Source organism: Ambystoma mexicanum, chromosome 6q (assembly GCF_040938575.1).
Source record: "Ambystoma mexicanum isolate Mex_15411 chromosome 6q, UKY_AmexF1_1, whole genome shotgun sequence".
Taxonomy (NCBI): Eukaryota; Metazoa; Chordata; class Amphibia; order Caudata; family Ambystomatidae; genus Ambystoma; species Ambystoma mexicanum.
The window spans coordinates 1,581,953,800-1,582,097,978 of record NC_090937.1 but is presented as its reverse complement, the minus strand read 5'-3'; the positions used below and the strand labels follow the sequence as shown (position 1 = coordinate 1,582,097,978).

The 144,179-nt window shown below is 46.2% G+C and overlaps 1 protein-coding gene across 1 annotated transcript; it reads right to left on the bottom strand.

The window, feature by feature from the left end:
- Positions 1-57,066: 57,066 nt before the first annotated feature.
- LOC138516859 (homeobox protein EMX1) lies at positions 57,067-119,005 on the bottom strand. The gene is made up of 3 exons (XM_069632302.1): positions 117,868-119,005; positions 94,027-94,211; positions 57,067-57,721 (listed from the first exon to the last, which is right to left on the bottom strand). The coding sequence occupies exons 1-3, from the start codon at positions 118,220-118,222 to the stop codon at positions 57,554-57,556; spliced, it is 708 nt and encodes a 235-aa protein (XP_069488403.1). The 5' UTR covers positions 118,223-119,005; the 3' UTR covers positions 57,067-57,553.
- Between the last annotated feature and the right edge of the window lie 25,174 nt (positions 119,006-144,179).

Genomic DNA, 144,179 nt, shown 5'->3' with positions numbered 1-144,179 from the left:
AGTATGCATGAGAAAATCTGAAACTGGTCAATACTTGCCAACCTAGCCTTATCATTTTCAGGTAGGGCCTTGTTGGACCAGCACAGTGCGGTGCAGCTTGATTCCCTAGGCATAGTAAGCAAGACACCCACATCTGGGCATATACACACTCACTTAGGGAGACGAACGGAAGGCAACATGCATTGACAAAGCCAACAGCTTGGGATTTTGATTAGGCATGAATAGGCATTTGCCAGGCACTGCCATAAGTGTGCCACATGCGGGTACCAAATGGCCATAAATGGCAACAGCTGGAAAATGGTGCCAGTAACTGGGCATATGATTGCATTGCCTGGCAAATGTCGGCTAATACCTAAGCACAAGCAAAAACTGATGGAATGCGATTGCTTGTTTAAGACAGGACTTTAGTGCACTGTCACTGAGGCATTGACAAATATATTGAAAATCAACTGGCTGAAGACACGCATTAAGAGAACCAGGAGTTCATTTACAGAGGCAATTAAGTAAGTAAACACTCAAAAGAATGCTTAGATATAACACTGGCAGGCCCTATACAGCAACACATTTTGTGTTAGTTTGTGATAGAGCTTGCTCAAAGAGTTCTAGACAAGGTTGGGTTTTGTTGATGAGGCATTAACATAGCCATGGCTAGTCATTAGGTGGGTAAATGACCAGACACAACCATAGGGTGTGCGTTTCTCCTCACATTTTATTGCAATCCTATCTGTGTTTCACAGCATGTGTTCTGGTTGCACCTAACAGGTAAAAAGCCTCTGAATCAATTAGAACCACTGTCATTGCTCAGGCCAGCCTTCCATACCATTGTTTGCATATCAGACTTGGCCCTGTCACTAATATCAGAAGCCTGTCGCAAACTGCTAGACCACAGGGCTTAAAAATGCATGTGGTTACTTGTGTTCCAGTGCAGATGGAACACAGCCTAGCAATTGATATTCAACTGCACATTTTGGTGGCAGCACCAAAAGTAATTTGCGAATGGCTTGTCCCCTTCTGTAATGGCACATACATACTACAGAATTACGAAATGGAATGTTGCGCAGAGAAACGGTAGTGGTAATGTTTAATACAAAGCCTTGCATCTATCACCTTTTAATTTTACTACACTCTTCCCCTCCAGAATTAAATGTGTGTTACTACAAATCTTATCTTTTCACTTGTACTCAAGTAGTTAATGCAGCAGAATATATACTTTGAATTTGATTTGTAAGAGCCACCAGTCAGATGACGCACCTTCTGCAGAAATCTGTGTTCAAGCAACTTTAACTGTCATTTATATTGTTTGATATAATTAACCATTTTATTAAGCATGATGTGAAAAACCACTATGTTCCCACAAAAAATAAACTTACTTTAAATTACAGAAACCAAAATTGTGATTTTAGGTTTGAGAAAATAGCTGTAGGCAGCCTGCTTGAATATGTGTGCTACCTCACTTAGGGTTGTGAATGGCCCTCCATCTCCCACGTCATTTGTACTTTTCATAGCTGTGGGGCATAAATCATTGTCTAGGGGAAGAAAACAAATCCTGGCTGGGCCTCCTGCAGTTCAGCCTCTCAGAATGATGTCTCTGAGGTTGCTGATGAATGTTTAGAGTGACATCCACCCTCCACTACCTTGGTTACTAATGGTGTATTACACCACTGACATGACCTCCTTTGTAGGGGGGGCCAGGGGCAGGCTCTGGGGGGGCCTGGCCCCCCTGGCCTCCCCTGCTGGAGCCGGGCCTGAGCGGACGAACCGTTTCATTAAAGGGACGCTGCAACTAGCGCATGCCTCAGGCCTAAACCCGTACAATACAGTCAAGGAGGCCGTTGCAGCCCACCGCATCACTCCCAACGCCATCACTGGCGTGTCACCATTCCATCTGCTAAGGGGGAGAAGGGCAGCATCCACACTGGTACCACCGTGGATCCATCAAGACGTAGTCTTTTGCATGCAGCGGAACAAAGAAGCCATGAAGGCTCAAGGGGACACGCGTCGCGCCGCTCGCCACACTGCAGTTAACAGAGGTGACCTGGTCAAGATACGTCTTCCCCACAAAGACACTTCGACCGGCTCCAGATACAGCAGTCCCATAGAAGTCATTGCGAAAGGGTCAAACCACATTTGCACCAGTGACGGAAGGAAGAGGAATCTAAAAAGGGTGGCCATGTACCGCAGGAAAGAATCTAGTGAACAGCCACACTGGGAAACCGGAGAAGATCAAGGCCAGCAAGAGTCACCCGAAAACCCTCGCCAGCCAGGAAGAGAGGCCTCGGAGATACCCTACGGCGACGAGTTCTCAAACACCAACTCCCCAACCCCACTCAGGGAGTCACAGCCCAGGGCAAGACAAGGGGAACCTGAATCACCCACACCTTCCAAAGAGTGCTCCTGCAACCCTGCCCTGCTTCCAAATCAAGGCAGACCACAGAGAGAGAAAAGGAAACCCAGCAAGTTTGCAGACTTCGTAATGGAATGACCTTCCATCCTTTTCCCAGCAAAGGAGTTGTGTGGGGACATCACATGATTGCGGGAGCGCGGTCTCGCGAGATCTCGTCCCAACGTGATCTCGCGAGCCCGCGCTCCACAGGGAGAACATTGGCGTGACCAGAGGAAGGCTGGCGCCAGACAGGTCGGTCTGGAGAGTGCTGCTCCTGATAAGGAGCCCAGTTACTTGAGGCCCACATGAGCCTACAAAGACAACTTCCAGGGCATAAATCCAATGCCATAGGAGGCCTCATGGGGGCCCTGGAAGTTTACCGCGTGCAGTCCAACTGCACACCTTGGCCCCAGTGAAGTAACTGGGAGGCCCAGCCTGACACTGTGAGTACCTGCCAATGCCCAGCCCATGGACCATTGAACACATCTGTTGATATATATAATAAAGGCAGTTAGAATCACTCCAGGCGTCCTGTCGTCATTAGAGGCTACAACAGGAACGTTTTCATTAATATTTTTCTCTAATTAAACAAATGATAAATAATTCATGAGTAGGCCATGAGAAATATGCCACCGTTAAAAAGTGTTTTTCCTCAAAGGTTCTTTGTTTCTTTTTCCTCAAAGGTTCGTTGTTTTTAAGTTCGTAAATCTGTCTTTCTTCCGTTCTTTCCTGCATTTTTACCTGCAGGTGCCCACTTTTGCTCCTGAAACATTGACACGTATGACCATGGTTAGTCCCTTCCCCATTTCTATTGTCTGTGAAAAGCCGCCATAGCCAGGCGAGAGAAAGTAACATGTCAGGTGAGCCGGACACGTGACTGCACTAGTATCCTATTGCCCAGAATGGATCTAAAAGACCAATGGCGCACTGTTTGGGCCCACATGGCATGTGACTTATTCTCGCCTGGCTAGGCCGGCTTTTCAGAGATAGTAGCCGTCGGGGAAATGGCGCATTACTGGCCAGGCGCCCGCCCCCCACCCCTATACAACTTAACAAACACGTCCCAGGGGGATCCCATCGCCTCAACAGCCCAGACTATGTTTTCTTTAGCCCAACCTGAAAATCAGGAGTCACTACATGCCGGATTTGTGGACCAGCATTGTGCACGTAACGAATGTATACAAACAAACCTGCCGTGCTTCCTTGTTAATCCCTCACCCTCATGACCTATGACCTGGAAGTCACTGATCGTCCAGAACAATGCATAGGTGTTGTGCCCTCAAAGCAACTTGTCTCCCTAAAAGAGCACTTAGGCACAGTGAAGGCTCTGGTTCAACGCCTTCGGACCACTCATGCATAGTCGCAGCTAGGACCTGGCTAAAATGCACCCAGGAGAGAATTGGGACGGATTTTGACACAAAATTGCAAAGAGCCCTCATTCGCCCGCCTAGAAAAAAAGCTACAAAGGATTGATTTTATCTGAAAAATATATAGAACAGGTATTCTTAGAACAGAGTGATATTTTTGTGAGAAAAAAATATTCACTTTAGATAGAAACGATTCGCTTTGTTACTAAAAATGAGTCGACTGGTCAAAAAAAAGCCTAATTTACAAATCTAAATCTGCTGGAAAATAATGTTCTGGTTTGTTATTTGACCAAGCGGCTTATTTTGCGACTTCATTTTCCCTTCGTAAAACAGAAAAAAACATGTTCACCCTAGTAGCGGGCGCTAAATTAATCGCATTTGCTCCAAGGTGAGAAACACAGCTGTGTGCCCATTACTATGACGTCAGTTCCTGAAGTCCGCCTGATTATGTATTGCAGTAGATGGGGTGAACTGCTGGTGATCTAATCACAGTAAGATGTAGGAGCACGCCGCCAGACCATTACAAATAGCTTCAAACCCCTCTTCTATTTCTCTAGTGCGTCCAAATGCAATATATGCATGTAGGAGTCTAGTGCCAGCACACAGTTATAGTTACAAACCCAGCAGAGCACTGACTCTGACCCAACAGTACTTCAAACCCTGTGGTATTTCTGCAGTCGCAAACGCTGGGTCCATATGCGCAATTAGATTGGTGGCAGTGGAAATGAACTTGCGCTGTATTTATACCCAAACTAATACGAGTGCGCGTATGCAAACTGCGTTTGCACTTGTGAAAATGCTATTTGCATAACTACATTAGTGGCAATGCAAATGCATTTTTGCGCTGTATTTTTACTGTATTTTTACTGGACTGTAATGTATGATACGATATAAGTCATTGATAACGCGCCTGTACACAAGTGTTTCACGGTTGCACATGTGCAAACCCTATTTGCATAATTATATTAGGGTAAATGCAAATATACTGGCACTGTAGTTGTACCCGTGCTAATTCGATTGCACATGCTTAAACAGCTTTTGGGCATACGAAAGGTACCGCAAAATCACCCCTGGTGGTGGGAAACAGTCTCAATTTCTCCCCGTCACACCACTAAAGTGATCTGTACCACAGACCCATGAGAGGAGATCTCAATGTGGTTCCAGCTCCCAAACTGGGAAAGCTGGAATGAGTTATGGAGCTGGGCTTTGGCAGAAAAACGAGAGCACTTTTCTTAGTGACGGAAAAACATAGTAGACCATAGATTGGAGGTCCCTGAAATGTCTCCGACCAAGAAACAAGGATAAGAGGCTGCGAGTGACTAGTCAAGATGGAGAATGTGTACATCTCTGACGTTTGCAAAAAGGAATAGGGTCTAAAAAACACAACTTAGGGCCCCATTTATAGAAAATGCGCATAGACCCCACAAAGCCCCCTGAATAGAGCAGCTTTATGGACTAAAATAACTGCGGTGGAGCATTTCAAGTTGACAGGATTTGCCATAAGATGTTCCTCGATACAGAGTCAAACGCCGTTCTCAGATCCAGAAATACAGCGTACATCTTCATTTTCTGCAGCACATGGTATTGCTGGATCATTAACAGCACAGCAAAAAACATCAATCCACAGTGCTCTATTCTTCCAAAAACATAATATGGTAGGTTATTTATAATGCGCTTAATACCCAGAGGTTTCTAAGCGCAGACCCAGGGATCGAACCTGTGGTGCTCCTGTGTAGTCTTGCTCCCAAGAGCGAGCAAGTTACCACTGAGCTATCCTCCCAAGACTGGAGGTCACTGATGACATGGTTTGTATCCACTTATTTTTGGAGATTACTAAGGATCACTTTCCCAAAGGTTTGTCCTGCTCAGTCGAGTACGGAAATTGGGCAGTAATTTCCTGGGTGGTCACTGCCTCCCTTTTTATATATGGGTATTATTAGCGCTACATGCGCACCACTAAGCTTAAAAAAATTGAATCCAAACGCACCTCACCTAGCCGTACCTACAAGTCCCTACCCATGGTCATTGAGCATGGATGCCACACCTACCACACACATGTAGCAGGTGCACACGTCCCCCACCAAACATCACAGTAACAATATGACACACAGTGAGCCCCAATCCACATGACTGACACACAACATATGCACTGGGAGCGCATGAACAAAATAAATGTGATTACAGATAAAGAGACTGCAAGAAGCATGAAATGAACTGAATAAAAACATGTATACAAAATTAACTATTTTCAATAAAATAGTGGGAAAGGTAAAACTGTCCAGGGATATACCATACAAAAGTAAAACATGAAACCTAATCCTAAGTAACTATATACATTGGCAGTGGCTACTCCTCTCCAATCTCTGACAATGCCTCGTCCAGGGCTGGCTCACAATCCAAGTACTCCACCTCTAAGTAGACCTCTGTTGTTGCCTGGAGGGCCTGCAGGGTAGCCACCATCTGCCTCTCCGATTCGTCTGCTAAGCTGCACCTATCCTCCAGGATGGCAGCCCACCTTCTCGCCTGCCTCTGCGCCACCTCAGCCCTGGCCACAATCACTGCAGCTTCCGTTGCCTGCTGCCTCTCTGCCACCAGATGGCTCTGTTAGTGACAGAACAGAGAGCACAATGCCTGCAGGGCCCTCCTGTGTACTATGGAGACATCATGAAGCAAGACGCAGACGACAGATTCAAAGTTCCCAAATAATAGTTTTATTAAATTAAATGTCAGGACGGATGAAGGCCTGACTTGCGCTATATTACGGTGTGATTTCCCTACCTTAACAAAACTAAGGAACGTCTGAGGCAGAAAGTTGAACAGAAAGTCTATCTGTGTCCAAAATTATCCTTGTCCTAACAACCATGTCTAAACAATGTGTAGGGATGTCAGCAACAACAGAAATTGTGATTGAAATAAAATTCTGATCTTTTCCAGCTCTCAACTTACTTTTCAGCTCTCCTTCCCCAAGTTCAAGAAAGTTCCTAAAAGTTCTCAGGATTACCTCTCCCAAGTTCAAGCCAGTTCAACAAGTTCTCTGGGTTCCCTTCCCCAAGTTCAAAACAGTTTCACAAATCCTTGGGGTTACCTTACCCAAATTCAAGAAAGTCAATTGTAATTTAATCTCAATTTTTCAAGGGTCAAAACCACTTCAGATTAACTTTATACTCCTTCTGAATTGAATCAACAGTTCAAGCAGATTATTTCTTCTTAGTTCAATTTACCAATTTCTTTGGCTTTCACAATTGAGGGTTCCCTTCTCTAAGCCCATTTGTCAGACCACACAGTCCAACCATTACAGGTTGTGCAACCAGGAACGCTAGGCTTTTTAGCCCACACAGGTCCTCCTGTATCTTCTCCTGTGTGAATGCTCACATTCACTTGACCTCTCATTGCAAGCCTCTTGGCTTTGCCACAATGTGTCAAGTATCTTTTGCCAGTCTTTGGCAGTGCCACCCTGTATTCATGCATATATCTCATCTTGTGGTAGTTCTTGTCCTTCACCTCCTTGTTGTCATACTCTCTCGTAATCTTTCACACTTGCTTTCTTGCTTCGGACTTTGTGTTCAATTAGGCAATATTCGAATTTCACATTCACTTGTCATTAATTCGTAGCCTTGCCAAAAAGTTCTCATTCAATTTATTATTCAATATTTGCGATTGCTTACTTTGCCGCTTGCATTTTCTGTGACACTTGCATGTTGTGTTATCCTTACTTTGCTTCTAACCTGTGGCTTCGGGTTTGTTTCACTGTGCCCATGCTGTTTCATTCATTCGGCATTCACCTCGCCTACCCACAGCCCCCAGGAGCACCTCGGTTCGAGCGACTTCACCTTATTCACTCCATGACTCCAGGCATTACCTCCGAGTTGCTGTATTTCGATTCTCGGCTCTGCCGGCTGGCTTTCCTTCATTTGCGGGCCCCACTCGCAGTACATATTCTCTCCTGTACCCGCGAGCAGCTCCGCTTCTTTGCGGCAGATGGTGATGGTCATTTTGCTTCTTTTTCCTTGCCCACAGCTCCGGCTGCATCTTTCCGACCATTGAGGCTTCCACAACTGTGGTCTCCTAGAGGTCCGCCTGGCGCGGGCTCCACGGTTCCTTAGGGTTGTCCGCCAGCGTCCTTGATCTCGGGCAGGACCCATCACAGCTGCCTCCTCGTAATCAGGACGCCTTGCTGGTCTCTCGGCTGCTGGTCTCCTCCCTTATTATACACCTGCAACCACTTGAAAGGTTGTAGATGGGAGTTCTAAATAGTAATTGCCTGGTTTTATTTAATTTATTTTATTATTTTTTGTTGCAATTCGAAGAGACTTTGGGACATGCTAGACCTTCATAACATGAAAGCATAGCTGACCTGGGGTACTGCTGGGAACCCATTGGTGTCAAGACACCCAGTTGTATGCTGCATCCCACAAGCCAGTAATAATTTCAGTACGTACAGCATGGCCAAACAAACACATACTTGGGCATCTGTCTACCGATTACATGTAGCTACATGCAACCCTGAAAGCTTGACCCGTAAGCATGCAACGCGTACATGCACACATTTCAGAGGTACAAGTGTGTATGCTGTTGCCCCCATCACAAACATATGGCATTATCACACATCAACTCTGGCTTCACATGCAGTGGGACACAGATCACATCACTGTCCCTGAGAGGTCAATGCACCAACATGACATTTTCCGACATGCATACACAAGTGTCACTCTCAGATGATGAGTGTGAATGGCTGCAATTGCAAATGTGCAAACCATAGCGGTGTCCTGCATACATATCCTACACATGGCTACAACATGGTAATCTGGCATCCGTACTGTCAGAGCACTTGTTCCCATCAGCTCACATTGCATGTGCATGAGTGCCCAAGTCACCAAGAACCAACAGTGCACATACCAATGCATGTGCAATCAACAGATGTCTGCCATCACAAATGTCCAGCATTGGCAAGGGGCTGCATGCTGCTGTGGATCACTGCAACACACCTGCTGCAATCATGCATGCCCCTGCATAACACACATACACCGAAGAGCAGTGCACCACATGGGCACTAACCAGCAGCTTCCAGACCTTGCCACTCACAGATCTGGGTGTGGAGGGCTGGGTAGAACTTCTGGAGGACTGCAGCTGGACGAATGACCACCTTTACCAGCCCACATTGCGCACTTTTACGGGGCAACGGACTTGAGGGCTGCTACGGCCTTGGTATGGCTGCGGGTCTTGAGGTCCTCCCAGCGCTTCCACAAGGTCTTCTCGGAGCGGACTGCCACCCCCTCTGCATTGATGGCAGCTGTGATGTGTGCCCAGATCTGGTTACGTCCTTCGGGTTTCCCAGCTGCGTCGCTGGGTTAAAGTGGGCATCAAAGATTTCCAGGACCCAATCCACTAGGTTGCCAACGTCAGTGGTGTTGAAGTTGGCAGCACTCTGCCTCACTGCTATGGGGGCAGTGCTTGGTGGTGAGGAGGATGGAGCAGACATGGCAACTCCTGAGGCAGGCATGGGTAGGCTAACTGGGTTCTGGAAATGGGCTGTGGAACTGCGGTGTTGGAATTGAGAGGTGGGAGTCACAAGCTAGCGGACAAGGTGGTCACATGGTTTTACAGGCCAGGCACAGGAGCACAGACAATGGACGGACAGCAGGTGCTCCAAGGTAGTTCTGGTGGGCAGCAGGCACTTAAACTCGAACAGGCAGCAACAAATTGTGAGGTGGGAGGCAGTACAGGACAGGAGGAGGCAAAGAAAATGGCACGGATGCAGGAGCAAGTTTCTGTTGCATCCTATCATGAGGCAGCGTGGATAACAAAGTAAGTGGCCTTAGCATGTGAGTTACATGCTCGGTGCTGCACGCTTTCACGCCACAATGCAACAACGGGAATATTTAAGAGGTGTGACGTGCATTACTAGTTGTGCGTGAGAAGGGGAGATGGAGGATTTGCTATCGCTGACACGTATTTGGGGGTACTTCGCAAGCCGTTGCCTTCACGTTATGTGTACGCCATTTTTTGGTTTGAGGGTGCCTATCGTGTAAGAATTTAATTTCTTTGGAGGGCCTTTACGCATCATGAAGCACATTTCTTAGGTTTCGGTTGTCCATATGTGATATGTATTATTGGGTTTATGGAGGCCTTCTATGTATCGCATTTGAGGTGATCATTGCACATGCATTTTTTGGTTTTGGGAGGCCCTCTACGTATCTCAAACTGCTTTTTTCAGTTGTGGGGTGCTTTGGAGACCTGGCAGAACCACTCATCTATGTAGTCCATCACGTAGCCTGTATTTTGTTTTGGTGTGATCTATTGTTGTGGGTGCTTTTCACTTTGCTAGCACTATGAGTGGGAAGGCTCCGAAAGGGAGAGGCCCGGGTCTGGTATGTGGTGAGGACACATGTGCCCCAGCCTCAGAAGGAGGATATGGTGAGCATCAGCCCACAGGTGACCCAGGACTTGGACAAGGACATGCTTGTAGGCCTACAGGCAGCCTAACGCCACCAAGGGCCACTAGGGCCAAGAGGGGACACCCTGCAGAGCAGGAAGAGGCACCACCACATGATCAGGCACAGGTGAAGGAGAAGGGGCCACCGAGGAAGAAGTGCGTCATCGATTAGGAGCTTGAAATCCTCGCAGCATATGTGCTGGAACACAATGGGGAACTCTACCACTTGTCTAGCAGAACCTGCACTCCTGGACAGCGAATGAGGATGTGGCAGGAGGTCACATACCTCATACACGCCTGTGGTGTGGAGAGGCACACTGCTAAAGAGGTCCACAAGCAGATGGGTGACCTCCTTTGAAGGACTAAGGATAAACTCAGTGTCAACCTGGCCACTGCCCAGACCACTGGAGAGGGCGGGGGGGGGCAGAGGAGGAGGAGCTGACTCCATACAAAGAGGTTGCAAGTGGACTGATGAGCAGTGAGCAGGTGCAAGGCATGGGAGGCATGGATGCCTTCATTGACACATCTGTTAAGTGGCACTTGTGCATATCGTATGTGTTGATGATTTTACATGACATGCTCGTGTATGTGTTGTAGTACAGTTGTCAGCAATCCATGGGCACTGCATGACTGGCACCAAGCACTCTTCTGTCACATTACCTGCATTCAAGTGAAAGGTTGTGTGGTTTCTGTGCATGCTACACATGTTGGTGTCACAGTGCACATCACTGTTGGCTGGCTTTCACTGCTGTGCCAGTAAATGTATGTGTGGCAATGGCATGCAACACACATGTCATTGTACACATTCAGTGTCATGCATGCTTATCGTCTAATGAGGGAGATAATCATGACTCACAGCAATGTGTGCATGATGGCGCAGTCATCCATTCCCTGGCCTTGTCTGCCGGTGGACATAGATGAGCAACAATGTCAGTGCATAGACGCCTGAGGCCGTCTTCCAGACAGGACGAGATGTGAATGGCCAATAATTGTTTCTGTGTAGTACATTCCACATTTGGAGTGCCAATGGAGCAGTGGCCCTGCAAGCCCGCCTTGGTCAGTTCCATTTCACAGTCTCTTCACACAAGGTTGCGAGGCATGTGATTGTGCCCAACCAAGTATCTTGCGGGGGCAATGCTACAATGGTGGTTGGGGAGATCATGGCAACACATATGCGTGCATTACATTTTGGATCAGCAGATGTACAGATCACACTTCCACATGTTGCAACAAGAAATAGGTCTGAGTAGAGTATGGGTTTACTGATGATGCACAGACCTGCATCCTTGCAATGATGTGAATAACTGTCAATCATGTCCATGTGTATGTCAGTGTGTATGTATGTACTATTGATCCCAAAAAACATGCCATATTGCACAGCCTCATATGCCCAGCCATGATTGCACAGGTCACTGAATGCCATTCATCTGTGCTGTACAGGTCACAGCGTGCTCAGTCACAAAGTGTGATGTATGTGTTCCTGGCCATTTTGTGTCTATAAGCATATTAATGCACATATGCATGTTCTGCCAGGTACTCATGTCTCGGAATATTGTTGTTTGTCTTTGTGCAGGTGATGATGCAGCAGATGAAGAGGTGGAGGAGGAAGAGAAGGTGGTCATGCGACAGACCACCAGTGGAGGCCGGGGTGTCGTGCCAGAATGAATGAGAATGGGGAATGAGAATCCCCATGTGATGCAGCCACTCCTCAGTAGCGTTGTCGACTCTTCTGAATCTCCTTACTCTTCAGATGTGGAGTGCACACTGAGGGAGACGGAGGGTGCTCGAATGGCAGTCCAGATGGGGCCGTTGAGTCAGGAGTCACTGGCCCGGTAAGTGGAAAGACCTGCATTTGGGGTGGTTGCGACTGCAAGCTCACCTTCACCTGTGTTGGAATCAGCAGCAGAGGCTGATTTCCAAGGGAGGGTTTCAGACCAGCATCCAAGGACAGTGATCCCACTGCAATGGGCTTGGACCCCGTCATCCCTCCGTTATTGGCCCAGCACACGTGGTGGATGTGTGCATGATGGACAGTCGGAGTGGGAGCAGCAGATGCCGTGTGCGATCATCCGAGATGACAAGGTCATGAATGAGATGGCCGGGGACATCCATCGCCTAGCTGAGAACATCTCCTCACCAGCTGGACGGGATGCACAGCACCTGGCCTCTCAGGACCATCGGCAGTGGTTGATTGACAGTCTGACAAGGACACTACATGCAGAGATGCAGTCCTCAAGGTGCTCCCACAAACTGGGCGTGGAGTCAAACATCAAAATCCAACAGGCTGATCTGGCATCTCTGCCGAATTCCCTGCATCAAGAAGCGGTGGCACAGAAAAAGCCTGTAGCTTGGGATGTTGGCGTCTAGAGACCCGCATCACCGTGAGATGAAGAGCTTGAGGGGTGCACTGCATGATGTGCTTTTAGCTACAGGGACCCACCTCCACCAGGCGATGGATGTCTTGAGGCAGATGCTCTCCCAGTAGTATTATGCAACACAAGTGAGTGCATATGCAGACTCTGTGGCCACTCAGGAGGAAGTCCATAATGACCTCCCTGCCATTGGGTTACTCATGCATGCATCAGTGTCACAAGTGGCCCTAGGCAATGAAGACCAGGCTTTTGCACTGCATGGACAGGATGCTACGCTATCTCCATCACTCCACCAATGCCTGAGCAACCACCACAGGATGGTAGTCTCAGAAAACCCATGAAACCTTAACTACCTGTGACGTGATGTCCATGAGCCCATGGAGGTGGTATGATTTTTATGTTTTTCTGTTGAGTCTTTTTATTTCACTTATGTGGGCACACCTCTCCACCCTCCCCCAGGGTACACATATTTTATTTTACCCCAGTCCAAGATAGACACTTTTTCTTTTTTAACCTGCAGTTATGTGACATGGCCCTCTTGAGGCCTTCATAAGTGGAAGACTGGACATGCACCCATATACAGTTGAGTCAACTGCCATGGTTAACATAACTGCAGCAGCCTCACACATACATGTACAGATTACACTCTACATTGAAGCACACAATTGAAGTCTGCATGAATGGCTTCTTTTGCTGGTCTTATTCAATGTCCTATGTCCTTACAGGTATCATACCTGGACTCCATGAGCGGTCCATCCATCATCCTTTTTTCATCCTAGTCCCCATACTCTCTGCCAGACACTGGCCCTCCATGCCCCAATGCGGAGGCACAGCGTTAGGTAGAGGTGGTGAGGGAATCACAGCAGAACTGCTCTGCCAGCAAGTAAGGTTGTGCGCTGTCAATCAAGTTCATGGCTGTTGACGTTTGCACTCAAACATTGGCGTACATTGGCACACGTAGGGTTTGCATGGATCATGTGATTTTGTGATGGTGACTGTGATAGTGACTGTCACTGGAGATGTGAGTTGGGCCACATGTCTGTGTGTGTGTGTGCATGTCCCCTTGATCATCCATGTATGTTCTATGTGTTTCAGGCTGCACTTCCATGAAGGAGATGAGACTCAGAAGTCTGTGCTGCACTTATCCTCCTTGAGCCAGCAGCATCCAGCGTCCTCATAGACAGACTCCACTCTCTAGGCATCATGGAATCTTCATTTAGATTGTTCACTTCTTACCTTGCTGACTGTTCACAAATCTTCTTCCTACCACCCTTCTCATCTCCACTGCAGGTGGACGCCCTGTCCACCACACTCTTCAACCTGTGCCTGAACCCCCTCCCCACCCTTATTCGCTCCCATGACCTCTACTGTTACAACTACACAGATTACACCCACATCCTTTTCCAAGATCCCCGAAACATTGGATGCTCTTCATCATGACCTCACCTCGGGCCACAATCCTGGTGCAAGTGGAATCAGGATTTGCAGTAATATAGCACTCTTCCACCAACCGACCCCCTGGCTGAGCTTCCTAGACCATTCTCCCACAGCATCCAGCTCAGCGATGAGCCTGGGATGCAACATGGACTATGACAGAACACTCTATTACCACATCAAACTGCTCAATGATCCTTTCATCCTTTCCCACCTACACTGCTCTAATTCCATTTATGTTGGCACCCCTGCCTACCAGTTCAGAAAGCTCCAACAGATACAGAAAAAAGCAGTCTGGCCCATCATTGCTCCTGGTATTGTCCAAAGCAACACCTTAATGGCCATTTGCATCACCAATTGTGCCCTCCACAAGATGTGCCTTGACTACACGGGATTACAGGCTAACGACACTACAGAAATATCATATCAGGCTCTACACTACTCTTTTTGATCCCTTCCCACAATTCAACTTGAATTTGAGGTACCTTTTTCTCAGTCGAGGCTCCCACTCTGGAAACTCCCTCTCACTCAGCATCCACCAAGTGGTGGAGAACCCTTTACTTCCGCGAGGCACTCAAAACCTGGCTCTTTCCTTCCCAAAGCCAGACAAAGACCACACCCCATGCAATGTCCCAGTCCATACTGCACTGCTGAGGGCACCCTGCCAGCCCATGGTGGTGCTGTACTGTATGTCATATCTGTGTTGGTTTTCAGGAGTCCAGTTTGTTTTGGCTGTCAAGGTGCCTGGCTAAAAGGTATACACCAGCTCACTTGCACGCAGAGGGCAGGGCAGCCTACCCGATGTCTCCCTCTGCTCCACAGGACTGATTTAGCATACTAAGACTATCGACATTTGTACTGCTTGGTACATGTGGACCACTGACAGCCTTTACCTCTGTTCCACATACAAGTCACTTGTTTAATGTTGGTTTTCTGTATATTCTCTTGTCTTCAATGTACTGCATAACATTTCTTTTCAAAATTGTTGTTCAAATCTTGCACTGTGAGTAACTGCGCTGTAAGTGACAGTATATTGTGGACACATGCATGTGAAACATCATCCCTTCCCCTGAGCTTCTGTTCATTTGTTCTCCCTGCACAGTTTTGCACTACACCCTATGATACCCGCCCCCATCCTGAGAATGGCTCATCCTGGATGTGGTCTCTGGAAATGGGGGAAGCGACAGATGTAGAGCTATTGTGTCCAACAGGGGTGGTAGGTGGTTGGGGCGGAGTCTGGAGTGGGGGTGCCACAGCCTTATATTTGTGTTGACTGAGGACCTGGTTCTCTTTCTGGGTTGCATGGCGTGGTGTGTTTGACCATGTGGGTTGGGGGATATGAAGCTGAGAAGTTCCCTTTAGGAGGTGGCCTTTCTTGCCCAGTCTGCCCTTCACCCGCTCCCCTTATTGTCCATCTTCACCCCCAACCTGTGCTATTTTTCCATCAGTGTCTCTGCTTTCCTCTCTTCCCTCCCTTCTCTCAGCCCTCACCCACTGTAACAGCCCTCTTCTCTTTCCTCATCTCCCCACTAGCAGAACTCCTCCTTGCTCCCCACTCCCACCATCTCTCGCTGCTAGCCAGCTGCAAATTCTTCACTCTTTCACCTCTCTCCCTAGCCCTTCTTGCCATCTTTGATCCTTTCCATCAGCTCCCCTACTTGTACTTTCACTCCTGAACCTGCAAAACGTACTCTGGTGCCAATTTGTTTAGTTCACTGCCAGTGATTACAATGTTCCTAAGTCCGATTATGGTGTATTCATTGGTGCTCACACTCTTTGATGTGACCTTGTGGTGGTCCCATAGGGGGTACCCAGTCCATCTGTGCATGCAATGCACCATCATCGTGTTGATCCCTGGTCCATAACTGTGGCTCTGCCTGGGACACCCGCACAGTCTCAACCATTCCGGCGTTCCTCACACATTTATGGATGAAGTTTTAGGAAACTGTGGGGTGCCAACCCGTCATGTCATTACAGTGGGGGTGGCACATTGCGTGACCCATACCACTTTCATTTGTGCTTGGGGCTAGTCTCTCCCCTTCCACCAGCAACCACAGTGAAGGCTGGCCTGCTGGTGAGTGTGTGGTTGACCTGTCCACCCCCCAAGTTATGCGGCTTTGCTTGCTCTCTTGCTTCTGTCCCAGAGAAGTCCCTGAGTGCATGCAGATCAGCCTGAGATGGGTGCAAGGCACTCCCATTGCTACGCTCAGGTGCGTGCAGTTATTGTGAGTTTGAAACCAGTGGCATTTGCTTGTCTCAATGAGTGAGCCATACACATGTTTGTACACATGGCTAGTACAGTAACAGTGCAAAAGGATCATTGAGTTAGTGATGTCCCCTAGTTATGTCGATTTCCATGGTATATTTACAGCTAATACATACCAGCAGACACTGACCTCTTGGGATGCATGCATTAATCAGACCTAGGACAATATGGCATTTCATGGCCCCTTTAGTGACTGTAGCTGCACTTGGTCAGTTTGGTCAGTTTGCACCTCTCCGTGATGGGAAACATTCATAGCGATGTCTGGCAAGTCGACTTCATGTGCCTACTATGGTGCTCACACGTAAGGGTGAATCATGTTTCAGTTCAAGTGAGTGAGCCTAACAAACAGTCACCAGATCCATGGAAGGCAACAGGCATGCTAATTGAATCCGAGTGATTTTCCCGTGGCTGAAATTACCGCGGGCAAATCGTTTGCATGAGAAAAGTGTGAACTACCAAAGGTTTGCACCTTTCTCATGCGAACACACATACAAACTCATACACATCACACCCATAACACTCCCCCAACCACACCCTCAGCAGACCCCACCCACACCCCCAGCATAAACAAACCCCACTTACCTTGTCTTCACGCTGGGTGCCTGCAGCGACAGTTCCCTTTCACATCCGTGATCGGGAACCGGCGCTGCAGGGTCCTTTTCTTCTCTTTTTTATTTTTGAACGGAAGGCTGCGGGGGTGTCCCCCTCATCCTCCGCTCACTGTACCATGAAGTATAGTGAGCGGGGTGATGCGGGGGACACCCCCGGAGCCCCCGTTTCTTTCACAATGCTACCACCAAAGGTTCGAACTTTTGGTGTTCGAACCTTTGGTGTTAGCATTTTTAGAACTTTTGGTTCATGCAAACCTTTGGATGCGGGAAAATCATCCTAAACCTGCTAATTGGCCAAATCCAATTTGTGGAGGTAGTGACTTTAATCGATTTCACAATTCCCTGCGAATGGAATGTGTTCACAGGGAATCGTTTAACAGGGAATCGTTGAAAGTCAAGTCTTTTGGCAGCAGCCATGGTGAGTTCAGGTCCACAGGCATATGTTACAGTTGCTGCACTTGTAATTGGCCGTAGTTGGCTCTTGTGATGGGGCTGGTGGTCTTGCACAAGGCACACATATGCCAGTCGCAGCCCTTGCCACCATCACCATGTGAAGGGCTGTCATGTTGCCACAGAGACGAGTAAGAAGACTTAGAGGTCAGTACCCCGGGAACACGTTTGTTGTGTTGCACTGTGTTCTTGATGGACTCCCAGGTTTGGATGCTGAAAAGGGCGTGGTTCCATCTCTCCATGTGGACAGGACGGCTGGCACTGCCTCCCCTCATCCTCTCCTGCACCAGCAGGTTCTGTCCAACATCTGGATGGATGTAGGTTGTCTGTGACTCTTGTTGGTGGATCACTCAGCTCACGCATAAATGTAAAGATGCAGCTGATTCAATTTGTATGTGATCTGTGTAACACATTGATCATCGTCACTTCAATCTCACTTTTCAGCTCTGGGTTCTTCCTGAGTCTACGCCAGTCTGAGTGTCACTTTGACATCAACTGTCCCAGGAAATGCCCCAGGGTGCAACAGTGGCTTTTGCAGGGTCCCCATTGCCTTTGGCCCGCTAAGCTCAGACACAGATCAGCACCATCACCGGATCCCTGGACCGGGTGCAGTTACTTGTTTCCAGGGACGCCAGGCCTCACAGTTTCACTCCTCCTGGAGTTAGGTGAGGCACAAACAGCATGCACCTGGTGGTGGCCAGAAACACCCCAACGCACATTCCCCTACCCAAGGGTAGCTGGCTGTGCCACATGTGGCTGTCTGTGGTGTTCCACAACTGCCGGCATAGGACAGGTGTGGGGCACAGGCTTTGCAACAACATCCATCAGGCAAGCACTCTCCAGGTGGCGTTTGTTGCTGATGAGGACAGCACACACTTTACAATGCAGGAGGTACCATACCCGGGCAACACCCCGATAAGTACCTCCTGCGTTGTCAAGTGTGTGTCCTGATCAAGCACAGCCACCAGAATATCTGCTCAGCCAGTATGGCCTCAGAACATATGTCGGTAGACCCGGAATATGACCATCTCGGTAAGCATGGATGGAGTAACTGACCAGGTTTCTCTCAGTAACAGCACTGGGGAGGAAGAGCCCAGCACTGCATACACGTCCAACAGTGTGTGCAGAGAATGTGGTGTGAAGAAGACCTACTCCACAGCATCACTCAGAGGGCCCAAGTCCTTCTGTTCAGGGCACACCACATGGATGGTGTTAGGCTGGTAGCATCCACAGGCACAGTGTTTTCACCACAAAGAACAGGTGGGGCAGCAAGAACCAAGTGGGGCACAGACAGGTCCCTTGCACACTGTGTACAGTAATACAGAGGAAGGTGTGTGAGATTTCTAGTATCATGTGTACCCTGGTCGATAGAGGGGGGGTTCTGCCCATGAGCGTCCTGCCTCCTTCTGGACACACATTGAATTGATTTTTCAACTGTCAGCCACCTGGACTTCCAGAGGAGAGGCCAGGCATCTGGTAGTGCAATGCATTCCAATGGCTGTGGGCAGGAAGGTCTATGTGGCCCCTGGCCAAGAGACAGCAGGACCTGCTGGACAGCGGACACAGCGGACCCGTACATGATCCAGACGCACAAGGGCGAGGAGGTGCGAGAGTGGTGCTCTGGCCAGGCCACTTTTGTGCATTGCCCTCTAGGGAGGGTCAGGGAACCCAGCAGAATGCCCCAGCTCTGCTGCTGGCCAGGCAAACGGTTGACCCACATTTGAGACAGGTTCTCAGGGGAGGGGCGGCACACAGCCATAATGGAGCTCAGGCTAGGGCACAAGATGGCTCTTCCAAATAGCCGGATAAGCAGGCACAGCCCCAGGCCTCCTGGCAGGAGTGAACGCCTAGGTGGTTTTAGGGTGCAGGGAGCTGGCTGTAGGTACATTGGCTGTGCAGGTAGCTGCTAAACACCTTGGAGCTTTGCAGGGCCTGGGGCTCACCCCAGGCACACAGAGGGCAGTGCTCAGTAAACCATGGTTGTCAAGTTTCACAGTTCCATTCATTGACAAGTCCTTATTCTATTCTGCAGTGTATGCCTCGTTGAGCAGGAAAGGAGGTTTGACATGCCATGCCCAGGCCTATCCAGATGGCATGGCTTCGAGCTGTCCCAGCCAGTGTCCTGGCCTTCCAGGGGTGCTAAACCAGCCATTGTGCACCTGCCGCTGATGCAGTTTGCCAGCAACATTACTCTGCACAGTTCCTCACAGGGGACCCAATCCACTCTGGAGGGCAAAGCTCAAAGCCATCACGGGCAGTGCCCTGGATGGCCAGGGGTTATAACCCACCCTTTGTTGCCACTGGGTAGACCATGGCTGTCAAGTTACCTTGTTCCATACGGTACACCTCAAGGCTGTCCAGTTGGTTTACTTTCACACACTGCATGTCTATGCAAGCTGAGAAGGTGATATTAGGGTGAAACGCTGTGGATAGGAGCCAGGTGTTACTTTGTGCAGGTTGGTTCATGGCATTCAGGGGAGCACACGGTATGGTGACATTGGTGGCAGGGATGTGCTCATTGTGTGAGGTGTTTTTCAGTGCGTTGGACTGAGGTGAGCAGGTCCAGCTACATGGGTGCAGAGGTAGACACGGAGATGGGAAGCTGGCAAGTCATTCAGCAAGTCACCCATCCATCCATCCATCCATCTGAAGTGGGAGAATGGAAGACCAGGCTCCCGCCCTTCCCCTCTCGCGCTTGGCCTAAAGGATCACGGCCCAGGCACCCGCCACGAGAAGAGTTTGCCCATCTACCAGACGACCAAATACCCTGGTACAGGAACATACGGATGTGTCCATCTGCCTGCCCAGCAGCCCGCCCTGTCCATGCCGACACCTGCGGCACGGATCAACTAGACTAAAACCTACACGTCGTTAGAGATGCCATGACGACCTAGCCAACGGTCAGCACACCTGTGCAAATATACACACCGGACACTCCCGCACCAATCTACACGAAGAATATACTCAGTGCTATGACGTAGGCGACAGACATACTCACGGACGTGCATCTTTATTATTTTCCACATAGGCTCTCAAAATGCAGAAACGCAAGACGCATCATGAACTCATCTAAAGAGCTTGCTTACGCTTCTCCTAAAACCAGGTGCCATAATGAGAAATATAACGAAGACACGATACTGGGGATAAGACAATATGAGACTATAACCTAAAGCGCCTGTGCACCAAACGGTTCCACCTATACACCAGGCCCAAGTAGGCCGCAAGCAAGAGCTTCCATGGACGTTAAAAGAACAAGAGTCAGGTTGCTGATCCTGCAGAATGAGCCCGGCGAAAGCAGACAGCCAAGGTCGCAATGTTGCAAACCCACATTCCGAAAGCAGACAATCAAGGGCACGATGTTGCAACCTCGCACGCCGCACACCAACGTCAAAGTCACACCTGCAAATTAAACCAGGCACACAGTGGAAAAACAATATTAATGTGCAGAATTCTGCCTCAAACACGGTCCCACCTCACGTGACCAAGCCGAATCTGACAGGATGCCAAGGCCAGGAGAGACGTCTGGATCCCTCGTTACAAGACACAGGCAGATACAATTAAAAGGCTCAATGGACATCTGCGACAGTGGGAGTAGTCGGCCTTCCAGCTTATGAATAAGTCCTCACATTGTCTGCACGTACTCATAGTGAAACATTGTTGCAAATGACATGTGCACCGCGAGCTGGGAACAGCGATGGTCCCAGACTGGGAGGCTTGCGAGCGCACCAATCAGAACATGGGGCTCTTATCACTGACGCCATTAACATTAACCAATCATCAGGGGTCTTCATGTAACAATTCTCATGTATTTAATTGTAGGGACAACCCAGGTATATCACCTGACTAACCCTTGACCACTAACACTGTTCTCTATACATATGCTATACTAACCCTACCACTCGAGCAACCAATTAAGAGTGGCGATAGGTTTTTGGCTAACTTTCCAAGGTGACGCAAGTAGCGCGTCATACTAAGGTAAAAAGGGCCTGCGAGCCCCACGATTGTGTGTGTGTCAGGACGGACGCGTACGATCCTTGACCCATCCCTGCCGTTTTGTCTAATAAACAGCAGAGTCACCTTGCTTCTTGCGTGTGTCTCATACTCTATCTCTTTTGGGATATACGGGAGGAGTTGGGGCCTCCCTGCCCGGAGGTCTGCGGACGGCCCGGCCGACCCCGGCAGAATTTCCCCCCGACACATCCATCCATCCATCCATCCATCCACCATTTACCTTTACCGAATAATGGTGTCACCCCGATTTATGTTATTGATCTGTTGGTCCTTGGAAAGGGCTGCTGGAAGTAGCCCTTGGTGGAGGCAGCTTGACGGTTCAAGGTTTGGGGGGCATTTCCTCTAACCCCATCCTCTTCCAAGGAATTCTGTGTCTTCCGAACTTGAGGCGCGGTACGGAGTTCGGTATCCTTGTGGAGATGGTGCAGAGCAGAAAGGTGTGCTGTGGCTTTGCTTATGGGGAGCTCCTTGCCACAGTGAGGCAAACGGGGAGGGGATATTTTTTAAGTGGCTGGAGAGCTGGGCTGAACTTGTTGTGCCTAGGCTCTTGCTCCGACCACCCTGCACGCACTTTAAACTCCCTCTGCTCTTCTGGTGCTTTGCTGTTTTTTTCACTCCTGTTTTTCTTTGCCTTGAATGTGTTACTGTAACACTGGTCATTGTTATGCCAGGCTAGGTCTGCAGAGGATGGACTTGTCCGTTGAGTAGTGTGGGCTGTGGTTGCCTCATTCCCCTGGCTGTTGTTGGGACAGCTGTTTAGGTGATGTAGAGCCAGTCAGGTGGCCCCTTCACTCCAACTCATCTCTTATCAACACGGGCATTGTCCACTCTAAGCCCTGATTTGACTGTATGGTCATACTGAGTATCGTGGGAAATTATAATCCTTTTGTAAAGTTGCTCTATTACTCTCAGCATGCCCGTTACTAGAGCCCACATCTACAAAATGACATCTATACCCTTACAGGAACTACCGTCCCTACTAACCCGTTCTGCACTCCCTGGTTTTGGGGCAACAAAAGGGTCGAATGTTAGGTAAGAATTGGTGCTGTCCAACTGGTGTGGGACTACGCAAGACTTATCTCTTGGTATTTGGTAACCCACCTTTTAATATAGGCCAATACTACACAAGTTGGAAGTGTGACTGAGCATCCAGGCTTATCTTAAGAGGGGTAATGTGAGCTGTAGATCTGTACAATGTAATCAGTAAATACAGGTATCCACGTAAACTCTTACACACTTAAAGTTATAGTACAAATATTTAACTCTTGCTGCACATAAACATATGCTCTTACTATAACGGCGGTTCCTGCTTACTTCTGCCAGCACTGCGAGCCGGTAAACGCTCTTGCTGGTGCCTAAGAGCCCGTTGCTTCCTGGAGGAGGCGGGGCTGGGGACACGCATGTCACGATCACCTGACTCCCTGATCGCCTTTTAACTACGAGACAGCCGCCCGAGCGGCGAACTCTTGCTGCACATAAACATATGCTCTTACTATAACGGCGGTTCCTGCTTACTTCTGCCAGCACTGCGAGCCGGTAAAATCTCTTGCTGGTGCCTAAAAGCCCGTTGCTTCCTGGAGGAGGCAGGGCTGGGGACACGCACGTCACGATCACGTGACTCCCTGGTCGCCTTTTAACTACGAGACAGCCGCCCGAGCGGCGAACTCTTGCTGCACATAAACATATGCTCTTACTATAACGGCGGTTCCTGCTTACTTCTGCCAGCACTGCGAGCCGGTAAACGCTCTTGCTGGTGCCTAAGAGCCTGTTGCTTCCTGGAGGAGGTGGTGCTGGGGACATGCACGTCATGATCACGTGACTCCCTGATCGCCTTTTAACTACGAGACAGCCGCCCGAGCGGCGAACTCTTGCTGCACATAAACATATGCTCTTACTATAACGGCGGTTCCTGCTTACTTCTGCCAGCACTGCGAGCCGGTAAACGCTCTTGCTGGTGCCTAAGAGCCCGTTGCTTCCTGGAGGAGGCGGGGCTGGGGACACGCATGTCACGATCACATGACTCCCTGATCGCCTTTTAACTACGAGACTGCCGCCCGAGCGGCGAACTCTTGCTGCACATAAACATATGCTCTTACTATAACGGCGGTTCCTGCTTACCTCGGCCAGCACTGCAAGCCGGTAAACGCTCTTGCTGGTGCTTAAGAGCCCGTTGCTTCCTGGAGGAGGCGGGGCTGGGGACACGCACGTCAAGATCACGTGACTCCCTGATCGCCTTTTAACTACGAGACAGCCACCCTCGCGGCGTTAAGCCCGATAGGTGTAAAGGGCGCCGACTGTTCTGCGGCTGTTCGGCGCGCTGTGGATGCAAGTATAAAGGTTGAGATAGTTAGTAATAGTCTTCTTCTTACCCAGGCGGCTTGGATTAGGTGCATGTAACCAAATTCGTAAATATACTGTGAGATAACCACCTGGTGGGGGGAGAGTTGGTTTAAAGCTTGCTCCTTACACTGCCGGGCGCTCCCATACAAGGTGGACTTGTGGAATATTGCATCTGCATCTCCTTACTGATGTGAGATTGGTGTTATATCTGCTTGGCATTTGTGGTAGACAGCTACCCTTTGTTTTAAACTCCATATAAGAAGTGATCTCGTTATATAATACGAGTCTCAAATTGCTCCCTTTTAACAAATATTTTTATATTTTGATTTTGTTTTATGGTAGTACTGCTTGAGGCACCTTGTTTTACTGATCTTTTATTGGTTTTAATCTATTGAGATTATGTTATACATTTCTATTTATATTGAAAGGTGTGTATTGTGAGCACTATTTTACCTCTGGAACTGACGTTTGAATTTATAGATCAGTGAAACTTTAAATTGACCTACTGTTTGGTAGGTTAGAAGGTGGTGCCGTATAGACATTCTGTACCCTCTATTATCATGGCACCAAGCCCATGTACTCATAATCTTAGGTCAAAAAAAGGCAAACAAAGTACACCAACAACTAATATAACAATAGTAACTAAGAAAGGGGGGAAAGGAAAAAATAATAGAAAGGGAGAGAAGAAAGAGCTCATTGGTGAGATTAAAGATGTACCTGGTCAACCCAAAATACTTAGTTTTTTAACTATTAAAGGAAAAGTATTGGTACCTGACACTGAACAACCCCTCCTTCTCCCCTCTAACAGTTCAATGATTGATAATAATTCTTTATTGACACTAGTGCATAATCTGAGGTGCCAATCCATGGGAATATATAAGGACCATAACATTTCTGCAGTGGAGGATATTGAAATGAATAATATTATTGGATCTAATCTATCTGACACTCCAGATTTGACTAAATTTGCACAAGAAGAAGATATCGGTAATGAGGAAGAGGTGTCATGGAATCCTACAGAGAACTCATTTAATAATTCTCTTAATAGAGATATGAGTGGGATTAATGAAAATCCCCTTGAGGTTGTTGAAAAATTTGATGCACTCACCACCATGATGGATGTTTTAATGACCATTTGTACTAAGTTGCTTAAAGAACAAAGGGATATTAAGGTAATGGTACAACAGAATATAGATAATACTAGATCCCTTGAGATTGGGATAAAAGAATATTGGGGGGGAGTATCCAATGGAAATAAGTGATGATCTTGGAGATTTGAGCAAATTGGTTTTAGCGGCCGAAAATGAAAGTAAGAAAGAACAAGCCCTGTCTAATCTACCCCCACAGGAGTTGCCCAATCCTAGGGATAACACACCAGAAGAAATAACCCTGAATGAGAGTGTTGTTGTAGTAACAGTATCTCAAGGTTTGAAGAGACGCACTAGGCGTAAAAAGAAAAATCGAAGGCCCACTCGGAAAAGGGTGCCGATGGCTAAAGTCATAACTACAAAAAAGATTAAAAAGAACACGATGGCCCTAGCAGATACAGCTTCTCCAGACTCTGAATGTGTAGAGGTGGGGAACCACTTTGAAATTATTGAACATCAGCAGAAACTGGACCCAGGTAAAAAAACGAAAACAAAAAACGGGGGTTTACAGGACTGGTTAAAAGGAAATAAGCAGGAGCTGGAGGAATTCGGACCCAAGGATAAGGTACTTATGGGAAACAATTTTAAATATATTACAATACCTCGGAATAGTAATGATATGACTCTTACTAAAACAGAGCAGGAAACATATATTAGGGAGATGGAGCGTCTGGTCATGCATAGTAATTATAAAATTGGCATGGCTAACTTAGTTGGAATGAATGAAGAGCCTCTGTTTCCAGTGGGAGAAACCATAACGATTATAGAAAGGGATACCACAGATGAAAGCCCCTTTCTAAACCGGGCATGGTTATTGAATAAATTGTCATCTATACCACAGTTACAAAATATTGATACAGGGGACATTGAATCTATTATACTACCAGAAATTGGCAGTTGGGAAAACTGGGTCATTGCCCGATTTAGATCTGCTGTGTTTGTTGACCTTATACGTGAAAACTCCAATGGAATATGGGCGAACGAATATGAAATTGTGATATGTAACTCTCCCCCATATAAAAACATCAGTGCAGCAAAAAGGGGTTTGGAGGGGCATCCTCAAACATGTATTGAATCTGGAAGTAATTTAAAGGGCACAAACATTTTGGAAGGAAATGCCCCATGCTCAAATTGAGATGAGGTATGCACTAATGAATATACCCTTCTCTCTTGGAACTGTAGGGGTTTTAACTCCCTTTTACACAAGGATGGTATAAAACTACTCTTGGTGAGTGATATTTTTGCCCTCCAAGAAACTTGGATTACTGGGGAAATCTTATTGGATGGATATAGTATATGGCAAAAACCTGCCGATAAGGGTGAGAAGGGTCGCCCATATGGAGGGCTCTGTATAGGGATAAAAAATCATTTTTATTGTAAACCATATGAGAAACATGGGAGTCTCCGGAATGTCATGTGTGCATCTATAAATAGAGGAAGCCATACAAGGAAACTTCTACTTATAAATATCTATTCTCAACCTGATGGGGTCAACTTTCCGGAGATTGGGGAGTATCTCAACCTAACCCTTGATAGTTGGACTCTGGAATCTCCTGATTCTGATATTTGTATAGTGGGAGATTTTAATGCCCATTGTAATATAGCTGCAAAGGATATGAATAGGTGTAAAGAACTGTGGGAGGAAACTGCTATATTTGCATCTATAGAATTACAGGATTGTCTAGGGGTTGGGGGGAAAAATCAGCAGACCCTACTAGGCTGTCGATGGATGAACTTGATGTTTGACTGGGGGCTTACATACTTAGAAACAAATATAGGTACAGGGGATGGGAACACCTGGTCTAATGGAAAGGTTTCTTATAGGCTTGACTACATGTTCGTTAATAAAAACCAAAGACGCACAAACATCTCGTTCGAACATGTAGATATCTTGCTGAGTGATCATGTACCTCTCCGGGGTAAATTTAACTGTGACCCAGGAACCCAAAGATGGGGAGTGGGCGAGGAGATGAATATGCAATCTTCAGCTAGTGGAAATAGGATTACTTGGTCTGATAGAAACCTAGCCTCCTTTAATGGTCTGTTTGATCGTTTAGTCATTGATGGTCACGACATAGCTTGTAATGGACTTAACTCTATTGCTAATCTGTTGGGTATGATACGTCGTACAAACAGTAATGTCACTCTGAAAAGTACAAAGGGGAAAAATTACACACATAAGGTCGATCAAGCAATCTATGATAGGAAAAAAGAGATGAAACGCGATATTCGGGAACTTAAGCAGATATGTGACTTAGATGATAAAGAGAGAAGTAAAAGAATAAGTAATATAAAGACACATTATAAAAATTGGATAAAGGATTATAAATACAATACCAATAACGCAAATTGGAGATGCATATATAAGTTATGTAAAACTCATGACTCAAAAAAATGTTGGTATCTATATCGCCAATTTTTAATGGATGAAGATAACAGGGAAATGAATGATGTTGGTCAGGAGGTTTGGAAACAATATATTACTAATCTCTTTTTCAAGACTAGTCACATATCAGCTAATACTAGCCTAAATCCATGGGGTATGGCCAATATCCCCTTTGATATTATTGATATTCTTAAAGTGATCTCAAAAATGAATTCCTCTCGTGCCCCAGGGCCGGATGGGCTGGCTAACATTGCTATAAAGCAAAACCCTAAGAAATGGGCAGGTATCTTTCTCCAACTATTCACGAGTATATGGGAAACAGGTATTATACCGGAAAGTTGGAGGAAAGCTATTGTCGTCCCTATTTTTAAAAAAGGGGACCGAAAACTGCCGGATAATTACAGACTTTTAGCAATGGCGGATAGTAGCTGCAAGATCTTTTGCTCCTTGTTAGTAAACATCTTGAATAATTGGATAGAGGAAAATAGTTTACTCTCTATTCAACAAACGGGATTTCGAAAGGGATATAGTACCCTGGATAACCTGACCATGCTGAACTACATCATAGCCAACTCAAAGGACAAGGGGGAAAAATTATATGTATGTTTTATAGATTACTCGAAAGCTTTTGACTGTGTTAATAGGGGACTTTTGTGGGAGAAATTGAGAGTGAAAAAGATTTGCCCAAAAATCCTTCATTTTTTGGAGGAAATGTATAGGGATACTACGGTGACCATCTGCTTGGGTAAAGGAAGGATGTTGTCATCTGAGATTAGAACTAATACCGGTCTTAAGCAGGGTTGTGTTACCTCTCTTATACTGTATAATTTATATGTATTAGATATGTGGGAGAGTTTTAAGACCTTAAACATCTTCCCACCTATTGTGGCTGGGAAACCAATATGTGGACTTATGTATGCAGATGATACTATCCTTATGGATAAAACTCCGATAGGACTGCAAAGAATGTTGAATGGTTTATCTGCTTACTCGGAGGCCAACAACCTCAATATTAATATAAATAAAACAAAAATTATGGCATTTGGAGTTACTAAACAGGAAAAGAAAAGGCTTATTTCCAGATGGCATATTAATAATATTAAATTAGAAGTTGTTGATGCCTATCCCTATTTGGGGATGCCCATCCTGAGTAAACCATGTATTAATTTTTTCCAAGAGGCAGTTCATTTAAACATTTTAAAGAAATGGAATGTGATAAGGAAATACATGGCTAGTAAGGGTGGCCAGTCCATTGAAGGTTTTTTAGAAATATATAAGAGTTGTATTATTCCAGGAATTATGTACGCTATAGAAACAGTGGAAAGTAAATATCTGGGTAAATTAGACCAACTCGAAGGGAGGCTTTGGAGACCAGTTCTTGGGTTGCCCAAAGCTGTGCCTATACAAGCAATAAGATGCAAGTTGGGGATAATTTCCCTCTCCACGTGGTGGAAAATAGGATGTTGTAAACTTTATTTTAAAATAATATTGGGGAAAGAGCGGAAAGAAAGCCTTCTTGGTCTCATAGGAAGAAATAAGAGCGAAGGCAGGTTTAAGAATTCCTACATGGTTAGTTTACAAAATACAGTACTAGCCTTTCTTGAAATTTTAGGTTTTAATGAGCTCATGAGGAAGGACAATATTGTACGTATCTTGAAAAATCTCAAAAAAAAAGCATGTATTTGGGATTTGTGTGAAAATCAGTCCTATTTATATAATATCCCCCGATATACAATGTATGCTCTTCAAGGTCTCAAACCAGCCACTCCGAAACAATATTTGTTAAATACGGGAAATAGGACTTTGAGGAGATTTATTTTACAGTTACGTATGAATACTCTCCCATGTAATGAAATTACTGGGGCTTGGGCAAATATACCCCGTGCTGAAAGATTGTGCAGGCACTGTAAATTAGAGGTGGAGACAGTAAGATACATTTTAACTATGTGTATTAAATTAAAGGAATGGTATTATAAAGGGTACTTAAATTTAGTTGGTGACCTTCAAATGATTGAATCTAATCAATTTTGGTCAGTAATTGATGACGGTGAAATTAAGGTTTTTATTGGGGCAGCCTTTTATATTTGCAAGCGAGCAATTTCTTTTTAAACTATTGGCAAATTATAATCTTCTATTTTAAGAATGTGATATCTTTTCTCAAATGTGATATCCTGTTTGTATGATTTAAATGATTTGATGTGCGATATTCCCTTCTTATGTATGGAAAATATGAAATTAATGTATCTTCTTTGTTACTGATGTAATTACTTTTGTTAGTGTATAAGGTTTTAATTAAACAATATGCACTTTAAATAAATAAAAATAAAAACATATTTATTTATATATACACAAAGATATTTAAAGCATTCTTTAAAAAGTAGCAACTAATAGTAACATTAATCTCAAGTTAGGTTTCAATTTAAAAAGTGAACAATAAAGTAGGTGAGTAATTCTTTCATATGTTATACATTTTCCAGCACCAAAGGTCACGTCATTTGGTCATTTGAGGTCAGTAATAACACTTATTTTGTATCACCTTTACAGTATTGAGTAATAAGAGAGGGAAAGGTTAGGGTTAGATCAGAACACACTAGTATTCAACAAAAACAGTTTGATTCTCCCAAAGGGATGCAGGCATTCTTTTATCCCAGCAGTAATAGTGTTCAACAATTAAAACCTGTAAGGGAACACGCACTGCCAAAGCCAGTAGGTTCAGAAGAGGGCCTTTAGGGAGCCAGGACAGCAAAAGTCAATGGGCAAGTTCGAATTCTGATGCTCTCTTCTTAGAAACTGTCTTTAAATAGTCAGTAGTTCAAATAGAAAATCACAGCAACTCAAGTGGAGTCACCTTGTAGAAGCACAAGCTGAAAGGCCAGTGCAAGTGAGTTGAGGTCAACTCAGAATAGGGTAAAATAGCACTCCGCAAGGTAGGAAGCACCCCAAATGGCAAATGGTTGATGTACACCAAGCCTCACAGTACCTGTGAACTGAAGAATTTGTTCCAGCCGGATGCCCTCTGGTTGCAGTGCAGCAGACCCCTGTTCCTGGTCCTTGGTTGTGGTGACGAAAGGGAGGACATCCGGCAGGTTCCTGTGGCAGTACTCAAGAGAGGGACTTGGCAGCAATAGACTACATTACCTAGATTCTCCTTGATTTAGCGGCTCTTTGTGGGTTTGGCACCATTTTCTCAGCACCAAAGAACAACGAACAGCTCCGGTTAGAAGTTACTAGATTCCGCTGTCCTATACTCTGGTGAGGGGACTCTGGATGTGATGTAGATTTCCAGCTTCTGTAGGGCCTTCTGGATGCTCACAAGGTTTTGCTCAGACAATGCACTGAAAGATGGTCAGTGGTCCACGGTATTGGGATTCTGCAGCATGGGAAGGTCATAGCAAAATCAGGGGTTGCGCCAAAACAAAGTTTGTCTGGAAGCTAGTTGGTCCCACCAGCCTAAGGGAGGAAGTGGACCCAAAAGGGTCTTCCAAGTCGAAACAAAAAACAGCGTCAGCACAGCTGCAGGGGTTCACCTGGCACTTCGCAGTCGAGGAGGGTGCTGCTGGTGTCTCCTCATGTCTTCTTCATCAGATAGTGTTCTTCAGTGGTTGACTCTGCCTCTAGTCTCAAAGACCTTGCCTTTTATGCAAGTTCCCATTCATTCACAGCCCTATGCTCTCAATCACCCAGCAGGGTGGCTGTCCTACGGGACAGCCAACCAGCCAATCAGAACTGGTTTCACTCAGGCACACCTAGAGATAAATAACAGGGATGATTCAGGACCCTCCTTCACTTCCTGCCTTACCAGACACACTGTAGCCTTGGTGGGATTCAGGGATGAAGCCCGCCACAGGCAAAACACACAAAGGACTCAAACCCGAGTCAACCAACAGAGTATAAACCCAGAAGAAACTAACTGACAAGAAATTATGGAAAAAGAAGACAAGGGCCGTTTTGGGAAAATGGTCACCCTTCATTGCTGTACTGTAGCTGAGGATTCAGCCTGCAGATACATGGCAAAAGGTGGTGAAAAAAAAGAAACCACTGCCACCAGCCATTCTAGTGAGTTAGGGCAACGGAATCTTAGATGAGAAGTGGGTTAAAAGGAGTAACTGTGTAACCCCGCAGAACTCCAAATAGGGTGGTGTCTACTGGACGCACAAAGGAAAAGGTAAGTAAGACAGGGGTCATCTTACTATTCTTGGGAACAGTAGTTCACCCAAGAAAATGTAATTAAACATTAAGAGAAGTCCAAGGGACTTCTCAGTGGCACTGAACAAAAGTGCTGTGTGTCACAATGCAAAAAACAGATTCCTATCGAGTTTACCAGGCTCCATATAACAGAAAGAAACAAGAAATCCTAGTCAGGAAAAAAACACATGAGAGAGTGAGAAAAATGTCCCACTCACTCAGGAGTTAAAATGAAAAAACCCTGCATCCAGCAAAAGAGCTGGGGGTCTCTAAGGTTAAATGGAATTGGCGCAGAAATGAACATTCTCCCTAACATTGGTCTCCCCCAGACTAAGGGACAGGAGGATTTAATCCACTCCTGGATCAATCTCTTGTTCCAGTCATTCATACTTTCTGGAGAGACCATCAGCGTTTTGGTGATTGCATCCTGACCTATGCTCAATGGTAAAATCAAACCTTTGGAGGCTGATTCACCATTCAAGTAATTTAGGATGTTCCCACTTCAGTTGCATTAACCATCTCAAGGGTTGGTGGTTAGTTTGATTATAGAAAGTAGAACCATACAAGTATGGCCTAAACTTCTTCAATGACCACACAATGGCAAAACACTCACGCTCCATAGTTGCCCACCTTGTTTCACAGCCCTTCAGTTTTCTACTGGTGAAGCAAATAGGGTGTTCTCTGCCTTGCTCATGCAGTTGACTTAAGGCTGCACTTATCCCTGTATTAGAAGCATCTGTCTGTACAATCAAGGATTGGCTATAATCGGGAGCTCTTAAGACTGGAGCTTTGCAGAGAGCTTGTTTCAGCCCTTCAAATGCCTTGGCACCCTCCTCGTCCCATCTGACCTGCTAGGGAAACGTTGGAGAGCAGATGACATTATGGGGAGAAGCTATGCTCCCACCATTTTCAATGAAATTTCTGAAGTACCCAGTCAGACCTAGAAAGGCTCTCACTTTGGTCTGAGTAGTAAGGTGGCTCAGTCCTGTACAGTGTGTACTTTACTCAGCAAGAGCATAATCTCACCTCCTTCTACCTCATGTCCAAGGTAGACCACTTTGCTCTGACCAATTTGACATTTACTCGCCTTTATGATCAGATGGGCCTGTTCAAGAGCCTGCAATATGTATCCCAAGTAGGGGTTGAACACTGCAATGTCATCCAAGTATGCCATACAGAAGTCATCTAACCCATTCAGAACCTGGTTCACCATCCTTTGGAATGGAGGAGGAGCACATTTTAGTTCCGAAAGGCATAACCCTAAACTGGAATAAGCCTCCTGGGGTGAGAAATACAGTTTTCTCCTTGGCATGGTCTGTCAGTGCTATTTGCCAGCAGCCTGAGGTCAAGTCAAATGTACTGAGGAACTTGGCAGCTCCAATTTTATCCACCAGCTCATCTGCCCTTGGTAAAGGATGGGCGTCAGTCTTTGTGACTGCATTTAGAGCTCTATAGTCGACACAGAATCCCAATTCTTTAGTTCCTGCTTTTGGCACAAGTACAGCGGGGCTAGCCCATGGACTGGCCGATGGCTCTATAACCCCAAGGTCAAGCATCTTGTTAACCTCTTCCTTTATGTGAGTTCTGACAGAGGCGTAGACAGGGTAGGGCCTGAGCGTGCAAGGCCCACTCAAAATCTCTAAATACTCACTCAGCATCCCTATGTGGGCATTTACAGATGTTCATGTCACGGCGGTGGGCCAAACTACATTAGCTTCAGGCCCCACTTGTTAGCCAATCCTGGTTAGGTCTCTGAGTTCTGACATGATCGGACATTCTGTAGATCCTGTTTTTGACAGGGAGACTGTCACCAGTGAGTATATCATGCTGGCACCAAGGCGTCAAGCCTTGTGTCAGAGAAAACAAGGAGGCAAACTGAGTTAACAGAGCTTTGCACTCCTGTTGCTGCAGAGTCAGATCTGAAGAGTTTAACTCCTTCAATTGTCTCATCTGATGCATGTCCCCTGAGGAGAGCAGGGAGAGGCTCACTCTCCTCCTCCTCTTGATCAGAGACTAGAAGCAAAGCTCCCAGTTCTGTTCTAGAGAGATAGGCCTTCATATGGTTAGTGTGAAAGCCCTATGGGCCTCCTTGGGGTTGTGAATGTTAATGTTAATGTTAAAGGTATTTGTACCACGCACCGTCACCAATGAAATTGGTCCCCAGGTGCTTAGACGGTTCTGCAAACAAGAAGGAGGGGTGGGTTTAGTAAAGTGAATAGGGAGTAGGAAAGTGAGAAAAGGTGATGTCCTGTTGGCAGCTTCAGTTCGGTTTTCACTGTGCGCTGAGCTTGGGTGTGAATATCAGATCGATGTGAGTCCTCGTGTTCTGTTGGTGCGAGTTATGTATTGTTTGTTTGTTGTTGCGGTGTGGTGAAATTTGAGCTTTTGGGTTAGTGGGTTATATGTCTCTTACTCCTTATAAGTCTTGTTCTATGTATCTGGTTGTCCTGTGGAATAGGCATATTCTTTCTCTTTTTGTCTTTCCTGTCTGTCTAATTGTTAGGAATGATGGCATGGTAAGTTCCCAGCTGTGGTATTTTCGGACTTTGTGTACCAGGTTGAGGTGCGCATTAACCCCCACTCTGGTATTGGTGCTGTATTTTTATAATCATCCGCTCCCTTCCTATCTATTTCCTGATGGTGATCCATTGCTGTCTGTGTTTACTTTGTTGGCTAAGGTGTTATTGACATATTACCGTTACCCTTCATGCCCGATCCCTCTGTGATCGTTCTTTGGTGTGATTCTAGCTTATCTATCTCTCAGTTGGTAAGGTGATATGCCATAGATTGTTCTTACCTTACTTCAGTTGATGGGAGGTAGCTTAGGGAGATAGGTAGGATCGGTTTCCACTCTTAGCATTGTTTCAGCTGTCTATGTGCCCCCAGAGGCATTCCTTCTAGTTATGGGGTGAAGAGCCAAGGTTTGAGGATTTTTCTGAATAGGAGGAGATCTCTTGTGTTACGTATGTTCTTTGGAAGCTCGTTCCAGGTTTTTGGGGCTATGTGAGAGAAAGAGGATCCTCCGAAATATCTTTTGTTGTATGGTTTTGGATCCAAATGGATGTCGCTGCTAGATCTGAGTGGCCTTGATGGGCGGTGGACGTTTATTATTTCTCTTAGGTACTCTGCGCCATGGCCGTGGACTGCCTTGTGCGTTATGCACAATGATTTGAACTTTATTGCTGTTTTATTGGTAGCCAGTGTAGCGTTTTCAGGGCTGGAGTGATGTGTTCTCTTCTCAGTAGTTTGAGGAGCAATCAGGTCGCCACATTTTGTATGCGTTGGAGTTTTTTTAGAAGTCGTTCCGGCATGCTCAGATATAAGCAGTTGGCATAGTCTACTCTGGACATGACGAGAGCGATGACGGTGAGTGTTTTGTTTGTAAATGACTGGAATGGTAGGATCCTTTTTACTGCTTGCAGGAGAAAGAAGCATTTCTTGATTAGAGGATTTAATTGTGGCTCTAGAGCAAGTTTGTTGTCCATCAGGACTCCCAGGTTTTTTACATGTTGTCGATGGGGCTGGGGTTGTACCAAGTCTGTTGGCCAGGGGATGTAGTGGTTGTCTCCTCCATTTGTTGTGATGATCATTATGTCTGTTTTGCCTAGGTTGAGTTTGAGGTAGTTCGAGTTCATCCAGCTTTAGATTTCATGAAGGCAGCTCTCTAATGTTGTGTTTTCTTCTTGTGTGTCTTGTATTTTGTATACTAATTATTTGTCATCAGCGTTGTGGTAACAGGTGGGCTGTGTTTTTTAATGATCTTGATTAGTTGAGACAGGTAGATGTTGAACAATAACGGGGAGAAGGATGATCCTTGTGGTACTCCGCATGAGAATTCTCTTGGGTCGGATTTGAAAGGTTTGATCCATATGGTTTCTGTTCTGTTTGTTAGGAAGTATTTGATCCATAGTAAGGCGTGGTCAGTGATTCCGATTTCTTCCAATCTCATGATGAGGATGTTGGGTTAACTGTGTTGAATGCCGCAGAGAGATCTAGCAGTAGCAGCGTGGTACTATTGTCTGTGTTTACCTTTAGCTCATCGCAGATCGAAAGAGGTGCTGTTTCTATTCCTCTCATTGGTCTAAAGCCTACTTGTGCCTGGTCCAATAGGCGGTGCTCTTCTATGAACTCTTGGGTTATTCTATAGATGTATGTTTCCAATATTTTAGCTGGATATGGGATGTTGTAGATAGGTCTGTAAATGGAGCAGTCCTCCATGTTTCCTGCTATGTGCTTGAGGAGCGGCTTGATGTATGCTGATTTGAAGGATTGTGGCACTTTCCCTGTTGAGAATAATTGGTTGAAGATGTTCTGTAGTAGTCCATGGGTGTTCCTTGTGAGTGAATTGATTTGTATATGTCTGTGGGGTCTGGGATCCGTGGGGTAACATGTTTTGTTGCTTTTGTTTACCAGTTTCATGAATGTCTCCACTGATATTTGGGGGAAGCTTCAGAGTTTGTTCAGGCGTTCCTCATAAGGGTGAGTGGGTTGCACATCGCGGTCGCATGGTCTGCTTTGTATGGTCTGTTGGAAGGTGATGATTTTGGTTCTGAAGTGGTCTGCGAGATCATTGCATAATTTCTTCGAGACATTGGAGTGTTGTTGCAGCCAGTTGGGTTTTTTATTTTGTTTATGATTTTAAAGAGTTATTTTGGGGTGTCTGGTGCTTTGAAGATTCTGTTGTTGGTGTATTTCCTTTTTGCTTTTTGTATTTCCTTTTTGCATGAGCAAATATGTTGTTGGAATTTTTATTTCTTTGCGCAGTCATTTTTGATTTTCCTTTCTAGTTCAAGTTTTCGGTTATTCCTTTTCACGGGGCTGAGTAGCAGTGTCAACCATTTTGCTGTTGCTCTTTTGAGTGATGGGGTAAAAGGTTTTTCTTTGGCGATCTCGTCTATTGTTATTGTGATCCAGTTGTGACGTAGTTCTATTTTTTTTGTCCAGGTCAGCTTCGTCCATACATGTTGCTTGTGGTTTCCTGATTTCCAGTCGTTCAGTTAAGTTGCAGTTTTTGATGGTTCTCCAGTTTCTTTTCATGATAGTAGGTGGCTTGTCCTGTTGCTTGTTTATTGGTGTGGCCAGTGTCATCACGAAGGGAATAATGAGGTGGTCGCTCCAGAGGATCTGATTTGGTGGTGGCGTGGTTATGCATTTTTTGTTGACGAAGATTGCGTCTAGTGTATGTCCTGCCGTGTGGTTTGCTCCTTTGACTAATTGGTGTAATTTCATTGTTGCTGATTGGCTGGCTACAGATTTGTGTGTGGTTGTGGTTTCTTCATCGAACCAGATGTTGTAGTCACCGAGGATAATCAGGTGATTCTACTCGAAGCCTAGGTTGGTGATTGCTTCTGTGAGGGCGTCTACGAAGGTTGCATCGTAAGTTGGTGGTCTGTATACCAGTATGAATTTCAGGTTTGTTCTGGGGTTTGCTGCTAGGCGAAGGATTTGAGATTCGCAGTTTTCGATGTTTAATGGGTCTTCCAGTTTAATTTCCAGGTGTTCCTTATGGATTATTTAGTGCCTAAATCCACTAAATAATTTACCTCTCCAGGTTTGTCTGCAAACTTGAAGTGTCCTATCTATTTGTCCTGTAAGGCCTTCTGCCTTGTTGGAACATTACTAATACTAACTGGTCTGGAGTGAACTCCACCATGTTGGCCTTCTGGTCATGCCAATGTTTGACCAGAGCTTGACCAGCTTTCAAGTTTTCAGTTGCTTCAGTCATCAAAAGTACCATCCTCCTCCTGATGCCTAATACGTAGTCCATGACACGGACTGGCCTTAGGGATGGAGGACTCTCCAGACCCTCTTTAATCAGGGCCAAAGGACCTCTGACAGGATGACTGTAGAGGAGCTCAAAGGGGTTAAAACTCACTCCAGCTTGAGGCACCTCTCTATAAGCAAATAGAATGCATGGCAGTAGAAGTTATGGTATGTTACATTACCTTGGTAAGCGCACGTACGCCTGGGGTCATCTTGACGCTGATGTGTTAGTGAGGAGAACTTACATCATAACAGAAACTGAACAATTTATAACAGAGTGGTTTTCAGCCGTTTGCGAAAGGCAAAGTGATCGGTGGTACCCTGTGGGGCCAAAGGAAGATCATTCCAAGATCTAGCGGCCACCACAGAGAGGCACGCCCCCCTTACGTGACAGACGATGACGAGGAACAGCTATAAGAAGCACAGATTGAGATTTCAACAGGCGGGCCGGGACATAGTGAGCAAATTTGGCCTGCAAGTACTCCGCTCCCATGCCATAAAAGGCACAGTGCACAATACACATGGATTAAAAAAAAAATCTGATTGGCAACAGGGAGCCAATGAAGTTTCTTCAACAGAGGTGACATGTGAAAACTGAAAGGGGGGGCGGAATATGGACCGAGCAGCCGTGTTCGGCAGAGGTTGGAGTCTGTTAATTAGATAGCATGGTTGAGCAAGATAAAGAGAGTTATAGTAGTCGTAGGTGCTGAAAACCAGAGCAGCCACTACCGGGGCCTGACATTCAACAGGAATAAATGGCAGGACCTTACGCAAGATGCGAAACTTTAAATCACCAGCTCTGCATACCACAGCCACCTGGTCATCCAGGCCAAGAGAGGCAGATATTTTAACCCCCAGGTTACTGACTGATTGGACCGGTGTGGGGAGGGGGCCAAGGCTAGTTGGCCAGACTTCCGAGGTCCTAGAAAATTGGGGAGATGGAGTACCCACAACCAGGACATTGGTCTTACTGCCCTTAAGCCTCAGCTAATTTCTCATCATCCACAACCCCAGGTCCTCTAGACATTTCTTCAGCCGGGATGCTGTGTCAGATTGTGTAAGGTCAGAACGGACAAGAATCTGGTTGTCATCCGCATAGGAGTAATAGCGAATCCCATGTGCCCGGATGAGAAACAGGAGAGGTCTAATATAGACATTAAACAAGATAGGGGACAATGTTGATCCCTGGGGACACCACAGAGAAGAGAGGCTACTTTCTCAGAAGGTCCCACTTTCTTCTCAGGGGTTCTCCTAAAGCACCTATAATGCGCTTCATTGTTCAGTTAAACCTCTCTACCAGTCCATTTGTTTGAGGGTAGTAGGCAGTTGAGAACTAATAATTTACTCCACAGTTTATCCACATGGTCTGCATGTAGTGGGACACAATATTTGACCCCCTGTCAGAGATAATTTCCTTAGGCACCCCAACTCTGGTTAGAAATACACAGGAGGGCCTGATCCACTGCTTGGCCAGTAACAGTTCTCATAGGTATTGCCTCAGGGTACCTGGTAGCATGGTCTACCACAACCAATAGAAATCGATTGCCTGAGGAGGTTGGAGGTTCTAGGGGACCAACAATGTCAATCTCCACCTTCTAAAAAGGAAATCCCACCACTGGGACTGGCACTAAAGGTGCCACATTCTTGGAACCACTTTTGCCAAAGGTCTGGCAGGTGTGGCAGCTCCTACAATGTTGTCAACATATGCACCCATCTTGGCCAGTAACGGTACAGAGAAAGCCTCTCTTTAGTCTTCTTGGAACTCAAGTGACCAGCCAGAGGTATCTCATGTGCTAGTTGTAGTAGCTTGGATCTCAACTCCTGTGGTACTACCAGTCAACTGAAGTCCCCTGGGGTAGATTCTGTAGGTCCACTGTAGAGGAGTCCATCCTCCCAGTAGAGTCTGTGCGTCCCTGGCTCTTGCTAATCCAGCTGGGAAGCTGTCAGATGTCTCAGACCTTCTAGAAAGAAACACTCTTTGTCATCTGATGGAATGTGACCTAGAGGATCCATCTTCTGCAAGCAAAGTCTGCAGATCAGGATGGTCTCTAGGAGCCAGATCTTCCAACCAGGGAAGGTTCTCCTTCAGTTCTGTTTCACCAGTAGCTGGGGTTTCAGGAGTTGGTTTGTTTGCCCACTCCATCTCAGCTGGGAATGGGGTCACTGGGGTGACCGGGGACTGTCCTCATGGGGAAGCCCTTGTATTCAGAGCAAGTTTGGGTTTGAGACACTTTTTCTTACCAGAAGAATTCATACAGTCATGTTATTGCACTGGATAAGGGCTGGCAAATAGGAACCATTTGGATAGGGCCTCCAGCAAGTTTAGTGGGACTATGCCTTAGCTACATCCGCGGCAGCCAAAATACTACTTGCGCTCGGCCCAAGAGACCACATCTCCCCAGCCCTTAAGATGCTTCACTGGCTTCCAGTAGCCCGAAGGGTGACTTTCAAAACCTTATGCATCTCCCATCGAGCACTGCATAACACCGAACCTCAATATCTTCAAGACAAGCTAAAACCCTATCACCCCCCACGCACCCTAAGATCAAGCTGAGCCAGCCTCCTAGTCATACCTAAGACAAACTCAGTCAGGTTAGGCGGATCATCATTCTCAGCATTGGCCCCCACGCTGTGGAACTCACTCCCACCCCACATCTGCCTAACTGAGGATTTAACGTCTTTCTGCAAACTGCTGAAAACCTGGCTCTTCCCCTAAAACCAACCCGTACCAAACTAACCCAAACAGACTAACAGCATCTCAATGACAACAAACCAACAAACTATCTAATGCGAGAAATTGACAGCTAATAACCCCTAATGTAAACTAGAAGGACAAACAGAATTAAACGAGTAAAGTAGATCAAAGCAGTGAAGTGGTTAATAAGAATAAATCATACGGAAACAGTAAAGAGATTTAAACTCCTGAAATGGACATAATGCATGAGGAGTGAACGAAGTGAATGGTGTGGATGAAATAGCTAGAATGGATGAAGCGTGTGAAACAGATGAATGCGCTGAGTGGAAGAATGCATGAGTGGAAGAACAGATGACTATATAGTTCGAATGAGTGTGTAAATCGAATGAGTATGTAGATCGGATGAGTGTATAGAATGGATGAACATGTTGAGTGGATGAGTGTGTAGAGCGGTTGGGTGTGTAGAGTGGACGAGCGTGTAGAGCGTATGAGTGCGTTAATACAGAAAAGCGAGTAGAACGCAGGAGTGCGTAGAACAGATGAATGTGCAGAACGGATGAGCGTAAACCGGATGAGTGTGTAGAACAGATGAGTATGTAGAGCGGATGAGTATGTAGAGCGCATGACTGTGGATTGCGGATGAGTACGGAAGTGCCGAGAGTATGTAGATCGCTGGAGCAGATGAATGTGCAGACCTGGCGAATGTATAGAGTGGATGAGTGTATAGAGCGGATGAGCGTATAGAGTGGATGAGCGTATAGAGCGGATGAGTGCAGAGACGGATGAGTGTATAGAGCGGATGATTGTATAGAGCGAATGTGTGCATAGAGCGGGTGAGTTTATAGAGTGGATGAGTGTACAGAGCGGATGAGTGTATAGAGCGGATGAATGTATAGAGCGATGAGGGTATAGAGCAGATGTGCGTATAGAGCAGATGACTGTAGAGAGCAGATGAATATATAGAACAGGATTACTGCGTATTAGCAAATGACTTTATAAGGTGGATGGGTGCATATTGCTGTTGAATGCATGGAAAGCACAAGTGCATAAAGCAGATGAGTGCATAGAGCGGATGAGTGCGGGGAGCGGATGAGTGCTGGGAGCAGATGAGTGCGGGGAGCGGATGAGCGCAGGGAGCGGATGAGTGCGGGGAGCGGATGAGTGCGGAGAGCAGATGAGTGCAGAGAGTCGATGAGTGTGGAGAGCGGATGAGTGAGGAGAGCGGATGAGTTTGGAGAGCGGATGCGCATGGGGAGCTGGTGAGTTCGGGGAGCGGATGAGTGCGGGGAGCAGGTGATTGCATAGAGTGGGTGAATGCGTAGAGCAGATGAAGGTGTAGTGCATGCGAGGGGATAAAGCGGACAAATGCCTAGAGCGGATGAGTTACATAGACCGGGTGAGTGCGTAGAACGGATAAGCATGTAGAACGGATGAGTGCGGAATGCATGCAGAGCTGATGAGTGCGTAGAATGGATGGATGAGTGGAGCGGGATGATGAGCTGAGCGGAAGAATGTGTAGAGTGGAGGACTGCATAGAACAGACTAGTGGGTAGGGCCAACAAGTATATAGAGCAGACGAGTACATATGAGCGAATGAGTGCATATGAAAAAAGGGGTACATAGAGGGGATGAGTGCGTAGAGGGGATGAGTGCGTAGAGGGGATGAGTGCATAGAGTGGATGAGTGCATAGATGGGATAAGTGCGTAGAGCGGATGAGTGCGTAGAGCGGGTGAGTGAGCAAAACAGGTGAATGCATAGTGCGTGTGAGGGCATAAAGCGGATGAGTGCCCAGGACGAACGAGTGCCTAGAGCGAACGAGTGCCTAGAGTGGAACGGACGTGTTGTGTAGAGCAGACGAGTTGCGTAGAGCGGATGAGTACATAGAACGAACGAGCGCAGATTGCATGCAGTACTGATGAGTGCGTAGAATGGATGAGTACGTAGAGCTGCTGAATGCGTAGAGCGGACGGAACGAGTGAAGTATGTAGATGGAATCTATATGGATAGAACAAATGATATATGTGAATGGAATTGATCACATATATGGATCGAATGGGAGCCGGACGTGGATGGAACGGGCCACGTACGTTGATGGAACGGCTGACATATGTGGATAGAACGGGTGCCATATATGGATGCATCGGGGCCCGTAGGTGGATGGATCGTGTGCCGTATGTGGATGAAACTGGTGACGTAAGTGGATGAAATGGGTGAAATAGGTGGATGGAAAGGATGAAGTATGAAGATGTTACGGGAGAAATATGTGGACGGAGTGCATGAAACAACTTAGAATACACGGAATGGTACGGGGGAAATATGTGGATGGAGTGCATAAAACAACTTAGAATACACGAAATGGATCGGAGTAAATAGAGTGCATTTGAGTGCATGTGTCTGATAGTAGTGCGTGTGACGGACAGGAGTGCATGTGGCTGACAGGAGTGCGTGTGGCGGAAAGGAGTGCATGCATGAGGCTGACAGGAGTGCAAGCATGAGGCTAACAGGAGTGTATGCATGGGGCAGACAGGAGTGCATGCATGAGGCAGACAGGAGTGCATGCGTGGGGCAGACAAGAGTGCATGAGTGGGGTAGACAAGTGTGTATGCGTGGGGCAGACTGGAGTACGTGGGGCTAACTGGAGCGCGCGTGGGGGACTTGAGCGCGCGGGGCAGACTGGAGTGCATGAGTGCGTAGAGCGGACCGGAGTGTGTGGAGCAGACTGGGGTGCATGGAGTGGATAGGAGTGCTTGGAACAGACTGGAGCGCATAGAATTGCATAACGTATATAGTATGGTTTGGAATGCAGAGAACGTTTGAAAGAGCATGTAACCCATCATATCACACCACCACGCTTACTCTCTCCTTTACACCACCACTCAACTTAAACACAGAGATGCTATGACACCATTCGGTATAACTGTTCTCATACCAACATCCGCCGCACACTCCCCATCATTCTAAGTAAACACTGCTGGTTACACACCCACCAGCCAGGCATACTCCTCAGGCCTAACGCAGCCACATTCGGTCTGGAAAAGTCTTGCCAGAACGAACACATACTCCTGATCTCTCAACCACCACACCTACCGCTAAGAAGCAGCTATTACACGAATGCCGCACCAGCTGCACACATACCTGGTGCTCACACGCACCTTTGAATCTCTCTACTTTCTCTACTGATCTGAACTTCGGTTCCCAAGAGCGTTAAACCTACCAGCGCCTTAAGACCATACCAATGGTATATAAGGCGCTATATAAATGCAAAATAACATAACATAATATCCTTAGGTTTGAAGAAACTTTCATGAACCACTGTAATGCTGGCCCCAGTGTCTCTGATGGCAGGAGCCTCTGGGCCATTTACAAGTATACTGTCCTTTTAATATTCTTTTGTGTTGTCAGGTATGTTATTAGACACATCTATATTCTGTTGTTCCCACATACCCAAAAACACTAAAGAAACACTAGCTTGAACTCTAATGGGGCCATCAGCTAGTAGGTGAAAGTGAGCACTGGTCATTGTTTGTTTGTTTATTTATTTGGTATTGCGCGCCAAACCCATTAGGTAGCCGGGCGCAGTAGAGGTCAAGACAGCTTAAGCTTGGTTACATAATGTGTACAAAGAAGCTTAAAATATACAAGACATTTTGAAAATAGGTTGCCAGGATGGTTACAGTGGCATACAGAAGGAAGCAAGTTAAGAGACATGCAGCAGAGGCAGGAGTGCAAGGTACCGAGAAGGTAAGCTAACAGTCATGCGTTCGTAGCCATTTAATTACATAAATTTAGGATATGGTTGTTCCTTTCTGAGGTCATACGGTAGTGCATTCCAGGTTTGTGCTGCAATAACTGGGAAGCTAGATCCTCCAGCAGTAACACGTTTAAATCTAGGCGTTTCCAAGGTATGGGCATTGGCTGTTCTCGTTGGGCATGTGGACGACCTTCTATGTATCCTTTCAGCAAGGTAGGGTGGGACCAAGTGGTTTAAGCATTTGGAGGTAAGGGAGGCTGTTTTTAGAAGTATCCTGTCAGATATTTTTAGCCAATGAACCTCTGTTCTGGCATCAGAGATGTGTTCTCTCCTAGGGATATTCAGGGCTGCTCTTAGGGCGTTGTTTTGCATTCTTTGTATTTTATCGATGATATTTTTGTTGGCACCTGAGTAGAGAGCATTACAGTAGTCTAATCTCGACATTACAAGGGCATTGGCCAAGGTGATGCAACTCGAGGTAGAGAAGAATGGTCTGCAAGCTTGGATAAGTTTACAGGTATAAGCTGTGGAGGATGCAAGTGAGTTGACTTGTTGCTTAAGCGAGAGAGTGGCATCAAGATAGAAGCCTAGTGTTTTGACCACTGGCATCACCTTGATGAGATTGTTGTCGATATTGAAGGCGGTGTAGTTAGGGCTAAGTTTTTTTATGTTAGTTTCAGAGCCTAGGATTAGTATCTCAGTTTTGTCGTCATTCAGGCAGAGGCCATGAGATGCCATCCATGCCTGAATGAGGAGGTATACTCTGTTTACTAAGGCTGTGTCCTCCAAAAGGTTGCCTGAAAGAGGGATGAGGATCTGGGTATCATCTGCATAATTAGTGTAGGTGATACCCAGTCTGTCCAATTTGTCGAAAAACGGCTTAGTAAAGATGTTATACATAGTGGGTGAGACACAGGATCCTTGGGGTACTCCACAGGAGATTTGAGTTGGGTCAGCAGCCGTTTGTGGGGAGAAGACTCGCTTTGTCCTGTTGGCCAGGAAGGATTGGACCCAGGCTATTGCTTCCCCTGAGAAGTGCGCCGCCGACCTGAGATGGTTACATAAGACTGCGTGATCCACTAGGTCAAACGCTGCAGAGAGATCCAGGAGAAGTAACATAGCTGTTTGTCCCTTGTCCTTCAACTCTTCAATTTGAGTCTTAAGGTCCAGCAGGGCAGTTTCCGTACCGTGGAGTAAGGCTAAGGAGACAGTATGGACCCCTGAAGGTTTACCCTTTCATCTGGGATACCCTTTCACATGGTCACCAGACCAACAAACCACACATTTACCAAGGCTTTTCTGGAATGGGGGTTTCTGGTAACCTCCTTCTTGTTTAGTCCCCGAGGTTTCACTAGCCCTATACGATTTCCGATGAAATTTACCCTTATGGTTTTTGTGGCCCTCTTTATGTGGTGGAGGATTAGAATTTTCTTTACTGTCTTTTTTGTGCTCCCCCCCCTCATCCTTTTTCTCAGTTGCCCCAGAATCCTTATGAGTGTCCCTGTTGGCAACCCACATGTCAGCAGCTTGAGCTAGTCTCTTGGTATCAGGTTCCTTAGAGTCAGCCAGGTGCGATCTCAGCGCAGGAGAGTAGGCATCAAAAAATATTCTCTATATAAAATAAATTCCTTTTTCGATCAAAAAGGTTCACTTTGTAACCCCTAACCCAGCCATCTAAGTTTTTCAGGCATTCATAAACCCAGGTAGCCCAAGGGGTACCATCTTTCTTTTTATGGTCTCTAAACCTTCTAAGGTATTGCGAAGGAGTCTTTCCAAATCTGGAAATAAGAGCTTGTTTGACTAATCCATAATCTTTTCTGTCAGTTGCATTCAACTCCATTATATCATCACACCCATTCTGGCGGATCCTAGACATGATCCATGCAACTAAATAATTCCCACAAATATTGTGCAAACCATAAGTGAATTCAAATGTACTCAACCAATCAAAAACATCAAGTGTAGGATCATACATACTTGAAGCCTTTTTTGGTAGGCGAGGTCTCTTGGGACTAGTTGACCGAGAAGACCCTGTAAAAGAAGCAGAATCAAGGGACATCTTTTTCATATCATACTCATGCTGCATTTCCCTTTCTCTGAGCCTTTTCTCATTGTCTTTGTCCTCAGACTCGACTGCAAGTTTCTAGAATTCTAGTTCCATCCTTATTCTTTCAAGTGACAGATATTCTGGGCTTACATTGTGACCCACAGGGGCCGTGATAGGAGTCTGTTTAATTACAGGAGCAGGCTGAAGAGGGAAGTTACTCACTCCTCGAGGATCCTCCTCACCTTTTGACCCATTTGGCAGATTGGAACTAAGCTCTAAACTATCATTTTAATCAATTTCTTCCATATCAATGTTGGGAGTAGGGGTTAGGGGCCTACTCCCAGGGTTTTGGTGATTTAACAGATTTGTAATCAAATAATTGTTTCTTCCCATTAAACTCAGTCCCCTTGTCCTGCATAAATCTTTCAACTGTTCCATTGTAAGTGCATTAAGGGACTGTTACTTTTCTTTTGGTGGAGCTAGCCTTGTGGATGGTTTATTTAAGCACAAGTACAGCCAATAGCCACTGTTTCCACTCTACACCAATCCCGCCACTGCCAGCAGTGTTAGGTAAGAATTGGTGCAGTCCAACTGTTGTGGGACTACACAAGACTTATCTCTTGGTATTAGGTAACCCTGTTTAAGATAAGCCTGGCTGCTTAGTCACACTACCAACTTGTGCAATATAGGCCTATATTAAAAGGTGGGTTACCAGATACCAAGAGATAGGTTGTATGTAGTCCCACACAGGTTGGACACTACCAATTCTTACCTAACAATAAAGAAGGTCATACATATGGGCAGTTAGGTTGAGCCCTTGGTGAGCAAAGCAAGACATGTGCATCGCCAATACCAAGTAGGAATCGCATGACCAAGGTCTTGGCACTGAGGGCCAAAAGGACCCAGAGACTTCAGGATGTGAGAATATGTAACTCCTCCTCCTGTGATGATGATGATGCCCATGGCTTATCCTTGGGCACCCACATGACAAGTGTGGAAAAGGAAAGCGTTCAACCATGAAGCATCAATGGATTAACTCCCTCTCTGTCCCTGGTTACACAATCTCCTATGGACAATACGGAGAGGTCCACTATGGAATTACCTTTACAACTTCTTTTGGGGCTGGTGGGGCCGCTGATGATGAGTATATTGGTCACAGAGAGCAAATCACCCTTGCGTGGTGGTATTGAGTTAAGGAAAACATCTCATAGGAACTCAATCAGCGTAATAACTTTGCAGACTTCGGTCTATGGGTGGAATCTCTGGACAGGTGTGTTTTCGCAGTATCATCCTGACGAAGTTGACAATTTGTGTCAAACTGACCAAATACCCAATGAGGTAGACCAGGTTTGTCAAACAAATTAGAAGGAAACCATACTTAATGTGTGAAGCTCGACATGACTCCCATGTTCTTTCACCATCCTTGCCTGTGTGCCGCTGGAGAGCGAGTGCAAGCTCTGATATCAACACTTCCGGTTTTATTCGGAGAGCCAAAACAAGTATCATTTTACTCTCCCTGATGTACTAATCCTGGTATTCTGAATAGCATGAGGGTTAGTAAAACCCATATGCTAGAGATTGAGGATAAGACCCTAAGAATGCGGGTCATGAACCAAAGAAACTTTCTAAGCATGGACGTAGGGAAGCCTTCAGGGAATGAACCCAGGTAAACACTGAGGAACATGGTTCTGGACTGGCTGAGACAAAGCGCGGGGCCTGGGGTTATTAGTCCTGAAAGTCCTCCGGAGTATTTATCTAGACAGTTGGTGTTCACTGAACGCTAGGGACCGCATACTTGTGGGGTGTGGTGGTAGTAACCTGCCATTCCTTTTGAGTTCCACAGGCTATGAGGAACTTGTAGTCTGATAATGAGCAGTATTTCAGCATAGTATGAAATGGATCACTCTGTACATTTTTCTTCTGCTTTTCATTTTGAACTATGTTTGTTTGTTTAACCGTACTTCTGTTGTTTTATTATTTTAATTTTTGCTTGCATTTCATGTGAATTCATTCCTGCACCCTTTTTCTTTTCGTTTTGTTGTTTGTGTTGGCTAATAGCGCCCGTTTACCTTAGGGCTTAAGGTGCTTTCAAAATAAATAAATAAATGAATAAGTATAAATAAAGTTGTTCTAGGGCACTAGTGGGGCACAAAGTGGTGGTGTTGTGGCCGGTGATGGTATTACTGCGTGGGGTGTTTCTCAGTGCGTTGGTCTGAGGTGAGCAGGTCCAGCTACATGGGTGTGGAGGTAGACATGAAGACGGGGGGCTGCCGAGCCATTGCTTGTAGTTGTTGCATGGCACTCAGGTGGACGCAGGGTACAGTGTCATTGGGTGCAGGGATGTTTTACCTGCTCTGACCTTGTGTTTTCCTTTCTTCTGAGGCATTCTGCTGGTGGAGATGTTTGCTCCTATGCAAGGACAAAGGGCTCTGGAATTTCTGCATGCCACACCTCGGCAATTCTGGATGGTTTGAACATCTACAGAGAAGTGCATTGCTTAATGACTGGGGACAGCTGGCGCAGACTCTCAAGGGAAAATAGCTGAGGTGAGATGGGCAGCTTTCTTGAACTGAACGTGCACTTTTCTCAGTCTGTATGTCTATTTCTATGCAGATTTGTTTCATGAGCTGCATTTTTGGTGAGGAACGGAGCAGCCACGCCACCTGTATATTGGGATGAGACACACCTAGGCTGGCGAGTGCAGTCCTCGCAAGTGTTTGTTCTGCTTTCATTATATGCTGTGCCTTCCTACTTGTGTTCCCCTGTTTGTTGTTGGGTGTCTGAGTGCATACTTGTTGGTGGTGAGCATGTGGATTTGATTACAGGTTTCATTGATTGTGTTGTGTGGTTCCGTGTGAGTGACAAGCATACTATTGGTTCTGCTTGCTATGATTGTGTCAGTGGTTTGTGTAGTTGATTTGATGGCGATGGGCACGCACACAGTTTGCCTCTCCAAGACACACATTCTCAGGGTGTTGTTATGTGCAAGGTGGATTAGTCCAGATTCATCACTGGGCACCAGGGATGTGGCTACACTGTGCGTGCTCCACAGGGGCTTCTATTCATGTGAAGTATGTTTGCACGTGTTGGTTGTGTGCATCCTATTCCTGTGCCCTTTGGTCTGCCAAGGGAATGGGTAGTGCCTGTGGTTTAGGTCGATGACCCTTCTGTGGCTCCACTATTATGCCACACCATGAGGCAACATTGTGACGGACACAAGATGCCACGCTGATATTGCATTCTACTGGTGGGGCATATAGCAATATCCCGCCAGAGTGGTCAAGGGAGCAGAAGCATGACTTGAGCCGCCTGAAAGGGCACTCCACTATGCCTCTAGTGGCTATGTGTGCTGCATTATACCTTACCTGAGCTGGGGTGGCAGGGTTCCTGAATGGCGTGAGCAGAAATGTTGAGAGCAGTTAGTCACTGTCCTCTGCAAATGTGGAAATGGTTGTTGTAAGCATTGATTTTCATGGTCTGGCATTCTGTGTGTCATGTGACTCCTTGTACGTGCATGATAGTTGATACACACAGAAGAGCTAGGTGTTGCTAAAGGTTTCCGATGCCAGGGCTGGTATAGGGGTGACCGGTGATAAATTAAGCTATCATGTGTTCTTCTGGGGAAATTGGCATTCACATGAATGATGAATTCCTTTGTGTCGCAGATGACCTGTACATTGTTTAAAGGCCAATGCTCGTGGTTGCAGTACATGTGCTCGATCGGGGGGTGGGGCTGCAGCATAACATGCATGCAATCAATGGCTCCCAGTACCCATGGGAAGTGTGCTATGGGATACAACTCCTGGCACACTCTCTTCTTTGCCTGTGGCCTGCAAGGCATGTATATGTGCCTACGCACATGTGATGTAATGCAGCGCAATACCTGGTGTGGGCACCGGGATTGCCTGGCCTGCAATATGCCCCTAACAATGGCAGAGGTGTGCTGGAATGAGCCTGTAGACACAAAATGTAGAGCTGTCAGCACCTCCTCCAGGCGTGTGAGGGGATGGTAGCAGATGGTGGATGATGCAAGGTCTTCCTCCCACTCCTTGGCCAGGTCTAGAAAGGCCTGGGTAGGAAATCTGTACCTTGCATACACCTCGTCATCCTGCATCCCAAAACCCATTGTACAGGCATGGAAAATACTGCCCTTCACCATCCTCCTCTTCCTTCTTCCATGAACATGAACAATCACTGCCACTGCACCTGTATTCATACTGGGAGAGCTACTTTGCAATGGTATGCATTGCGTGCTTATATATGTGTCTTTTGGGCTTTTTACGTTGCATTGTGTATCATGTGGCGGTGAGATCACCAGTTTTCATGTACCTTTTTACTCCGGGAAGTTGCGGTTAATAACCAATGAATTGGGTTATGATAGCGCTTTACTGGTCGTGTTATTTGTTTATGTGGCGCATCCCTCTACACCACCCTGTTCCACGTTTTTCCTCATTTTGCCCAGGGGATGGGAAGTATGCATGTTCCGCTCCCTATTAATTTCTTTGCGCTGGCTGTTCCCACGCTTTGTGCAGTGTGTCAAGCAAAGCGCTCATCATCACGCAAAGTAGGGAAGGACGCACGTAAAGTCAGATACCGTGGGCTGTACTATTGAAGTGCCTACCCGGGTGACTTTTCAAAGAAGCAGGAAAAAAATAGCAAAGAACTTTATTTTCATACCTTGCATTGGTTGGGTGGAAAATGGCCAGTAGTTTCCAACTGATGCCATGAGCAATTACTTTTTAGGAAAATGCTAATGAAGATATAGGGCCTCATTACACGGAAGGCGGTAAAAACGAACCCGCAATGGGACCTTGGTGCTAATTACGGTACCGCAATTTGCGGTACCGTAATTAGCGCCTTCCCCATTCCCATTATGCCCTTTGGGGGCAAACATGGGAATGGGGAAGGGCCTTGGTGAATGGGGAATCACCGCCCCGCTCACCTTGGAGTAGGGCGGTAATTCCACCATCCACAAAGGCGGACACGGTAAAATACAAATAGCGCCATGGTTACCGCCTACCGTGTAATGAGGCCCATAGTCTAAAAAGTAATTCAGCTAAAATTGCATCCTAGCCTGTCACTTTGTGATAATGATCCCACCCGTCAGATAGTTCAGTAGCTAAAATTCCTGCAAGAGAGATCTGTATTTCAGGTCCCAGGTGCCAATCCTAGCAAGGCCAACTCAGCCTTCCATCGTCAGTGATTAATAAATGTAATTGTCAATTGGAGATTGATAAACTGTATTTCAGTACATTTTGTAATAGTAAAATATTTTATTTCGAGTGATAATAAATAGAAAAAGATCCATCAAAACAGCTGGTATTATTTATACTTTGCAGTTCTGAAATGGAACGCACCAGGTCCATTGACATATAATCCCTTAGAGTTGCCAAAATTTGAGCAAATTTGTTGGCATGTAGTCGATAGTTCAGAAATGTTTGAAAATATAAAGTTTTAATCAAAATATAGTACAGGAAAGGGGGAAGGGACAGTGGGAGATGCACTAACACTATATATTTAGATAAAATTAAGAATGGATAGGACACTATGCATTTCTAAAAGTAGGGACAAATATTCAGAGGCGTGGCAGGGGTGAGGAAGGGTTCCGCCAAGTTGAAATGTGCCAGGAAATATGACCGATGGTCTTGGGATCTAAATGGGAGAATAGTGGGATAAAGGCCGGAGTAAATAGGGCGGCTGCAGATCAAAAGAGACTTCAGCAGAACCATATTTAAAATATCATCAAGAAACGAATGAATTAACATCCTCAAACACTCAGCTATCCAAATCACAGCTGCAATTTCGAATTTTGGAAGTCGAGAAAATATTTTCAATCTTTCGTGCACTCAAGCTTTTATTTTCTACCTAAGGTCTGATACATCATTGTTTTATGGCGATTCAGCATAAAACAAATGTTTCTGTAACCCAATTTTTGTGAGCGGCTTTCAGAAAGAGAAGCTACAATGTTTTTTGCTTTGTTTTGACAATTTTCAAATTAGCTTCTCACTCGCAGAGGCTCCGCCTGCAGAGGCACTTTTATAATGATGACTGCAGTGAAAAGACTCCAGCCAATTTTAACAGAGGTAGCAGCGTTGGTCATGGACCATTTGAGAAATATCTCCATTGGGCAGATACAATCCGCTGACATACTTGATTAGATGTTGGAAAGCTTCCCCAACACCACAGTAGCACCTAATACTCGGAAACACGTTGGCTGTACATTTGACTGGGCAGACGACGTAGAGCAACACAGGTCCGATCCCCGGTCCCACTTAGATACCACTGGGTTTTAAGCACATTATAAATAACCAATTACAGTCCATGGGCATAGATTAGTTCACCTTTACTTAGGCAATGGGAGAGCTAGGAGGGAAATCCGTCTTTGCACAATGAGCTACCTGGGAAAGTGTGTCCAGAAAGTGAGGCAGCATATGTAAAGAGTGGAGCATACTGCCACAAATGACCTCAATGCACTAAAACCTTCAGAAAGCCTGTCAGTCTAGAAAAATAGATACCTCTCATGACCAATGGCAATGCATCATATTGGCCGACGACCACCGTCTCATGCACTAAATGTCAGAAATACAGACTCATAAGTTTGACCAATGTGTGGCCATTCTGATGTAGCTAGAATCGTCATTTTGTTCACTAACGCTTGCTCATTGCTTTTTGTTCAAAACTGCTTAGCCGAAAGCTTATGCTGCTTCACTGATTACTTTGTTGTTCAAAGCGAAAGAGCAAGGCCGCGAGGCCGGGAGTTATTCGTTGAAACATAACGTAGGCAGCCACAGAGAGGAATGCCCAATCCCCTCCTGCATATAGCCTTGGAGGAGAGCAACACAGCATTTATTCATTTCACTGATGCCAGCTAGTCTCGTTAATATGGTAGAAATGCTAGAAAGAAACAGCTAAAGGCTTGAATTATGCTTTTCTTACGGCCCCCCTTTCCTAAGCCCAGCAGAGCGTGCTGACTCCCAGGACACGAATAGCACATAGGAGATAGTAAGGCCTAGAATGCAACTCTTCCCCCGTACGCAGCTTGCCTACAAGAACAGAAGCACTGTGCTCTGTTCAACAAAGAAATATGTCTCTAGACTCGCAATGTTGCATATTGTTGCTAAAATAGATGTTTGAAGGTTTCATATTCGTCGAAATTGTCAATCATCAGACCCAGTTCAAAGAAACTGTACAATGGGCGTAATGAACATGTCATGACTGATTGCAGGATGTCCATTTTGTATATATGTAACTGATGTACGTTATTTGCTCTCTTGAGTCCCTCGAGGTCTGGAGACACACATCGCAGGGCGTGAGACCGAGTTGGCCAACTGAGACTATTTGCTTTGTAATAAACCCAAGCTTTTGGGAATACAACCTCGTGTCTGACGTGTCAGTTCATGTGTGGTGATTTTCCTTGTTTCTACTACGCGAGGGTCTCCTAGGGGCCCCTTCAAGCCTAGACTACATGAAAATGGTTGGGAGAAAGGTGACATTTGTGCAACTTTAAGTGGTCTCAAAGCTCACAAAAGATTGGATGCAAAGAATTCCAGAACTGGGCTACCACCAGAGTCATCCGGGGATCGAAGGCAGGAAAAAGCAAACTGTGATGAAGAGGCTTTAGGAGCTGCATGCTTGGAACAGCGTGATGGTGAACTGCCAATCAAATGTGATTCTTTCTCTCCTTTTGCCTTTGATCTATTTCCATTTAGAAATAAATCTGGACTACAAGATGTAGGACCACATTCCAGCGTTATCACTGTGATAAAATGACTAGTTCCCTCCAGGAGTAAAGGGATGAGTAGTGGATGAAACTTCTACTCAGCCCCACACGACCACAAAACCAGTGGGGATCCCAATCATAAAAGTGAAACAGGAACAGCCCGACTGGTATACCTGCTTCGCCTTGTGCAGTCACGTGGGCCAAAAATAAGCTACACTCTTCAGGAGGGATGCGAGCAATCACAGAAAAAGTCCAAACAACAGCAGTACTCTGGAACCAAACAAAAAAATGTCCAACCAAGATTCCATAAAATAGGCGATTTTAATAGAATTAAAAGACAAACTACTGATAAAAACGCTAATAACCCTCCCCTGAAGAAGACAGAATATGCAGACTATGTGAAGATGGGGGACACTGGATCTGATGATAGGGGTGCAAAGGTAATAATTTTAGCAGCAAAGTCAATTTCATTGAAGAAGGTCTTTAAAAGGATAAAGTGTGGGATCTGAAACATCATTCGGGCCCTATAAGGCTGTCCAGGGTGACAGAATCACTTTAAATAACTTTAAGGCTTGGTCTTGGGTCTCGACAGCATTGAGACAAGCTTCTAGGAGCTTTACTACAATTTGATACAGTATCGAGGCGGGTCGACATGATTGCTTGCAGCTGGTTCAGTCGGTAGTGGGATGGGTCAATAAAATTGGTCCCACAAAGGCTCAGTCTTTATTCAAGACAGGACGACTCCATGGCTTCTACTGAGTTAAGTCAGCGGTTGATGCAAATGCTTTTAGTGGGTCGAGTGAGCGTTCAATATGGGTGAGACAATGGCTTCCAATAGGTCGAACCTTCGTTCAGATTAAAAAAAAGACAGATCGAAAAGGGGTGACTATCAAAGGCAGCTCCGGGTGCTTGCAGTGGTTCGGAAAAGTAAATCGAAGTGGTTGATGTGGCTGGAAATTGGATGAAAAACAGGAACCTAATGAACAGAGCTGCTTCTTGACTTCTGGTTGGTGGGGGACTCTGTTCTGGCTCTCAAGGTGGATCCTTGTTCTGTACGTCAAAGCCAGGTAGTTGTGTGGGAGCACTTACAGCAGCTTTCACCTACAGTGAGCAGGTTCCTGGTAGTAGGCCTTGTGCAGGTAGCAGGTCACCCCAAATGTTCCTTTGGGATTGTTGAGGGAAAAGCTTGCTCCTTTCTTGAAAGTCTTTTTCTTCAACTCTACGGAAAAGGTTTCTGTGGCAAACTATACCCAAACAAAGTTCCAATATAAATCTTTCTGTTTCTTTAGTGCAAATATTCAACAAAAAGGGTGGTCTCAACCCTTCAAAGAGGCAATCTGTAAGGGGCCAGATCTAGCTGCTGTGTTCAGTCTTTTGACTGGTTATGTCAGCCGTAGAGTGTTTTGCCTGCCGAAAATGGGGAAAAGGCACAGGAAGTGTGAGGGACATGAGAGAATCCAAGATGGTTGAACCCTTCTGTGTCCCGGTATTCCTCTGCTGGGTAATCGAGTTCCGCCCACTCTCCTGTCTGCCCGTCAAAGAGTCTCCAGTAATTACCACTCTGGTGTGGTGTCTTCATTGTCCACGCCTCTGGGGAAGGTGAGAAGTGCTCCCAGAGCCCAAATTAGGGTTTCCTGATCTGGGCCAAAATTGTTGTTTTGGTGAAACCTAGTCCCAGACGACAATACACATAATGCCTTGTCAGTGAAATGAGTCACAAGCAACCAAGTTAACAATAAATGGACACCAATAGGTTTTGGCCAGTATAATTGTATATTCCCAGTGACCACCATGTCAACACTAGACATGATCTGCCAAGGGGCACTTGGAGCACACAATTATAGAATTTTGCATTAGGGATTCCCATAGTTAAAGGAAGTCCTGGTCTGTTGGAACTTTGGGTTCCATCAGGCTGTTGGCATGAATTAACATGTTCCTCGATAACTGCCATTTTACCAAAGTACAAGGCAGCAGTTAGGGATGTTAGTAATATCAGCTCTCACTGACAGATTTACCCGCTTCATTTTATGTTAAAAATTAAAAAAAAGATCATGCTATCATGCCCTCAGAGCTGGCATTCTGTGACAATCCTTCACATTATTCCCTCTTTGCTAAAATCTGTCCCACTAACAACGACAGCCCATTGGATCTTTTCGGCTGGCCATGGTTCTGATAGATAAGCCTGTATCACCTTCAACCAAAGTCTCTTACGACCGTCAATCTGTTTATTAGGTTTTCCAGTTTTCATATAACCTATTGACCCATAGCAGTTACATTGCGATTGCAAGGTACCACTCTAGCATTAAACTCTTTCATCTTGTCTTCAAGTCCATGCATGATCTATCCCTCCACCTTGCTTACTGAACATCTGTGCACTCTCTCTCTCGCATTCTATGTTCCTTCTCCTTCCTTACCCTCTCTGTCCTGCCTCCTTGCAACTCCTCATCCTTCTGATTCTTCTCCGACGACCCTGTAATGCCGCCCCTCTGATGTCAAAGCTATCTCATCTCTTGAAGGCTTCAAGACCATATTCAAGCTCCCTCTTATGTCCTGTAACGGGACTCAGCCTCCCCAAATGACTCCACTACACCCCAGCCAGACATCTCCATTCATATGTTGAGCTTTATATTGGTGAATATATATAATATTAGGTATTGTGGCACTAGGCCTATGCGCAGTTCACTACGTAGGTCTGATTCCTTGTTGTGTCCACCGTTTCGGTATCGCATTAACTGCCCTCCTTACCAAAGGCTCACTCATTCCCAGATACCCCAAATGATTGTAAAGGCAACATGTATCCCAGGACTGCCTCTGTCTCTTGTATTGTTTCCAATGTACATCACTTCTGGTGTAAATGACACTCTAGTCGTCGATAAATACAAGTGCAAAAATACAAATGTCAATTGGGATGGGTTGTGTGCCTATGGGAGCCTAAAAGCAGCATTTTAGGGCCACACATTTCATCCATTTATATTCCTCAAGTTTCGCTCTTGGCAACTATCAATGGCTACACTAACCCAATGGATCCAACATCTTTGAGTTAAAATGTACTGGGCTTCGTGATGTCTGTCCTTTCTGCCCACATTCTGTGTACACATTGCACGTAGATCCTACCAGCGACCCAGCTTTACTCTTCTTAACAATTTGTTGGTCATTATTGTTACCCTGGTTCTGCTTTCTAAATGAATGAATTGTTGTTTGCCCCCATCCCACCACCCGCACTTCTGCTAGGAAATGATTACAAGCATTGACCACTTTGTTTGTCAAAAAAATATTTGTAACGCTACTCCAGAGGATCATTCTTCTAAATGTGTACCTTGATTTGTGGCTCAAGATGTGTTCTGCAAGAAAGAGAGAGAGAAAGAGAGAGGCAGAGTAGCTGTTCTCCATCTCAAGCGTGGTGCCGCCACTCAATGAAGATCCGCACACCACATGCGAAGCTCCTGTCGAAGTATCCTTACCTGGGGATGGGAAGAACAAGAACTATTTTCCCTGAACCAGATATCCAAATGTTCTGGCACAATTATTTGAAAGCCTAGAGAAAGAAAATGCTGGTGAGTTTACCAGTTGGTTTCTTAAGGTAAAGCCAGAGATGCTATATGCCCTTTTTGCCGGCTCTCATTGCGTAGACCGATCTGGCAACACATAATCAGGATCGTTCTTTTTTTTTCTCAATGCATGCATTCAATTCATTCATTGGAGATAAGGTTTCAGTGTTTTTTTTATTATCACACATTAATGCACTACCTACATTGGTAATATCTACTGCATCTAGGACAGGAAAGAATAAATTAAAATAATAAAAACAAGAAAAACATTGATCTCGTTTCCGATTGTTATTGTACGGTTGCCCGACGGGCTTAGACTGTGATGGGATGGTTGCTGGGCCATATTGTCTTGCCCACCCATTCTCTCCCTTTGTCTCTTTCCCCCTCCTCTTTGACCTCACGCATTGTCCTTTTTCCTTGGGGGAGCCTGATCTGTGAGGTCCATGACTGGTCCACCCCTTTTCATTGACCAACTGAGCTGGGATGATAGGCAGCCTCTCGCTGCGTGGAGGAACTAAGACGTTCTGCAAACACACTCAGAAACACAGTTTTTTCTGCTGTCCTGGTGAAATCTCTAGTGTTTTGGGCCAAATCCTCCCTTTTTGTCCTGGGTCATTTGGTGCGCGTTGGCGTTGAGTGGCCCTAATCATTGGAGGTTACGTCAATGTCCTCTCCGTTGGGCTGTTTGGTGGCGAGCCGCCATCTGTTGATGTGGTGGGAACCTTTCTTCTTCTGTTCAGATTCAGGGCCCTCCTCCTCCAGCTTCTGCCTCTTGTACTTTGTCCTCCTGTTTTGGAACCACACCTTCACCTGAGGAGAAGAGAAAAAAAGCACATGTTAATATGCTGCGGTTCTCAGAGCCTTTCTACAATCTATTATCTTTGCATGAGAATTGACGCGAAATGAAAATATATAAAGCAAGGTACCAATCATTTCTTGCTTGATCGTGATACAACGCTTTCTGCCACAGTCCAGCTACTTCTTAGAAGGATGAGTTAATCTTGCCATAATGTGACCCTCAGGTTTCATGCAGAGGTGTACACCCCACAGGTGGGTAAGATAGCCCAGCAGCTGTAGGCCTCACAAAAGCCTACACGTCACACATATAATTGTTAGCCAGTCCGTCTCTGACTTCCATTCTTCCAAGAGGGATAACATTAGTGACATTGAATATTGATAACACCTATATTGTAATTGACCAGCAACTGTTATTTTTATTGATGATGCTCTTGTTTTTATTGCTGAAATGCCCCTTAATTGCATATCTTCAAATTATGACTATTATCCAGGCAAAACAGCGTCAATCCATCCGCATTCTCGCAGCACATTTAATATGATAAATGGTGGACCGACAAAGAGTAGTTTTTTTTGTAATGTGTGAAGAAAGTAGCTAAGTAGAACTGAACCGGGAAAGCTGTGACCCTCTGGTCCGCGTGTTTCCAAACCTCTCGTTTTGCAACCCGCACAGAATGGACGGCCGTGCAACGTGCTCTGGTGTTCCATTGCATATGGGGCACGTGCTTAAATCTGGGCCAAGGACTAAATGATGAGCGTGTATTCTGTGGCGGACAGGTCAAAAATACACTTTTGGAGGTTCCATGAATCACGGTTTGTGTCGGCAGTGAAAATTCACTTTTCAGCAGAGCAAATTCACTTTGAACCGGGCAAATATTCCATGAATCGGGCCCAATGGGTTTAACAGATAGACCATGAGAAGACAATGTTCTTATGAAGCTCTTGCATAGCTCCATACAATGAATTCCCACATTTTAATAACCGGAGATCACACAAAATACACTGACCACTTCTCTCCCATACAACCCTCATCTCAAAACACACCCGGAGAGCGAAGGAATGACCCACGCAAAATACGCAAACCGCACATCACTCAAACCAAGCTACAAACCCTATCACCTCAGACAACAAACAACTGAAACACTGGACGCCGCCTTCCTGGACAGAACAAGCCCAGTGCACAAGGCAAATCCAGAGAGTTCACACGCACAGACGCCAGTACCTCCTGGTTCTGCACGCATCAGCAGAGGAGCACAACATCTATCCTATCGCTCTCTCTTCCTCACTTACCAACCCACTTCCCCTGACAGAGTCCCGTGAGTGACTGGAGACCATGAAAATGGCACGGTGCGCGGTATAAATCAACTTAACATAGCATAACATTTTAGACCCAATTGTAGCAGACATCTGTAAGTGAAATGACACTATACACACTGCAAAGTGGTGGAATTATGCATCATACTTTGCCGTTGCATGACACCACCATGTGAAAGGTGCTTTATGTGTATGTATATCTAGGTTTGTATACCTATCACCTTCATCACAATTATTAATGTCATGGTCTTTACTGTACAAGACCATTGCCTAAATCGAAGAGTCCTCCACATATTTAAAGAGGTGAAGATAGAAAAGGGAGAAGGCTTTAAAGGTTTCACTGCGGGTTCACATGACTTCTCGTTAATCACTAGTTGGGAGAATGTCAACATGGGCAACATACATGGAAACATGAGGGCCTCATTGGTGTCATGTTATGTTATAGAATGTGCATTCCATGGGCTGCAAGTGGAATCATTTCTATGTGTAGAGCGTTGTATTGTTTGTACTGTATTGAAATGTGTTAAGCGCTAACTAAGGCCCAAGGGCACCTGGGTGTTGCTGAGGCAACAGGGTGAATCGACAAGAAAAGAAGGCAGTTCAAAACAAAATCGTTTTGAGGGCATAGTAGTCAGTAATCTCATGATGATAAGGGAGCTCCATAATGTGGGGACAAGGACCGAAAAGGAGCACTCTCCATACCTTGTTTTACTGAGTCAATGAACTTTCTTGAGAATATGGGAGGTTGAGCAAAGTTCTAGATGGAATGTAGCAAGTCAATTTAGACTGGAGAAAGACAGCATCCGATTGATGAATAGTCTGGTGAGTAACACAGCGAATCTTAAAATTGATTCAACGTTTACAGGGAGCCAGTGAAGATGATCTAACAAAGGAGAGGCACGTGAAAATCTAGGCATATTAAGATGCAAGCGAGCTGCCGAATTTTGCAGGGTCTGCAGTCATTGAGCCAAAAAAATCAGGTTGACCCAGATAAATACCATTACAGTAATCAAGAGATCCCATAATGGTGGAAATAACCATAGAACGACGATTGGATGGAATAAAAGGGAGAATCTTTATGAGAAGTTTCAGTTCAAGATCTGCACTTCTCATGAAACAGAAGGTAAACGTTTACTACCCAAACCTTTTACTGATGCACTGGGGAGTGGGTATGATCCAAGAGTGATCGACCAAAAATATGTATGCCACGACATTGTCGGGTTAGGTGAACCGACCACAAGGACCTCTATTTTTTCTCTGTTAAATATCAGCCAGTTTTCATCCATTCATTTGCCAATGGCTGATAAGCAGATTTTCATTTTTAAAGGAGGAGCACATTCTGAAGTCAATTAAAAAAATCAGCTGGGTATCATCCGTGTGCGTATCGAATCGTGTGCCATGTGTCTCGATGAGATCAGCCAGGGGACGCAGATAGAGACTGACAAGAAGTGCAGAAATAGAGGAGCTTTGAGGAAACCCACAAGAAATAGGAACTAGGGCTGAGTGAAAAGAGACACAGTTTGTGTATACAATCCATTAGAAAAGAAGAAAACCAAGAAAGAGCAGGACCCAAAATATCAGGGTATCAGATAATAAAATTGCGGCATAAATGTCACTGGTAAAAGAAATTGCTGTGGTTTGACTCGGTAAAGGTGTACCCCATTATACCATTTAAGGGGAGTGGGGGTTGGTGGGGTGTCCCCTGCTCCCCTTATATGGTATAATGGGTCCTGGTGCTGCAGGGGAGTACAGTAAACACCACAGCATTTTTGCTGCAATATTTTGTATTCACGGCCATTTTTGCTGCGATTTTAAGACATGGAACCAATATCAGATGTCTCTAGACGGCAGAGAAGAATGCCCTGATCAACAGTATCAAAGGCCGCGGAGAGGTCCACGAGAATCAGCACTCCGACCTTGCTGCGGTCCTGAAGTAGGGCTAGGCCGTCCAAAATAAAAATCAGGACTGACTTTGTGCCCAATAATGATTATAACACCTGTGTATGAGTGTGGTACTAATAAAATATCCTATCATAAGACTTGATTGAAAAGGATGGAGAAGATGATTAGATTCAAGAAAACAAGAGAATTGAGGGGCGCTCTCCTTCTCCCCGGCTGATCTGCTCTCTTGGAACTGTGCACCTGGCCATCCTCTGTCCCCTGGGCCTAGGTGCCTGCTCACCCTGCCACCCTCCTGCATTGCCTCCTGGCCACTCCTTGCACTGGGGACTGTATCTGTGCCCATACAGCCCCCCAGCCCATTTTTCTCCTTTTTCTGCACTTATTCAGACTTACCCAGTCTGCTGCCTTAAACGCAGCACTTGCCACTTGCTGGCTTCATTACCACAGTTTGCCTCAATTTTCTATTTATTTTATTTATCTGCACTTTCCAGTCTCCCCCTTCCATGCACTTTTTCCCTTTTCCCTTTCCCATGCACTTGCGCGTTCTCAATGTCACTGGGCCTAGTAAGATCGTTTTTATGCTGTGCTGTGTCCTCCCTTGTTCCCCTCCCTTGCCTAGTCGCGCTCTGAAACACTTGTGCACGAGCGCGATACAAATAAAATATCATATCATATCATTATCATAACAATGGCTTCCATAAGTTTCATTAGAGTAGGAAGAAGAGATATGGGCCTCTGGTTGGCGGGAGAAGATAGATCCAAATGGGGCTTTTTTTAAAGCGGAGTAACCAGTGCATGTTTCAACGGGACTGGGATCACACCGTGAGCAAAAGAGTGATGTCCAATTGCAGGTTGTGTAATATCCCAAATATTAGGCTTCTATCTATGGATTCTGACCACTGTCAATCTCCTTGGAGTTCTGTGCCATACTGTGGCTTTATACTCCTTTATTTATGCACCGAATCTAAGTGGACTTATGACATGGTTAGAATGCACTTGGTGAGTGCTACATGAATTATAGCATGTATCCTACTTTGAAGCTGGAAAAATGTTGCAGTGTTTAGATTACGGTGCCTTCGTGCAGTTGGGACTCGATTTGTGGAGGCTTTTTGCATGTAGCACAGTCAGTGGCGTTTGGTACATGGCCTCTGCACAGGACCCACCGTGAGTTTCTTCCCTTCCTTTGTGGGTATAATGAGTGTTTGTGTAGCTGTCCCTCTGTCAGCGTGTCCGGCTGCCATCTGCCTGGGGGCCGAAGGAGGGGTGGGGGCACTTTCCCAGCACTGTCAGTCTCTGGAACCGAAAAACATCCCCTGTTTACTGTTTTTCGCTGGTGCTCGCCCATGCCACGGTGTTTATGTCACAAAAGGGCTTGGTTAAAGTGATGTGTTCTGTCAGCAGGCGCGCTGATGAAAGCCCCTCCCGGCGGCGGCGTCACTGGACCGGAGGGAGAGCCCTATCCTGCCTCCCCCACCTGGCCCTGACCTCCCTTAAGGAGGCGGCGTGGAAGGCTATAGCTCGGGGATCAGACGGATTCCCACGTGTGAGGCGGCTCCTGAAAGATGCGCTGTCCCTCGCAGGTGGTCCACTCTGCGCAGGCGCGTGGCCACCTCGGGCCTTCCTTCCCAAAATGGAGTCCAAGGGACGGCTGTCAAACCGTGGCCTGACACAAACGGGAGCCCACTAGGGCGTTCAGCTCAACATCTTATGGCGGGAATTCGGTTCGTGTTTTAAAGGAGCGAACCACGTGAGGTAAGTTTGCCAAAGACATACTGGTTCGGGTACTGGCTAGCCATGGCCGCCATTTCTGTGATACAATTATTTTCCTCGGTTCCCTGGTTATACCAGGCAGCCACAATTCTGAATCTACTTCCCTGCAGTGGAAGGGCCATGTGGCGTTAAACAAGTAGGTTAAACAAGCACTGGCAAAGCCAACTGTTTTAGCTTTTGTGTAGGCATGACATAGACATTTTTCAGTCACTGCCATAATGGTACTACCCAGCCATTAGATGGAAGCAGCTGGCAAATGGTGTTAGTACATGCCCATAGTGTGGCAGTGCCTGGCAAATGCCCATCTAGTACTTATACAAGAGCCAAAACCGTTGGATTTGCCAATGCTTGTTTTTAACCGGAAACAAGTGCCTGGTACAGCTGCAAGGACACATCTATTGCTTGTAAATCAAGTGGCTGCATGCACACTTTGGTAACCGATTCTGATTATACTGGGTGCTGGCTTATAGCTGCAATTAAGCCATTACCTTTCAGAAGATTTAATGAAGTTATATTGTCATCCCCTTCTTATCCGATAGATAGCTCAAAGAGATCTAGGGGAGGAGGGTAGGGTGTTTGGGCAGGGAGGGTAGGTAGTGGGTAGAAATGTCCATAGAGACTAGCATGAACAGGGGAAGTCAATGGGTGGGTAAAACACCCACAGGCTGTAATCCCCTCCCCACATCCCATCTGTCTCCTATCTTCACTTCCCATGCCAACAGTTTTGGTACATAGACAGTGCTTACAGTGCCGCCCGATAGCCAAAACTAAAATAAATGTAGGCTACTCTGTATGCCTAAATCCTGACATGCAAGGCGCTTTCGCTCATGAAACACACTATGCTCTATGCTTCTTGGCTTCCAGCGCTGATCTGTATTTTTAATTATTTTGTTATTTTCTCAGGATTAGTTGAGAATGTGATGGGTATTTATAAAGCGCTTAATACCCAGAGCTTTCTAAGTGTGGCCCCTGGGATGTAACCTGTGATGCTCCGAGTCATCTTGCTTCCAAGACGAGCGCGTTGCCCCTGAGCTATCCTCCCGAGACTACACGCCTCCTTTTGACAGCCTCAGTGCAGTCTGGTAGGGGATAGTGAGGGAGATGGATGGAGACACAAATAAGATGACAAGGCACAGAAAAAGCCAGAATTTCATTAGGTTCCCCCTTTGTGTGAGCTGTTAAATGACCGTCTAGGGTTATGCAGGAAAGACGGAGAGAACCCCTATGTTATGCAATGTTATGTTAAATGCTTATTGTACTCTGTACATCACCACCATAGTGGTCTTAAAGCGCCAAATCGTGTCCATGGTGACGCAAATTGTGACCCCGCTCAGGGTGCAAACCAGATCCTGGTGTGTGGGATGAAAGGGACACAAGGAAAAGGTAAGAGGACAGGGTAAAGAAAGACCAAGCTGGGGAACAAAACACACAAAAAGGGAGGAATAAACATAGGGGTGAGTGCTAGTGATCGCTGGGATGTGTGTACAGTTTAAGGTGTTAAGATGAAAAAAGACTGGTCATGAGAAGTATCGAGAAGTGTCCTTATTGGTCGTGCCACTCTATTGTGGCACTTAGCGCAATCTCTTCTTGTTATTCGCTTTAATCGAGTTATGGGTGTGTGATGACTTTGAGATGTGCTCAATGGTTCCTACGAGTTGTGGCGTCTTCAAGGCCAGACATTCACATTGTCTTCTCTCACAAGGAGAGTTTGAAGGCTCTGGAAAATGAAGACAGACCCTCCAGAGACTGAAAGAGACCGGCTGTGTGCAGATTTAATATTGGGCGTGACTGTCTATGGCGTGCAACCATATGCCATAATGGGCAGCGCCAGGCCAGTCTCCGGCATCTGAATCAGCAGCGGCAATCAATAAGAAAATTTGCTCTCCACATCGGTACGGTGAGGGAGCGGGAGATGGACGAGTCGAGCCAAACACCACAGCGTTTCGTTGTGGCACTTGAGGATTAAGAGTACCACTAACATGGAATCCATAAGAGAAAAGCTGCAAGGTTTCAAAATGCAAAGAGCAAATGTGCCAAAATTAGAATTACTCAGTAAACTTCAAGGATGGATAGCACCACATCCCCATATGCCAAAATTCCAGGATTCAAGAAGTTGCTGCCAGAGCCTGAACCTTTACCCCGGAATTGTGGCAAGGATTCTGGGTGGTTCCTCTCTGCAAAGGAACGATGAAACTAGAGTTCCATGCGGGCACGTGACGGTGCTGGCTACAGGGCGTGCTTTCATTTATTTGGGCATTGCAGGTCTTCAGGGCAAAAGATTCAATACATGCGCTCCCATGGAAAATTCATCTTGGGGGTGAAGGAAGTGTGTCCCAAAGCATACCAAATGCGAATTACGAAAACCATTCCTATATCTTCCAGGTCATTTTTTTATTTATTTAATCATTTATATATTTTCATTTTACATAAATACATACCTACACAACAAAAACTTCTAGGTTCAATTTTCCACTTACCTGTGTTCACTAACACCCTGAAAATGATCAAAGGTGTCCTTTATTTACAATTTCTTCTTTGTTTTTAGTTAACTGAGGTTCCACTCCCAACTCTCTGTATGCCCCCATGCCCAGCTTCCTTCTCCTTCCATTACCTTTCCCATGTGTGACCTTATTGTTCTTTCTTTTTCCATGTCTTCCTAACTTTAAAAACCCTCTCATACCAACTATACATATATATGGTCAGTAGGAACAATTGCCGGAATAGGGTCGTTGATTTTGTTCATTTAATTGGGTTTATTTTTTCTAACTGCAGGCCCATATTTTGACAATGTTGAGTGCTGTTCTTTTGAGTTGGGTAGGACATCAGCACCAAAATGCAATCACAGGCACATGACATCTGGGATGGCGTGCAGTACCCAACTGAGCTGGCTCGCATCAATTGGGTCCTACTAACATAAGCAATAAACTGGATTGGAGGAAAACTGCTCTCAGCTCTCCACTGCATATCCTTCCGCTGCCCTCCCTTTCAACATTCCTGTACTGGCCGAAGGTCGCGTTTTAGCAATGTGGTGGCTATGCATGTGATGGAAGACGAACGAGACCCATGAAAGAAAATATTTCTGACCCAGCAGCTCAGCCACCATTAAGCCTACCATCTAGCATGCTAGAGCGATTAACGCAGGAATCTTGAGTCCAGGGCTTCGTTCTGCTTCCAGTTTAGAGGGTACCCTACGTGAAGAGTTGTATATTCCCAGGATGAGAGGCCGTGAGTAGCCACATCTTCGAGGGGAAAGGGGAGAGATTAATCAATTCTTCTCCAGGGATGTGACCTCAACAGAACTGAGGACGAATTGAGAGGCATTGCATATGCTTGGACCGACTGGCTGGCTCTGGAGGTACTAGAGAGCATGGCCAGATTTGTGAACATTTAATCTAGAGCGACCCCATTAATAGTAGCCAGGACGCCTCAAGATGTCCAGATCATCTTCGAGAGGCTAGCGACCACGTACAACCAGAAGATGGTCCCTTAATCTCCGAATAAGCCCAAAAATACAATACTAATGAATATTGATGAATATAGCAAGATATGTCTTGCCCAAAATACAGATTTCTTAGATACCCACTAAGAGGCTGCCAATCTGAGTTTAAGAAATCTGGATCCAATTCAACATGTAGCCGTTGCCACTGGGTAAGTCGTGCCAGCGGGGCATATAGTACACCGTTCAGTAACCACCCTTCTTGGGCACTTTCCACTTCAAAGGGTCTAAGGCGGCTAAGTTAAAGGGGGGCTGTGGATCAGGAGATGTCTGAAGCCGCCGCAGAGAAAGCAAGTACATGTTCATGTTTCAGCGAAGAAAACATATTTTAAACAGAATCCATTGGGTGAGAAGATGGTGTGATGGCAATTACACACACTGACGGATTTCAAGATATGCAGCGTGAAGCACCAGCTCTCATTTGGCCCCATTCCTTGCAATGTGAAAATGCAAACTCTGCATATTTAATCTTCCATTTTTTTTTTCTTGCTCAGTGCCAGCTGAGATGTACATCACTCGAAAAGGGGGTTCGCATAATGGGGGACAAAGACGCTGTCCCAGTCACAGTGCATTTGGGATCATTCTGGTGGTATAGCGCCCTGAAGCCCGAACCAGAAGCCATGCAAAGATTGTCCATAGAACAGTGCTGGAAAATGCTACCCGATTCATCAACAAATTGGATGTGTGCTGAAACACTCAGCTTGTGTGTGTTGTTTGGATTGTACCCACCTATTGACTGGCTCTGCTCATCCCTGCGATCATTCTCACCCTCCACCTACCCCTCCGAGTTCAAATCACACCCTCCTAGGATCTCGTTGAGCTATCTATATCATGGCACTCAGATCATAATGTTTGTTATCATGGATATGCCAGTGTTATTTCTAAACAGTCTTTTCATAATTAATGACATAGGTACAACTGTAAATTAGTTTCTGGGGTAACAAGTGTGCCTCCAGCCCCTTGACTCATAGGCAATATGTGTTTTCTTTCATCTGTTCTTTGCACTAACAAGCATTGGCAAAGCCAACAGTTTTGTTGTGTTCATAGGCATTAGGCAAACATTTGCCAGGCACTGACAATACATGCCCAGGTACTCAAAGCATTTCCCAGCTATTTCCATCTTATGGCCATATATTTCTGGTATGGCAGTGCCTGGCAAAGGCCTACCCCATGCCTACAACAAACACCATAAGTTTTGGATTAGCCAGTGATTGTTGGACAAAGAGTGTATGGAGTTCCAATGAATACATTAATTATGTTGATCAAATAGGCAGTGCACTTTGCCAATTAAATTGTCCATTGTCACTTATCAAACAAATGTGCTCAGGCCAGCCTGTTGTCTGAGTGCAAGCACTGGTCTCCACCGGGCACTTTATGAAATCCATAAAACACGATTATGTGTGCAAGCTTTGATGCCTTTTGTCCACAATGGTTATGTAAATATCACACCTGCATACCAAAACACCAGCACCTGGCCTGCATGCTCCTGACTACCTGTGATAGGGGAATTTGCATCCTATTGGCAAGTGGGTGGATTGCCGGCATATCAGTGTTAAGATATGTACCATCGACCTAGTGCTTAACCCTTTGCTTACTCCGGAGTGTTGCCTGCCCAGAATCTGGCCTTTGAGAGAGCGTCACAAGACACCTTTGTCTTTCAATCTCTCCTCATCCCAATTGGGAGATCAGAAGCAGAAACAATGGGTAGCGGGTGCCAAGGAACGACCCACTAAAATTCTCTAAGAGCAAGCGAAGTGCAATTGCCTGTGAGCCCATCAAACCCAAAACAGATTTGCTGTCATCAAAGGTTTAGTATAGAGAGGTCTCTGGAATGTCGAAGTTCGGTTCGGATGGCTCCAGTGTCCTGCTACTGTACGCCCCATTGAGTGCATATTTTTCCACGTGCAGCTGGATGGACCTATGGACAGGGGTAGGCGGGAAATCAAAAGAGGCCCTGGAAATAATGTTCAAAGTGGCCCCACATTACACATTTTCAGCAAGCCCAACCCTTTTGCAATGAGAACATTTGGAAATAAAATAGGTAACCGCAGCAAAGAGGCTCAGGGTGCAGAAGCCGACGGGGAAATCTCCAGAGTTCCCTAGGGCCTGTCCACCCCTGCCCAGGGTGCAGAGGCCTACCAGGACATCTCCAGAGTTCCCTATAGGCCAGACCACCCCTGCCGAGGGTGCAGAGGCCTGCCAGGACATCCCCAGAGTTCCCTATAGGCCAATCCAATCCTGCCCAGGGTGCAGAGGCCTACGAGGACATCTCCAGAGTTCCCTATAGGCCAATCCAATCCTGCCCAGGGTGCAGAGGCCTACGAGGACATCTACAGAGTTCCCTATAGGCCAATCCAATCCTGCCCAGGGTGCAGAGTCCTACGAGGACATCTCCAGAGTTCCCCATAGGCCAGGCTACCCCTGCCCAGGGTGCAGAGGCCTGCCAGGACATCCCCAGAGTTCCCTATAGGCCAATCCAATCCTGCCCAGGGTGCAGAGGCCTACGAGGACATCTCCAGAGTTCCCTATAGGCCAATCCAATCCTGCCCAGGGTGCAGAGGCCTACGAGGACATCTCCAGAGTTCCCTATAAGCCAGGTCACCCTGCCCAGGGTGCAGAGGCCACCAGGACATCTCCAGAGTTCCCTATAGGCCGATCCAGTCCTGCCCAGGGTGCAGAGGCCTACCAGGACATCTCCAGAGTTCCCTATAGGCCAGGCCACCCCTGCCCAGGGTGAAGAGGCCTACCAGGACATCTCCAGAGTTCCATATAGGCCAATCCAGTCCTGCACAGGGTGCAGAGGCCTACCAGGACATATCCAGAGTTCCCTATAGGCCAGGCCACCCCTGCCCAGGGTGCAGAGGCCTACCAGGACATCTCCAGAGTTCCATATAGGCCAATCCAGTCCTGCACAGGGTGCATAGGCCTACGAGGACATCTCCAGAGTTCCCCATAGGTCAGGCCACCCCTGCCCAGGGTGCAGAGGCCTGCCAGGACATATCCAGAGTTCCCTATAGGCCAGTCCACCACTGCCGAGGATGCAGAAGCTTACCAGGACATCTCCAGAGTTCCTTAGGACCTGTCCACCCCTGCCGAGGTTGCAGAGGCCTGCCCGGACATCTCCAGAGTTCCCTATAGGCCAGTCCACCACTGCCGAGGGTGCAGAGGCCTACCAGGACATCTCCAGAGTTCCCTATAGGCCAGTCCACCCCTGCCCAGGGTGCAGAGGCCTGCCAGGACATCTCCAGTGTTCCGTTTAGGCCAGACCACCACTGCCGAGTGTGCAGAGGCCTACCAGGACATCTCCAGAGTTCCCTATAGGCCAGTCCACCCCTGCTGAGGGTGCAGAGGCCTACCAGGACATCTCCAGAGTTCCCTATAGGCCAGGCCACCCCTGCCCAGGGTGAAGAGGCCTACCAGGACATCTCCAGAGTTCCCTATAGGCCAGTCCAGTCCTGCCTATGGAACGCCGTGGGAGAGCCATGTCTTTTCAAGGTGGGGCAGATCAAACCTGACTTGGATGTCAGAGCAAGCTCCAGCCTGTCTCCGGGGCTGTCAGTTTCAGAGGAGATGTGGATCTCAGAGTGACAGCTTGAACCCCTCCACCCACTTCTACCCCCACCCCCCCCCCACTCAATGGGCGGGCTGGGCTCATCATATGCTTCTACGGGTTTGTAAAAATGCTGACATAGGCGTCCAGGATATGGTAAATGTCGGAATTTTCATTACCTGAGAAAGATGTCAACACATTGACTAAGAAAGTATGGTCACATTCGGAACTCTATTGTAAGATTGTCGCATAGTCCATCGTGTTCTTGTTCCATGAACATGCCTGTTTCCCAGGCCAACTCCCTCTTTCTCCCTCCTGAATGCATTTATGCTCACGCCACTCACTCAGCATTTTTTAACTTCTAGTCTTTCCCCCCCAACTATTAATTAGTCCATCTTTTGTAAGAGGTTGAATACCGGAGAGCCCTAAGCACAGGAGCAGGATTTGGACCTGTGTTGTTCTGCATCGTCTTGCTTTCAAGAAAAACGTGTTGCCCCCGAGCGATCCTCCCGCCACTGGGGTCCTGATTAATGGAATGTTTTGCACGGTGCAAAGTGACTTTTCACTAGTGCGAATTGACTTTGCACTGCCAACAAAAACCCTGATTCATGGAAACGTGCAAAGTGTCTTCTAGCCGTGCAAAGTCACGTTCCACTGTAAAAATACACTTTGCACGGTTCCATGAATCAGAGTGTTTGTTGGCAGTGCACAGGTGAAAAGACAGTTTGCACGAGGCAAAAATTCCATGAATCTGGCCCTATGTGTCGACTGTCCTATTGCACGCCCTCCTGCCGATTCAGTTTCCTTTCCCCCACCTCTTGCATGTCTGTTTCGCCCTCCACTCTGGCACGTGCATGACCGCGTTTCTTCCCTACTCACTACATGCCTTAGCCCCCACCACTTGCCCCCTGGTCCTATTCTGCATGTCTGATCTAAGTCTTGGGGGTCAACAGGCGCTAATGCGCCCCCCCCCTCCCCTGATCAGGTAGCCCGGGCTATACAGCCTTCGCCGTGCCATGTGAGCAGTGCCTTTCACTGCTTGCCAGATGGCATTGCCCAGTAGAAGTGGTGGTCTCCATCTCCAAGGGGCTGCCTGGTTAATCCCCTTTTAAATGTTTGCAGCAGAATGTACAGGTGCATATGGTTACACCCATGTAAGTGATCCTCCCATGTATGTGCTGGTGGCCTGGTGCATATGTTATTTAGCTTGCATTTCCTCTATATCGGACACCCTTCCTCGCCCGCCAAGAGATAGTTCGCCTTCCACGTTCTTCCCTGGTGTGAGATAGGGCAGTGGGCTCGTAAAGGTTTCTTTGCCGCCCATACACCAATACGCTTGCTGAGACCAAGTAATAATAATAATAATTAGTTTTTTATATAGCGCCTTAATCTAAAGCGCTTTACACAGGGCATATTTACTTACATTACTAGTATTTCCCAATCGAAAGAGCATTTCCCGATCTCAGAGGGATGAAAGGCTGAGCAGGCCTTGGGGGATTCGACCTGCACATTACCATACATGTTGGGTAATAGTACAAAACCATTGTAAATCACCCAAAAGAGAATAACACGGTATATATATAAGTATACAGATTTTGTTATCAATATCAGTTTGTGTCATCCCGGGAGGATCAAACATGACGACACGAAGCAACACAGGTTCGATTCCCCTGGTCCGCGCTTAGAAACCTTTGGGGATTAAGCGCATTATAAATATGCAACTAAGGGACATATTCCTGTAACAGCGCCTCGATGCCCCCGTGCTGTGAGAGCGCTTTAAAAATGCACCAAAAAAATGTGTTGTAATGTGGACACGAGGGCATGCAAACATGTCATCTGGGATGCATTGAGAAGGCCATGGTGTTTTAATAGTAAATATAAGCAAAAATGACATCTGGGGGGCCCAGCAGAAATATTTTTACTCAAGGCGGGGGCTCGACAACAACATTTTTACTCAAAGGGGGCACAGCAGGGAAAAGTTTGAATACCACTGCCATATGGTAGCCCCCTCTCCCCCCATACAACATTACTTAGTGGCTAGCCCCCTGGTAGCCATTGCTCAGTCACAGCCCCATGTGAACAGGTGAGTTTTCAGGAGTTTCCCAAAGCTCAGGTTGGGTGGTTGATCTTGCCCCAAGATTGAGCTTCAGGGCATTTCTGGGTCTCATGGCTCTCAGGGGCCAGCCTTGGTGTTGATAAAATTGCTAATTATAAACATTATGGAAAATGCTGCTTTTGAGCACTTTCTGTCCTGTGAACTTATGACTTTCCTATGCTCCCTTTCATATTATCTCACCAGCTGAAAGTCTTAGTCCAAATGGATCAGCAACATCTACCTGTTCTATTTGCTTTATCCCAATACTTCAGAGGAGCAGCGTTCCATCAGGGATAGCTCCATGAAATCCTTGCCCTTCGTTGCCACCGTAATAGCTTTAAACAAAGCAACCATGATTCCTCCTGCATTGACCAAGGCAGGGGCCAGTGATAGAAATGAGTGCATTGTAAGCGTTCCCCGGCTGCACTGATGAATGTTCCTCAGCATAGCCAGCTCAGATTCTCTACCCGAACCATCGTTAGCCCATTGTCTGAGATTGGTAAATCAGCGCCTCTTACTGCGCCTGTTTATGTCTTTTATGTTTGTGTGTTCTGTCAGCGCTCTGAGGCCCACGGGCGAGTCGGCCCTTTATAAAAATTCCATAGAATATAGCAGACTGTACCAATAATGCATGCTTGGATTGTGACCAAATGATGCAATGCCACAGGTACACAACTTTCCTACTCCTAGAGTTAGATTTACCAAACAATGCATTATGGGTGATGTAGTCTTAGTTAAACATTATTATTATTATTATTATTATTATTAGGGATGTATTACAAGGGAGCAGGAAGCACACAATGGGGGAGTGGCAGCGTAGGCAATTTGGTAGAAAGGGATCTACAAGCAACCAGGGGAGGTAACAGAGTGGAACAGATCTCACAGTCTCAGGTTGGGGGGAGATGGATGTGGACTTGGGTGTTTGGGAGGGACCCTTCCTTGAAGCGCAGGATCTTGAGCTCCTTCCTGAAAGGCATAAGTAAGAGGGTGAATCGGGTGTTGCCGTGGGGGAGGATCCAAACTCTTGGCGCATAAACAAAGAAGGCCTTTTATTCTGGTTCTCTCCCTCCTGCACCAGCAGCGATCACCTTTGCAGATGTCCTGGCTTCTGATGGATCTCAGTGTCATAGCTTGGGGACTTGAGGGTGACGGCCTTGCAGATGATGCAGCAGGACTTGCAGGTGATGGGTGCTTGTAGCGGGAGACAATGCAGTCCGATGAGGGCTGGGGTGATGTGGTCGAATTTGCAGATTCCTTTAATGAGTCATGCTGCAGGGTGCAGGACACTTCTCAGAGGTGCCGGGGTAGTCAACAGAAGGTCTTCCAAAAGGGCATTGCCACCGTCCAAGTGTGAGAGGACCATGTCTTGGATGGCAGATCTGAAGAAGTTTCGCAGGAGAGTACGTTGGTAGCAAGCAGTTTGCGTCCTCCTAGCTGTGTGCCGCTTGATGTCTGTCGATGGCGAACTTTGTACTTTAGATTTAACCGCATATCGGTGCTTTGTAAAAAATAAAAATAAAAGCCAGCATGTCCCGTGGCATGGCGTCACCTGGTCACTCTAGTCATCAGTGCACTGGTGGACAGTGGACATCCAGGGCCGTAGTAGATGCAAACATTTGAGACCGTTCTGGCATGGATGCCTTTCAGCATGTGACTTAGAGGCAAATCACTCTGCAGCCCTTTGCCGAGCTAACCTGCCGCGTTCTGTATATGAATTCTGACTGATACGCCTGCATCGTGAGCCCTGATATCCCCACTATAAAACGTATGGTGATGCTCCTAATTTCCCCGATGTGTTCAGCTAAACAGGGACTGCGACTCTGGAGGCACCAGCCCGAGCAGCGCCTCAGTGTTGAGGAAACAGCGCGTTGAATATCATTAGAAACGAGCCTCTCCGCTTCAAAGGATATGTTTCTGTTTCCCTTGGTCCCATCTGTTTCCGAGGCGGCGTTTCTAGTTCTAGAGTTCGCAAAGAAAACAAACCCCCCTCCGCCCCCTTTCCAGAAAGGCTGGACAGGCTGTCGCACTCTGATGACATCACTGCTTCCTGAGCCAGCCTCAATCATTCTGAAGCAAAGCGCAAACCAGCCATCTGTGGAACGGCAGATTCTGAGAGGGAGCAGGAATCCATTTTCTGGGATTATTTTGAAAGTGGAATTTAGATTTCAAAACAATATGCACGAAATGAAATGCAATAGTTCAGCTGTGTGCTATTGAGCTAATGTGTCACCTATTTTATTGCCAAATATATTATATTGCATTATATTATTAAATACTATATTGTACTATTTTATAGTGTATATTATTCTATTCCAGCACTATTGACTAGCGTAGAGTACAGTACTATGTTTCAGCATTCCGGTAGGTGTTATGGTACCCAGCAAAAGGGGAAGGCCATAAGACATGAAGATCAAATATCTTTACAGTGTTGGCTGTGCCAGTCAGGTACACTATTAGCAATCAGGCGCGGTTTTTGTATATTATGTAATATAGGGGTGTTGCTAGGTCTGGAAAAGATGCTGGGACTATGCTAATATCGAGACTGTCAGGACTCCGGGCTAGCTATCCTTGTGGTTGTAGCCCCAGAGCTTCTATCTGGGGGCTACAACCAAAAGACCAGAGGATATACCCCCTCTGTCCCCCCGACCCCCCAGCAGCGCCTCTGGTATAACATATCAGTGCACACAAAGTAGTCGGCAGACAGTGAGAAAACCCTATTCCGTGGGTGTAACAACAGGGGAGACGCAAAGAGCCGTGGAGACATAACGAGTAGGTAGGTCACTTTCTACTTCTATGAAAAGGAGGAAGGCCAGGGGCCAGGACAAACATGAGGGCAGAATCACTAGGACAGACAGGCACACCCGAAACAGGTGAGGTAATGTGGCCTCTGCTACCTACTCCTCAGCACTCACCCTCCCCTTTAGCTCCACGAGTTGGGAGCAATATTTCAACATGCACAGGAGGTGGTCAAACATGGTAGTTATTGACCACAGGCCATGCATGCAATGTGGCTGAGACGTGATGAATGACAGATCTAAGGTCCTGATATACCATATTATGATATGCTCATCCGTTTTTTGTCATATGTCAGGAGGCTTCCCTAGACTGTTATAACCTACAGGAAATCTAAAACTAAGAAAGGACTATGCCAAGTGACCCATCGAAGAGAAACAGGTTTAGATTCGGATTTCCAGAATGACTTACAGACATACAAATTATTTCCATTGCAATCCATTGCATGTACAATTATCTTGTGCATATTCATTGCAGATGTACTGAAAACCTGACCGTACTTTACTATTCGGCGCATCGACTGACCCTGCTACTTATCTTATTCGTAAAACACAGCGCATGTGCTCAGGGTAGTGCAGCCGATTGCTTGATGGATATACTGCTTAAGTAATGGCACATGAAGTGGGTCTATCTATCTATCTATCTATCTATCTATCTATCTATCTATCTATCTATCTATCTATCACTATCTATCTATTATATTCGTCCTCAAGGCGCTCGTAAACGATGGTTGCGCAGTGGCGTCGCTGAAGCAGTTGCACGGTACAGACGGTGTGCAAGCTCAACATACAACTCTCAGGAGCAAAAGAATTGATCCATTCAACACATGTCAATTTTCAAGCCAGAAGTAGCCACCATCTTTGTAATTATTTATTAACTGCGCTTTAAGCGTCTTTCAACAGCTTGTGATTAGGGTGCAAGCGCCCATGGGAAGAAGTGTTCACCGTACAGTGAAGGATCCTTACATGGGTGGTGCGCATAGAAACCCAGTTCCAGCTGGGGAGGTTTTGGGGGCCGTTTTCTTAGTCATCTGACCGGTTGGGATCGGCAACGTCAGTTAGTGATAAACAGCCACGCGTCTAGCCGGTAAGGTGTTTAGGTTAGGGAGGTGGATTGGGAAAGTTATCAGTGTATGCAGGGCAGTAAATGCCGCTTTTTCAGCTTATCTGAAATGAAGTGTGGTTTGATATTATTAAAGTGTGGGGGGTTTAGGGTCCTCCTTGTTCAGGGGTGGAAGAGCCAGAACCTATGCAGGATTTGTTTCCCAATCCAGGTGGGAAGATATGTTGCCCCCTCACGCTCCTGAAAATGCAGCCCATGTTTCCTGCTGTCTGAAGGTAAGGGGGTTGGTTTCTGCTTCAGTATTCTGGTTGGCGGGGCCCAGGCACTAAAGCGTCTCCCACCCCAGCTGGAACAGGTGACTTCAGGGGTCGGGAGCAGGCTTTTATTGCTGGCTCTAAGGAGAAGGTTGGGAGTGTAAACCTGAAATGTTTTGGCAAGATAGGAGATGCCAATTCCATGAATGGCCTTGAGAACCAGGCAGGGAACCTTAAAAAGATTCCGCTCCCTTGCGGGTAAACCCTCTGGCTTCCAAGGTGTGATGTTTTCTCCCAAAGATAAGGCACGCTGCAGCATTTTGCACTAGATGCCCGCTAACAATCGCAGAGTTAGAAGGCTGGGAAAGAGGTCAATCCCACAATACAGATGGGAGTTCACCAAAGCACCTATCTCACCACAGATACATCCAATCTTTGACACTGTTTAGCCTGACAGCGAAGACATTTTAAAAAATTTATATGCGCATTTGGGCACCCAGATTCTCACGGGCAGTTGCGTACCAACCTCATCCCACTGTTTTTTTGGGTATTTCCCGAATTGTTCGAGTACAATTGACCGAATGCCATAATTGATCATATTACAGTGGTCCTACTTGACCTTCTGCACAATTGGCTGTATGGTTATTTTTATATAGATATAATGGGTTGGGTTAATAATAATATAAGGGGATTGGGTGTGGGGTTGGGGGGGTTTGGATTGGGTGGGGGTTTGTGGAGGTTTTCCCACGCATATATATCCTAATTGACCGTTTACATTCTGTCATTTGTGCAGAAGGTCAATTGTCATTCGGACCATTGTCATTCGAGCAATTCGTATACAACCGTTTATTTACCTGACCATGAAGCTACTTACTGAGGAGCAGCCACAAGGGAACTCGAGTGACTGACGCCGTCCCGTCCCGGCCGTCCGGGACTTTCAGATCCATCTGCGTGTTCCATTGGCCAGTCCCCCTCAGGCGTGCCAGACAGCATCGGAGATGTTAGACTTGATATCCCTAAACATTTAATAAGGGACACACGCCTTCAAGAGCAGTATTTATTTTAGATTAATCTCCCACACTACAGGAATGCACACATTTCACCTGCTTTGTGCTGAGGCAGCTGCTTCGGATGAAAATTCTTGCTGCTAAAAGCCAAGTTAGCAAGATATCTGACACGCCATCAGTGGTGATAGGAAATATATCAGAAAGGGTCCAGGGCCAGGCTGGATGAATCACAACACTTCGTACACCGTGAAAAGTGCTCTTCTCACACAACGCGCCTTCTCCAATCAGCCGCTGCGCTGACACCTGCCTGCGCAGGCTCCCTAACAAGCAACACTTTTCAGGCTGCTTTTTTAGCACCCTGAGTCCTGGCTGCCAGAACAAGGAAGCCCGCTGGGGGCCAATCAGAAGGCATGACACAGCGAGGCCGCTCAGGCGACGCGCCGGCTCTGCCAGAGGAAGTCATTCTCAAATCTCACACGTTGTCCGCGCGCAGCACAATCACCGCGATAGGTTGCGATGACAGCCGGCTGTACACAGAACAATGCAGCTCTTTTGTGCCTGCCTACCGTCGCTTATCTACTGATATATTTGAGTGGGTAAAGTCCCTGTGGATACCTTGTGCCTCGTTCCTCTTCCTTAAAGGGAAATGCGCAGTACAGCGTTTCTAATTACATCTAAGGAACTAAGCATAGCTCTCAACCATTTGTGTTGCAAAGGCGGGTGAAATCACCCGATTTTGTTTTTGGCGGGTGAGACGCCCATTGGAATGAATGGGCGTGCAGGAGGCTTGGCGGGTGAGTCAGCCCTTTACAAGGCGGGTGACACCCGCCAAGAGCGTGTGAGTTGAGAGCTATGACTAAGATTACAAAGTTACAGTATTGCTGGAGAATTGATGTTTTTCACGCAAAATGTTCTCCATCTTAATTCAAAATACTCAGGACTACCTCCATTGTTTTGTTAATAGATTCTGCTGAGTAGGAAAACGGTGATCAAACGACACAAAGAGTTAAAACTTAAAAAGGTTAAAAACAGTATAAATCTCTATCCAAAGAGAACGCAACACGGTCGTCCGTCCTCACACCTATATTGTGCTAGCCTGCATGTAACCTGTTTCAGTCCCTTGTTTAAGTGCACCCAGAGTTCTTCCTCTGGGCTAGTGGTGTGCTAATCACACATTGTACTAGCACAGTCTTCGGACGCAAGGTGTGCTGGATACTTTGCTCAGAACATTACTGAATGTATTCAGAGTCCTATAGCTCATGAATTCAATGCTTGGAAGAGGCCCACGCCTATCTCTCGCGCCACGTTTCCCACTACTGGGCAATAGTCCCTCCTTGCGTCCATGTGTTGAACGCTGGACATGGGCTGGTCACCAGTAGCATCAATCAGTAAGATTCTGGTCCCTTTTCTAGCTCTATGAAATGTGTTGCAGCTGTAACTGGTATAACGCCTCACTTTGATTCTTTGCAGAAGTGGTTAAGGTGATGGTGAATGATTTAACCAGGGATGGACAGGCCTATAGGGAACTCTGCAGATTTCCCAGTTGGCCTCTGCACACTAGGCCTTTTTTGTGTTTTATTTCCAAATGTTCTCATAGGAAAAGGCTTGGGCTTGCTGAAAATCTGTAGTATGGGGCCATTTTGAAAATTATTTCTAGGGCCTCTTTTGGTCCCTTGTCCACCCGTGGATTTAACTGTGCCCGTTTTCCTCTCACATCTGCAGTCTGTGTGCCTTAAGCACAATCAGAGGATAGTGCAGGGGCAACGGGGGACAGCACAGGGGCAACGAGCCGGTCTTGGAAGCAAGACCAGCAGAGAAACAGAGATTCGAATCCCGGATCCACGCTTAGGGACTGAACTCAGGTACGTTATTAGGCGTGTTATAAAAAACAAATAAATAAAATAAAACCAATAGGTATGTGATCAGAAAAGGTCCCATCTAAGCCGCCAAGATGCAAACTGTAAGGCACAGCGCAGGACCCCGATGGACCCCAGATTGGGCAGTAGGGATAGTTGTCTTCTTGAACGAGTATAATATATACACAGACATATTGATATAGTTAATTGAGCTGTAAGGTCCCAGATACCCAGTTATCTTGCCTTGACTTTCGCCAGCACCATTTCTTTTTGATATGATATGATATGGCATTTATAACGCGCCTGTACGCGAGTGTTTCTAGGCACGAGAAGGTGTGATTGCACCCATGCACTAAACACACTTAGGGAAACAATGCCTTGCTCCCACACACACACCTACAGCACTCACTGCAGAGGCACACTGGACCGCCAGTATACATTGGCATGCCTGAAAGAAAACACACAAAGCAGAGCACTCACAGGAACACACACAGCAGTAGAGTGTCACATAGAAATACTCAGACACACATAGCCTTGGAAGTCTTTTTATCTTAAAATGCACGTATGATAGCACACACGTTATGAGCACGATGGCATACACAGGACAATACTTCCGTAACTCTAACACAAAGGGGAAGACATGAACACACAGATGATCGCAAAGATCATGTGCCTTTGAGCACGCATGTCTTCTCTCATTCTTTGCACACAAACCACACACACACACTCAGACAAACTATGTGCGCACACACAATCATGTAAAACCACATACACAACAACACATAGAGATAGGGGCATCACACAAACACACATATGCACAAGTGCAGGTGTACTCATACAATTCTCCCACACACATCCACGCACTCATATGTACACACACACACTACAAAATGCACACAGGCACCACACTGCATATACCTGCACACCGAGGTCCACGCAGACACCATACTCATATCTACAAATACTGTTGCCTTCTCTGTCTCACAAACTCAAACACACACTTCTGAGCTCAACACAGTTGTGGAGCACCACACAAGTGAAGCGAAGATTAGCACAGCAGTTTGCACAAAGACGGTGTTAACCATAACAAAAATACACTGCATGCCCACTCATTCCCTCACACACAAACACACGCTGCACACATAAACCCATGAATGCACGCAGACACCTGCGTACACCTGCTTGCCTGACTCTTGTGGAAGGATATCTATTTAATCACTTGCAAAGTAATGTTGGATTCACCGCAGCAGAACATAACCTCGAATTTAACCTCATTTGAAATGTTATTACCGATGCAAAACGTGTGAAAAAGGCAGCCATGTGTCTTCCCCTTCTTAAAGGCGGCATGCATTGAAAAAGAGCTTGATTGTATAATTATGCATTTAATTTGACATCTCCTGTTGTCATGGCACACCACTCTGGGTTTTAATTTGTGTCCCTGTCAGTAATGTAAGAGACAACTTTCCCACCGAGTGCTTTAATTACGTTCGTCCTGGGCAAATGTTGTTTTGACGAAGCGAATCAGATAAATTATGTTCAATGGAGGACCCATGATGCGGAGAGGGGGTAGGGGGGGGTACAGCTCTTGTTTCCGAGCCCACCGATTGGTGGATTTTGTCTGGTCCCGGTGCGATGCAGCCTATGGCCGGGTTTCTACAATAGGTGTCCATGTAGCGTTCTGCGCTGTTTGCTTTGCTGGTTCCATCTTGCTGGCAGGTCCTGTTAACACCAGTGGAAGAGCGTTGGGGGCTGAACTTGCATCCCTACAGGAAGCCATTGGAGGGGATGAAGGTGTCAATCTATCTACTGTAGCGCCCACACCTTCAGGGTTCATGTGCCGAAGGCTGAGCTACCGATCTGGTTTGGGATACAGCTCAGTGAAGTGGATTACATTAAATTTCCTGATTTCTTTTTAGAGTAGCTGGTGCCTTCAATTTTGTGTGTGGTGCTGCAGACTTTCCTCTTCTAGGCCAAGTCTGATATAGCCATGATGACAGTCTTATCAGAATTAAATTTAAGTACCGATTAAGCTATATATTTGTAGCGAAAGCACAACACTCAGACAATGCTGTGGGTCATGGGTTTAATTACCAGATCTTGTCGACTGATCCGTTCACCCCCCCATCCAAAAGTCCTGCATTGATAAATTGATTACCACACTGTGGGTAATAATGACAGTAGAGCGAAGAATTGGTTACCACACACTCTGACACTGGATTCTTTCGATAGGGCCACTATAGTCGTCACCAGATTGATTATCATTGATCATAAGTTTTTGTAATTGTCATTGTTTATTTATTTTGCGCTTCATACCCAGAGGTTTCTAAGCGCCGACCCGGGGATCGAACTTGCGTTGCTCCGCATCATCTTGATTCCAAGGCGAGCACGTTGCCCCCTGAGTTATCCTCCCGAGACAAGATGCTTTTGATTAGAAGGTAAGAGAAGTTTCACTGTTTGACATCGACCCCAAGGTAGTGCTAGATGTTGTCCGTTTAACGCTTGAATCTGTGTCCCACACGCACAGTATTCCCCCAGTCAAGAACAGGGTGACGGACAATGTTGAGCTCTGTGGGCTGCAAGCAGGGCTTTAAGTGGGCAGGGGCCTGCCGGGGCTGGGCCCCGGGAGGGTCTGAAATTTCGTTTTGAGGCGGGGCCCTGCCGGGGCCCACTAATCTCTCCTGGCAGCCCCGGCCACTACACAAAAAGGCATTTTTTTTCTACAGCCTGAAGCTCTCGCTCGTGTGCGAGAGCTTCAGGCTTCAGAAAAAAATGCCTTTCAGCCGTAATGGTGGCGCCGCACCTGCGAGGCATCCCTTTAATCAAGGGATGCACGTGGGCCTGCACCACCATTATGGAGAAAACGTGAGGCCGCTGGAAGCAGAGGACTTGCATTCTAAATACTGAAGCTCCCGCGGATTCGCGGGAGTTTCAGTCTTCAGGAAACGGCCTCTGCTTCTAGTGGCCTCACCCTTTCAGCCTTAATGGTGACGCTGCCCCTCCCCAGCTGTCGAGAGGCAGCGCCACCATTAAGGCAAAATAGGCGAGGCGCTGTCCCCTGCCAGGCAAGCCTTTACAAAATAAATGCAGAGATCAGCACCCTCTCCCCCATAGGGGAGAGGGTGCTAATCTCTACAAAAGGCTGCCTGGCAGCGGTGCAGTAGCCCAGTGAGCCGGGGCTCGTCAAGGGGGCGTGGCCTAACGGCCCATCAAGACCCCGTTGTTAGGCCACGCCCCCTCGATGGGCCCCGGCTCGATTTGTAGTGCCACTTAAGGCACTGGCTGCAAGAGCACAGTGTGGTACAGCAAGCAGGTATTGCAGGAGCTAAGAGGAATCCTTTGCAGATGATCTTTGGGGATGCACTCAATCTATCCTGTCCTCCACTTGTGTCTCAGGGGGAGATAAAAGGTTTGCTGGCTACGGCCCACGGCAGTGGAACAGCCTCCCTCGAGAAACCCAGGCTCTTAAATCCATCTACCAGTTTCATAAAGTCCTTACAACTTTCCTTTGCAAATAAAGGGTAGATGGCGGCTTGAAGGTGGTTATTTCTGTCTCTTCTGAAGAATTGGGCCCTGACATTGTCTGTTGGTTTTCGCTTGATTTCCTGTATACCAGCTGCGTCTTTATAGGAGAACGTTAGTTCTGTGTGTGTTTACAAACGATGAAATCAAATATGATGTAAGCCAATGAGGGCTTTGCAAGGATGGAGTAGAATTTTTGGCTAAGGTGACAGGTGCAGCTCGGACAGCTCTGCTGTTTCTTCAGTTTCTAGCAAGCATTGGAGGTTGCCAAATAAGCACATCCTTGTAGTAGGATCAGTGAGGCGGGGTAGTGTCGGCAATGACGGCCTTGCTGCAGAAGCCAAGTAGGGCGATGTTCTTCATGCAGATCACGGCTTGTGTAGAGGTGCAGTCAGATCTTTTTGAAAGAGTAGCTTGGAGGAAAATCTGTTTTAAAGGAGGCCAGGTGCCTTGTTAGCAGGTGGAGCAGAGCCGGGGATCTTTATCAGGCAAGTGTGATCAAGCTTCATTTTAGAAAATAAATGAAAACATGTACTCGGTCAGCTGCCCATATAGGTCAGGGAATATCTGGAGTGAGTATTGTTATGTTGTGTTATGGTATGCTATTGGAATTTATACTGCCCATTGCTCCCATCCAATAGTTTCCAGGCACTCTGGGAGATCTGGAAGGGAGGCGAGTGTGCTAGGCTGGATGGGTGAGAGGACAAATGAGCTCCATGTGACAATATCCCCGCAAAAAATGTCACCATACAAGAATGGTGCTGTTTCTTTGCGGCAATATTACCCAATGGAACCCTCTGGGACACCCCAGAAACCCCATTCCCATTTACCCCATAAATGATCCCCATAAATAATGTCACCTATGCTGTTTCGCAGCGACTATATGTATGGCGACGTTATCTATGTGGGTATTACCTGATACCGACAAATACTGGACAGTTTTGGTGCTGTGTGAATGCATGCAGTTCAGAAGTACCCGGGTACTGTGTGTGGGTCTGTTTCTAGGCGTTCTGTCTCAAGGGCAAAGAGGCATTTGTGTCCAGGCAGGGACGTCATGTGGCATGGTGCTGCGGTGCATTGGCTGGGCCGTGGTATGTAAGCTGGTTGTAGATGTGTAGACTTCCGCTGTGTGGTGTTTGTAGGTAAGGATTAGAAAATGATGTGTATTTGCGACATAGTGGCGAACAATTTGGAAAACACTGAGTATTGTGGGGAAGAAGTGTCTGGTGCCAGGACAGAGCTATGTACTGATTTACATGAAAATATCAAGCGATTTATTTTAACACGCAGTTAAGAAGAAACTGCTTAATGACACCCATATTTAAGATCCTTGATGTCCTCTGAGTGTCCCTACTCTGCACACCCCTCTTATTAAGCACCCTAGAGCTCTTCTAACACCAGGATAGGCCATTTAGGCCTCTAATGGATCACTACTGCCAAGCTTTGGCTAATGCATATTATATTTTTTCTCATATAATGCCCTTTTTTAACATTCATTTATATCTTTCCAATATGCTGAGGGGGGATAGCTCAGGTGCAACACGTTTGTCTTGGAAGCAAGACAAAGCAGCGCAACACAGGTTCGATGCCCGATCTCGTGCTTAGAAACCAATCTCTGGTATTAAGCGCTTTATAAAAAAACAATTATAATTATATTCCACCCACCTGCTTTCCTCTCTCTGCAAGTGCCCTGAGGCCGTTGAGGTCATGGCTTTTTCTCTGCTGGCCTCAGGGCATGGAACTCTCTGTCCATTCAGAATACTGATAATATTGACCCTGTGCCCTCCCAGCATGCATACATGTGGCAATGCATGCTGGGAGGGCACAGGGTCATTATTATCAGAGCCTCGGGGGGCTACTGATGGCAGAGTTGTCTTTTTATTGGGGACCTGACTCCAACCAAGGCTGGCAGAAGGATATATGAGGCCCCAGAACACATGACAGCTTGGTGCCCTTCATGAGAGAGGATGCAGGGTGGGTTTCTAGGGTCACAATGATGGCCCCTGGTGTAATCCTACCATGGGCAGCTATCTAGAACTGGCTTACCGCAGCACCAGCCCTGGCTGCAAGGGAGGTAAGAGCAGGGAGCGGCTGATACGGTGGTGGTAGGAGCGAAGCAAACTGAAACCTGGGATAATAGAGGTAGACAAGGATGTAGAGGTGGGATGGGGTATCAGGTGGCTCCATGCCAAAGGGGACATCGGTGCTGGACCTTTAGTCCATTTCATGCAGTTCAAGTGAGCCAAGTCTACAACTTCCAGAATGCCGTGGATGGACTGGGGAACGGTGTCCCCAGTGGCACCTGGTAGATCTCCTTGAGCAACAGCTGCATGGTGGATATGGACGTGGTAATGATACTATGTATGGGGCCGGGGTGCCATAATCATATCCAGGATTGAGACGTGTGGAACTGGTGGTGTTGTGCATGAGACTACGGGAAATATTGTGGGTCCGGCTGTCCGTTGCAAAATGCATAGGCCTTTAAAGCCTTCCATTTAGTCTTTCTTTTAGGATTAGTGACATCTAGTTGTGACACTCAATGGCCTAAGTTGCGGAAGAATGTCTGCATGGTAGGAGATGTATAGAAACATCAACACCTTTATCCCGCTGCAGAAACACCACAGACTGCATTCCTCTGGACACAGACAGGAAGATATCTCACCACAACAGTGTCACGACATACTAAAGGGCTCGTCGCCTACAAGGCATGTTCTACATGCCCACCTCTAAGTCAGGGGTGCAAATGTGCAAATAAATGGGACATACTCACACTTTGTGTGAGGAATTCGACCATCCACATGGTGGGCGTGGGCTCGCCTTAGCTTTTTCAAATTGTGTAAGTCAATGGATGATGGTATTCCTACCTCGGGCAAATGTTATGTTATGTTACGTTATCTGCACTTGTAAAGCGCACGGCCGCCCGAAGGCATCATGGCGCTGAGGAGTAGTCTTGAGCGCTCTTCTAAAAGCAAGAAGATTAGACATTTTCCTCATTGCAGAGGGAAGACCATTCCAGAGGGTGGCCTCGGCTATGGAGAAGGCCCTGCCTCCAACCCTAGTACGATGGTATCTTGGGACAACAAGAAGGTCTGCAGTGGATGAGCGTAAGTCCCGCTCTGGAAGATATCGGGAAAATTTGGCCTGCAAGTACTCGGCCCCTTGACCGTGGATAGCCCGATGGACTATACACAGGGCCTTGAAGTGGACCCACTAACGTACCGGCGGCTAATGGAGTGAAGGCAGCACCGGGGTGATATGGGCTCCATACGGAGTACCTGACGCCAGCCTAGCCGCTACATTCGCTGTAGTGTTGTGTCAAGCCAATAGGCTGTGACAGATGCAGCGAGTTACAATAATCTAAGTGGGAGAGAACAAGCGCTGCAACTACTGAAGGGCGCAAACGTTCAGGTAACAAAGGTAAAACATTCTTCAAGATCCTGATGATGACCAGCTTGGCACTCAGCCGTAACTTGTTCAGACATTGAAAGGGCGGCAAAGAGAATAACACCCAAGTTTTTCACTTTGCTTACTGGAATGGGGTTGGGGCCAAGGGAAGAGAGCCAAAAATGTGTGGGGCTATTCCACACAAATTTTCCTATGCTCACACCAGAAGAAACACATAGACCTGTGTACTCGGGTCTGGACACCGCCTGCAGGTACAATCCGCTCCTGTTATATTTAGTTGGAAAATGACAGAGGAGGAGAGCACAATGTCATCCCAAGAAGGGGGGAGAAAAGCTTCCCTCTGTCATGGATAACCGCCTGCTCTTCTGTCAGCCCTACAGCTGGAGGCCTCGATTAACATACAAATAGAGGGTACTTTAAACAGGCCCCCATGGTGCCGGCCAGCAGAGGATAACAAAAAATACAAGAAACCCAACAACCCCTTCATATGTAACTTCAGCCCTGCCTCTCAGTATCAATGACAGTGTACCGACATGTTGCATTAGACACCCCCTGCTAGGGGGACCCCATTCATAAGACACAAGAATGTGGTTTGAAGAAGTCAGAGAGTCTCGTCTCTCAGCATCTTCAAGGGAGATCTGCCACTAACCACCCAGAGAGAGCCATTAACCAAAGGGACTCTTTGATCACAGCAGACAAGAAGGTGGGTGGGATCTAGTATCGTAGGGGAGGGAGCTCTTAATTCTTTCTGTTGAGAGAAGGTTCAGCCCTATTAGTTCTGGGACAACCCTTGTTCCTGTACGACCCCCTTACCTTTTCCTGTTGCAAAGCACTCTTGTTATGTCCTCAAACATACTGAAAGGTTTTGGTAGGGACCCACGATTGGTTCATCTGAAGACTTCATTTGGAGCACAAAGATGAACTCATCCTTGGACCCTGACTGAAGGTACAGTCTGCCTTACAGTGTCTGCCAGTGAAGGAAGGCCAGGAACATCCAAAGAGTGAAGCAAGATCCCTCTCCTTAACCTCTCCCAGGGAACAGAGGGAGAAAATAACTCAGAAGACCCTCCAGCAGCTTCAGAACCGGTACCCAGCCAGCACACAGCATGCACTGCTACGCTCTGCAGTAAGCTGCAGTAAGCTCCCTGGACAGGGAGTGCAAGAGGTATCTGAACCCAAAACCCAGGACAAGGCAGCTGCCTGCAACACACTCTCTAGCTCTTGAGTGTCCGCCTTAAAGGACAACTCAAACCTAAGAGGAGGCGGGGAGACGTGCAATAAGAAGCACTTGTCGCTGTCCGCCTTATAGGGCATTCTCGAGTCAGTCGAGTTCCTCAATCCGCAACCACCTGCAACGCTGACCGCTGTCAAGCCTTGAGCTACCGCTGTCAAGCTGTAGTCTCTGAACAAACCCGAGCCATCTCGACCAGCACTTCAGAACCGTGGATCTGCACTGAGACTAAGATTCCGGACCCTGCGTTTCCGGGAAGGCCTGTCTGCAGCTGTTCGCCAAGCTTCGCTCGCTGAACCATTTTGCTGCCGGATACCCGCTGCTGATTCCCATCTCAAACTCATCTCAAACTCTGTCACAGAGCCATGAAAAGCGCCCTTGAGCTGACTTGACGCTGCCGAGCACCAAGAACAGCTACAGCAAGCAGTACATTATGTTTCTGTCCCCTGGTCCTTCCCAGAATGCCCCTAGAGACATTTTAAGACCCTTTCCCCCTTTTTGCTGAAGCCAAGAAGCTTTTAAAAACTGTTGTGGTTATTAACCATACTAACTACCCTCCTGTCAGTATCCAGAGTGCATCCCTTTTCCCTCTTAGAAAATGCCTGTCCTCTGCATTCCTTTACAGGGTGGTTTGTATTGAGTAGTGTTATTAGATTGTCTGTTGTGACCATGAAAAAGTAGATATTTTTATACAATCTTGACTAGACACTCTTTTTATCATTGGGTATTAATTGCCTTTTTGCTGTGTTGCAAATAACCAACGATCCACGACCTTTAGAGGAGATAAGCCTGCCGTACCGTCCACGTTACCAAAATTGAACAAAGAGGTTTATAGTTTTAATTATATGCTGGTTTAATCCAATCTGTGCGGATCCATTCTAGTGTATTAGAGGTGTGGGGCTTATTGATGGTTTAGAAACTGATATTCACCCCACTGATACCCCGGAATTCGATTTGTCACACTTTGTATACACGTTTTTATTTCTGGTGCAGAAATGAAAGGTCTAAAGACCCCTGTCTGCCTAGAGCAGGGGTCTGCCACCTGTGACAATCCTGAAGTCTTGGACTACGACACCCATCATCTGTCCCCATTTACTATGCTGGGTAATGCTAGTGGTAGTTGTAGTCCAAAGCATTGGAGAGCCAATGTTTGCACACCCCCAGCCTAGAGAATGGCCCAGAGCCTGGTTTGGGTCAGAGCGGGCCAGACATAGGAGAAAGGGCCATATGGTGTCAATTTGCTTTGTAAATAAGCAATCCGCATTGGCATAACCTCCACATTCCAGGCATGCCCACTTAACAAAGGTTTTGTATGAGGTTCGAACTGCAGTTTGACTTTATGAGAATCGATGTAAACTGCGTGCATTTATCATACTTATGTGCAGCCTTGGCACATGCATATAGGACAGGGTGACCAGATTTTCAAAATAAAAACCAGGACAGGCAACTGAAATAGAAGTAGGACTAAAGTTGCACGGGTGAGAAATACAAACAGGACTAAAACGCAAACAGGACTCTGATTAAACTGTAGTTCTATTTCTGTGTCGGTGGCCTGTCTCGGTGCACGTTGGGGGAGAAGAAGACTGATTGAGGAAGAGAGGACTTGGATAAAGAGAGAAGGTATGGGGGTGAAAAGCGAGTGGGGATGGCCTGATCTCTGATTTTTCAATCGTTTCTCTCCTAAAAACAGCACAGTCTCCACCCCACCCTTAAATTTCGGGACAGGGTTTTTAAACTGAAAAAAGCCTCGGGACACTAGGACGGAGGGGCAAATTCCAGCAAAACTGGAACGTCTGGTCAGCCTAACATAGGAAAAATGAATAATTACTGCCATAGTGTACAACGCTGTAGAAATACATCACAAGATGCGTCCCTCTGAATAGACATTGCGGCGTACACCTCTCTAGGGGTACATCACACCATATGTTCCGCTCTAGATAAAACAGGAGCAGAAAGATCTAGAACTCTACATCATGCCACAATAAGGTAGAATTGATACAAAAGCTGCAATAACAACGATGCACGTCCCTAATCCAGTGATTTAGAACTACAATTGCTACTGCTAATGATCATGGAAAGTGAAGAAATACTCAGACGAACCAGCAATTGGATTCTCTCAGAAGCACTGCTGTCATGCTCTCAGCAATTATGCCGGAAGTGCAAGGAGTGATGTAGAAACTACTCGACAGTCAGTTAGAAGAGGTGTGTATGCTTTTAATGCCTTGCACATAGCGGTACACATGTTCAGTTGTAAGAGCATTTCTCCGTGAATATGAACAATGGCAAGTGTTTTACTGAACACGTATGTCAAGCATATCTTTATTGGTGTTTAAAAGGCACCAGCTGTGAGCAGAGTAATTTTACAGCGGGGAGGGGGGTGTTCTGATCTCCACAGCCTTGGCACTTTCAGATCAGTTTAGTGCAGGGGCGGGAAATGCTGGAGGAGTAAAGGAAGGGGGCTGTGACACATGAGGCAGGATGTACAGAACACATGCAAGCATACCTTGTGCTTGGTATGAATTCCATCGATCTTCACAACCCGCGGTCGAAGTGAGCGGGAATGGTTGGGAGCGGCGTTCAACTACTTTTATTTTTTACTGTTTACAGTTCCACTACGTTTTGCAACCATTTTCACCATTCTGGGAACTGTTCGTTTGTGAAGTTAAAGCACACTTCCCCACTTTACTACCTGATTGGAGTTACAGCAAAACTGAAATCTCTTTCAACTGAATTCGCTGTCAATCAGCATAACTGCAACCCTTGCACTTTAAGTGCAAGAAAAATGGTCCATGACCACCAGCAAATACTATACATGAGAACCAGCGAATGCCAACTTTCTGTAGGCCTATAACCGAAGGATGCATGCAACAGAGTGGAGGTTCAGCACACACTGCAATTGCCATCTCACGTGTCCTCCGAAAACCTGTCCGTCATCTACAAGCAGAAGTACAAACTTTCCAGCGGTAGGTTCCCACATTTTCCAGACCCCACCCGCCAGCACTTTGCATTTCAGAAGAGCTATAAAAAGCGGCCGGTTTCAATCTATGCTTTGATAACATTATATATATACATACAATTAATATTATTATCCAGTCGTATGACTCAATTTATTGACTTTGGGAGAATGAAGGGCTGAGTCGGCACCTCCTGAATTCGGTGCAGTGTTCTATAAACTGAACACAAACGTCAGAGCCTCACTCGCCGACTGACTTATCCTGCTGGCCATACTTGTTGACCGGCCTTTCTCACTGGTTATGGTTGTCTCCTCTGGACTGCGACAACTTCCATCTCTACGTTTGCTCCAACACTCGCGTTAGCGTTTAGAAGCGACTATTTGGAAGTTTGAGCACTTTACAAAATAAATAAACAACAAGCGTACAGATGTTCCGGTGTTTTTGTTTAGGATTTGTATCCCGTAACACGCTGTAACTTTGGAAATGATGTGGGTTTACGGATTACCAAAAACACGAATTGTGTGTTGAATCTGGTTTTGCATCTGTGATTTTTAAGCTGCTGCAACATGCAACTAACCCACTGAGCTATCTTACCGTCCTTGCCGAACCACATGTCATGTAATTGTCATTTCCCAGTAGGACTATTTCCCTCTAACGTACTGCAGCTTTTCCCACACAAGTTTGGCATAGGCAAAATGAAAGATTAAATCCCACCCAAAGACGTGTATTTCCATAACACTTCCTCTCCTGCCCACCAACTCTCCCTCCCTCCCCCGCAGATAGTAACACTGCCCCCGTGTGGTGTGGGGTTGTTTAAAGCATCACATTAGAGCACTGGGATAAGACAAGGTCAACGGAGGCCGATGACGACACATGTTCTTACTTGGTTTTAGTGAGATAGATGTCCAGGCAGGGATCGCGTGCATTGTACTGGCTGACGGACGTATCACACTGATGAAGTCCCAAAAAGCCTGGACACGGTTCCCAACGCTTATGACAAAAGGATGTGTGTGCACAGGACTCCATCCCTGTGTTTGCACAGTGGGCGCTCTGGGCGTGCACGCGCAGTACAATGGGGGTATTAGGGCTAGTTAGAGACAACGGGGCCGACGGCAAAGACGACCCCAGTAATGCAAATGAAGACCCCTCAAGCCGTGACAATAACTCAGTGGGTCAATGTAGCTACTGCAGAGGTCTGCGCACAGTCACAGGTTGCAATCCATGGCTGTCCAGTGCAGACTTTGATCTTTATGTGCTCACTAACACTAGTCCCAGTGAGCTGCGTTATAATGCCACCTATTTTTTACAGCGTTATGAAGCTGCAAGACAATATACACAAGCGCTATAGAAAATAAATTAGGAGATGATGAATTTCACTAACACCGTTGACTTTAAAGTCTTGTCACCTGGCCACAGGCGCGCACCAGCACCCCCAGAGACACAATGGGCCTCATTACACGGTAGGCGGAGGACCAAGGTGCTATTAGCACCTTGGTCCATGCCCGTCAAATACCGGAACCGCCTTGGAGGAAAGGGGAATTGCCGCCCTATTCCAAGGTTGGCGGGGTGGTAATTCCCCCTTCCCCCATTGCCCTTCCCCATTCCCATTTTTGCGCAATAGGGCATTATGGGAATGGGGAAGGTGCTAATTACGGTACCGCTAATGGCAGTACCGTAATTAGCACCCTGGCCCCTTTGCGGGTTGGTTTTTAACGCCTGCTAAAAAGCAGGCGTTAAAGTACCAACCCGCAAAGGCACCTCGTAGTAAGGCGGTAAGGGTTAACGGTCACCGGTACCATTACCGGTGACCGTTAACCCTTACCGCCTTCCGTGGAATGAGGCCCATTGAAATGCAATAGGCTTATCCTTAACACGTTCACGTTGTGTTAAAGGTGCGCTGTCTGCAATTTCTAGATCTAAACTATCTAGAAGTTCACATTTTAAATTGGAGTAATGATTCAGGAAAAAAGATATTTATTTTGCTTGCTCCACATTAGCCAAGTGTAAAGTGATGTTTTCTTTTTGGTCAACACTAGCGGTACCACCAGGCCTTGCCCGGGTATTCACGTGGGGGTCTGCTATAGCCTTTTGTACGTTTTATTGTGTCATTACTACCTAGAAAAATCGCAAAATCGGCAATTTCCCGAAATCGCCTATACTGACAGCACAGGGCAGGGCACATTGTTATTGTAATGGGTTATATATAACACGCTAAATACCCAGAGGTTTCTAAGCGCGGTCCCCGGGATCAAAACTATGTTGCTCCACGTCGTCTTGCTTCCAAGATGAGCCCATTGCCCCTGAGCTATCCTACCGAGACTATGGTTGGGGCTGGTCGGATTTCACTATCACCAGTACACTTCAGACTAGTATGCCAACCTTGGGGCAAAATGTAAGTCCACTAACTGTTGTGGGGCTGGAGCCAACAATCGCAACATCAGCAATCTGCCGGTATTGCCTATAATGATAGCAGAGGGCCGGACCCCGCCCTGTGCAGAGCGAATGGGTGGGGTAGGTCAAATGTCACTATCGCTGGTACACCCAAGACTGGTATGACGACCTGGGCCAAAACTTCAGCCCACCAGGGGCTGGAGCCAACCCTGAACATACAAACACACTTTCACAAATGTATGAACATATGCTTTCAGGTTCTCAAAGTTTATGTTTTCCCTTAGGCTTCTGTGATTTTGTAATTGGTAATTTGTTTTATATAAAAATTGTGAATTGTGATTTGTATTTTGTAAAAGTTCTTTTGGAACTGATTACAAATATATAAATAATAATAATAATAATAAATATATATAAAAACACACGTCACAAAAGCCACAATGCCCTCTAGTAACCATCACTGGAAGTGAGCCTCCAGTTCAGAACTACATCAACAAGTTATTGTAGGTATGCAAATTAGCCCAAATTCAAGCCTTTTGCTCCATAAAATCGTCTTTGTCTTAAAGGGCAGTGCTACTTTATATATAGCTCCAACAACAAACACATACTTTTCTCGAGACTGCAGACAACTACACGCCTGTTTCACCCTTATTAGGGATCATCACTGCAGTTTCGTCTGATAGCCTTGTGGTTGGAGCATAAGGGCATGACAAGCAAATTCCTGCAAAGTTATGGTGGGTTTAAAAATACTTGGAAAAAAAAAACATTTCTATAATGTGAAAGTAGAATAATCAGTTTGAGCCGATTCACACATGCCACAGCGCCACCTAGTAGCCATCACTGGGTGTTCAACTCCAATTTAGAGCCTCATCAGCATGGCATTGTGGGTATGCAAATTGGTCAAAATGCCCGCCATTTGCTCCTGAAAAAATGTCTTTGTGTTACACGGAAATGCTCTGCAGCCTTGAGAAATCTCAGTCTTGGGTTGAATAAGCTGTGTATAAAATAGCTCCTTGCTTGTGTGGGTATATTCACTGTGTATCGACTATTGGTACAGCCAGACTGGACTGTTTCTTCACGTTGATGTGCTTGTTGTATACATAAGTGGATACAAACTTTTAGGAATCAAGCCCATTATGTTCGCCATTAAAAGTGGAAAAACGTAGGTGCATTTTGCATAATGTTAGTTTATGTCCCTGCTCCTCTATCTCATCCTATATAATAAAGGGCCAGATGTATGTTTGTCCAATGCACTCATGCGCAGTACGGACCGCCCGAATACACATAACTTCACCTGTTGTCACCGCTAGAGGGAGCTGTTGCCTTAGGATATAGAGTGGTCCTACTGTGTTAATTTCTTTACCACATAGCTTCAACTGTTGTCACCGCTAGAGGGAGCTGTTGCCTTAGGATACATAGTGGCTCTAATGTGCCTGTTATGTTTCTATGAACAGAAATTAGATAAAAATACACCACATAATATTTGAGCACTCTGAAAATGTCTTCCTCTACGCACTTTGGCCTGTGTACACAGGCTTGCACAGTAGTTGTAGATAATTGAGCAAACGGGTTTAGACAGGAAAGGGTCGACAGTAGAGAGAGGGCTACACACACAAACAGTGGGAGGCATAGATAGTGGCAGAGAGATGGACAGAAAGATAAAGAAGGCGGTATAGAGATGACAGGCTTCACATATAGGCCTCCCGCCCGCACTGGGTGCTCACCTGTGTTTCCGAAAGGCTGAGGCTACTGGCTAGCTGTTTCCTCTCGGCCCCCACCACATAATGGTTCTTCTCAAAGGCTCGCTCCAACCGTAGCAGCTGGGAGGGGGAGAATGCCGTCCTGATCCGCTTGGGCTTCCGGGCAAAGGGGCCGTGTAGTAGCAGGCTGTCCTGGGACACTTCACTCCCTGCAACAGACAAAGGGCAAGCGGGTGAGAACCTGCCTGCACTGACGTCATGTAAGCAGGCACTGGAAGGGCAGTTGCTGTGATTAGCAGTAGGCATAATTTAATGTTGCCAGTAGGCCTTAAAATGGATGACAATCAATTCAATAAAATCAGGTGACCCACCAAGAAACTTTTCCCAGTAAGCCAGTCTAGGGCCACTCTATTCAACTGGGGACAGCCAATCCGCCATGCCAAACTTCCTGTATCCTTATTTCACACAGCACATTGCAATCCAGCCATAGAACAGCGCCCTTTCTCAGCACTGTCACAAGGCTCTCTGAAACCAACTCTCATGTTTGTACATTCAACTGCACCTTTACTTTGCGGGGCATTATTAGTTTAATCCATCACGGTCATCTCACCAATCATAAGGCTGGGGAATGAATTCTAGGATCAACACCGCCAACTTTTTATTTCGATTTCAATATGTTTTACAAGCTTTTCTGTTGCATTTCCCATGCGCCATTCTGAACGTAGCTGTGTAGAACGATTGTATCTTAAAATCTCTTCATAATAAGTTTCCCGGTGCAAGGATATCAATTTTCATGCAAAGTTAGCTGCCCTCTGAAATATTATCTATCTATCGATTCTCACAGAAACATTTCTGGGCATCATGAGTGGAGATTCCTCCCTTGCTTAATGATCAATATTTCTTTGATCCACTACCAATGACTACACACGCACCTCTACTCCCACAAGCGCACACCCTCACTATGAAAATCATTGTACCTTTCCATTTGTTCTCCTGTTCGTTCCTAACCTACTCCAACTCTTCTCCTTTGACTCTTTTCCTTTCCAGCGTACCCCACTGCCTGGTTAACCCCAGGAAGGGCCACAATAGGCCTCCCCAGAAGACGGGCGTCTGCACTATAAGACTACTACTGTGGTGATGGGTGCGTTATAAAAGCTTTTTGACATAACATATAGCACAACATTGACCACAAGTGGCCTTTCAGCATCGGTGAGATCCTTCTAGCTGATGGTTGTCTGACTGCTTTATAGAGTTCAAAATATTTCCAGATGGTCAATTGGTTCTCTCGAGCTCTGGGCTGCATCTGTAGCTTGTTCCGAAGGGATGGGGACGAATGAGAGAAAGCACGTCCACTGGATCTGCCCCATTTAGTGCCGAGGGCTGCCAATTTGCGGAAGAGGATAGAGGTGGGCCTTTTCAGAAGAGACAGTGGACCAAGTCCGTAATGATATGATATGATAGGTTATTTATAACGCGCTTAATACCCAGAGGTTTCTAAGTACGGACCCAGGGATTGAACCAATGTTGCTTTGTGTCATCTTGCTTCCAAGGCGAGCACGTTGCTGCTGAGCTATCCTCCCGAGACGGGAATCTAAGCTTGGTAATCCATGCAAAGTGTCTGGAACTGGATTACACTTGTCCACTAGGACTATATGAACAGCTACAATTGGTGATGAAATGAGCTCTCTCATTGGTCTGTTTATTAGCAGACAGCTGCATTTTGGAGCCTCGGCACTCAGGCAATAACATTTTCATTTGCCAAGGTAGATGCCAATAGCAAAGTCCAACAAAGACGGCCCTGATGCTGCAATGGCCCCGGTTCTGTGTGGTTGGTCAAGGCTCAGAAATTACTTTTCGATCATATGAAGGTGGTATAAGCCGGGTTTCACAATGTTTGCAATTTGTGGGGCCCAACAAGTGCACCATCAGTCACGACACCCGAATTTTAAGAGCGCCAGGGGAGCACGCCGGTGGTGATTGTGCGCGGTACAAATATCCGTTAACATTAACCATTGGATGGAACACAGCAGCCACTTAGACTGACAGTCCAGAATGACTAAAAATCCACACATGTAGGGTGGAGAGGGTGCTCTGTGCTTTGTATTTAGTTAGGTTTAACTTGGAGGCATGTCTTTCCTATCCAGTTGTCAAGAGAGAGGGTATAATGTTTAGATGGACCCCTGACCTCAGAAACTGCTGCGGACGATGAGAATCAGAGGAGGATTTGGGGGGCATCTGCTTTGTTAAAGAGGCGGAGCCCAAAGAGCGGATCAGCGTCACAAGGGGAGATAGGTAGATATTGACTAAAGGTGGCGAAGGCTCTGAGCCCTGCGTAATGCCACCCCAGAACACAGATAAGGCTGATAATACAGGTGGCATGGATTTACTGTACTGTAGTTGGCTTAGAAGCGATTGCATCCGCGCTCTACCAAAGCCGGCCACACCCGTGCCACACCTGTCTTGCATTGAGAGGCTCACAGTCTCAAGGGCTGTAGACAGTTGTACCTGCACAAGTACCCCTTTCACTTCCCAACCTATGGCCATCCAATGAGGCTATGTTGTGTGTTTTGTCCCACTGTGTGGTTGGTGGGGTGCAGATGTTTACAGGGGGTGCAAACGGCTGTTGTCCCCTCTGGAGAAAAAAAAAGCTGCACCACCTGCCCAGGTGGGAAATTGGGCGACAGTTCCCCCAATCACTGGAGTCATTGGAGGTTTTAATCAAAATAGTTGCTATTACTGCCTCTTCTGATGGGACAGAGACTACTCCCTGGGTGTGAATACCGGGTGTTTAAGGTGTTCGCCAGTCCAGTGGTAATTGTGGGCTGTTAAGGCAAATCGTAGTGTGAGGATAGGATCCGGACACCTGGATGGTCATAAATAAGGTGGGAGTGTCCACTACAGAAAGGGGTGGAACCAATCTGGATAGATACCAGCTATACATGTTTCTAGCAGGTTTAAGGCAGTGTTTTAGAGAAGGAAAGGCGGGAGGAATTTTGATCTTGGTCGCCTTGTAACAGCTTTGAATTCTCTGGCCAAAATGGATAGCTAGCTGCTTGCACTTGTGGGCACATGACTCCTGAGGGATTTCTAATGACTCCTGAGGGATTTCTGAAGTTTCTGATTATTTTGAAAAGAGCCTCCTTCTGTGTGTCTTGGAATTTGGAGACCTGAGTCATCTAAGAGTTTGCTAAGTACTAGGAGTTAGCCTGCACAGGAGGGCAGGGTGATTGTAAAGAGCAGTCTGTTTATCTATGTCTGTCTGCCTGTCTATCCCTATCCACGTATCTACCTGTAAATAAGGCTATCTATATCTATCCAAATATCTCTCAACCATTTGTGGTGCAAAGGCGGGTGAAATCACCCAATTTGGTTTTTGGCGGGTGAGACGCCCATTGGAATGAATGGGCGTGCAGGAGGCTTGGTGGGTGCCTTTACAAGGCAGGTGACACCCGCCAAAAGCATGTGAGTTGAGAGCTATGTATCCACCTATGTAGCGATAGATATCGAAAAGCATAGCCGGACTCACCCCCCTCAAAACGGTCGGCGGCACTTGCTCCTGTCAACCAGACTTCCAGTCCTCCATAATTTTGAAATCTTTTATTGGCTTTCAGGTATTCACAGATAAGACAGACAACACACGAACGCGTTTCACCGACTCCTGGCATTCCTCAGAATGTGCACCATTTTAGTTGTGAATACATTTATACCAAACGTAGTCCCTTCTCTATTGCATTGGCTCACATCACACCCGGTTTTAATGATGTAATGATGTTTCAGGTCAATAGATAGATATAGACATTTCTATCTCCCTATTTACAGATATGTCCACATCGCTCTATTGGTCTATATGTTTATTGATCAATTGATGTGTCCATCGATCCATCTATTGATTGGTCAAGCAATCTGTCGATCTGCCACCCTAACTAGCTGTCTGTAAGTTCTGGTTTTCAAAAGTGGAATAACCGCTGCACCCACGAGCATTGTACTCGGTCAGAAAATATAGCTCAGGACAAAATAGAAAATATTCTGAAATATAGAAAATATGCAATATGTGACCATATGAAGTTGAAACACTCATTTCTGGCCTCAGAAAACTCCTACAAATAACTGAACTCCACTCCACCAGAAAATGTCCTCACGGTGACCAAAGTAATCATGACGCTGTAGAAATTAAAAGCCGGTTAGCCATTATGGGCCCAATTCATGGAATTTTTTGCACGGTTCAAAGTGACTTTGCACTGCTGAAAAGTGACTTTTCACTGCCCACACAATCCCTGATTCATGGAACTGTACAAACTTTATTTTGTACTGCAAAAATGACTATGCACTGACTTTGCACAGACTTTGCACAGCAAAAATACACTTTGCACAGCTCGATTAAATCAGAGTTTGCGTCGGCAGTGCAAAGTCACTTTTCAGCAGTGTCAAGTCACTTTGAACCGTGCAAAAAATTCCATGAATCAGGCCTGTATGACTGAATCAGGCCCGTATGACTGTTCTTATAATATAGCATGTTTTGGCGTTTTATTCGGACTTGTATCGAGCTTTCGACTCTTGCTTAACATAGGAATATTACAGTGCCAATATTATGATGATAAGATAACTAGTGCAAAGGAAAATCATAAAATTAGCTCAAATTACAGGTCACAAATAAAGGAAGGAAGGTGATCTTTAAAGACAATGAGCCTAATTCACAAAAAGTTTTGCGCGCGGCAAAGTGACTTTGCACTGCAAAAGTACTCTTTGCATCGCGCTAAGTGGGCCTAATTAAGCAAACAGGCACTGCACTGAGCACCTCGGATTTAGGGCCTAATTCATGGAACTTTTAGCGCAGTGAAAAGTGACTTTGCACTGTCAACAAACACCCTGATTCACAGAGTGGTGCAAAGCATCTTTTTGCAGTGCAAAGTGACTTTGCAATGGCCTTGCACTGGTGCAAAGAGACTTTGCACTGTAAAAATACACTTTGCACCACTCTGCGAATCAGAGTGTTTGTTGGCTTGGCTAAAAATTCCATGCATCAGGCCCCTAATCTGCGGGAATCACGACAAAATAAGTGTGAAATCATTCCGTGAAATAGCCGTTTTGAACCCATTGCTCTGTATGGCAACATGTAGTATTTTTACATATGACAAATATAGTCATTATGTAAAAAATGGATCAGATATCGACAATTAAGAACGCCAATAGTGTTTGATTGGCGGCTGGCCATGGGCAATATTGTGATTGCAGGGCAATTTGACTTTCTGTGCAGCAATAATGCCCTACTCTGCCTCACATTGGTCCATTAATAGTCACATGATAAAAACATGATGTATTTATTTATATATTTATATAGCGCCGGAGCCCGCAGGCATCAGGGCACATCAAGAGCAGAGGTCATAGCCAGAACCAGGAATTATCACTCAAACAAGGCAGTTTTCAGTTGTATCCTAAATTTCAGGGGTGTCTTTTATGGTATGTAAAGCAGCCAGAAGCTTATTCCATTCCTGGGCAGCTTGCACCGGGAATGAAGAGTTATATCCCGAGATCAGATTCGTTTTACAAAATGGCCTGCTAGTGCTTTGCTCGGATAATTACTACTAGTGCTTGAAACACCATTTGCTCTATGGGCGCATTATAAATATCCAACAAATTAAATAAATAAATATCTGAACTGTTGACTGCACTTTTGCAGTGCATAGTGCACATCTATGCCCACCACTGGAGGACACTGGAATAAAAATATAGCCCTTAAGCTGTGTCTGCGGGCTATGCCCCCTATGGTCCCTCCCTCTTCTCAATCAATAGACCACCACTGTGTAACTCCGGCGCAGTCAATATTCCCCACATATGGCTTGGAAGTACAGTCCATATCAGGGCTGTAATGCCCAGGCGATTTTCCAGTACGAACTGCACATACAGCATGGTGCACAGGAAAAGAAATATGACAATAGTGAAAATGTTTGGGTACACAATGTTCCCCCACATCAACTGTTCCCAATGTCCAAAGTTCATTCAAAAAACCTGGGAAAAGCGTTATAAGGGTGTTGAGAAAATGTGTCTGCCTTTAAAAATGATAGACACCCCATCTATACAAAATAATGTAGGAGATATAATATATGATATGGCATTAATGACGCGCCTGTACACCTGTGTTTCTAGGCGCCACAAGACAAGGGAGGGAACACATGGGGAAGAAAAGACAAACAATCCTACTAGGCCTTGTGTCATTCGGATCGTGCAAGTGCAACACCGAGAAGTGCAAGGCCAAGGGTGAGAGGGAAGTGCAAGTGAGAGGGAAGGGGGAAGTGAGATTAGGGTTGCATGGCTCTGAGTAAGTGCAGCCAGGGCAGCGCAGCATTGGGTAAGCGCAAGGAGGCAGTGCTCATGGAGAGCCTGGTACCCAGTGAGACTCTGAAGGTACCAAGCAACCAGTCGGCGCAGCAGACAGGTAAGTTAACAAGGTTAGGGCAGATGGGGAGCAGGTGCAAGTGGATCTAGGTCACCTGGCCTAAGCCCCGCCCACCTGGTGCCTTCCTGCCTGCCGCTCTTTTTCACCACTTAGCAGGCGCCACCCACCTGGTGCCTTCCTTCCCCATCACTGTCTTGTGGCCAATGCTGGATTTGACTTTTATGGACTTCATTCATTCACAGTGTGTCACTCTTTCTCAACTCTCATGCTGGACTTCCTTTGCATCTTGTACTCATGGTGGCCCTGAATCATGCTGTTCCCATCTTCATCTTGTATCCTGGCTTGCAACATTATGTGTTACTACTGACTTCTGCAATTGTATTCGCTCTCCACTCTTGCTTCTCCACTCTTTTTGACTGCTTACTCTCTTTTCTCTCCTCCTTTCCCTTCTCCCTTTTCCTATCTCCTCCCCTTACTTTCTTCTATGCACTTACTCTATCAGAATTGTCCCTGGACCTAGTATGATAGCAACCTCTTCTGTTTCCTCCATCCTCCCATTACTGTTTTTTTCCTCCCCACCACCCCTCCAGCACTATCTGAAATGTCGTCAGGCCTAGTATGATAGTCACTTGTTTTGTTCCTCCCCTCCCTTTCGGCACCCCTCTCCCTCACCTTTTGTTTTTCTCCGGCTCTACCAGAAATGTCATCAGGCCTAGTATGGTAGCCGCCTGTCCGGTTCCATTTCCTTCCCACTCTCCCTCTCCCTTTCTTATCTATGTCTTAGCTCTTGCACTATCTGAAAAGCCGTCAGGCCGAGTACGATAGTTAATTTCACATCCTTACTGTTCATGGCCTGTAAGAATGTGGTTGTATTTTCCCTTGTTCCCTCCCTTGCCTTGAAGCGCTTTGAAACACATTGTGTATAGGCGCTATATAAATAAACGATCATATCATACCAGGAAGCGAGAGATAGAAGGTGGTGAAAGGTTTTGGAAATATAAACATGTATATCATGTTTCCCGCCTACTAATTCCATCCCCTGCAATAAAATGCACCATGTAGAATGCTGCAAGGACAGAATTAGTGCTCCGTGAGCGTGCAGTCCCTATAGTAACTCCGCCACGTGGCAGGGAGTAAACACTACCCTCATGGCGCATCCTCCATGGGGTCACATAGATATAAATAGCGTCTACGACACTGGGTGTTTGTATTTTTTCAGGTATGCAGAGTACGTGTGATGTAAGCTGTCAAACACTATCTGGAGGGGGAAAAAAATGTCCCCATTGAAAAGTAGCACCTAGGGTGGAGGGTGGAGGGAGCAGCCAATCAGTGTCCTTGGATTGTGGGCTGAAATTGCTAATCTCAAATGGCTGCATTCCCTGCTCCACACTGACCATCTTCTCCAGATCCTCCCTTCCTTCATTTTTTAAAGTAACCTCCCTCTCCAGCCCTACTAACCTGATTTTGGCAGAGGATCGCCGCCTTGCCATGTCTCCCTTTGTCGGCCACTATGGAAATGGAAGATTGGCTCCATAGGGATCCCCACCTTCCAGCTCCATAGCGGCCATCTTGGTGTAGTATTTTGTTTCAATGAACAGGATGCCGTGCAGCGTCCTGTTCATTCAAACAAAATACAATGCCCCTAGCACCCCGGTTTACCGGATCGGCAATCTGGGGTGCTAATAGCCTTAACACCCTATCCAGTGGGCCGGACGTCTGGTCACCCTAGTATAGGGTCTGAAAGGCACAGATGTGCCACCACTCACATCGACTCAGCCTTTTAGTCTTCCCAGGTTGATGAAATGAGCGGGGTGGTACCACTGTCTACGCTCTAGAATCTGCACAGCAGATTGGGGGATGTCCGTGGAGTGTTCCTTCAGACCGGGCCACGGCTCATTTCATCAACCTGGGAAGGATAAAAGGCTGAGTCGATCTGGGTGGCTGCTCAACTGCCTTTCAGAACCTATACTAGGTTGACCAGACGTCCCATTTTCACAGGGACTGGTCTATAATTGGGCCCTCTGTCCCTCTGTCCAGAGAGGTGTTCTTGATTGAAAACCCCCATCCCAGTTTTAGGGAATGGGAAGGTGACAGTAAATAAAAATAACATGTTCTGAGTGTTGGCCTCTGAGGACGAGACTCAAACCCCCCACCTCCAGCTAGTTGTGTGCATGAATTGCTTGTGGCACAGAGAAAGGCTGAACACATCTAGATATCAAGGCATGTAATGTGTAACAGACCTACAGCCTATTCATATTTACATGCTTTGCTTTTTTTAAACTGTGTTGTAGTTGAGGAGCTAAACCGTTCACACTAATTACCAATAATAATCAAGTCCATTATATTCATATAATATTAAAATACACCAATGAGCATTACTTAGAATATACTGGACATGTTGTTTACGTGATGTTATCAAAAGTGAAAACCCCACCATGTGTATGCAGATGGAGTGGGGTTGTTGAATGGAGGGGAGGGCGTTTGGTCGTTGGGTTAGTGTGGGAGTGGGTTAGTCCTTCTTTTGTGTTCTTTGCCGTCCCGGTTTTCTATGTTGATAATCTGGCCACTCTACCCTGTACACCTCCCGGAAGCAGACATTAAACACACTAACCTGCTAGCACGTCCGACGCGTGCTTAGAGCGCATGCGTGTGGACATGAGAGATGGGCGGCAGATGCCATTTCTAGCAGCACTCTCACTCACTCTCCGTGGCCCCAATCTTTGCTATGGATGTCAATGGACTGTAAACCGTACTTTTTACAGTTTAAGTGCGTGAATTACAAAATAAAGCATTTGTACTACCTGGTATGGAATGGTCCACTACTGCGTTGTAGCCCAAGGGCCTTACAGCCGAACCAATGAAAGAATGTGATTTTCTAGAGTGCTTGCAGAGACACCCTCGTAACCTGATCAAAAACAGGTGCCAGAAGGCAAAGGGCATTTTAGCAACTCCTGGAGCACAAAATGCTGGTGGATTTGAACTTGTGACCTGTATGCTAGTCGGAGTTCGTACAGCAGCTGCATTGACCTGCCGTGCTACCTTTCCTGCTTGGCAGCAATGCAAGCCGCCCTATCTCCCGGACAACTTCATCGTGAAGATTTACAGCCGCGATGGGGCGGGCCCTTTCTTCTCGCCTCCCGCGCCCGAGAGCTGGAGAGCGGCCCTGTAATTAAGCTTATTTGGGGCTTATTACAGCGCATACATCACAGGAGGACTCCCTTTGAAAGGGCCTTATCTCGGTGCTCCCATCCGAGCCGGGGTCAGGCCCGGGGAAGAGAGAGGTACTACCACTGACAAATCACCTGCTTGGCACCCAGGGCCCCATCCGCCCACCAGGAAACCCGTGCTCAAGGCGCCTACGAGGCCTTTGCGCGGTTTTAAATCATTACACAGCTTCTAGTCACCCGGGGGGGAGGACAGGCACGAAATGGAGAACACCGCGTGCCAAGGGGGGCACTCCGCTTCCATGCGTGTACATGACCAGTGTGCCAAGAGGACCACTGTACTTCCATGCAAATGCCTGACCAGCATCACAAGGGGGAACAGTGCTTCTATGCAGATACATGACCAGCATGCCAAGGGGGGCACTGTCCTTCAATACATATACACGACCACCATGCCAAGGGGGCACTGTGTTTCCATGCTTATACATGACCAGCATGCCAAGGGGGGCACTGTGCTTCCATGCATATATACATGACCAGCATGCCAAGGGGGGCACTGTGCTTCCATGCATATATATGGCCAGCATGCCACAGGGGGAACTGTGCTTCCATGCATATATACATGACCAGCATGCCAAGGGGGGCACTGTGCTTCCATGCATATATATGGCCAGCATGCCACAGGGGGAACTGTGCTTCCATGCATATATACATGACCAGCAGGCCAAGGGGGGCACAGTGCATCCATACTTAAACATGGCCCGGCATGCCACGGGGGGCACTGTACTTCCATGCATATACATGACCAGCATGCCAAGGGTTGTACTTTGCTTCCATGAACATATATTTATTGGGGGCAGCTGGTGGTGGAGAACCATATGGACAATGCTTTGCCCCTTCCGTGGGCCCTGGTCCCCAGGCTAGGCAGTGGTGAGGGCAGACTGCTTCTCACTGCGAGGAGGGGTGGCTGTTCAGGCCGATAGGAGTCTCGGGGGTCGGGCGTCGGGATCAGGATGCAGTCGGCATGGCAGGCAGTGGCGGGCGACTCGCTGCCATGCACCACCACGGGGTCGGAATGGACCACCTGTCAGAATTAATGTAAATTACAGCTGACTGCTGTTTTGTAATATTGACGGACCGCATTTCAGGGATTACTTAATTTCTACTATTTCCTAAAACTCAACCCATCCAAAACGGAATACCTCCTCATCTGCCCTCACCCGCCCAGGCGCAAACCCAATCTCACCGCTGATATGACTGGCTGCCTGGTCCACTGTGAGTCATACAGGGGCTAGCCCCTCCACCCCAGCCAGTCTGTCCTAGTGCCCTGCACTTGCCTTCGAGCACCCTTCCCTGATCAGACTGCTGTGTCCAGTCACCCCCTGGCCCCTCCTCGCACTACCGACCCTCACCTCGTCACCCACAGCACTTGCCCACCTGGCCTGACCTAGTACTTGCCCACGGACCCCCCAAGCTCTTACCCAGCCACTTCGCTCCTTACCTCCTGCAACCCCACTGCCTCCATCTCATCCAATCCCTCCACCCCCCTCCCCTCCCCGCACTTCCTGTTGAAAGCACATGCACTATCCTAAAGTCACAAGGCCTAGCTGGGCCGTTTTTTGTTGTGTTATCCTCATCTGTTTGCGTCCCTTAGTCTTGTGGCGCCTGGAAGCACTATCTGCTGTATAGGCGCCATACGAATGTTCAATAAATAAAATAAATAAATAAACTGGTTCTAGATACACGGTCACAGTGAAGTGTCGGATATATTTTGAAGTAGGACATATGTCTGTTTAATATTGTGAATGAGAGGTCAGTGGGCGGTACACCGCCTAGAACTCGCTGACCTTTGTAAACCACTCACCGGCTGTATCCCGCCCGAAGCCTTTCATCATGTGACCAATTGCTCCTATATATGTATTGGGTTTATAAAGCATCCATCTAGCAGGGGAAAATATATTTTTGCCACCCCGAAACACAATTTCCAGTCCTTTGTAGTCTTACCCTCCTAAAACATGGGTAATATGTTGCCTGACTGAGCCACGTTTTAATGAGTTGGACATATTTTTTTTTCCAGTATTCAATATAGTACAGACGTAGCGCCAGGAAGCAAAGTAGCGCTTTCCGAAGATACATTTATTGTCGCAGGAGCATCGCGAACATGATACTCTTAACACAGGCAATTTTCTGGAGTCTGAGTTGAGTCCAGGTTATAGACCCCAACATGCATTGCGAAAAGGGGAGGGGCTATGCGAGTGAGGTCTTGCTTGCTTCCTGAATTTCACTTATGCACAATTCAATCGCAGGGAGATGCCACTATGTCACCAGCATCCCTGCACCTCTGTGCCCAGGTTTCCCGCTGCTCTCAGGAGCCGCAACACATACATTTCCTGAGTGATGCAAATGTATAATGTTTTTATTAAGCTTCAATTTTCATTTGCGGCTCAAACTCTAAATTCAAAGAGCTCCGGTGCACGTGATGATGGCAACAAATGGCGCCAGGTGACCTGTCGTTATGACCACACATCACCTGTGCATTAAAAACAAGGCACACACATAACAAGAGTGGCACACTTTTTCTATTGTGGCATCCTATAGACCCCATTGCAATTTAGCACCACTTGGGCAAAATAGCACAGACGTGGGCATGATTCACCAAAGTGTTTTATAATGGCGCAAACCCGTTGGAAAATGCACTCGAACGCAAGGAACTCAGTTTGCACCACACAATGCAGGTGATCTGACCCGCCCCATTGGCCTTGCGGCCGCTTCTAACTCTTGCCCGCCTTGTGGATGGGGTGAAGCTTTGTAACTCATGTTTTAGCCACGCAGATTCTCTAATCGGCCAATGCGTCCTTTCTTCTAAACTGTAAAGGAGGGCGGCCGGTAGAGTCTTTGCCGATAGGTGGGGTCACCCCAGTGTGTTCTGGGGCGTAAGCTGTGACCTGATTCCTCTTCTTGCGAAAACGAGGGACTCTTTGGCATAAGATGGCTGCCAGGCCAAGCAGTAAGACGCGTTGGTGGTTTGGGATTTCTCTCTGAACCCTCCTCCCCGTGCGTCGCCACAATTCAAGACAAACTTCTTGCTGTGGGTTTGGGGTGTGTATGTGTGGGCGCATGCCTGCATGTGCCTGTAGGGGGCGTGCGCCAACACCACTCGTAGGTTTGGGTATACTTATGCTTGTCCCATCACAGAAGCACTCCAAGCCGTGATCTCTTTTATCAACTAACCAAACATACAGTATGTGGAGAATATTAATGTTTATGCTTTCTTAGACCCAAAGATTTATTCGCTTTATGAGCAGAACCATCTCGGTACCGGAAGCAACTCAAGGCCTGTCTCTTTGCTTCTGCCTTCTCTCTTCCTCTCCCCTGCTGATCACCTGCCTGATCCATGCACTGGTCACCTGGCTACCCTCTGATTTCGGGCCCAGGTCCCTGCCTGTCCGGCTACAATCCTGCACTGCCTCTTGGCTCCCCTGCACTTGCGGTCTGCATCTGTAACCCTACAGTCCCTCCCCTTGCACTCATTCGCCACCCGCTGGCTGTACTTATGAGTACCAGCACTTGCCACCCGTTGGCTGCACTTATGAGTACCCGCACTTGCCACCCGTTGGCTGCACTCTTGTTTTCTCCTTTGTTCCGCACTTCTCCATCCTCCCCCTACCCTCTGCACTTCTCCCCTCCCCCTTCCCTGCTCTTGCGCGATGTGCATGACACAAGTCCCGGTAAAATCGTTGTTTTGTCCTCCTTTTTGTTTCCCCTTTCTTGTCTTGTCGCGCCTGGAAACACTTGTGTACAGGCGCGTTATAAGGCCATATCATATCACATCATTAAATCTGGAATAATGTACACACAAATATACATTGTATATGGGACAAAGTACTCCTTTCACTACGTTATGAAAAAAAAATTGCAAGTCACAGCGGAATTCGGTAAAGAAATCGAGGAACAAGGCCAAAGGTTGAGTTGCATATTACGGTCACTGTACTCCGAAGTGACTTGGAATATCCTTTTTACATGTTGTAGGGGGCACTCCATTTCTAAAAATACATAGGACCTGATTTACAAAAGTGTTCTACAATAGTACACCCCATTGAAAAACGCTTTGTAACTCAGGCCCACGACATATGATTGAATATTTGATTTTATACTCAAGGTGGAGCAAATTATCTTCCAATTTTTCATATATTGAGTAAATGTATGTGTTACAGTTGGAAAAAAAATGTTAAACGAGAAGCATTGTTGTGGTTTAAAATAAATGGTAACATGAAGCTAGAGGAAAGGTTTCCTGCGCTAAACTTCAGCAGTTCCCTAAATAGACATTCTACCATAATTGTCTATTCATAAACTATTGACAGTGGTCGAAGTGAGTGGGAACGGTCTAGGGCTGCGTTCCAATGCTTTTTTATGTTTTACTGTTAACAGTTCCACTACTGTTGGCAACCAGTTTCAGCATTCCAGAACGGTTCTTTGCGAAGTTAAAGTACACTTCCCATTTTACTCTCAGATAGTTCCAGCGAAAAATGAAATCTGTTTCAACTTCATTGGCTGTCAACCCGCGTGACCGCAATCCTTGAAAATGGTTTGCGCAACGCTCCTTTCCTGCCTACTCTGGCCCCCCGCAGGGGCACTGTTCCACTGCTTTTTTGGGTGAACTTCTACCACTGACCATTGTCTGTAAATGTTCACATATTGTTCAGGAGAAATGAATCTTAAACGCTGGGCACAACTTTAATTAAGGGCTGGAGTGGAATTCGGCTGAGTGCTGGCTCTGGCAGCCGCAATGTGACATCAGAACCAAATTGTAATATCCTATTACAGTTGGTAATTGGCAGCAATTCTTCTAGGAAGTCAATTGCACTTTTGTTAAGGAAAGGCAGCTCAGGTGAGAGAGTTCTAGGACTTGAACACTCACCGCAGCGATGAGTAGTCAAAGGGCTGGCGCCTGGCAGTGATGACTCACGAGTGCAACCATTTCAGGTAATTAGCGTAAATACGACCAGAAAATGCGATATTATTGCATAGAAATGATGGGACATTATGCCACATAATATCCTAATTATGGAGGGAATTCGCCTACAAAGAGCTGAATTAATTGGATTCCTTGGACTTGAAAAAAAAAATCGAACTGTTTTTGTTTTTGGAAAGTAGACAAGCGAGTAGTCCCAGGAGGATAGCTCAGTGGCAAAGTGCTCGCCTTGGCAATAAGAGGACAGGAAGCCACACAGGTACGATCCCGGGTCCGCGAGTAGGAACCTGCAGGTATTAAGCCATTATAAATACGCAATGACATATTCCTGTAACAGCGCCTTGATGCAGTCGGGTTTTTATGAGCGCTTTGAAAATGCAATAAAAAAAAATAAGTAGGTCGGGTGTGCCTTCAGAACCCGGTAACAAAGGCTTTGCTTCCCGTCCTTGTTTACTATCGACCTGGGGAGCCCTGCGTAGGGTGACATTCAGATAATTATAATATGAAAAAATAGGTGGCAAGAACAGTAAACTTGCATGACCAATCCGTGATGTCAAAACTCCATATTTGGAATATAAATGTCAGCTAGTGAGGCTACAAGTGGAGGGTTATAAAATGCCGTAACTCCCGCAGCAGACATTTCCGCCTCATTCACCAAAGCGTTTTACAATGGCGCACTCCCATTGAGAACTGCTTCGACTTGCTGCAATGACGCAATTCATTGAGACTCCTCCCTAGATGTTGTCTTGAGAATCCGCTACCAAGGTGAAGCCATTCACCCTTTGCATACTTGGTCCACGACATATACTGTAGCGCCGAGAGCCGCTCACACATGGCGAAGGCGCTTTGGAGGGAATGCAAAGAGAAACACAAGGGGTTGGGTTCTTTCACAACTGGATACGATTACACATTTTCAACCCATAGGAATGGGTATTTACCCGTCAAGGACATGCACGTTGACATCTCAAATGCACACAGGAGGCCAGGTTCTCAGGGGAGCAGTTGCTTACACTGGAAGGTGCTTGGCTAGGGTTTCAGATATTATAATGCTTTTCTTTGCTGTGTTATGTTATAAAACCGCATAAAGCGCAAGGTACTCCCCAAGGCATCTTGGCGCTACAAGCAACCGGGAGGAGTCTACCCAAGGTAACCACGCAGTTAAAAGAAATACGTCTTCAAGGAGCGCCTAAATAAACCACGGCTGGCACTGCATATCACGGAGTGCCCACGGGAGCGAATTGCCCGGAGCTGAGCCGGCTGCATTTCCTGCTCGAGCGTTTTAACAGCCCCTGCCTACAATAAAATATATGTTACTGAAGTCATATAACATCAGAACAAACATATTACGAGGATACCGTGGAGGCAATGCGCACCGTGGTGCAGTGCTTGCAAGCTGGGCAGGTCCGGCACCGCGGCACGAGGCGTCATATAAGCCCATCAAAACAAAAAATAACTATATGAGAACAGAACATCAGGAGAAGCCCCCAGTTGTAAAATCACAAGAGGTCAATTACCCTGTCCTCCTCCGGATGTTATGTCGAACTGAAAGCCAGTGAAACTCGCAGAAGACGGCCAGCAACTTCCAGGGGCCCGCCTCCTAAGCGCCCCGGGACCAAGATCCGACGAAAAAGCCAGTCCCTCTTTCTAAACACTGGCAATTACTCCGGACCTTAGAGAACCTATGGACTGCTTCCGGAGGAATGTCACTGTGGTGTTATATAGACCAACATACCCCAGTCAAATAGATTATAAGGGTAGATATATATATATATGTATGATGGCAGAAGACGACCACTATTTAGGGATATATATATATATATTCTTTTTACATATGGTTTATTGCAGACATTTGTCAATATCATACATTTCATTTAAAATCACATATCCTTTTCACACTTACATTACATATATGCAAAATTCACCTTGACGCTCTGTGCTTGTATGAAGCACTCAGCCTGCGGCTTTCCACTTAAAATGCTATCAGCCTACTTGTTTGCTTATGTTTATCCTTTGAACGTACTTCATCGCGTACAGTGTTTTGCTTCATTTTAGTTACTAATCACAGTTTTGAGGGGTACATTATTGCACACAGAAGAGTTAGGGCGGAAGGTGGAAGCGCCACCTATTGTGGTACGGTGTTGCGCTGCCCATGGAACTCATTCCCGCGCTTGAGTTCAATATCTGGCTGGGATTCGATCCCAGTGCACACTCCCTTCCGCTGCTGTGTGCCTGTGACTTGTGACTTGCTCAGTGTAACCTTTCGACGGGGTTCCTACTTGGAAATGTACATAAAATAAGCCTTGATTGCAAAGGGGCAGACATCTTGAAGCTATGCCGGCAACATGGACAGGGGAACAGACTATGCTGGACTTGCTAACCTCTCCTCCAGAGATGCCAATGAAGGCCAACTTATATTGCTCTGGGCGGGTCTCAGGATCTTTCCCACAGTTTCCCACTAAAGGACTATCTGTGATACTCAAAGGGCATGTCAATTAATTAAAGACTTTTTAGAAGCAAATTCTGAGAAAAAGAAGCCCTTTCCTAGGCCCTAAGGGAAACAAGACAGGTTAACTGAAGGAGTTCAATCATAATTTCAACTAGTCGCCATAATGATGACGAGTATGATGGCCCACAGCACGCGCGGTCCCGCGCAGCTGCCAATGCGTACAGTGCTCCTGCCTCGTCTCCTAGCTCCCTACTGGAAAGTGTTTACCGGATGCAGTGTGTTTGTTTGTTTGTCGTCCTTTGTTTGTTGCCTTGCGTCCCACAGTCTAATTATCCTTATTGACATGTTCATTGATGCAAATTAACTTTTTTTTTTTACCCTTTCTTCATTGTGTCGGGGATACCCGGAGATTGTACTAAGAAAACAGATGTTTGATGCTTACTGCGCCACTCTAACTCTGCCATTGTTGAAATGGGGAGTTGTCTGCTGGAGGCTCGGGTTCCTCGCTATGAACTGGGGGTTTGCGATAAATATGTTTGAGCACGCTGTTTCTCTGCACTACATACATGTGCATACCGGAGAGGCCACAAGCATGCCTTCGGAGGCGAAGTATCACAGAAGACCGTATCGACAAGGCCTTTTTTGGTGGCCCATACTGTGTGCACCTCTTAACCTATCCATGCAGTTTTCCCTCCATAAACATTTAGCATATGTTGAATTATTTGGAACTATGTTCTTATGGGTGTGTCTATAGCGAATCAGTGGGGTAAAAACAAGTTTTTAAAACATGTTAAGATTATTATCTATACATTGAAGGTGAATTCTACATACGTTGAGAGTGGCATGTTAACATGTAAACACACAGTACATTTGGAGTATTTCCCATTTACAAACAATATTCCATCCCACGAGAAACGAAACCTTAACTCACACAACACCACCACTCTACTTCGCAAGACTCACTTTAACTAGAGCAAGAACGAGATCTACCTAATATTTTGAAGCAGGTGTTGTGAAAATGTTGTTCCTTAGGCTTGAATGTCTTTCTCTTTAGTTGCTCATGGAATACCTACTATTTGAATGGAGCATTATGAAATAGTCGTTCCTTAGGCTTGTAGGTGTTGCCCTTTAGTTGCTTGTGGAATACCTACTATTTGAATCGAGTGTCGTTCTTTAGACTTGAAGGTGTTTCCCATTAGTTGCTCATGGACTACCTAATATTTGAAGCGAGCGTTGATGTCATAGTCATCAACACTGAAAACGGACTTCAAGCACACCAGCACTGCGCAGTGCCGGGCCACTCTGTAAAGGTACGTTTCTTTTTTTTATTCCCCCCCCCCAAAAAAACACACCATTAGTACGGGTGTACACATAGTTGCCAACATGTCCATTGTATTCTATAAGTGCTTATCAAGTCCTGTTTTCTTTGCATTCTGGGATGTGTAGTTCCACGTTTCCCGTTGTAAAACTCTGACTACAAGTCCCAGAATGCAAAGAAAAAGTAGGAGGACCTACTGATAGGAATGGGTAATGTTGGCAACTATGTTGTAGAGAGATAGATAGACAGATAGTCTGCTGGTTAGATAGATAGTTGGTTAGCTAGGGAGATGGCCGAGCAGATGAAATGCCTCTGGTCCATAGCAAAGCTATAGGTCAGCAGCAGCGCTTGAGGACCCGAGCAGGCAAGGCCAGAAACGAGGCGAGAGAGCCATCCGCTGAGTTAGCCTAATCTTTCCTTTCCCTCTCCAAACAAAGGGCGCTTTGAAGGTCCGCCCGCTCCCTTGTTCCCTCGCTCTGCTCTACCGAGTGAAAGCCTTAAAGCGGATCTGCATTTATAACCCGATAATGAGGGGGCGGGAGGGAACCGGCTTGTAGAGACAAGAAGAAAAAACACACAGGGCATCGTGTACACATGTGTTAACACCCTCCTCCCCACCTCTGCTTTCTCCCCTTAATTCTTTGCCCCTACCCCCTTTCTTTATCACCCCCTCCTCAGCCCCCCTGACTAATCAGGATCTTTTAATTCTCATTTGCCGGCAGAGATGGGAATAATCACTGTGAATGGGCTGCCTTTTGTGCGGATGCCGGTAAACCACACCGCGTCCTGAGAGGACTCGCGTGGCGCAGAGGGGTAAGCGGGCCGGGCGGCGTGGGTTCGATTCGCAGCTCCGGCTGATGGGACGAACTGTTAATGCTATATCACGATTAATAAGATTAGCAATAACACTTATTTTAAGCACAACTGGCGCGGAAACAAGTCACAGCTCCTAGTATTATTAAATAATGTCCATTCCCGTGGAGAGGCACGATAAACAAATAAAGATGTGTTTAAAATGACTTGTCTGCCTTGGGCTAAGGTCGACCTGGGCGCTTCTGTGTAGGGCCTGGCATTGCCTCTCCTAATCACGTTTGGGCACATTCTCAATGTGGCGCCGTTCACCGAAGGAAAACCTCGAAGGCAGCTTTAAACTAAGAAAGAGTGGGAAGGAAAGTCGTCTGTCTAGGAAATATCGATTAAAAAAATATATGTGTACTGCCGATTTGATGTCTCATACCAGAATGCCGGGAGTTTTGAAATATGTACAGAGAACAGGGTCTGTCACTGGCGGGGCCAGTGCACGTCACAATGGACGCCTCGGGGCCGCGGTATTCGACCGGTCTCGAAGTTGACGAGCGTTAAGGCGCGTTCCGCCAGTTCACCCGAAAGAGCGGTATTCGATAGCACTGCCGGCAAATACCGTCGCGATGTTGTAATGCGTGTGATTTAAAAGGAATTTAAACGGACGCCTCCGAGAAATCTGCGACATTTTAAAAGGCCTCCTAGCATGTTTCCCCGCTCCCTGCCATACAGACCACGGCCCTACCGAAAAATGGCAACAAATGAACTAACCTCCAGCCAGGGGGCTGTTCAGATTGGTCAGACGAAAAGATGGCCCGAAACATAAAAGAAGCAGTAACATACTCGCCCCACTTTACCCCCCTCATCCCCCGCCTCCCGCACACACACTCCTCAACCCGACCTCGGCACCCTCGCTCCCCATCTGGCGGTTTTAACTGTTGATAAAAGCACACAAAATAACAAACATGATATATGTTAAGTAATACTGATTGAATGATGTATTTTAATGTTTTAAATATACGATGAACTTCATTGCTATTGGTATTTAATGTGAAAATATTGTAGCTTTATTTTTTTTAAAGGCCCCTCATTATCAAAGGAGCTCTTGACATTCCATGCCTTGCTGTGAAGTCCCTTCTCAGTCCGTCTCTGTGGCGCAAGCAGCTCGTGCCTGGACGCTAGGGAGATCGAGCCGCCCTCAGATGACACATTTCTGAAAATCTATAAAAATCTGGGCCTGCCACCCTCCCTTTCCTCAAAACCTGGACTAGGTTTTTAAATCAAAAACCTCTGGGGACAGAAGGCCCGAATCCAGAACTTACAAGGCAAAACTGGGACGCCTGGTCACCCTAAAGTGGCCTGATAAACCTTCAGATACTGTTGCAAATTCCTGAAATGTGGTGTGCACCCTCATTCTGTTTCACACATTATTATTGAGTAGTGATCTGTACCCGAATTAGGATAAAGCGTTCTACGAGTAACACAGTGATTAAGCGGCTTGTGCCTGGATGAGGATAAAACGCTCTTTAAGTAATGCACGATGGGTCATCGGATTGCGTACGGATAGGGATAAAACGCTCTGTAAGTAACGCAGGGTGGGTCATCGGCTTGTATCCGGAGAAGGATAAAGCGGTCTGTAATGCAGGGTGGGCCATGGGCTTGTGTCCGGAGAAGGATAAAGCGCTCTGTAATGCAGGGTGGGCCATTGGCTTGTATCCGGAGAAGGATAAAGAGGTCTATAATATATGCAGGGTGGGCCATTGGCTTGTATCTGGAGAAGGATAAAGCGCTCTGTAAGTAACGCAGGGTGGGTCATCGGCTTGTGTACTGATAGGGATAAAGCGATCTGTAAGTAACGCAGGGTGGGTCATCAGCTTGTGTCCGGAGAAGGATAAAGCGCTCTGTAAGTAATGCAGGGTGGGTTATCAACTGGTGTCGGGATAAGGATAAGACGCTATGTAAGTAATGCAGGGTGGTTAATCGGCTTGTGTCTGGAGAAGGATAAAGCAACCTGTAAGTAACGCAGGGTGGGTCACCGGCTTGTGTCCAGAGAAAGATAAAGCTCTCTGCAAGTAACGCAGGGTGGGTTATCGGCTTGTGTTCGGAAAACGATAAGGCGCTCTGTAAGTAACGGAGGGTGGGTCATCGGCTTGTGTCCGGAGAAGGATAAAGCGCTCTGTAAGTAGCGGAGGGTGGGTCATCGGCTTGTGTCCGGAGAAGGATAAAGCGCTCTGTAAGTAGCGGAGGGTGGGTCATCGGCTTGTGTCCGGAGAAGGATAAAGCGCTCTGTAAGTAACGCAGGGTGGGTCATCGGCTTGTGTCAGGATAAGGCACTCTGTAAGTAATGCAGAGTGGGTCATCGTCTTGTGTCCGGATAAATATAAGGCACGCTGTAAGTAACGCAGGGTGCGTCATCGGCTTGTGTCCTGAGAAGGATAAAGCGATGTGTAAGTAACGCAGGGTGGGTCATCGCGGTACGAATATGGATAAAGTACTCTGTAAGTAAGGGAGGGTGGGTCATCGGCTTGTATATGGAGAAGGATAAAGCGCTCTGTAAGTAATGCAGGGTGGGTCATCGGCTTGTGTCCGGAGAAGGATAAACCGCTCTGTAAGTAACGGAGGGTGGATGATCAGCTTGTGTCCGGAGAAGGATAAAGCGCTCTGTAAGTAACGCAGCGTGGGTCATTAGCTTGTGTCCGGAGAAGGATAAAGCGCTCTTTAACTAACGCAGGGTGGGTTATCGGCTTGTGTCCGGAGAAGGATAAATTGCTCTGTAAGTAACGCAGCGTGGGTCATTGGCTTGTGTCCGGAGAAGGATAAAGCGCTCTTTAACTAACGCAGGGTGGGTTATCGGCTTGTGTCCGGAGAAGGATAAATTGCTCTGTAAATAACGCAGCGTGGGTCATTGGCTTGTGTCCGGAGAAGGATAAAGTGCTCTGTAAGTAACACGGGGTGGGTCATCGGCTTGTGTCAGGATAATGCACTGTGTAAGTTACACAGTGTGGGTCACCGGCTTGTGTCCGGATACGGATGAAGCGCTCTGTAAGTAACGCGGGTGGGTTACCCACCGGCTTGTGTCCGGAGAAGGATAAAGCACTCTGTAAGTAACGCGGGTGGGTCACCGGCTTGTGTCCGCAGAAGGATAAATCGCTATGTCAGTAACGGAGGGTGGTTAATCGGCATGTAAGGATAAAGGGCTGTGTATATAACGTGGGTGGGTCATCGCATCGTGCAGTGTCCGGAGATGGATAAAGCGCTCTGTAAGTCTTAAAGTATGGAACACCGTACTGTAACCGGAAGAGAATAAAACGTAGTGTAGCTAAAGAGCTATTAAGAAGTGATATGTAATTAAAACGTATAATACGCAACAAAGTATTGAACGGTACACTATCGAAAAAAAAGGATAACACGTTAATAATAGTCAGGCATTATTAATACGGTGCTGGAGCCTCTGTAAATCACACATCATGGAAGCTCGTGCTGTAACCGGAAATGAATGCAACGCATTGTAGAGAAGCAGTTAGTGAGAAGGGGTAGGTCATTAAATAAGGATACATCAAGTAGTATACGCCAGAAATTATTCCATAGTGCGCAGTGTCTAAAGAATGACAGAGGACGCGTTGAACGTCCGAAATGATTAATACGTGGTCTGTATTCGGACAAGGAAACCGCGCATAGAAGCCCACGCGCTGTTAAGAACTGAGCAGTAGTGAAATAAGCAGACACCGAAGTTTACGTCAGAAGCGGCCGAGACGCGCTCGCTTTCCGGGGTAAGCAGAGCCCGAATTCAGTTCCAGACATGATTATTGATCGTGTGTTTCCGGATAATGCGTCACACTCTGCCCGGATAGTCCGCACGCTTTTGTGACGTTGTTTTCTCCGAATAAGGAATGACGCACCCTGATTGTACAGCGCAGATTATTGGTACAATTGGCGAAACTCTTAGGACTAGCAAATGAGTGGAAACAATTCCAAGTAAGTCCTAATACAAAAATACCGACCCCCGAATAAGCTGCCGAAAATCACCTCCTGGGGCAGGAGAAAAACACGCGACAGGTTTCCTGCCATTCCGCCTTAAATATGGGTGTGAAAGGTCGTATGTGCACACCGCGTTGACCGCCTACAACTAGGTAACTCGCCACGGCTAAACCGCTCCATGAAAAGCGAGTTAACAGCACACGATGTATGCCGACAGGCCCTGTGGACTTTTGCGTTTGATGGGGGATTTGGGGGGGGGAGGGGTCAGCGTTAAGTGCCTTTTATCATTGTTTCACGTGTCAATTAATTAACGTGTTCCTTAGATCAGTGATCGATTCACTCGGTCATTAGTTAAATAATTTGTCCAACGTTGCACGTTCTGAATTCTCACAAGGCCTAGTTGGTCCGCCTCTAGCTTTCATTGTTATATCTGTTTTTTTTTCCACTCCTATGTTCCCTCCCTGTTGCCCTGCGGGCGCTTTGAAACACAATGTACTCGTATTAGCGCCTTACATATGCACAATAAATAAATAAATGCAGAAATAAATAAATAAACAAACAAATAAATAAATTAATGCATGTATTCTTTAGTTCATGGAGTAAGTCGTGCATTCGTCTGCTGTTGTGTGCATTCATGCATTCACCCATGCACTCGTCACTCCACTCCTCCACTCGTTTCGGTACCTACCATGGACTTCCCTTACTGGGTTTCCTTACCTCCCTCGCTTAAGTAACAGCCAAAACTGCGCGTGCAGGGAAGAGACCCCGCCGAGAGAGGGGCGCGCTATTTACCTTGAAATCTGTGTCCAAAGAACCTATTTCGCAGCACCCAGGGGTAGAAGTTGAGAGGGTCTCTGTGCTGGGGTCCAAAGAAGGAGTGCGGGTGCTGGAGGTGGGGGCCGCCCAGCTGGTGGGGGTGCATGCTCAGCGACGGGTGGCCCACCGCCTCGGGAAAGACCAGGTGCTCGGGGTTGCCGTACAAGGGCCGGCCAGCCGGGCTGGGGTGGAAACCGTTCACGAAGGCGTCGGCCGCCCCGCTGGGGTAGTTGAGCGCCGTGGGTCGGATGGGCTCGTCCGAGGAGAGGTGGCTGTCCTTGCCCACGAGAGACTCGATGGTGAAGCAGCGCTTGGTGGTCGGTTGGAACATAGTTCGATTGGGGGGGGGGGGGGTTGTGTCCGTTTTGAAATGCCCCTGCCCGGGGTATGCGCCGCTTCCTCCTGCACTTCTACCCCAGGAGCGAGCGTGGCACGCCGCCCTGCTCCATGGAAGCCCGCTCCGCTGCCGCTGTGCCTCGTGGTTCTTTGGGGTGGCAGCGGCTGCTGGGCAGTGCTGGTTCCTGTGGCTGTCTGTGGTCCGTGGTCGCACTCCGCAGCAGGTGCTGCGACAGATAACCCGCGGGCCGGGCAAGTGGCCGCAGTTCGCGGACTTCCCCGCGCAGTTCTACTTTTTTCCGCAGTGGTGGTGGTTGTCAGCTGCCGCCGCTCTGCGCGCTTTTGCTGCCGCTCTGCGCGCTTCCTGGAGCACTCTGTAATTTCCTGGGTCTCTGTAGCTACTGCTCTCCTTCAAGGATAGAGGGAGGTGCAGGCCCCCTTGCTTCGGGTCCCCAGCAGTCAATCAGTTGGGGGACCCGTGGGAGCAGTACAAATAGACCGGTACCTGGAGGGGACACGCTGATTGGCCAGCCTCACCTGCCCAAAGGTTGGGGAGGGCAGAAGCAGAGAGGGGCGGGTGGGGGATCGCCTGAAAGATCAGGACTGGAGGCTTAGCAGAGAGCAAGGGGGCTGGTCTAGGGGAGGAGGGGTCGGGGAGGGGAGAGAGGGACCGGGTGACTCACGGCAGAGCCCCGCTAATGAACCCACCGTGGTTCGCAGCAGCAGCATCCGCGGCGCCAGCCTCGCCATCGTGGGCGCAGCGACAACAGGCCGGCCTCTCTGGGCGCCGAGCGACAGCGGGGCCTACGGGGGGGTGGTGGAGGGGGGGGCGGTGAAGGGGGAACGCGGAAAAAAGGAGGCGCGCGTGAGGAGAAAAGGAGTGGAAAGAAACGCGTGAAGAGGAAAGAGGCACTAGTGTGAAAGGGAAACCAGAGGAGACGGAGGTCTGGAAAGAATGCAAGCGAGAGGAGGAAAGAAGAGGAGTGTCAGATCAGGGGGTACAGAAAAAAAACTAATATATGAGGAGCAGAGGAGGAGGAGGGGTTGGACTGATGGCTATATGGAGAAGGAGAAACGACAGAAAGGCAGACAGAAAGAATATAGAGAAATGAGTTGAAGAGAGCAGAGTGCGATGAAGAAAGGAGAAAGAATAGCACAGGGTGAAGGGGTGAAAAGGCAGGAAGAAAAGGCCGTTTGGGGAAAAATAAAAGAAAAAATATGTGAACGTACGTTAAAAAAGCGAGGAAATAAACAATTAGAGAAGTAAAACAAAAGGAACGAGATAGTGCGCAAGTATACAAAAGAAAAAGAGGAGAGAGAGCAGGTCTGAGGGCGATGGAGGAAAGAGAGAACGCAGTCGGAAAGGAGGTGAAGGACAATGGGAATTAACGAAAGAAAGAAAGAAAGAAAGAAAGAAAGAAAGAAAGAAAGAAAGAAAGAAAGAAAGAAAGAAAGAAAGAAAGAAAGAAAGAAAGAAAATAAAAAAGAATCAAGGAAACAAAGAAACAAAGAGGGCAGATAAAGTAAGAAGGGTCGTAAGAAAGAAAGAAAGAAAAAAGAAAGAAAGAGAAAGAAAGAATCAAGGAAACAAAGAGGACAGATAAAGTAAGAAGGGTCGTAAGGAAGAAAGAAAGAAAGAATGAAAGAAAAAGAAGGAGAAAGAAAGAAAGAAAGAGAGAAAGAGAGAAAGAAAGAAAGAAAGAAAGAAAGAAAGAAAGAAAGAAAGAAAGAAAGAAAGAAAGAAAGAGAGAAGGATAGAAAGAAAGAAATGAACAGAGAAAGAAAGAAAGAAAGAAAGAAAGAAAGAAAGAAAGAAAGAAAGAAAGAAAGAAAGAAAGAAAGAAAGAAAGAAAGAAAGAAAGAAAGAAAGAAAAAAAAAGAATCAAGGAAACAAAGAAACAAAGAGGACAGATAAAGTAAGAATGGTCGTAAGAAAGAAAGAAAGAAAGAAAGAAAGAAAGAAAGAATAAAAAAGAATCAAGGAAACAAAGAAACAAAGAGGACAGATAAAGTAAGAAGGGTCGTAAGAAAGAAAGAAAAAAAAAGAAAGAAAGAAAGAAAGAAAGAGAATAAAAAAGAATCAAGGAAACAACGAAACAAAGAGGACAGATAAAGTAAGAAGGGTCGTAAGAAAGAAAGAAAAAAAAGAAAGAAAGAAAGAAAGAAAGAAAGAAAGAAAGAAAGAAAGAAAGAAAGAAAGAAAGAAAGAAAGAATGAATTAGGGAAACAAAGAGGACAGATAAAGTAAGAAAGGTCGTAAGGAAGAAAGAAAGAAAGAACGAAAGAAAAAGAAGGAAATAAAGAAAGAAAGAAAGAAAGAAAGAAAGAAAGAAAGAAAGAAAGAACGAAAGAAAAAGAAAGAAAGAAAGAAAGAAAGAAAGAAAGAAAGAAAGAAAGAAAGAAAGAAAGAAAATAAAAAAGAATCAAGGAAACAAAGAAACAAAGAGGACAGATAAAGTAAGAAGGGTCGTAAGAAAGAAAGAAAAAGAAGGAAAGAAAGAAAGAAAGAAAGAACGAAAGAAAAAGAAGGAAAGAAAGAAAGAAAGAAAGAAAGAAAGAAAGAAAGAAAGAAAGAAAGAAAGAAAGAAAGAAAGAAAGAAGGAAAGAAAGAAAGAAGACACAAAGTCAAAAAGGCCGTGAGAAAAAAAGAAGGAAATATCAAGAGAAGGAAGAAAAGCAAAAAGGAAAAGGAAAGAAAGATGGAAAAGAGAAAGAAAGAAATAGAACGAAAGAAAAGAAAACAAGAATGAAAAAACAATAAAGAAAGAAGGAAAAGAAAGGCCGAGAGACGGATGAGAGAAAGAAATGTAAGCAATAAGATGAAGAAAGGAAGACGGATATTAAGAAAGAGAGCAACCGAGAAAGAAGAAACGAAAGATGAAATAAAGACAGACATTAAGAATGAAGAAAGAAAGAAAGAAAGAAAGAAAGAAAGAAGGAAAGAAAGAAAGAAAGAACGAGAGAAAGAAAGAAAGAAAGAAAGAAAGAAAGAAAGAAAGAAAGAAAGAACGAGAGAAAGAAAGAAAGAAAGAACGAACGAGAGAAAGAAGAAAAAGGAAGAGGGAAGGAAAGAAAGACGATAAAGAGACCATTGCGAATTTGTCACTCCAAGTATAAATAGTCAAGTCCCGATGCCCACAATCTCTGTTAATAAGAGCTTGCGCTTCACCTGGATCAAAGCCCCCGCATCACTGCCCATATCATAAACATACTAATCATTTCGGTGGCCTTCTAATGTGCACGTGACAGCAGTGACCGCCCGCCTCATTCTCCTGTATCTGACTGTTAGGAATGATCGCATATTTATTCACACGCCAGAAGATTGCGCGGGTCACTACTGCGCACGCATGTGCCTGCACACGGAGACCATCCGCACAGTGGCTGTACACCCCACCCCGGTCACCTACACACATCTCACGGCCTTGCACCGTGCCCACATGATGTTATTACGACCTGAAACAGCACCGCACCATCAGGTCCTGCAACAGTGCGCTTGCTCCGTAACATGCGCAAAATGTGCGCAAAACCTATTTTCATCTTATGAACAGTGAACCGCAAGGTTGGAAGTGTGATCTCTTTTAGCACCAAAAAAAACTCCAGAGAGTTCCAGACATGTCACTATATAAGACGATGGGCCTGTTTTACAAAGCGTTTTCCAATGGGAGCGCCCCTTTGAAAGCGCCATGTAGAGCAGGCCTAGAGTGAGCGAGTGTGTGTGTGCGTGCGTATAATCACGCACGTTTATCACGCACGTTTACCAGGCTATAACTCAATTACTTTGACATCAATGTTTGAAAGCATTATTGTAGGCCCTTCTTGGCGCGTGCTCCTGCCTCGCTTGCTGCACCCTAGCATTGTGGTGTCTACAAACACATCCTTGGATCTGGGCCAGAATAAAGCTGACATATGACATATATTCCTAAGAAAATAGCAACAGGAATAAATCAGGCTAACAACACGCCAGGGCTAGAGTACCAACTACTCGCTTGTAAAATGTTCTTCTTATCCTGTATATTAAGGCGTAATGTTGAAGCGCCTGGAGATGAACGCCGCCCGCTGCAACTTTCTTCGCTAACAGGAGCTGGGACCAGTCCGGCCAAGATGAAGGGGTGTGCCTGGCTCTTGCGCCCTGAATCCTTACACGTGCCTCTATGCCCCATTTCCCTCTCCCTTATAAAGGTGCGATATCGAAACAGATCAGGCACAATAGGCGTCTCATATGGTCGCCTCTCTACCCGGGGACAAAGGGGCCCGCCAGCTACCCAGAAACCTGTTCGGTTACCTCTGGGGTCACGGGGATGCGAAATGGGAAACTAGCATCGATATCGCCCGGCGTCATAGGGAAAAGCGCAAGGGATGTATTCAATGCGCACCTCGCGCGTCTGCGGACTGGCCTCTGTCTGCAGGTGCGCTGGTTTGGCATCTGTCTAGCGCACACTTGCGGCTGACGTGGCTTCGTAGCGCGCAGTCGCGAGGCACTTCATAGATCCAGTAGAAGAAGTGGCGTCATGTACGTATCTCCCCCCCCTCACCCCTTTGAAGAATGGGAAGCGCGCGGCGCGAGCCAGCTTGCCTTCTGCCGTGTTCATATGTTCAAGCGCCACGCACAGCTCACGTCTCCGTCAGGGCGCTATTTTTGGCGACTAGTTTTCAAGAAGAGCGCCCGGGGAAGAGACCTGGGTGCTCTTGAGAGCCGGCAGCCAAAAGCACGAGCGCGCATTATCTGTGCTGGCGCCTCCGCTCTTTTTAGTTTTTCTTTTTTTAACTAGAAGACCTGTTTTACAAATATGTTTTTCCATGGGACTTTGCCCCTAGGCCCTTTGAAACACTTTTGTTTTGTTGCTATTAAATGCATCTTTAAAATAACTGACCAATGAGATATTTTCGTCCCCTCTCTAAAGTTGTCTGTACCCTCCGATGACTCACGAGTCACAGCAGAGCACCTCCCCCCAACCTTGTTAATTGACTGAAAACACCCCTATTAATAAGGCACGCAGGCTGCCACGTGCATGGACGTTTTATGCCATGTACTCGTTGCATTCAGAGGACTTGCTCCCGCTCCAAGGGCGGAGAGGGAGAAGGCTAAGGACTTGGGGCCCATCGGAGCCCTCTCCGGACCGAGCCGCCTCCGAGCAGTAGAGTCCAGTCCGGGTTTTCGCTCCCTCTTCCCCTGCTTGGCAGAAGCCGGTGCTCGGAAATTGATTGAGTTTGGTTAACCCTGTGGAGGGGAGGGCGCAGGGGGGGCTGTCCCCTCACCTCCAGCACAAAGGAGGCTTAAAGTCCATTTTCCACTCCACTGGGCTGGAATAGCCCGTGTGCGCAATCTGCGATCGCCCCTTCCTCCGGCGTGAAGTCGAGGGCTCTGCTGGGGAAGGAAGGGGCTCCGGCTTGCCCAAACTCTGCCTCCTTAAGCCGTCCCGGGGCAGGAAGGGGTACCGCTATCCTAATATAAGATACCTGTGGGTGGTAGTGTGGGCTAGAGGGGGGTTAATCGGAAGTGATTTCTTAGGGAGAGCCTGGCCACGCAGAGACCCGTCGTGATATCCACAGGAAGCAGTAAAAGGCACAGGCGGGCGTCTGTTGTGATTAGCGCCCGGTAGAAACACCGTTCGTTTGTTAACCTAAATTCCGCCGAGAAGTGCGTTCTGCACACGGTTAACTTTCTATCTAATGCAACAATGGGTGGATATTTTGGGTGTCATCTGAACGGGAATTATATGTATATAATACAGACATTTGGAGTCTAAAGGGAGAATTCAGCTAAAAGTGTGTACTGTAGTAGTAAGAATGTAAAAATATTGTGCAATTAAGCGCTGCTTTCGACCACAAGCTGCACGCCCTGCCTGACAAATCAGACACGTATTTTAAAGTTATTTTAATAACATACATTATTACAAAACCGTGTATTCTGTCTTCTTAGCCTGAAAACCACAATGAACAAACTAGGGTCCGATTTACAATGCGTTTTTCAATGGCGGTTTCCAATTGAAAAGAGCTTTTGTAAATCAGGGCCCCAGTGTCTGTGTGTTTGTGTTTGCTTATGTGTGTGTCGGTCGTTGTTCATGTACGTTGGCCAGAAGTCGCTTCTAGTTTCTCGCGTGTGTGTTCTTAGAGACGGACGTCGGCTGCCTCCCGTCAGCTGCCGGCACTAGCGGCCTTGCAACGAGGGAAGTCCGGTTTTGGAGTTCGCGGACACATTATACAACGCGATTTATTGATCCAATAGAACAACGTTTGTCCTGAAATCTGCACAGATGAAAGCACGATACTCGCCTCCCTGCATGCACTCTGTTTACTTCAGAGGTAATAAAGAATTGACAATAATGTCAATGCACGAAAGATGTGCACTGTGATACATGCACTGCCCGGAAGGCTAAACAACAAAAAGAAACAAGAGTGAAAAATAAAAGCATAAAGACAAAACACATTTCCCGCACATTTTAAAAGCTTTTTGCAAACGAGCCACACACTGCATACACTTGTGTTAGTTAATATACACAACACGTGCTACAGTAGCACTTACATTCAATATACACATACTTTTCTGACAATAGCGTAGTATGATACATTTAATTAAGTTTTAACTAGCAAAATAAGCTAGTAACAGGACAGGCCATACATTTTAAACACACACACACACGCACAGGTGTGTTTATACACACAAGCACAATACATGGCGTCACTATAGTTTTCACACTAGATTCTAATATATTAAATTAGCATTGAGTATAATAAAAATGTAGTAACATAACAAACTACATATTCTATATACACACCACACACACACACGTGCGTTTACACACTCAAACGCAGTGTATAGCGCTAATATAAACCTTTTGTTCACAATGTATTCTAATATATTAAAAACAATTAAGCATCGATTATGAAATAATCTGTTGACAGGACAAACTATACATTTTACACTCACTCACACACACACGCACACACGCACCTAGCGCACACATATTTAACGCAGGAGTACATTTCCCGTTTCGTCTCCTTATTACTCCCCTCGTTCTTGTTTCTGACACGCCTTGAGCAAACTAGGCACGATTTGTTATAATAAGACCCCCCCCCCCCGTGGGCCTGGGAGAGGCGTGGTGTTCACCTTAAGTCGTGCGTGGCTTAAAGACCCGCTGGTTGTTGTTTCGGCCCCTTCGCCCGCACTTCCCAACACCCGTTTAGCTGCTGAACAAACACCCCAGCGCGGCCGTAAAATTCCCCTGCGAGCCACTCACGTGCCAGGGCAACCCTGGCAAACCAACACCAGGACGCACGTTTAAGTGCACATATGTTACGCGAAATATTCACGTGGCGTCTTCCCACAACCTCTCCCCCCCCCCAATTTCGGGAAAGCAACTAGAGAAAAGCACCGGTTCGGCCCAGCACCATAACACTGTCCGGGGGCTTCTGTGGGCCGCCCCCGTGTGACAATTGGAAACGTTTTCAGGTGCATAACGCCTTTTTCAATGGGATTTCCCCATTGAAAACCTCTTATGTGTGCAACACCAGGCCCACCACGGCGACACACATAAAGCAGGGTGCCGTGGGTCTGCAATGCACGGCGCGGTGTGCGCACCTTTTCGTGTCGGCGGAGTGAGCCCGGGCCCCTGTCTACAGAGCCCCTTTACTCCCCAAAAATGGGAGCCGCCTTTCAAAGGCCGTGCAAAGTGGAATCTGGGTTCAGGGCTCGGAAAAACCCGAAGTGCCCTCCTCCTGGAATTATCGCATGTGCTGCCATGTGTAGCGTGTGTGTTGATGTCCGTGTGGACCGGTAGGACGTCTTCTTTGAGGCGCGGCGTGAGCGCGCGCGTGTGTGTGTGTGTGTGCGTGTGAAAGCGTTCTCTCTGAGCCATGATATAAACCACAGGCCTTCGCTAACGAGGTGTGTTATTGCTGTCTTTAATACACGTTTACACACATGCGTGCATACCCAGAAGCACACTCACGGTGCTGTTTTAAAAACGCGTGTGTGCGTGGGTATGTGTGTTTGTGCAGACCCTCATCCTTGCTGTGTAATTGCAGCAGGGTATGATTTGCGGGGAGCAGATATTTTGGGGGGGCGCGGATTATGCTCTGGTGGAGGCGATGATGATTATTCTAATTATTATTAACGGTTAATAATACATTAATACACACACAAGGGTCCGTTGTACATGCCATTACCCCCTTGTGTTCTCTCGGTCTCCCAGTTTAGGGGGTCGCACGTGATGAGTGTGCCCCACAGAGCACACCAGGCTCCTGCACCTCTGCCCACACACTAAGCTACGCATATGAGGCTCTGCTATGCATATGAGGCTATGCTATGCATATGGGACTATGCTATGCGGCTATGCTATGCATATGAGGCTACGCTATGCATTTTAGACTATGCTATGCCTATGAGCCTATGCTGTGCTATGAGGCTATGCTATGCATACAAAGCTTTGCTATGAGGCTACGTAATGTATATGAGGCTGTGCTATGCATATGAGGCTACGCTAGGAAGCTACGCTATGCATATGAGGCTATGCTATGCATATGAGGCTATGCTATGCTATGAGGCTAGGCTATGCATATGAGGCTATGCTATGAGGCTACGCTATGCCTTTTAGGCTATGCTATGCCTATGAGCCTATGCTGTGCTATGAGGCTACGCTATGCCTACAAAGCTATGCTATGAGGCTACACAATGCACATGAGGCTGTGCTATGCATATGAAGCTATGCTATGAGGCTACACAATGCACATGAAGCTGTGCTATGTATATGAGGCTATGCTATACATATGAGACTGTGCTATGAGGCTATGCTATGCAAATGAGGTTACGCTATGCATATGAGCCTATGCTATGCATATGAGGCTATGCCATGTCGCTGTGATTTATTCTGTGCCCCGCTGCCCTTTTCATGGTCTCCAGGCGCTCTGGCGGCTCTGAAAAGGAGTGGGGTGGGCTAGGTTAGTGGGGAGGGAGGAGTAGCAACTCAACACGCCTGGAAAAGGCTCTGCAATCCATTCATTGGTATCATGCTATCACCCACAAATACACATATACATATATTCAATATTTTATTTGTTTATTTGTAAAGCGCCCAAGCCAGGGAGCATCAAAGCGCTGTTTCAGACCTCTTACATTCATCTTGGCAGCAAAGGACAAAACATTAGGAGAGGGGAGCATAACCGGTTATAGGGATAAGGGACTTGCGGATTAGCAGAATAGGGGGGGCTAGGGCTGAGGCTATATATGCAGGTTATCACATGGAATGTAAATATTTAAATATACATGTGTATTGTTCTGTTTATCTGTCTCGCTGTCTATATACACACTTATCTAAACAAACACACACCCGCACACACCGAGAAGCATGGGCCCCTGCAATGCACGCGGGCAGGCAGAGCAGACATACATGTGCCTGTGTGTCTGCTCAGAAAGTGGGCTGCTCTAGGCCAACACACTTATTTCATTAGTAAGTGGCAGAACGACAAGGGAGCCGTGCACCGCCGCGAGGACCTTAGCGTACATCACTTCCGCCAAAGGATGCCAGACATTCATTTGAAAAAGAAAGCAGCTGTTCCCATTTAGTGCAACACTTCGTCACAGTGGCATATTGTATTGTTTCTAATGGGCTTTCGTAAATATGGCATTGCTCGGCGCGCCCTTCCTTCTGTCCTTCGACTCAACCATGCATCCAACAAACCCACTGGCTCATCCTCTGAAATCCTGCCCCTCTTTATCCATCCAACCACAACACATCCATCCACCCACTGGCGCATCCGCCCAACCACCAACACATCCATTAACCCATCCATCCATCCACCCACTGGCGCATCCGCCCACCACCAACACATCCATTAACCCATCCATCCATCCATCCATCCATCCATCCATCCATCCATCCATCCATCCATCCATCCACCCACTGGCGCATCCGCCCAACCACCAACACATCCATTAACCCATCCATCCATCCATCCACCCACTGGCGCATCCGCCCACCACCAACACATCCATTAACCCATCCATCCATCCATCCATCCATCCACCCAGTGGCGCATCTGCCCAACCATCAACACATCCATTAACCCACCCATCCATCCACCCACTGGCGCATCCGCCCAACCACCAACACATCCATTAACCCATCCATCCATCCATCCATCCACCCACTGGCGCATCCGCCCCCCACCAACACATCCATTAACCCATTCATCCATCCATATACCCACGAACACATCCGTCCAACCACCAAAACATCCATTAACCCATCCATCCATCCATCTACCCACGAAGCATCCATCCAACCACCAACACATCCATCAACCCAGCCATCTATCCATCCTCTGACGCATCCGTCCAACCACTGACACATCCATGAACCCATTCAACCATCCATATACCCACCAACACATCCGTCCAACCACCAACACATCCATTAACCCATCCATCCACCCACTGGCACATCCGCCCAAACACCAACACCTCCATTAACCCATCCATCCACCCATCCATCCATCCATCCGCCCACGGGCGCATCCGCCCAACCACCAACACATCCATTAACCCAGCCATCTATCCATCCTCTGACGCATCCGTCCAACCACCGACACATCCATGAACCCATTCATCCATCCATCCATCCACCCACTGGCGAATCCGCCCAACCACCAACACATCCATTAACCCATCCATCCATCCATCCATCTACCCACGAAGCTTCCATCCAACCACCAACACATCCATTAACCCATCCATCCTTCTACCCACGAAGCATCCATCCAGCCACCAACACATCCATTAACCCAGCCATCTATCCATCCTCTGACGCATCCATGAACCCATTCATCCATCCATATACCCACAGACACATCCGTCCAACCACCAACACATCCATTAATCAATACATCCATCCATCTACCCACCAACGCATCCGTCCAGCCACCAACACATCCATTAACCCATCCATCCATCTACCCACCAACGCATCCGTCCAGCCACCAACACATCCATTAACCCATCCATCCATCTACCCACGAAGCATCCATCCAACCACCAACACATCCATTAACCCATCTATTCATCTATCCACCCACCGACGCATCTGTCCAACCACCAACACATCCATTAATCCATCCATCCATCCATCCACCCACTGGCGAATCCGCCCAACCACCAACACATCCATTAACCCATCCATCCATCCATCTACCCACGAAGCTTCCATCCAACCACCAACACATCCATTAACCCATCATCTATATATCCTCTGACGCATCCGTCCAGCCAATGACACATCCATGAACCCATTCATCCATCCATATACCCACCAATACATCCGTCCAACCACAAACACATCCATAAACCCATCCATCCATCTACCCACGAAGCATCCATCCAGCCACCAACACATCCATTATCCCAGCCATCTATCCATCCTCTGACGCATCCGTCCAACCACCAACACATCCATTAATCAATACATCCATCCATCTACCCACCGACGCATCCGTCCAGCCACCAACACATCCATTAACCCATCCATCCATCTACCCACGAAGCATCCATCCAACCACCAACACATCCATTAACCCATCCATTCATCTATCCACCCACCGACGCATCCGTCCAACCACCAACACATCCATTAATCCATCCATCCATCCATCCATCCATCCATCCACCCACTGATGCATCCATCCAACCACCAACACATCCATTAACCCAACCATCCATCCACCCACTGACGCATCCGTCCAACCACCAACACATCCATTAACACACACATCCATTAACCCCCCCATGCATCCAGTGGTATGTCCCTTCGCCGACAACAGTTTTTTTGCGAAGTAATTGTTTTCAAAGAAATTACTTTTTTAAAAAAAGTGCCTCATTTTTTTTATATTTGGGGTGGTCCCTCCAAACCCCCCTTCCCTATGCTATTAATGATCCCTACCCCAAACCCCTCCCCACCCCTTTTCACTCCCTACGCCCCTGTATATTTCAGCGAGTTTTTTCGAAATATATATATTTTTTAATTACTTCAATTACTGGGCTCACCAACACATGATACCCATCCGTCCAGCCACCAACACATTCCCATCCACTCATCCCATCCATCCATACATCTCATCGTCCATCCCCCCATCTGCCCACTAACACATCCGTCCAGCCACCAACGCATTCCCATCCACTCATCCCATCCATCCATACATCTCATCGTCCATCCCCCCATCTGCCCACTAACACATCCGTCCAGCCACCAACGCATTCATTAAACCATCCATCCATCCATACATCCATCTATCCATCCATACATCTTATCACCCATCCCCCCATCTGCCCACTAACACATACGTCCAGCCACCAACGCATTAATTAACCCATCCACCCATCCATCCATACATCCATCTATCCATCCATACATCTTATCATCCACCCCCGTCTGCCCACTAACACATCTGTCCAAGGCGGGGAATCAGACTCGCAGTGGCTTAATACTCCTGCTGTTGAGCTCTGCGGGCAGCCTGTGGCCCCAGGTTCCAAGCCCAGCGCTTCTAACTGAGATCCATAAAACAAGTCTTCATGCGTTCAGAGACAAAGGGCCTGAATTCAAGAACGTTTTCCAATGGGAAAATCCAATCGAAAAACAAACGCTTTGTAAATCAGTCCTGAAGAACCACTGCTATTTGATTTCAAGGCACTTTTTGTTGTAAACTGAACTCAAACGCTATGTATTCCCCGTTTGATTCTCTCTCTCTCTATATATATATACATTTATTCCTTGCATTGTCTCCCCCACCCTTCACCCCTACTACACGCACGCATGCACGCACGCACACGCACGCACGCTTTCCCTTAGGGCTAATGGCCTGCTCATCCCCTGCCTTCATCAATTCTCCCGCATGCAAAGTGCTCCTTCTGTTTGCATTTACATATACATCGCGCCTGTACTACAGAGATTGGCGAAGCCGCCCGGGGCCGCGGGCTCCTCCGGGCACTTTAACGCACGCCCTTCCACCCACACGCGAGACCTTCTAACGCGCTTGTTTTGACCTCGACGGTGCCTGTGTTTTTACAAACATTAAATCAAGATCTGACAGTGAAATCCGGCCTAAACACCTGCGCGCAGCCTTTTATTATCTCGAACTATTCGGCAGCGCGAGGGAGGAGAGGGGGCAGCAATTAACCCCCGCCATTAGAGACCCTAATATCCGGCAGTGTTCTTTGCCCATTTCCTTCGGCAAAAACAATCTTTCTATCTCCTCGATTCACACAGCGGTATGCGTAGGTCATAAATACCGGGCTAGTTTGCGAACGCTTGCGGGCGAGGGAAGATTTAAAGGTGCGCTCTTTTTATTCCCATCCACGCGGCACGAATCCGAGAATCAGAAACGGGTTTAAGGGAATTGGATGCTTATTAAGAGGCTTATCCTCACTTTACAAAAGGAGCATCCAAGAAGGTACAGGAAATGTTCAACTCCATTGCTGTGCATGAAATAGTCACGTGCTAATATTAGAAGGCCCCTCAGCAGACCCGGGCAGGGGTGGAGGGCATGGCCTGGGCGGGGTGAGCAGCCCATCAGATAACTCACACAGTTAAACTCCTGGCTCAAACACCTGGGTTGAAACTCCAATCACAGCTTTGCGACTCGGTACCTTCCATGGGTAACACACCCCTCTTTTTTTATGGCGCTCGGCAACAGCTACTATTAAATCAACAATGATAGTCATATATCGTAATATACATATTAAACCAGCGGCAAGTTCTCCTTAAGCGTGCCAGACAAGCACTTTTGAAGCTTTGGGACACCCCCCACCACCCCACCCAAACACCAACATATAAATACCAATGGTGAATTGCACTACTTGGAGAATATTTCATGTACTGTGCTATGATGACAACAACATCGGTGTTCTTATAGTGCTTCGAGCCGCAACCACCCGCTTCGAAGCGATGTATATAATAAGATCCCAGTCGAATGGCTTTCAATACGGTGAAAAGATTGGGTCAACACCGCAGCGATCCGAACCAGAAAGGAATTGCCAATCAGCACTTAAGAGCCCCCACCCACCAAACTGGATGTCCGCGGACTATTCGGCGGTTTCAATTCTCTGAAAGCTTGCTATAGCATGGGCCGCTGCATCGGAAGTATCGCGTATCTTTATGACCTGGAAAAGACCAGTGTATGTCACCGACGTAGCGTTACATTTTAAATGTGTGTTTGTTGTGTGGGTGGGTGGCGGTGTGTGTGTGTGTGTGTGTGTATTGTTTGTTTATGTTTTACGGAAAAAAACGTGCAGGTAAATACACTTTCTAGTAAATATGTTTTTAAACGTTCAGTTTAATTGCATACTATAAAAGAAGATTGATTTCTGTATTTTTTATTTTTTTAAGTAAGGTAGCAAAGTTATTCGTTTGTAAAGCTTTTTGGTGATAGTTTTGTTTCTAAAAAAAAAGTCAGCTGATCATTTAAATGTGATTAGAATTATTGGTCATTGGTATTGTAACGTGGAGTAATACTTCTTGGAAATAGAAGTGGTTCTAAGTAGGACAACTTTAGTGTAGAAATTACGGGCGACGCAGGCGTTGAAGTGATGGCACTTAAAAAAAATATAATCGCTATAGTTGACCCCAAAATAAAAGGCTTGTAATCACCGCTCCCTGATCGGGTTCAGGGCCGCTCTCCGCCGGCTGATGTTAGCTCAGAAGAGAGTGGTCTGAAACTTTATTTTTAAGCTCCCTTAAATACATATTGAGTGACCCCTATCTGTACCCTCTTCCTCAATAGTGGGATTAACTGTTGAGCGATCCCCCAGTTTTTGTAACCAGACCCATTTTCCCACCTTACACTCTTGTGTCAATTCCAAGATGGCGCCGCACAAGGACGGTCTTCTGTCTCGCCCAGTCAGGATTTTGTAAAAGTTTTTCTGACTTTCGTGGTGCTTTTTGTGCACTGTACACTCTTCGGCGGAGAATTAAAAACACATGTTTAGCTCCTTACTGTCTTACAATAATTAGAACTGGCGATAGACCTGTTATGTGTTTCGCGCCAGTTTTACCGTGCATTTATTTTATCCATTATTTTTCAGCTGTGAGGAGCTGACCAATCAGAATAACACTCATAGTTAATCCAAGCAGCATGGACTCGTCAGTTGTAATTATACATTTTTTTATAGGCGTTTGCTCTATCGTTTTTATGATTATTTCTCGTTGCTGAGGTGGAACTGATTTTCCCGCCTTTTTAAAAACGGAGTATGGCTAGATTTTCCCTGTAATTAGTCTGGCACACATATGCAATACCTCACAGCACACTCTCTGGGTCACTCTAAATTTCTTGGGAACGGCACCACTGTCTCCACTCTCCTGCTTGGCATTATCCGTGATGAACTTCAAATGTATAGTCAATGTAAGAACGTGTATACATTTTCATTGGTTAATAATTATACAAATGATATTTTCGTTATTTATATAATGCGTCATGCCAGATTCTTATCTTCTAAGGAATGGAATGCTCAATGTCTCTAATATTGCTCTCCGGTGGTACTCAATGTCAGGGACGTGATTTCACCAAAATGCCAGGGGTAGCAGAAGTGACATCACACGACCCATGACCCCCCTGATGACATCACAGGAAGTTGATCCTAGCCTGCGCTAGGGAGGACAGCTGAGGGGCAACGTGCTCGCCTTGCAAGCAAGATGACACAGAGTAACACAGGTTCGATCCCCAGGTCCGTGCTTAGAAACCTCTGGGTATTAAGCGCATTATAAATAACCAATCAAAATATGAAAGATCTATAGATCAATGGACACAGAAGTACTCATTACCTGTGGTGTTGCTATGTTAAACACGCCAAAAAACCACCAACCTGGGGAGGCATGTGCTGCTGTTTAACCAGGAGAAAAATACTGTATGAGCAAGGCCTGAACATGAAATCATTGACCAGGATTTAGTATCAACAAAATTCCCTGGTTATAAATGTATCTATGAGTCAGCGACCACCACAATAGGCACGATAGGATATTAGGCTCGTCTGCGTGCACAGAGGGGAGTGCACCTGATAATGTTATCTTTGCTGGAGTGTAATACCTGGGAAAGGTTCTTTCAGTATACCCAAGACCCCCCCATAGTTTGTATTATTTAAGCGTAATACTGGGCGCCTGAGGACTTAAACCCCCCCACCCCCACCATTTCATGAAATATCATTGGGGTACACATAAATCTGTGTTACTGCACAGTTGTTTTAAATTGAAAACACCCACGAGTTGCTTCTCACCGGGGCTCACTGGCAGACTTCAAGGTGCACACTGCACTCTAGTCCTTTGTCAAACAATGGCGTATCTCAAAACCTGCCCCGACACCCCCAAGCTCCTTAACAAAGAACAGGGCACGCCACAGCCTGGGACGGCCAGGGCCACCATGTGTGTGCAATGTCCATGATGATTATGCCGCTGCAGGGACATGCACTACTGCAAGTGAAAGAAGTAAATATGTTTTTTAATCAAAGCTTTAATGTTTCATGTAGCGTAGAAAGAAGCAGGCGGGGCCTGGTCCACAAGTTGTTTTTTTGGAGGGTGTAAGTATTTCCCACAAGTATGCAATACGCAAAAGGGGTTTGGAGTTTGGGGGGGGATTCTTCCCCCTCCCCTGAGTAAATGTTTTGAATAATGGGTTAAAATAGCATATTAAACAGCAGACTTTCTGGGAAAATGTGGGTAAAAGGCCAATAATCGGTGTTGTAGGGTGTAGGGTAAATCATGAAAAAAAGTACAATAGATACAAGTCACCAAAAGTGCACAGGGCATTTTCCAATGCATTATCATGCTGGCTGTGCCCATGCATTTCCATGCTGGCTCCACCAACATATGCTAGTATTCCCACGTAAGACCATATCCATGTTCTCTTTAGGATGTTCAGTATCATCACTGGCTTTGGGTACAAAACTGGCTCTGCCAATATATGCCAGTGCTCCTATGTAAGAAAATACGCCTGTTGGTTTGGCCATTAAAAGTGATGGGTCACAATGTGAAAACCTGTCCAAACTGTTTCCAATGTAAGCCAGTCTAGACCCATTAGAACACTTATAATTCTTAGTTCACCATAGATGCTCAGTTAATAAAAAAGTCATGCTACAGTAAAAAAATATACAGACCGCTACACCAAAACAATAGTCTAGCGATTTAACAATACTTATCATGCTTGCTTTTTTAAAGATGCAGAGTAATAAATGTCATACCACAGTAAGCAATGACTGACTGCACCAAAATGCCAGTCTAGCCAGGTAATGACACTCATGAACTTGGCTTTGCCCGAAAATACCAGTAAAACATGCAACGTCAATCAATAAAGGATGTGTCAAAAATGCTCTAGTGATCCCCAGTCTTGCAGGGCCTTGCACACACATGCACACATGCATCCCCTTTCAGCCACCTGTCACTCACCCATACCCCCTTCTCACATTCATTCACACTGCATTCACCACTCAGCACACAACAAAACATTCAAACACACACTACCACATTCATACTCATTCACCCACCAGTCACTCACTCGTGCACATTTTCGTACCTCCACCCATTGCATTCTCTACACTGGCACACACCCACCCAGAACATAAAAAATACACCATCACATTCATACTCATTCACCCACCAGTCACTCACTCATACACCTTTCCTTGCCTAAACCCATTGTATTCCCTACACAGGCACACTTCCACCCACAACATTCAAAAACACACCATCGCCTTCATATTCATTCACCCACCAGTCACTTGCACCTTCTCTTACGTCCCCTCATTGCATTCTCCACACAGACACACACCCACCCTCAACATTCAAGAACACTCCACCACTTTCATACTCATTCACCCACCAGTCAATCATTAGCACCTCTTACATCCACTCATTGCATTCTCTACACAGGCACACACCCACCCACCCAGAACATTCAAAAACACACATCACATCACTTCTCATTCACCCAGCATTCACATACATACATCTGACGCTCACTTCACACATGCAGCAAAATACACATATTTTTTTAAAAAAGGTCTTCTTACCTTTTTCTTGCAGCTTCGGTCCATCCTTCCAGGCTCCTTCAGCTCCTCCGTGCTGCTCACAACCAGGAACCAGTAAGCAGCGAGAGCTTCCTGGTTCCTGTATGTGAGCTGCGAGGAAGCCGAGGGAGAAGGGGTTGGAGCTGAACCTGGCATATGACATATGCCACATGCCACGCTCAGCTCCAACTCCGACCCCTACTGAGCGTGTCCCTGGCCCAGCCTTCACCCAGATGGGTGAGGTCTGGGCCGGGGACCCCCCAAACCTGGTGTGGTGGGGGCTGCGGGGCCCCCTGCTATACCAGGAGCATCCGTATTTCTTTTTGAAAAAAAAGTTTTTTCTTAATTCGTTAAAATCATTAGGGTAGCAAGTGTGTCCCCAGCGGTTGCAAACTGTGTCCCAGGTGTCACAGTTGCAACCCCTTGTGACCCCCAAATGACATCCCTGCTCAATGTACGCTGAGGCCGAGGCAGTGTTGAATGTCTGAGAAAGGTTGACTGGGGTATAGAACCCACGATGCGTTGCACGTTGTGCTTGAGCTACCCTCACTAATAAGTGCACATGCATCTCCCACGTAAGTGCAAACCCAGAATCAACCTGATGATGCCCCCATGGCAGCACACCAGGGAAAAAATGTCCAGGATCAGTAGGAGAGGAATTTCTGCGTTTTGCCCGGCAATGTTAAATTCAAGTTGAACTCATACTTTGAAACTTTGAACACCTCTGATAACAGGGCCAAGGCCTGTACATTGGTGGTCAGAGGAGTTGGGAATAGGCTGGTTCATGGTCCTAATAAATCCTTACAAAAAAATTAGGAGCCGATTATGGAAGATCATGTGTTGTTTATTGACCAGATCTTTGTAGGGTCGGAAAGTGCTCCCTTAAATTGTACTCACATCTTAGAGCTTTTTGCGGAGATCCCGCCCCTTTGATCAATTCTATGGATATAGCTCAGTTGAAAATTGTTAACAAAAGATTTGATCATTAAAGCTCTCTTTCTATTGTCGTTAGATTACAATGGACATCAATGGACGTTCGCTGAGCTCACGACAATTTTCTCATTAAACATCGACTTTATACAAATAATTTGTCAGAGGTGACGTCATACTTAGTGGAAAACAAGAAAAACCTATAGGCGATTATAATTGGTTCAAGGGGAACATCTAAGTATACTTTCTATAAGGACTGGCATTGTGATTGGCGCCCTACTGTCAGTTGGACAACTTATGCATACCACTGAAACATGTCATCTTCAACGCTATTAAGTACACAGTTTATCATTGGTCTTTAAACTATAAGGCCCTTCTTTATATGGCCCTCTACAATTGGTTGGCACGCTGGTGCCATGGCTGTAACATTCAGTTCCCTTAGCAGCATGGATCAGACCCAAGTGCCAGGAGGTAAGGCCCTTCTTTATAGGGCCCTCTAGAATTGGTTGGCATGCTCGTGCCATGTCTGAAATATTCAGTTCCCTTAGCAGTATGGAAGCTCAGACCCAGGTGCCAGGAGGTGGATTTGACTTTACCTCCCCACCCAATTAGCCCAACATCTCTCATCACACATGCCATCTGCCATGAAGATTGTCTTTGAACTTGGCCTTGCAAAGTATCCTTCTCTGTGAGAATATATGGGAGTACAGGCTCTCGCTATCGTTGTTGTAGGACTCCAAGCTCAACTCTATTTCCATCCTTGGCTAACGTGACAGTAGACCACAATTTGGTCTATTCTGCAGCATTTAAATGTTTTAAATGAATACACCTTGGCACTCTTGGTGTTCTCTCTTTGCCTCTTAATAAGGGATGATTCATCCTTCTCAGGTTCACTGCTTTCAAGAATAGATAACCGACCATGGCTGCTTCTGTTTTGATGCCAGGCCAGACAGCCTCGCCAGGCATTTCCACGATTTCAGCTCATTCTTCTGTGACACAATTCTCGCTCTTTCCTCTCCATGGATCCTGGCTTACTAAAATTCATGACACCGATGTCCAGCTTCTATATAATGGCAGCTTTGCCTGCATTCTATTCACTACACGCAGCCAGCTTCTATGATGACTTTGTTTACTTGCGTTTCAGCGTCTGTACAATTATTGAACAGTTGTTTTTCTGTAGCATTTTGCACACGTGCAATCTTCTTATCACACATGAAAGTTTACTCATTTCTTAACTTCGTCATCAGGTTCTGTAAGGTCTATGCATTCACTTCAGCCAGTATTCTCAGGGCGTCATGCTTGTTTCTTGTGACATTACTAGCTTCTCTCCTTTGCTCCTTTTCATATTGCTTCAGGAAGTTACTCCCATAGATTTTCATCTCTTCGGGGATACATTCGATAGGGTTTCCTTAGTGGATACCTTTTTTCAAATATTCGCTGTGGTATTGGCACAACTGCTGGTGTCAAACATGGCACAGTCTCAGACTTCCAACAAATAGGTGGTAGGGGGGCGGGATTTCCTGCAGAGGCATGCAGCTGCTCCTCTACATTCCCCCCTCTGGTCGAGCCCTCGACGACTTCTTCAATGGTTTCAACATATTGATATTTTCTCTTGAAGAAGTGCTTTTTCGGAGTCCAGATCTTCATCATCCCCCTCAGGCTGCCGGCTGATTTAACATGCTCATCTACTCTCCAGGTCATGTAGTTGCACTGTCCATTTCAATTACAGTAGACCCATTGTCCCACGTACATCTTATGATTCTTTGGATACAGGAACGTTGATCCTTCAGGTGCTACAATGCTGGCTTATATGTATTTTCTTAGGCTATGCTTCATAGGATGGCCTAATAAACCAATCCCAAGGGTAAAAACTATTTTATTATATACTTAAACAGTTTAAAACAAACAATCATATTGATTACAAACATATAGTTTTAGCACATTGGGTGCTGTTATTTACATAGAAAAGAATCTATAGGCATTCTACAAAGCCTTTAGTTGAAGTTTTTCAAGAACAAAGTGTTTATGGCAAACACAATTTCTGTGCACACAAAAGTCATGTTATTGTCTTATGCTGTTAGTTACGCCTCTGTAAGAATCCAGAGGTCACAATCTCAACATGTTTCTGTTCTTATGGTGTTGAATACTGAACATTCTTCAGGAGAATACGTCCAAATCAATTCCTATTCGAAAGATCTGGCTGGTGTATTTGTTAAAATGAGCTAAACCTTGGCTGGCCTTTGTGGGGGTGCACAACTTCTGTATTTAGTTGTTGTAGGAATGCTTTGTGGTCCCGTGTTGCTAGCTGTTCTTTGGATGTGTTTGTTCTTACATCGTAGTACTTAGACCATGGCTTTGTTTTGGGTCTCCTTGGGTTGTTATCTTGTAAAGGTATACCTCAATCCCATTTGTATGTTGGACCTTAGATCGAGGTTGGGGAGCTTCGTTGTCCCATCAATATGCCCATTGCATCGTACATCCTTCAAGAACTGACATTTAGGCATTATTCTGATGGTTCAATGTGTATTTCTAAAAGTTTATTTTCAGCCTACTGAAATTCTCTGTAATGATCACTTTATCATTGATGCCCAGTGCAAAATATCAAGCCACAGGAAGAAATGGCTAGTCTTGGTGTAGCAAAATGCTAATCTAGACACGTAATAACACTTATGATACTTACTTCATTATGTGGGGTACATTTAAGGCCCTTGCAGAAAGCACCTTCAAACAAAAACTGCATGCAGAAAAATGGCAGCGCTTGTCTTTCCATGGCGCATATATGTGGTGAGAACTAAAAACAAGAATGCCACCAAAAGAAGTCCTGTGTATTGTTTTACCTCCATTTGAAATCATCTGAAAATGACCTGCATGCAGAACAGCACCATAATTGCTTGTTATGTTTTCTGAATACTAAAGCTGCACACATGACATCCAAGACGGCTTTGCATTTTGCTCTTGAGTTCATTTTAAAACATCACAAAGTTGTGCCCTTCATTGAAACAGACCCTGGCATGCTTTACTTCTACTGAGTACCAAGATGTGAGTCAATACATTTCCAGAACAGCTGTTGAACTCGGAAATCACTTGAAAGGCAAAGAATTTGGTTTTCCATGTAAACAAGGCTTGGTTTCCTTTTGATATAAACCATCACACACAAACTGCAGTAAATGAAAGAAATAACGTGGTGTTTCTTTTTATCATGTCAATTTCAAAGAAATGCTTGGCAGTATATCTCTCTGTGTCCACAAACTGACTAGATCTGTAAAAGCACTCCAGAAGTTTAATTAACAAGAAACTGTGTGCTGTAGAAACTGCATTGGTAAACTCAAAATGAACTGAAATAAATACAAGTGTGAATTTGTTCTTCTGAAAATCAGGAAAATGCTGTTTAAAAGTGAACTGACAAATGACAGTGTTGCCTGCATATAAACAGTAATTATAAGGTGCTATATAAATGCCAAGTAACATAACATAACATAACATGTATGTAGGGAGTTTACAGTGACATGGCTACCTAAAATGTACATTATATTTATTCACAAAAAGACGTGGTTTCTGTTAAAAGAAAGAAAGGAAAAAAACTTGGAAACCAGCAAACCAGGTTTGCCTTCCATGGGAAAATAATTACCTTCACAAGTGAACCAGCCCCTATGGGCACATGAAAGGGCCAAAGCATGGGAGTTCGCAGCCTCGTCAGACTGGCCGGCATCCCTACCAAAAGTAACAAAGGACCCAAGGGGAACTAGCATTTTCACCAAGCAGTGTGATTTCCTTTGACACCCCAGCCCAACTGCCTGGCTTCAAAGGGCATCATGGACACCCTTTGTTCAAACTGACCACCGGGAAGGCAATTTGGCTGTGGGGGTTGGAAAGACCGCCCACATCTTGGCAGGCAACATCCTTCCATGTAGTTTTCTTCCATGTGACATCCTTCCACACTTTCAGTGCCATGGTACATTCTGTATAACTGTCTGAGTGTATAACATCTCTCGTACACTCGATGCAGTATAGGAATGATACAGGGGTTCCCATCTATGGCTTTTCTTTGACTGTTCCAATATGATGTTGGTGAGAGGGCGGGGACTGGCAAGAAAATGATTACCTGCTCCTCTACATTCCCCCCTCTGGTCGAATCTTCGATCAAATTCTCTTCTTCATAGACTTCATCCTCTATCAGCATGTTCTCTTTATCCTGCTTCTTTTTTGGGATCCAAATCATTGTCATCCCCCTCAGGTGGCCTGCATTTTGTATGTGTTCATCCACCCTACAGGTCATATGACAGCACTCTGCAGATGGTGAACCGAATATCCAACGTCCTATATATCTTTTCTGATCCATGGGATATTGAAATGTGGTTCCTGGAGGTGCAAGGGTACTTTTCTTTACATTCCCATGAGTACTGGCTTCATTTTGCATCAGCAACAATGTCAATCATTATCTTCATCCCAATAGCTTTCTTGGCTGTCTTCTTGCATTGTCCCACAATGATCCTTACGAGACAGAATCCCAGCCACACGAAAACTAGTATTACTCCAAGCATTTTGAAAGCATTTGCAATCCAGGTCAGAATCCATGAGAACAGTGATGTAAACCAGTCAACAGTTTCAATTTTGTCTACTTCCTCCACCATCTTTGTGTGCAAAGTTGACAACATGGTTATTGCTTCTGTCAGGGTTCCATTTCCTCCATCATGAGAAGGTCTAAATAGCTGACCTTAGCACACACTCCTCCTTCCATTGCTGTAATTAAGTCCAGGACATAACTGTTCTGGAGAGTCATCAGCCCGATGGCTCTTTATTCTTCTCTGATTGTATTACATCCTTTTATTGTTGCATTGATTGTCTGTAGCAGCTCCAATCTTGTAATCTGCAGACCCTTAGTGTTTACTACAGCTTGAAGTCCTGGCAAGAATATAGCTGTCATTTTCATTGCAGTCTTGCTGCACAGTTTATGCTCATCTGGGATTTTGTCATAGGACTTCATTGATTTTGCAGAAAAATAATTGCTTCTCTTCAGTCAGCAGAGTTTGGGTGATCTCTTCATCCTCAGATGTTCATACATATTTGGAAATTCATCAATATGGAGGTCACTTTGTGGAATCACCAATGCTGGTAAATGTAGCATTGCCATAGAGCATGTTCCTCCCCAGTTCTTAGGCAACTGCATGTAGGCTCTGGAGCCACAGGCCCAATATCGATCCATTAACACTGCAATTTGTCCATTCATTCCTGGGACTTCAATTATCTGTCCATATCCTTTATTTTTCCCAACCAGGACCAGGCCATCATTCCTGAGCATGTTGTTGCATTTCTCAGTGAGATTATAGAAACTGCCCTGCTTCATTGTAGACCCATGCCAGTAACTTTGAGTATTTGGCCCTTGATTCCAGGCATTTGTCACTCACTTTCTGCACCATACTTGCTGATTATTTCTTAGATAGATTTGCAGGGCAGTTCAATAGCCCTTCTTCCCATCCAATACCAGTGAACACACATCCATATATTACCAACGGAGGTCTTTCTCCACATCTTGGCTCTCCTGCTTTTTTGGTGATGTCTGAGGAATTCAACATGTTCATCTGGACAGCCTTTATCCGTTCTTTTATCTGGGATGGATGGATACATGATTTCTTTCTTTTCCATCCTAATCCATTTTCCATCCTTCTTGTTTTCACATAGTTATATCCATATGGGAATGCCAATTTTAATCGCCGTCGTAACATAGGTCATTTTCCTTCAAATTGTCCTCTGGTTGTGCATGTTGCCAGATGACTGTGGCATTTTGCATCATGTGAAGACATTTCTATTTCAATAAATGTTCTTGGCGCATTCGTGGCATATGGTACTAAGGAACAAACATAACAACTTTCGTCTGACGTTCTGTCGCCCACCTCTTTCATGTGCTTATACCATAGGATATTTGTTAAATGAACTGAATTTTCAAGATACATATTTATACCTTCATGGTTCTCCTCATTATACCTTTTAAATTGAAATAAACTCCTAGTTATATCATAATACAGCCTTTCTGTGCCTCTAGTGGTGACAATAATAAGTGTTTGATTAATATCCTTCATATCAGTGCCATTAATACCCTCCATGTAAGGCCATAAAAATAAGAAGAAAAACACAAATCATGACAACAGCGGATATCACTATCAATATAACATGAAAACCTATCAATTTTTTTGTTGGCAATGAATCTTAAATTGTTTGAAAACTCTCCATCTTGCATTTACTGTAATATGTACATTTATTATCTCCTTTTGAATCAGTTCTATATTAAAAACTGGAATATTCATGCAATTATCACTCTCCAGATAGTATAGTTGTTCTTTGGATCCTCCATAAATGTAATAATATTTATTACTCTTCGAACTAAAGCTGGATAAGTCTCTAATATTTAGAAAAAATGAACAGATAAGAATGTATATACTAGTGTGGTGATCGGTATCATAAACAATAGTCAAAATTCTGTTTTCTTTCTTCAAGGTCCGGACTCTTGTCTCATTGTCTTTTGAATCCTGTCTAAAAGGAGTGTTCCAAGGTAGCGGCAAGCCTATGTTCTCCTTCTCAAATCTGGAAACCAATGATCTTTAGTTTACCTTGAACATTGAACCCTAATCTATAGTGCTTGTGTGCACTTCTTTCTCCTTATTCTCATTTCTAGCCATTTGGTGGGTCTGCATGCGTGGAACTACTTGTCTTGCTTCTCTTGGGATGTCTTTGGGAGGGGCTGATGCTTCGCCTTTATATGATTTGACGTCGTGTAGGTGTAGCCACGCTATTCGCCCCCTCAATTTCATGCCAGTGTGGCTTGGTTCCTTTACTTTATGAGAACCCTCAAAGCGAGGCGTACTCCAGGCGCATATACTTTTGCGCACTAGCACCTGCTCTCCTGAGTACAACCTTGGGGGTTTTAACATATTTTCTGTTTCATGCACCTGATTGTTTTTGTTGTTTTCTTTTGACCCCTCCCTTCTGT

Coding starts and splice junctions, on each gene's coding strand:
- LOC138516859 (XM_069632302.1), bottom strand. CDS start 118,222: ATGTTCCAACCGACCACCAAGCGCTGCTTCACCATCGAGTCTCTCGTG. Junction 94,212..117,867: donor CTTTGGACACAGATTTCAAG/GTAAATAGCGCG, acceptor TGTCTGTTGCAG/GGAGTGAAGTGTCCCAGGAC. Junction 57,722..94,026: donor TCAGCCTTTCGGAAACACAG/GTGAGCACCCAG, acceptor TCTTCTCCTCAG/GTGAAGGTGTGGTTCCAAAA.